Raw genomic sequence first — 121,896 nt, forward strand, 5'->3', positions numbered from 1 at the left:
CGCCGCACTAACACACCCCCACGCCGCCCTAACACACCCCCACGCCGCCCTAACACACCCCCACGCCACACTAACACACCCCCACGCCGCCCTAACACACCCCCACGCCGCCCTAACACACCCCCACGCCACACTAACACACCCCCACGCCGCCCTAACACACCCCCACGCCGCACTAACACACCCCCATGCCGCACTAACACACCCCCACGCCGCCCTAACACACCCCCATGCCGCACTTACACACCCCCACGCCGCCCTAACACACCCCCATGCCACACTAACACACCCCCACGCCGCCCTAACACACCCCCATTCCGCCCTAACACACCCCCACGCCGCACTAACACACCCCCACGCCGCCTTAACACACCCCCACGCCGCACTAACACACCCCCACGCCGCCCTAACACACCCCTACGCCGCCTTAACACACCCCTACGCCGCCTTAACACACCACTACGCCGCCCTAACACACCCCTACGCCGCCCTAACACACCCCCCGCCCTAACACACCCCCATGCCGCACTAACACGCCCCCACGCCGCCTTAACACACCCCCACGCCGCCTTAACACGCCCCCACGCCGCCCTAACACGCCCCCATGTAGAAGCATGTAGGAACAGAGAGGAATCAAACCCTCTGAGCTGAAGAGACGTTTTTTTTTTGCCTGGTATTTTCATCGGAGGACTCACATTTCTCAGAATTCCTTCCGTTTTCTTCGACTTTTTCAGATCCCTGGATGGACGTTTGGTGTGGAGGAACTTTGAGTTTGTGGGAACCATCACACGTGGACACACAAACACACACACTCCCCTTGAACAACCGAAAACAGTCCTCCAAGCCTGCAGGACACTGCACCACCGTCCACATGGACGAGACCCAACCCCCCCAACCTGCTTTCCAAAGTGTCTGTTTTTCCCGCCTCACTGAGTGGCTGCAGGAAGGAGGAAATGAGAGGACTTGGAGCGGTTGCATCAGCCTTCAAAGACTTTGGCTTCGCTGCAAATATGGCGACCGACTGAAAGGTTCATTTATAGGAGGAGGGAAAAGCAAACAAGATGATGAAGGACAATAACTTTCCAGAACTTCATTGAGCTGAAACCAGCTGGAAGGAGACAGACGGAGGATCCAGAAGAGAGAAAACATTCATGCTGCGGCCGACGGGTCGTAGAGAACACCTGAACAACATGTTGGAACAACAGGCTAGAGCGTGGCGTGAGGACGCTGTATGACATCATCAGCCGTACTTCATAAGTGTTGGTAACGTCCATTATCCTAACAAATACTACACACACACAACAATCGTTCCATTTCCATGCGGTGACCATAGCAACCTCTAGGAAACTGCAGACACACCTGCACCACACGCTCCTCTCTATGACCCTCCACGGACCCGGACGACCCAAGAACCCGCAGAACCTGTACGGGTCAACCCTCAGACGGGTTCTGTGTTTAACCACTAAAAAGAGTTGTATTTTCTGTGTGGGTTAAATGCAGCAGCGCTCTGATTGGCTGAGACCAGTGGAAGTGCAGGTATGGGGGAAGAGGTGAGGCTGAACCTCATCCGGGGGGGGTCTGGGTTAGTGGAAGACAGAAAAATGAAAGGATTTGATGCTTTTCTACAGAAATTTCACTCTGATATTGCAGGAATGCTACACAACTGACATACGTTGTGTTCGTGTGGATGTTAGAGACATTTGTGTGTCTCCTGGTCGTATGTGTTTTTGCACTGAAGCTCAGATTCTCATCCTTGTCTCCTGATAGTTGTGACTCTTTTTCGTCTCTTCTTGGGTTTGATGTCTGGCAGGGTGAAGACCCGAGTCCAGAGGTGTTGCAGAACTCCTGAACCCGGCTGTGTTTTCTCTCTGCTCTTCAGTTGAGCCCAAGTCCAGCTTTAAAGGCGCAGACATTTCCAGCTGGAACGAGAGAAGGAGGCCGAGGGTCCGTCAGGCGGGCGTGAGCGCCAAAACGCCGTCCGCAGAGCTTTGTGGTGCAGACGGCTGCTCTCCTTAAATGTCAGGTGCTGCCGTGCAGCTTCAGGCCGTCATCCCTCACCTCAGCAGCGCCGTGTCAGCGCTTGTCTAAACAGAACAATCTGGAAAGCCTCAGAAGGCCGACGCAGGAACGCCAACACCTGCGGGGTAACAGAGCCCCCTCAGGGGTGTGTGGGAGGGTGGAGGCTGCATGCAGGAGGAGGCAGAGACGGCGAGCAGGAGAATGACTCTGCGTTACGTCTGAGGCAGCAAATATAGTCCCGGCTGGAAGGAGGAAACTTGATCTGCAGCAGGTGAGAAGCTTTTCCTCGCACCTCGCTGAGGACGAAGGTGCAGATTCCTGTGTGAGTCTGTGGATTAGCAGGCACTCATGTTTAAAAGGCTGCTAGAAGTTGAAGCTGGGGTAACTATGGTGCACTGGGGTTCTGTCCTCTTTCCTTTTTTTACTTCTACCCTTCCTCTCCTCTATTCTTGATCATAATTTATCATTTAGTTCTCCATGCCTCTGTCTGGTGCAGTGATTCATGTATTGTCCCTCTTTTCCCTCCTGGGGAGTGCGAGTGCTTCCAGACTCCAGTTGGCTCATCCGTGCTCCAGTTCCTGGCCGTTTACCTCGTCTCTGCTCCTGCTCCTACACCTGGCTGTGGTTCCTGTCTCCGGCTCGACTTGCGCCCCTGACTGTCCCCACAACCACGGCTGGATGAAGCTCGTCCACTGGACTTTTATATATGTAGTTGTAGATTTAGATAAGTAAATTCTTCTCTAAGAGTTCTGGTAAATCGCCTGTCCGTCCTGGGGGAGGATCCCTCCTTCATGTGGACACCCCTGAGGTTTCTTCGTTTTTTCCGGAATCCGGTTTTTTAGGAGTTTTTCCTCACAGAGAAGGGGGGTCTAAGGGCAGGGATGCCAGTATAGCTTAGTCAGTTTGTTAGTTCATTTTAGTATTTTTCTATTGAACTCTTTGTATTCATGATCCTTTTGAGTTTATGTTTCACTTCAAAGCCCATCGAGACGACTGTTGTTGTAATTTTGGGCTACAAATAAAATTGAATTGAATTGAATTCAATTCAATTCAATTGAATGTTGTTTTTGTGTGTCTTTTTGGGGATCAAACTATCAGGGATCTGGTTGGCGTTCTCACACACAGTTAAAGGAAATCAAATCCCTCAGACCGAGAAAGTCCCAGCTGAGGTCAGAAGAACTTTTGGGTTTTTATCTTCAACAACTGTTGGACCAAAAACAACAACTTGATTCCTTTGTGTCAATGATCACAAAGCAGCACTGATCCCACTGTTTCCTCTGGACCGACTGTTTTCTCTGAAAGAGGGACAATACATGAATCACTGCACCAAACAGAGGCATGGAGAACTAAATAATGAATATCAAGAGTAGAGGAGAGGAAGGGTAGAAGTAAAAAAAGGAAAGAGGACAGAACCCCAGTGCACCATAGTTACCCCAGCTTCAACTTCTAGCAGCCTTTTAAAACAAATAGTTATTAAGTTTAATTTAAACAAACTAACATTAAGTTAAATAATCTCTGAATACTAACTAGTCTGACAATAAGCCTGTCCACAGAGGAATGTTTTCAGTCTAACTTTGAATGTAGAAACTGAGTCGGCCTCTCTTCCATGAGCTGGGAGTTTATTCCATAAGACAGGGGCTTGGTGGCTGGACGCTCTACCTCCAACCGTACTTTTACTAATTCTAGGAACCACAAGCAGTCCTGCATTTAGTGAGTGAAGTGTTCTGATTGGATGGTAAGGGACTATGAGGTCCTTAATATAGGATGGGGCCATTCCATGTAAGGCCTTATAGGTTAACAGGAGGATCTTGAACTTGATTCTGGAATCAACTTGGATCCAGTGAAGTGAAACCAACACAGGAGTGATGTGATCTCTTCTGCTAGTTCCTGCTAACAATCTAGCTGCTGCGTTCTGAACAAGCTGGAGACTTCTTAAGGAACTCTTAGGACACGCTGCTAACAAGGAGTTACAGTAATCCAGCCTCGACGTAACAAATGCATGGATGAGTTTTTCAGCATCACTCTTAGAAAGTAGATTTCTGATCTTAGCAATATTCCGCAGGTGAAAAAAGGCAGTTCTACACGCCTGAGATATGTGAGCCTTAAATGATAAATCCTGGTCAAGTAAAACCCCAAGGTTTCTAACTGTGGAATTGGGGGCTATACTTATGCCATCCAGGGAGACTATCTGAGCAGACAGAGCATCTCTGAGGTTTTTAGGACCAAGTATAATGACCTCAGTTTTTTCTGGGTTCAAGAGGAGGTCATTAATTGTCATCCAGGTCTTGATGTCTCTGATGCAGGCGTTCAGTTTCTCTATCTGGTCATTCTGGTCAGGTTTCATGGATAAATATAACTGCCACTTGGGCCCCTTTTGTACTAACCGATTCAATTTGATCACAATCTAAGACAACAGTCGAAAGGAAGTCGGAAAATTCAGCTAAAAATTCTGAATACGGGCCGGGGGGGGGGCGATAAATAATTATGAATAAAACAGGTTTTCGAGTTTTCCTGTTTGGGTGACTTAAAGACAATATGATGCGTTCAAATGAATTATAAGCATTTTTAACTTTAGGGCTGAGAAGTAAGCTAGACTGTGATATTACTGCCAAACCCCCTCCTTTCCCTGAAATCCTGGATTTCTGATAGTTAGCATAAGTGGGGGGGGGGGGGGGGGTGCTTCATTCAGTCTAACATAGTCATCCTGTTGGAGCCAAGTTTCTGTTAAAGCTAGTAGACTAAGTTTGTTATCATTGATTAACTCATTGACTAAGAAGGACTTAGAGGAAATGGATCTAGCAGTGAGCCAATAGGAATACAGGCAGCAGAAATTCTGACACGAACAAACATTTCCAGAAATAAAATGTGATTCTTGGATCGTTGAGTTTTGGAAAATCATTTGGATAAAAGGAAAGTTCTAGATCCGATATGGAAAGGTTAACTCCTGTCTGTCTGTCTGTCTGTCTGTCTGCAGCTGAAGGAAAAGCTGAGTCCTCCTGTAGTTGAGTAGTTTGTGTTCCTCCTAACAGGTCAGAGAGCAAACACAAACAGTTTCTAAGGAAGAAGCATCAGGATCGAGTCGCTCATTCTTCATTCCTCTATCAAACACTTGACCCTTCTCTCTTTCTGCTTCACTCTGCTCATCTTCTTCAGTTACACTGAGACGCTGAAGCCTCTGCTGCAGGCCTCCTCTGGCTTCCTGCCTTTCTGCTTCATTCCATCTAACACAAACACACACACACAGACACACAAACACACAAAGACACACAAAGTGACCCTGTTTGATAAACAAGCAACACTCTGCTTAAAGTAAGAAAGCGCTTGCTGCCGCCTCTTATCTCACTTTCTTGCTTCCTTTTAACACAAGTGCAGACGTCTGAACCCACCCGGAGTCTGAATGTGGTCTTTGAAGAGAGCCCGGCCCCCCGGCGCCTGCTGGCTACCACGCACTGCCCAGATTCACACCCCGTGCACCAGCACGGACCGGCTGTGGTGTGAATCCGAGCCCACTCACGGAGGATCTGGTGCAGATCTGCATATGTGAACACAAACTGCTGCAGTCACGAGGCTGAGAAGGTAGACGAGGACGCGCGGCGACCGCCCGGACGCGCGCCGACCGCCAGATCAACAGCTTCAGATAAGTGAAACACAAAAGTTCTGGTTCTGAAAGAAGTTTTGTCTCAACTTCATCAGAGTTCTGGAGCTTCTCTTGGAGCATGAACAGTCCTGGGCAGAAGCCGTTGTTCTTTCTCACTGAGGACAGCGGCGTCTGTCTCCCCTCAGAGGAGGACCCCGCCCTTGGCATGCGGCCTGCCGCCATGTTGACCAGCTGAAGACAGAAACTAGGACCCAGAACCGTCCACTGCATCCATTCCTGAGACATCTGTGGGTTTCAGGCCCCACCGATCTAATGGGGGGGCAGTTGCTGTGGACGTTTTCACATTTTTGTCTCGTCTGCGTTTCAGTAAACTCTCGTTGGCCTGATTGGCTGAAGCAGGATTGTGGATCTAAATCTACGGAGCAAAGTTGGACCTGTGCCCACGTCTGCTGAGTGTCCATATTTGACCATTAACAAGTGTTACCCCCCCACGCTAAATTATCAGGTGTGAAGCCTCACAGTAAGGTCGCTGAAACTTTAAACCTGTTTGGATTGTAGAACTTGAGTTTTTTCAGATCTGGTTTCCAGAAATTCTCACATCTTTCAGTAAAATCAAGTTTAAAAAGGAATATTTGAAGGAGTTTGAGCTCTTAGAAAAAAATGTTTCATTTTCTCTTTCATCGGTGGCATTCAATTCAATTCAATTCAATTCAATTCAATTCAATTCAATTCAATTCAATTCAATTGTATTTGTAGCCCAAAATCACAACAACAGTCGTCTCGATGGGCTTCGAAGTAAAACATAAACTCAAAAGGATCACGAATACAAAGAGTTCAATAGGAAAATACTAAAATGAACTAACAAACTGACTAAGCTATACTGGCATCCCTGCCCTTAGACCCCCTTTCGCGGTAAGGAAAAACTCCCAAAAAAAACGGATTCCGGAAAAACGATGACCCCAAACATCAGACTCCCCCCCCCTCGCATTAGATTTAGCTGTGTTATGATATTACAGATAAAGATTTTACTTTTTTACAAAAACATTGTGGCGGAGAACCAGATGTTGTAGATAGTCTGGTTGTCTTCACACACGTTCAGAAACATGACTAATGCCCCCCCACACACACACACATCGTAGTGAGGGGAGTGTTAAAACAGTAAAAGAGTCCTGTAAGACCCCCTTTACTGGATGAAAAAGCTGGAAAATGCTCCAGCAGCTGCTCTGTTAGGGGGACGACTTTCTTCAAGCTGCAGCTCCTCACGCATTTCTGAACAAACTTCATTTTCCTTTGAGTCGAGCTTATGCAGGTTGGTGCTGCTTTTACTGTGTTTATTCCCAGAAACCCAGAGGAAGGATCCGGTCCTGCAGGATCCAGCAGCTCTCCTGCTTTTCCTGAACTGCTCTGGAGAAAGAATTGATCCTTTTGCCAGATGCTTCCTCGATTCCTTCAAATCACGGGGCAGATCCAGCTGCTCCCTCTCAGGAGGAGGAGGACACGCAGTAAAGTGAAAGAGGAACTGCTGGTGCCGTCCAATCGCCTCTCATCGCTGCTTCCATCTACATTTCTGTGTGGAGGAAACGGATCGTAGCTGAAACGGTTTCTGTGATAAGCTGCTTCTAACATTTGCTCCAAGTTTCCCTTCAGTCTTTAAACGTCTGCGGTGCAAACGTCTGCGGTCCAAACGTCTGCGGTCCAAACGTCTGCGGTCCAAACGTCTGCGGTCCAAACGTCTGTGATCCAAACGTCTGCGGTCAAAACGTCTGCGGTCCAAACGTCTGTGATCCAAACGTCTGCGGTCAAAACGTCTGCGGTCCAAACGTCTGCGGTCCAAACGTCTGAGGTCGAAACACCTGTAGTCCAAACGTCCGCTGTCCAAACGTCTGCGGTCCAAACGTCTGTGATCCAAACGTCTGCGGTCCAAACGTCTGTGATCCAAACGTATGCGATCCAAACGTCTGCGGTCAAAACGTCTGCGATTCCAAACGTCTGCGGTCCAAACGTCTGCGGTCCAAACGTCTGCGATCCAAACGTCTGCGATCCAAACGTCTGCGGTCAGAACGTCTGCGGTCCTAACGTCTGCGGTCCAAACGTCTGCGATCCAAATACTGCGGTCAAAACGTCTGCGATCCAAACGTCTGCGGTCCAAACGTCTGCGGTCCAAACGTCTGCGATCCAAACGTCTGCGATCCAAACGTCTGCGGTGCAAACGTCTGCGGTGCAAACGTCTGCGGTCCAAACGTCTGCGGTCCAAACGTCTGAGGTCGAAACACCTGTAGTCCAAACGTCCGCTGTCCAAACGTCTGCGGTCCAAACGTCTGCGGTCCAAACGTCTGTGATACAAACGTCTGCGGTCAAAACGTCTGCGATCCAAACGTCTGCGGTCCAAACGTCTGCGGTCCAAACGTCTGCGATCCAAACGTCTGCGATCCAAACGTCTGCGATCCAAACGTCTGCGGTCAGAACGTCTGCGGTCCTAACGTCTGCGGTCCAAACGTCTGCGATCCAAACGTCTGCGGTCCAAACGTCTGCGATCCAAACGTCTGCGATCCAAACGTCTGCGGTCCAAACGTCTGCGGTCCAAACGTCCGCTGTCCAAACGTCTGCGTTCCAAACTTCTGCGGTCCAAACGTCTGCGATCCAAACGTCTGCGGTCAAAACGTCTGCGATCCAAACATCTGCGATCCAAACGTCTGCGGTCCAAACGTCTGCGGTCCAAATGTCTGCGGTCCAAACGTCTATGATCCAAACGTCTGCGATCCAAACGTCTGCGGTCCAAACGTCTGCGATCCAAACAACTGCGATCCAAACGTCTGCGGTCCAAACGTCCGCTGTCCAAACGTCTGCGATCCAAACGTCTGAGGTCGAAACACCTGTAGTCCAAACGTCCGCTGTCCAAACGTCTGCGGTCCAAACGTCCGCTGTCCAAACGTCTGCGGTCAAAACGTCTGTGATCCAAACGTCTGCGGTCCAAACGTCTGCGGTCCTAACGTCTGCGATCCAAACGTCTGCGATCCAAACGTCTGCGGTCCAAACGTCTGCGGTTCTTAACGTCTGCGGTCCAAACGTCTGCGATCCAAACGTCTGCGGTCCAAACGTCTGCGATCCAAACGTCTGCGATCCAAACGTCTGCGATCCAAACGTCTGCGGTCCAAACGTCTGCGATCCAAACGTCTGCGATCCAAACGTCTGCGGTCCAAACGTCTGCGGTCCAAACGTCCGCTGTCCAAACGTCTGCGTTCCAAACTTCTGCGGTCCAAACGTCTGCGATCCAAACGTCTGCGGTCAAAACGTCTGCGATCCAAACATCTGCGATCCAAACGTCTGCGGTCCAAACGTCTGCGGTCCAAATGTCTGCGGTCCAAACGTCTATGATCCAAACGTCTGCGATCCAAACGTCTGCGGTCCAAACGTCTGCGATCCAAACAACTGCGATCCAAACGTCTGCGGTCCAAACGTCCGCTGTCCAAACGTCTGCGATCCAAACGTCTGAGGTCGAAACACCTGTAGTCCAAACGTCCGCTGTCCAAACGTCTGCGGTCCAAACGTCCGCTGTCCAAACGTCTGCGGTCAAAACGTCTGTGATCCAAACGTCTGCGGTCCAAACGTCTGCGGTCCTAACGTCTGCGATCCAAACGTCTGCGATCCAAACGTCTGCGGTCCAAACGTCTGCGGTTCTTAACGTCTGCGGTCCAAACGTCTGCGATCCAAACGTCTGCGGTCCAAACGTCTGCGATCCAAACGTCTGCGATCCAAACGTCTGCGATCCAAACGTCTGCGGTCCAAACGTCTGCGGCCCAAACGTCCGCTGTCCAAACGTCTGCGGTCCAAACGTCTGCGGTCCAAACGTCTGCGATCCAAACGTCTGCGATCCAAACGTCTGCGGTCCAAACGTCTGCGGTCCAAACGTCCGCTGTCCAAACGTCTGCGATCCAAACTTCTGCGGTCCAAACGTCTGCGATCCAAACGTCTGCGGTCAAAACGTCTGCGATCCAAACGTCTGCGATCCAAACGTCTGCGATCCAAACGTCTGCGATCCAAACGTCTGCGGTGCAAACGTCTGCGGTGCAAACGTCTGCGGTCCAAACGTCTGCGGTCCAAACGTCTGAGGTCGAAACACCTGTAGTCCAAACGTCTGCGATCCAAACGTCTGCGATCCAAACGTCTGCGGTCAGAACGTCTGGGGTCCAAACGTCTGCGATCCAAACGTCTGCGGTCCAAACGTCTGCGGTCCAAACGTCCGCTGTCCAAACGTCTGCGGTCCAAACGTCTGCGATCCAAACTTCTGCGGTCCAAACGTCTGCGATCCAAACGTCTGCGGTCAAAACGTCTGCGATCCAAACGTCTGCGGTCCAAACGTCTGCGATCCAAACGTCTGCGATCCAAACATCTGCGATCCAAACGTCTGCGGTCCAAACGTCTGCGGTCCAAACGTCCGCTGTCCAAACGTCTGCGGTCCAAACGTCTGCGGTCCAAACGTCTGCGGTCCAAACGTCTGCGATCCAAACGTCTGCGATCCAAACGTCTGCGGTGCAAACGTCTGCGGTGCAAACGTCTGCGGTCCAAACGTCTGCGGTCCAAACGTCTGTGATACAAACGTCTGCGGTCAAAACGTCTGCGATCCAAACGTCTGCGGTCCAAACGTCTGCGGTCCAAACGTCTGCGGTCCAAACGTCCGCTGTCCAAACGTCTGCGGTCCAAACGTCTGCGGTCCAAACGTCTGCGGTCCAAACGTCTGCGATCCAAACGTCTGCGATCCAAACGTCTGCGGTGCAAACGTCTGCGGTGCAAACGTCTGCGGTCCAAACGTCTGCGATCCAAACGTCTGCGATCCAAACGTCTGCGATCCAAACGTCTGCGGTCCAAACGTCTGCGGTCCAAACGTCCGCTGTCCAAACGTCTGCGGTCCAAACGTCTGCGGTCCAAACGTCTGCGATCCAAACATGTGCGATCCAAACGTCTGCGGTCCAAACGTCTGCGGTCCAAACGTCCGCTGTCCAAACGTCTGCGATCCAAACTTCTGCGGTCCAAACGTCTGCGATCCAAACGTCTGCGGTCAAAACGTCTGCGATCCAAACGTCTGCGATCCAAACGTCTGCGGTCCAAACGTCTGCGGTCCAAATGTCTGCGGTCCAAACGTCTGCGATCCAAACGTCTGCGATCCAAACGTCTGCGGTCCAAACGTCTGCGATCCAAACAACTGCGATCCAAACGTCTGCGGTCCAAACGTCCGCTGTCCAAACGTCTGCGATCCAAACGTCTGAGGTCGAAACACCTGTAGTCCAAACGTCCGCTGTCCAAACGTCTGTGGTCCAAACGTCCGCTGTCCAAACGTCTGCGGTCAAAACGTCTGTGATCCAAACGTCTGCGGTCCAAACGTCTGCGGTCCTAACGTCTGCGATCCAAACGTCTGCGATCCAAACGTCTGCGGTCCAAACGTCTGCGGTTCTTAACGTCTGCGGTCCAAACGTCTGCGATCCAAACGTCTGCGGTCCAAACGTCTGCGATCCAAACGTCTGCGATCCAAACGTCTGCGATCCAAACGTCTGCTGTCCAAACGTCTGCGGTTCTTAACGTCTGCGGTCCAAACGTCTGCGATCCAAACGTCTGCGGTCCAAACGTCTGCGATCCAAACGTCTGCGATCCAAACGTCTGCGATCCAAAGGTCTGCGGTCAGAACGTCTGCGGTCCAAACGTCCGCTGTCCAAACGTCTGCGGTCCAAACGTCTGCGGTCCAAACGTCTGCGGTCCAAACGTCCGCTGTCCAAACGTCCGCGGTCCAAACGTCTGCGGTCCAAACGTCTGCGGTCCAAACGTCTGCGGTCCAAACGTCTGCTGTCCAAACGTCTGGGGTCCAAACGTCTGCGATCCAAACGTCTGCGGTCCAAACGTCTGCGGTCCAAACGTCCGCTGTCCAAACGTCTGCGGTCCAAACGTCTGCGATCCAAACTTCTGCGGTCCAAACGTCTGCGATCCAAACGTCTGCGGTCAAAACGTCTGCGATCCAAACGTCTGCGGTCCAAACGTCTGCGATCCAAACGTCTGCGATCCAAACATCTGCGATCCAAACGTCTGCGGTCCAAACGTCTGCGGTCCAAACGTCCGCTGTCCAAACGTCTGCGGTCCAAACGTCTGCGGTCCAAACGTCTGCGGTCCAAACGTCTGCGATCCAAACGTCTGCGATCCAAACGTCTGCGGTGCAAACGTCTGCGATCCAAACGTCTGCGATCCAAACGTCTGCGGTCCAAACGTCTGCGATCCAAACAACTGCGATCCAAACGTCTGCGGTCCAAACGTCCGCTGTCCAAACGTCTGCGATCCAAACGTCTGAGGTCGAAACACCTGTAGTCCAAACGTCCGCTGTCCAAACGTCTGCGGTCCAAACGTCTGCGATCCAAACGTCTGCGATCCAAACTTCTGCGGTCCAAACGTCTGCGGTTCTTAACGTCTGCGGTCCAAACGTCTGCGATCCAAACGTCTGCGGTCCAAACGTCTGCGATCCAAACGTCTGCGATCCAAACGTCTGCGATCCAAAGGTCTGCGGTCCAAACGTCTGCGGTCCAAACGTCCGCTGTCCAAACGTCTGCGGTCCAAACGTCTGCGGTCCAAACGTCTGCGGTCCAAACGTCCGCTGTCCAAACGTCTGCGGTCCAAACGTCTGCGGTCCAAACGTCTGCGGTCCAAACGTCTGCTGTCCAAACGTCTGGGGTCCAAACGTCTGCGATCCAAACGTCTGCGGTCCAAACGTCTGCGGTCCAAACGTCCGCTGTCCAAACGTCTGCGGTCCAAACGTCTGCGATCCAAACTTCTGCGGTCCAAACGTCTGCGATCCAAACGTCTGCGGTCAAAACGTCTGCGATCCAAACGTCTGCGGTCCAAACGTCTGCGATCCAAACGTCTGCGATCCAAACATCTGCGATCCTAACGTCTGCGATCCAAACGTCTGCGATCCAAACGTCTGCGGTCCAAACGTCTGCGGTTCTTAACGTCTGCGGTCCAAACGTCTGCGATCCAAACGTCTGCGGTCCAAACGTCTGCGATCCAAACGTCTGCGATCCAAACGTCTGCGATCCAAAGGTCTGCGGTCCAAACGTCTGCGGTCCAAACGTCCGCTGTCCAAACGTCTGCGGTCCAAACGTCTGCGGTCCAAACGTCTGCTGTCCAAACGTCCGCTGTCCAAACGTCTGCGGTCCAAACGTCTGCGGTCCAAACGTCTGCGGTCCAAACGTCTGCTGTCCAAACGTCTGGGGTCCAAACGTCTGCGATCCAAACGTCTGCGGTCCAAACGTCTGCGGTCCAAACGTCCGCTGTCCAAACGTCTGCGGTCCAAACGTCTGCGATCCAAACTTCTGCGGTCCAAACGTCTGCGATCCAAACGTCTGCGGTCAAAACGTCTGCGATCCAAACGTCTGCGGTCCAAACGTCTGCGATCCAAACGTCTGCGATCCAAACATCTGCGATCCAAACGTCTGCGGTCCAAACGTCTGCGGTCCAAACGTCCGCTGTCCAAACGTCTGCGGTCCAAACGTCTGCGGTCCAAACGTCCGCTGTCCAAACGTCTGCGGTCCAAACGTCTGCGGTCCAAACGTCTGCGGTCCAAACGTCCGCTGTCCAAACGTCTGCGGTCCAAACGTCTGCGGTCCAAACGTCTGCTGTCCAAACGTCTGGGGTCAAAACCTCTGTGATCCAAACGTCTGCGGTCCAAACGTCTGCGATCCAAACGTCTGCGGTCCAAACGTCTGCGGTCCAAACGTCTGCGGTCCAAACGTCTGCGGTCCAAACGTCTGAGGTCGAAACACCTGTAGTCCAAACGTCCGCTGTCCAAACGTCTGCGGTCCAAACGTCCGCTGTCCAAACGTCTGCGGTCAAAACGTCTGTGATCCAAACGTCTGCGGTCCAAACGTCTGCGGTCCTAACGTCTGCGATCCAAACGTCTGCGATCCAAACTTCTGCGGTCCAAACGTCTGCGGTTCTTAACGTCTGCGGTCCAAACGTCTGCGATCCAAACGTCTGCGGTCCAAACGTCTGCGATCCAAACGTCTGCGATCCAAACGTCTGCGATCCAAAGGTCTGCGGTCCAAACGTCTGCGGTCCAAACGTCCGCTGTCCAAACGTCTGCGGTCCAAACGTCTGCGGTCCAAACGTCTGCGGTCCAAACGTCCGCTGTCCAAACGTCTGCGGTCCAAACGTCTGCGGTCCAAACGTCTGCGGTCCAAACGTCTGCTGTCCAAACGTCTGGGGTCCAAACGTCTGCGATCCAAACGTCTGCGGTCCAAACGTCTGCGGTCCAAACGTCCGCTGTCCAAACGTCTGCGGTCCAAACGTCTGCGATCCAAACTTCTGCGGTCCAAACGTCTGCGATCCAAACGTCTGCGGTCAAAACGTCTGCGATCCAAACGTCTGCGGTCCAAACGTCTGCGATCCAAACGTCTGCGATCCAAACATCTGCGATCCAAACGTCTGCGGTCCAAACGTCTGCGGTCCAAACGTCCGCTGTCCAAACGTCTGCGGTCCAAACGTCTGCGGTCCAAACGTCTGCTGTCCAAACGTCTGGGGTCAAAACGTCTGTGATCGAAACGTCTGCGGTCCAAACGTCTGCGATCCAAACGTCCGCTGTCCAAACGTCTGCGGTCCAAACGTCTGCGGTCCAAACGTCTGCGGTCCAAACGTCTGCGATCCAAACGTCTGCGATCCAAACGTCTGCGGTCCAAACGTCTGCGGTCCAAACGTCTGCGGTCCAAACGTCTGCGGTCCAAACATGGCTTTCGGACGCTGACTTGTGAGGAAGGACCTGCATCTTCACACCATCGGTCTGATCGTCTCCTGGTTAACAGCTGAGTCCGTTTCCTGCACCCTCTGTGACAGATTGGACACCTGTCCAGGTAACCCCGCCTTCACCCAACAGCAGCTGGGATAGGCTCCAGCAACCCCTTGACCCCAAAGGGGTTCAGCATGTTGAGAAAATGGTTGGAATGAGGAAATGATGGATGAAAGGAAGGAAAATGTGTCTGAAAGTCATGAGATCTGCTGAGAGAGAGCGAGCAGAGAGGACGCAAATGGAAGTTTGATTGTGTGTTTGGCGGAAAAAAACGTGTCTGCTCTGCTTTTGTTGGGTGGTTCAGATGTCTGCAGGTTTGTTGGATCTTTGTTCTGCTGCTCCACCTGAAAGCTTTTGAGCAAACGCTCCAAGCTTTTCCTTTAGGGTCCAAAGACCGAGGACGGAAACTATTGTTCAAAGCAAGTTTATGGGGTCTTGAATTGTAAGGCAGGCCCAAACCATGACACTTTCACCGTCATGTTTGACTGTTGCTGTTTTATTATTGCGTAGAAATCTGCATTAAATTGACATAAAATATTCCTACGGTTCCTCTGTGGCTGAAAACACATTTCAGGCATCAGAAATTCAGAAACTGGTCAGCTTCATGCTTCCATGTCAAAATCAACATATTTACAGAGTTCAGGTATGTTCTAAAAGCTGTTTTCACTGAAAATGCTGAATATTCCTGGTGATTCCATGTGTAGCTTCAGAAGACTCTTGGTTTATCCGTTGGGGGGGGGGGGGGGGGTCCTGTGCTGTTTGTGACACGTTAGAGAGTCTTACCTTTCCTGAAACGTGTTTGTGGCTTGTTTGGAAGTGGGTGTTAATTGATGCGTTCTCCTCTTTTGTCTCCATAATGGAAAAGCTTTCCTTATTAAACTGTCACTCAGAAATCTGCGTTTGTGGGAGAAGACAGAGAGAAAGACAGGAGCGAGTCATTATGACGCCGCGTGGAAAGCAAAGAAAGACCTGGTAAAAGGAGAGAGTGCAGAGGAACAGACCATTACAACAATTAGTGAGCCTTTTAAAAAGCTCTCCGTCACAGCTGTTTGATACTGGAACGAAGCGAAGTGTCTGCAGGGGGCTGCTGGGAAATTAGACTAACAATACGCGATCTGCTTCAGACACACATTCATTCTGCAGCACCTGTTTAACGCTCTGCCATTAAGTTTTTTCCATTCAAACTCATTTCCATTCAAATAACTTCAATTAGGTTAAAGCCTTTCAGCTCAGCTGAAGAAAACTGAGGAGTTTTCTCCAATGTTTCCTCCAAATCGGCTTCAATCATTTGATTTGCTGCAATTAGTTTGGTGTTTAAGAATCAAACCTAAATGGGAAAGAAAACAGATCAACACAGCGGAGAGAGAGCGCTCACAGCAGGGGGGGGGGGGGGGGGGGGGGGGGGGGGGGCGTGTTTGTTTTGGTTTGTTTCCTCGGTTTAGGGTCTCCAGGGTTGAATAGGAACATGGAGCCACAGGTGAGGAAACACCTGAAGAGTGCAAAAGGTCAAAGGTTGGGTCACAGGTTCCAGACACAACCTGAAACAAACAAAAGAGACTATTAATGGCTATTAGGCCCGTTTATCCCTGGTGCAATTCCTAGGAAATAATGGAAAGAGACGTTAGCTTGTGACAAACAACCGTAGTTTCTTTTACATGCTAACATAAAGTTACTTTATTGGTCTAAATCAATTTAAAACAATAAAAAGAAACAGACATCCGACACATTTTGACAAAACCTGGAAAGAAAGTTGTTCAAGCAGCTTTCCTCCACGAACAAAATCCACTCAGCTGGGTTTCTTCAATGGAAAATAAACTGCATCCACTGCTACGGAGTATGAATGTCCTGTGAAAAGCAGGAAGCCCTCCGCTGTCCTTCACTGCCACTTGTTCAGTGTTAACATGGTAAAAGTCACATGATGGGATTTAGTCTGCAGTACAGCGGACACACTTTCAGCAGGAATCTCCTTCTTTGGAACCGGACATCAGACATCAGTACAACATTTGCAGGAACCAACCCGGTTCCCTCCACGCTCATAGTGTTCTTGTTTTCTGGCTGCTGGTTCACTTGCAGTTCTGTTCTGGTGTTTGAAGGAAGCCGAAAGTCTCGTCTGATTGTTGCTTTTGACCGTCTGGTTTTGTGGTTTTGTGGACTGTTGACCATTTGTCTGTTTTATTGTCGCCCATAAAAGGGTTAAGAGCCCTAAAGAGAAAGTGTTGGTCCACAGAGACTGTCCTGTTGTTCTCCGTTTGGGTCTTTTCTGTAATCGCTGGTTTATTTTCCGTCACACCCCCTAAAGAGGGAACACGGCCCTGGAAGAGACGGACACGGAAAACTTTACTGCAGTTGTCGGACAGAAGCTGATCCTTCGAGTTCCTGATTTTGAGCAGCTTCTCCACCAAAAAGCTGCATGCGGACGGCCTGGTGGTCCGTCTGATGTGTGGTTCTGGAGTTCTTTAGACGGATCTTCTGTTCTATTGTCTTTAAGCCGATTGGAGGCTTCAAATCTGTCCTGTTGAATTTGAACCGTTTCTGCCGCAGAAGGACTGGGGATTAGACGCCATCCTATAACCACCAATGAGAGGTTCAGTGTCTTGCTCAAGGACACTGTGACAGATGGGTGCACAGAGTGAACTGCAATCTTCTGATCAGAGGTCGACCACTCTACCTCTGCACCACGTTGTATATTTTACTACTTTACTATCAGAAAATGTTTTACTCTGCGCTGTACTACAAAGTCTTGCATATTTCACTTTAATACACTCTACTGTGTTGCATATCTTACTATTTTACCACAGTTTATTACTGTAAAGTGTTGCGTATTACTACTACTACACTATTCTGCAGGGTGGAGCAGTGGTTAGCACTCTAGCCTCACAGGAAGAAAGCCACTGGTTCAAGTCCCGGCTGGGGGGCCTGACGAACCTAAGAACCTGTCTGTGTGGAGTTGGCATGTTCTAAGTCCATCCGTGGGTTTTCTCCGGGGGCTCCGGCTTCCTCCCACCGTGTGTGTGGGGGTCTGTTTGTGACAGACTGCTTTTTGCCCACAAGTGGCCGGGATAGGCTCCAGCAGCCCCTTGACCCCGAAATGAATAAACTAAGCTTTACTACTTTTGGTAGAGATTGTGTTGGTTCATGTCGCCGGCGACAGCTTTGGTGTTAAAGGGTTCATCTCTGACTCCTCCTGTGGTTCCAAAATAATCCCAGACAGGAAATAATGTCTTCAAATCATTTCAGGAACTTTTTTCAGCATTTCATCAGAAAGTTTCAACTTAAACGGTGAAGCAGAATTCCTTCTTTCATTTGACGTTTAAAGCATTTGTTAGAAGGTTTCATGTTTGGTGGTTCCACAGGAATAAATATTTACTCCTGCCTCTCTCTACCTTGGACCTCAGTGAAAGACTCAAGGCTGAGATCATATTTCAGGTCTCTGAGTAAAGCTCAGGGTCATTAGAGTTCTGGGTTTCTCTGATTGCAGCGTTGGAGCGCTTGTACCGTTATGACAGACTCCAGAGGTTATCGGGAGGAATTTCTGTCCAAAACACGATGGCATGCTCTCAGAAAATGTCCAACCGGAGAAGAACGGCCATCTGCTCATGAAGAGCTGCGCGTCCTGCTGGACAAAGGAGGTACTACATGCAGATTTGATCTTCAAGTAAAACAAAATCTGAAACACTAGCATGTCCCATCCGGTAGAAGCATGCAGGACCAGAACGGACCTTTGTGACGTAGAAAGAAGTTTTACTCCAAAGAAAACGAGTTTATAGAAATGCTTGACGGCTTTCAGCAGAATCTGATCATGTGACCCGCGTCTGATCATCTGATCACTCTCTGTGTTAAACATTTCATCATGTTTCAGTTGTGGCAAGCGGGGGCAGGTTGGGGGTGGGGGGTGGGGGTTGTGTACATGTCCCTGTTGTGTCATCAAGCTTGTTAATGACACATGACAGCGTCACACATCCTTTTGTCTTTTGTGTGTCGCTCTTTGTCTTAACACACATTAAAGTCTGGGAAATAAAACATCTGCTGACCCCCCCCCCCCCCCTTCACCCCCCCTCCAACCAATGTCCATCAACCTGGACATTTGGGGGCATATGAGACCCGATGGATCCATTGAAGCATCACATGGAGGCGTCAGCGAAACACAACCGAGTCAGAGTTGCGGCCTAACACAGATGACCACAACATCACACACACACACACACACACACAAAACGGACACAAACACAGAAACAGACACTGCACACACAAACGCATACGAGAACACACACAAAATCCCACAAAAAGCACACAGACACACATGCATAAAAACACACACTCCCTTGCACGTGCATACACTACATGCACAAACACAAAAAATACACTCAAAAATTGATACATACTCACACACACTCACACATAATATGTACACACACACACTGACACACACACACACACAAGAGGGAAGTGCATGAGGTAAAAATCTGTGGCGGTCAAATGATGATCAGGACCTTTTGTCCAGAATCGCAGCATCTCTGCTTTAGCTGCTTCTGTTCTGAGAGCTTTTCTAGTAGTTCTGGTTCTGTGAGAAGTTCTACCGCATGATTCCAGAAGTTCTCTTCGCGCCGTTTTCCCACAGAAACAGGAAGCATCCAGAAGAACAGAAACTGGGAGCCTGTGATCAGACCGACGTCCTGCTCTCACGTCTGACATCCATTGAGTTTTTCTGAACACCCCCCCCCACACACACACACACACACACACCCCATGTTATGGGAAAATCCCATCGCACCTCCCTGCTCCTCCCTGCACTCTGAGTGATGCAGGGAGGCATCGGTGCACCACGTCTGCACTGATGTTCTGATCGGACACAAGAGGAACTTTCTGGAATATTTATTAAATATGGTGGTATTGTAGAAAAAAGCACAGCAGGTGGAGGTAGTGTGGTGGTGTGGGATTGTTTGTTATTTCAGGGCCTGGATGACTGACAGAAACAGGAATTTATTTTTTTCTGACAAACAAATCTAAGACGTTTTTTAGAACAACAAAACCCAGAATTCTCAGCAAGTCCACAACTGGATGACTTTAAGAAAAAACCAAAACCATCGCTCCACAAAGTTCACCAAAAACTGATCTGTGGATTCATCAGATGTGAAAACACTAATAATCTGGATTAAATGGGATTATGACGCTCTCCAGAACCTGGCTGGAATATTTCTACTGTTCTGAGCAGAACTCTGTGGGATGACCTCAGATTTGACCTGTGGCTTCAGAAACAAACTGAACTGAGTGTCAATCATCTCACTGTGACGCCGTTTGATGATCCGAAATAAACTCAATGTGCTGACCCCCCCCACCACCACTCTGACTGAGTTACAACAGGAAGAAGGAAATCAAATTCCTCCTGACGGGTCAGCAGGTTCGGGGGGGGGGGGGGTTAGTTGCAGCAGGACGATCAGGATGTCTGTCGTCACATCTGAGGTCGTGTGGTTTGAACAAAAGAAGGGGGTAAATCCTTATTCTGCCTCGGGTGTTTGCCTGAGATGATGGGATGATCGCTGACAACCCAATCCTGAACACACACAGACTGTAAAAACGGGGGGGTCTGATGGTGATAACGCGAGGGGCCAGGAGCCCCCTCCCTGATTAGACGTCCTCAGAGCAGATAACGGCATCCGTCTGGAGGAGTTACATCACTGCCAGCTACTCTTTGTCTCCAATCAAGTCTTTACTTTTCATTTACATCCATGTAATAGACGACGGAAATGAGAAACATTTCTGACCTTTAAGCAACCACAAAAATATGATTTGGGAGAGGAGTTATTGGAGGGGAGCTCTGGCAGATTCCAGGGATGGAGGAATAACGGCACGGACATCTGAAAGGGAAAAGCCCGGCAGAAGAGATTGAGAGGGTTGTTGTATGGGGGGGGGGGGGGGGGGTGCAGAGTTTTTTTTTCAGAAAAGGAGCTGCAGGTGAGCCTGGAGCTGCAGGTGAACCCGGAGCTGCAGGTGAGCCTGGAGCTGCAGGTGAACCCGGAGCTGCAGGTGAACCCGGAGCTGCAGGTGAGCCCGGAGCTGCAGGTGAGCCTGGAGCTGCAGGTGAACCTGGAGCTGCAGGTGAACCGGCTCAGCTGTGGATAAACGGCGTCCGTCGTGGAGGAGGAGCAGGACTGAAGATGCAGAGGAGTCCAGACTTTACTGTGAAGACGCTGCCTTTCTGTTCTTTGGAGTTTCGTCGTCTTCATTCATAAAACAGGAGCTGACAGATGAACTGAGCCTCCCTCCATAGATCCACAGTCATGTCTCCTCCTGCAGAAGGAGGTGTTTAGGAGACGCAGAGCAGCAAATACAGTCTGAAGGTTACTCCTGACAACACAGAGCCAAATATAAACACGGCAAACTGCTGGATTACTGCTTTATGTTGTGTACTGAGCAGCGAGACGCTGGTGAACAAATATACAGTAAGGTGTTTATTTATAGGAAATAGAGCGGGGCTGGTGGTGGTGGTGAGGGGGGGCAATAATTGGAATTTCTTCCAGGGAAAATCCTATTTCTGCAGTCTGGCTGAGATAAAGAAAGACATAAATGGATGGAGGACAGGAGGAAATGGAAGAATACACAGATGCAAGCTGGAGAAAATCCCATTTTTCTCTGTTTGGAAGGAAGGACGGATGGATGGAAAGAAGGAAGGAAGGATGGAAATCCATACGGTAAAATCCAGTGGATGCAGCAGGTAAACCCAGTATCTGGAGTCTTCAGATTACCAAAATAATCTCCCATGAGAGACTAACAGGATTTAGGATGTGTCAGTCTGGAAAAGTGTGAATCTTTGCATGAAGTCAAACTTTAACAAATATGTAAAAAAACGCTGACATCGTCACTTTGGGACGTTCTCTTCGTTTTGGGAAAAAGAACGAGTGCAGATCTCTGCAAAGAACGGCTTCAGGAGGAACTGCAGCTTTGGATCAGAGAAGAAGAAGACGTGAAAGTTTCACAGGGAATGCTGGGAATCTTCTTCTGTCCATGTTTGTGTATGTGCACACACTCTGTGAATATGTGTTTGTGTGTCTGTTTTTGCGTTTGGTTGTGTCTTTTTGAGTGATTTTGTGTGTGTGTCCTTCTTTCCCCTTTTTGCTGAAATCGTCCCGCTCTTCTTGTGTCTCTGCAGGTTGAATCGTCCGTCCTGCTGTGACCGTCTATCCTGAGCCGGTCGCTCTCATGCACAGGTGAGGCAGCTGCAGGTGGAGCGTGCACACACACACACACACACACACACACACAGGTGCGTGTGAAGTGCTGCTTTCATATTTCTGTTCAGAGTGGATGTGGATGCTTCCTCTGCCTTTCTGTTGGATTGAAGAGCAGCTCGGACAGATGTGATCGTCCGCAGACTCTTCAGGACTGAAATCCCGGTCTGATCACATTTAGACTTTCAGACCTGCTCCGTTTCCACAGATCTGGGATGTCACCTCCCCCGGAGGAACATCTGTTCCAGCTTTGTCCTGCAGAAGCAGCTTGGATTCTGTGGTCCGGGCTGATGTTTTCTGATACAGAAGGAGGTTTAGTCTGAAGCCCAGAATTCACGCAGCGTCCCACAGAAACGGAGCGGGAAGCAGCGGATGCTCCAGGAAAAGACGGAAGTGAGACGGAGCAAAGGCTGGGATGAGAGAGCTGACGGAGCGCCTGAAAGAAGGGCTGCACGTTTCATTCATCGAATAAGCAGAACAGGAGGAGGAGTTGGAGGAGGTGGAGGTGCAGACAGTCAGCAGGCTGAGAACGGGGGGGGGGGGGGGGGGGGGGGGGTTACTTGTTGACAAGCCAGCTGAGGAGTTGTGCTCATGGCGCAGAGCAAAGATCAACTTCCTGTGGGTTTCACAGCTCTGCTGCCTGTTTTCATAAAGACGCTGAAAAGTTTCACATCTGTCCCTTAATCCAGCCTTCATCCAACCTTCATCCAACCTTCATCCAACCTTCATCTAACCTTCATCCAGCCTTCATCCAGCCTTCATCCAGCCTTTGTCTCGTCGTTTCTCATCTTAAATGTAACAGAAAAACACAAACTGGTGGGATTTTTCTCCTGTTAGTCCAAGAATCTTGAATTAAAAGCTGAGTTTGAGCACAGAGAGGTTCTGTTCAAAGCTGATCTTTGTGTTTGATGATCGTCAGAGATCAGGACTGTTTCATCCAATCTTTACTCCTCCTGCCGTCAGCAGTGACACGGCATGTTCTTCTTCCAAAGTAAAATGTGGTTTTTATTTCACTTTAAACAAGTTTCATCTGCAAATTGGAAAGAAATGAAAGTTTTCCTGCAGTGAAAACGCTCATTTTGAAAAATCTCTGAAATTCTTCAACGATCTGCAACAAAAAAACAAAAACCTTTCTTCTCTTTGAGAATGACAACATCCCATTTAAAACGAAGAAATCCCAAAGCTCAAAAGAACATGATGCAGATGCAGAGTTCTCCACGGGAACGTCTCCTTCTGGGCTTCTGCTGTCAGTCTGTTTATGAAACCATCAGTTTTGGGTGAGGAAGCCTGAAACCTCTGAAAATGGTTTTTGGTCCTGCTGTGTTTCTAAGACCACTTCGGTCCACTTTGAGCGAAACAGTTCGAACCTAAAGTTGAGGCGGGTTCACTCTGTGCCTCAGAGGTTCTTAGCTGTACAAATTTCAGACATTTACACGCCATGTGCCCCTCGTGGTCTCATCAGCTGGCAGATTGCAGTGGACAAGGGTGGGTTTGGTTTCAGTGGAAAGATGCAGGAGGACGGGCAGCCAGAGGGACCTGAGGGCCCGGTTACAGGGGTCACAGGAGCACCGGCACCGAGCAACACCCCCACCAGACACTGATCTGCCACAGAAAATACCTTCTGACCTGCAGAGTGCTCCTCCTGTGAGCACCTCTACGAGGAGCAGTTACTCCCAGAGTGATGCAGACATTTGAGAACCCCCCCCCCCCCCCTCCTGCCTCCAGATCGTGGCGCAGACTCAGAACTTCTTCTCCCACAGAAGCTCGTTTCCATAAATAATGTGCCTGTGGTGTAAAAATCACCAGAGAGCCTGTGATTAGCTCCTCCATCACAGAGGACTTCACCACGACATCTCAACACCAAACCCAATTTAGTTTCACGGAGCTGCCGGTGACTTCAGCTGTGCCATTAGGGCCTGCGCGTGCGCGTTTCTGTGCGCCAATATGAGCAGGGTGCGCGCTGGGGAGGCAACCCGCGAGCCCAGATTGGTTTACTTTAACAGACCACGAGCTGGGGTTTTACTGAAACACACCTCCCCCTGACACGGATCTGGGAGCGAGGGGACACGCACACGCACAAACCTTGCAACGGAAACCCCGCACACCTCTGCTGAGAAACCTAAATCTCAGCGTGAAAAGTGCACGGCCGCAGCTCTGACCCTCTCCAGCTGGAGACCAGCGTTTGGTTCATACTTGGAGACAAGTGTGTGTGCGTGTCTACGTGCGTGTGCATGCGTGAGTCTGCGTCCAAGGGCCCGCCTTCTCTAAAGAAGTCACAACATTTTCTTTGGGGGCAGAAGTGAATGTGTTTCCAAAAAAGGAGGACATTTGTGTGAAACTTGGCTCCGTTTGTTCCCATGATGCAGCGCTGCCGCGTTTCCCGCTCCAGACTAATAAATCTGTTTGTGCGGAAACCTTTCTTTTTTCTGTCGTAAAAAATGTCCATGTTTTCCTCAGCAGTGAGAGAAAGGAGAGGAAAAAAACTTCAGTTTAAGAGAAATTAGCTTAAAACCAAACCGTTTTTGGAGATCAGGCACTGAGAACAAACTGCTCTTTAATCAGTGAGGGGCTAAACAGAGGCGGGCCGAGCTGCCAACTGTAATCCGATACGCGCTCACGTGTACGACGCGCACGCGCCCCGAAACTGGGGACTGAGTGAGCGGCGCTGCTCGCTGCCACACAGTCAGAGGAGTCAGGAGAGGAAGGAGCGCACCGGCAGAGCCCGCGGAGAGGAGAACGCGGAGAGACACGCAGCCTGCGACGCAGCGCGGAGGGCACCGCGCGCGCCCTCTCCGTTACGCACCATAAGCGGAGTGGCGCGTTTAGATGAGCGCAGCTCCGCTTCAAGGACTTGAAGAAGTTAAACCGGAGATTCTGGATCGTTTCCGAGACGGAATGGACTTTTCAAATTCTAGAAACCCAGAGAGGGTTTGCTGACAGTCCAGGTGGTTTTTATTTCTTTTATTTTTGAGTTCCATATTTAAAGCTTCACGTGTCACCTGCGTTTTCAGGGTCAGTTCCCACGCGCGTTTTCCCTCAGAGACCCGGCGCGCGCACTGCGCGCAGAGCGAAGGATGCCGCGGCAATGAAACTCTGTTTGGGGCGACAATTCCGCTGATTTTGGATATTTTTTGGGGGGTAAAGAGTCAGAAAAAGGGGAAAGGCGATTCAGAAACAGCTACGCGTTCTTGGACAGCGCCGCGTGCGCAGGAAGCGCAGGACCGACCGCTCAGTCAGAGTCTGCGCCAGCGGGACCGACGCGCTGTCCGTCCGTTTCCCCGGGAGGAGAGGAAGTGTTTTCACTTCTCACAGTTTACTCCTCATAAAGGATGAAGATGGATGTACCCGCATGGCTCACGGGATGTATGCTGGCGTTTCTGCTGCCTTCAGGGGCAAAAACATCCAAAGGAGGTAAGTTCACACTTTTGCTGCTTAAAACAAACGCAGCTCTGTTTATCTGTTTATTTGTTTTCCTGGAAACGAACCTGAGCTTTGGGAAAAACTTAGGAGTTTCCAGCTGAGCTTTTCAAACTTTCAAATGTGTTTTTCTTTACGGTGAAATGATGGTTAAAAATCAAACTCCATATTTGTTCACATCTTAAATTTATCCTCCATCATTAAAAAGAATAAAAAACCCAAATGCTGAATTTAGATTTAAAAACATTTGTTTGTAAATTAATCCTCTGCAGAGTCTGTAGCTGGACGATCTTAGCCGGTTCTACGAAGACCTGTGTGCTCGACCGGTACCGATACCGGTTTTTGTACCGGTTTCCGTTCGTTTGATGGAGCTCGATCACGGATATCAGGAACTTTTTACCCGCAATCATAAAAACGCATCACAGAAGACGCGCAGGGAAATGTCCGCGTGACACAGTCAAGCTCCATCCACACCTTCAGAGCTCATCTCCGGGTTTTTTTCCCCTCCCGACAGAAACGACAGTTTTCCGTTCCTCAAGTGTTGCCACCGCGCTCACGCGCACGCGCTGGTTTCGCCCGGGCCACCGTTTCCCGCTGCCGCCGCTGCGGTTTGGCTGTGTTTAGTGAACGCGCTCGCGGCGTGCGGTTGTCGATCAGCAGCTATTCATGAACGAACGCCGCCGCGCGCCGCTACCAGCTGGATTTTTCTCTTAACGGCAGTCACGCGCCACAGCGACGGTGTAACTTTACGCGCAAATTACGCAGCGGTGGAGGAAACTCCAGCAGGCGCACGCGGGGGAGGGGGGGTATTTTCTTCTGTAACTGTAGGAAGATGGACGTGATTACAGATTACACTCTTCACGCACGTGCAGGAAAAAGAAGGGAGACTGATTTGTTTAAAGCGGGGCTCTGTTTTCTTCTGGGCCTCCTCTGTCTGCTCCTCTTTTGAAGATCCCATGACTTGGGTCAGGAGGTCCAGCCTCCAGGTGCTGTTTTAGAAAAGCATCAAGAGGAGGCGCAAGAGCACCCCCCACCCCCACCCCCAACGCGCGCTTCTGCCCATAAGAACTTTTTCACGCACATATCACTTCAGCCTAAGTACTTCTGGGTGTTTGGGTCATTCTCATGTCTGCTGACGTCATCCACGCAGCAGTTTGCACCAGTTGTTGGTGGAGAAGCTTTGAGGCCTCCTCTAGCTCCTCTCCAGACCTCCTCTGTGACTGAGAACCACAGGAACGATCTCAGCTGTGGGCCTGTCACACCGAAGCTCCCTCGGCGTCACGGCCTCCTCTCCACTGCTGCCTCCGGAGGGAGGAGAGCTACCGAGTGTATGCGGAGCTGCGGGCGGGTGGAGGTGGGTATAGGAGCTGAAGGGATCGGAAGAATGATTTTTCTCTTCTCCTCTCTGTTTGAAACTGCTTCTTCATTCCGTTTGATCCCAGCTGCGCCTGGAAGGAGATAAACGGACATAATTGGGCACTCAGAGAAGCTTTCTGCCTCAGTAGAGTCTCTGCTGAAGATGCGGGATGATAACGCGCGGGGGGGGGGGGGGGGGCATCTCTGTCAACTCTGCTCCATGAAGTTTGGGTTGAGCTTTCAGCAGAAACCGGAGTTGGTTGGAGGATTCTGGGAGAGACAGCTGTCAGTCAAAAGCTTCAAATACGTTTTTAAGATGATTCCAATCTAGCTTTTTTCTTCTGATAAAACATTTGCCTCCAAACAGTCTTAATTCCATCCATTCATCCATTTTCATCACCTGCTGAATCCGGTCATAGGGTTGCTGGAGCCTATCCCAGCGACTGTCAGGTGAGCACTAAACACTGTTTGCTGAACTGTGGAAGAAAAGCCGCAGAAACCGAAAAGTCCCAGCCAGAATTTGAAAAGGACCTTCTAGCTGTTAGGCGAAGCGGTAACCACTACCCCACCATGCAGCCCCTCTTAATGCAAAAAGATAATATTTCTAATGTTTTGCAGAAAGTATTTTCTGTAGAAATCTGTATTTTCCTCAAATTGCATGTTTGTTCTGTTCGTTCCTCTGCAGTTCCATCTGCGCAGCAACAAAAACCTGATCAGTGAGGAGAGTTTAGGGAGCGATGGTGAGGTGGTGGTAGCATGGGGGGACTGGGGGGCAGAGTGGAACCACCATCCCAGATCCACCTGTCCCTCTGCTGGGGGGGGGGTCCAGGCCAGACTGCGATTAGAGGCTGAAAGATCTGCTTCTCGTTGGAGGAGGACTGGACCGAACGCAGCAGAAACATTTTAATGTGACGTAACTTCACTTCAGTCTGGAAGGAGAACGTTAGAAAAATGGTTTAATTATACAAACTTTGATGTTTTAAGTCAAACTTGTCAAAGAGGACCTGATTGGGGTGTGGGGGGGACTTTGACTTATGGGGTGTAACCCTTGTTCTATCCTAGGCACTTTAACATTGGGTCATCTAGACCCACTAGACAGTGCTCTGAACCTTTTTTCTTCAATGATTTGTGATCTTCACTGGTGTCCATGGATTACATGAAATCTTTCCACCTTTATCCACCTTTGTCATGGTAGGGAGAACACCTCAATGGAAGGGGGGGGGAGGTGTTTGGGAGTTTCTGACATGAACATCCAGTTTGCTGTGAGTTTGGTGGACCTCTCCTGTTGCCGTAGCTTTTCTGACCTTCGTCTTTAAAGCAGAAGACAGTTTTTCCTTCAGAGGAACAAATCTGGACGCCCTCCTATGGACAAAGAAAAATGTGTCTTTGTGAGTGTGCCCCCCCAGGACGAGGCCTCACTGAGTCATCCTGCTGCCAGTTCACGGCCGTCCCTGACCATATCTTTCTCCACACCTCCCTCCCTGAACGCTCAGCCCCCCCTCCCTCCCCTCCATCAGCTTCAGTCCTCCACCTCGGTGGGATTTCCCTTCAGCCTCTCAATGTTTCTCTCAGTCCGTGTTTTCTTGCGTTCACACTCCGTGACCAACTCTCATTTAATTGTCTGCTTTTGTTGTCATAATTTGCTTTAAGAAACATTTCTGATCCAGATTAGATGGATCGGGACGATGCCGTCCACCTTCAGAACATCATGTGGATCTAAACGCTCAGCAATGACACCAAACTGGTCTGTATTTCTGACAAAGGGAGGGTGACACGAACAGAAAAGGAACAGGAAAAGGAAACCACAGACCTCATGAAGGCAAACGGTGAAAGAAAGAAACCGGCTCAGAGACAAGCATGAAGCTGCTGGAGGATCGTCGCTGTTCAGCTGCTGGTTTAGCACAAAAGAATTCTGCTTCAAAGATTTCTGAAATCCAATTCAATTCAGTTTTGTTTATATAGTCCAATGTTACAACCCAGGTGTCTCAACAGGCTTCACTAATTGTGCAAAACAAAAATCCGTTAGAAAATACAAGAGCTGAACCGAACCGAACCAAACTGGCATCCCTGCCTTTACCTCCTTCTCTGTAAGGAAAAACTCCTAAATAAACAGATTTTGGGAAAAAAGAAGAAACCTCAGGGGTGTCCACATGAAGGAGGGATCCTCCCCCAGGACGGACAGGCGATGTACCAGAACTCATAGAGAAGAATTAACTTATCTAAATCTACAACTACATATTTGAATAGTCCAGACTGGTTTAAACTCAGACACAGAACGGTCAGATAATCAGATCAGATCTGCTGATTAGCAGATCCATCAACGTCACTCACTTCATCAGAGATGAAGGATGAAGGTGTCTGAACCAGGAGGTCTCAGGATAAACTGTTTGATCTCCAGAACATCTCCTGTTTGTCCAGATCCTGAAGACCCTAAAGGCAGAGAACGTCCAGGATCTTTGTTCACCTGGACTTCCGATCAGAAAATCAGTTATTCATCTTTCAAAGAGTGAACATTAAACGCATCAAAGTGAAGGAGAGGTTTGTCAGAACGTCGTTGGACTCCAGTTTACTGAAAGTTCTTCTCATGAACTGCAGTAACCTTCAGACCAGGTGGACGGATGTTCACATAGATGTTTGTCCTGAAGACAAAGAAACTTTGAAAAACATGAAATGATTCACTGAGTTAAAGCAGACAGCACTGTTTCTCAGGCCTTTATCGTTCCAAAATCTTCATCGAACTCGTTTCTCTGAAGCTGTTTGGACTTTTACAGTTTGGGGGGAGGGGGTGGGGGCAGCTGAAGATGTTTCAGCTCCATCAACCTCTGAAAAGGTTCCTGACGTCCAAACGTTTGCTGGTTCTGCTGATCATTTCTATGAGGAGGGAGGTGGGCTGCTGTAGGGGTGCCCGTGCCCCCCCCTCCCCCGTTTCCATGATGCTTTTGCAGGTTTATCAGAGGAGGAGCTCAGAATCCTTCAGCTGAACTGAATCCTGTCTGTCTAAAGAGACTCACAGCTTTGAGTTTCTTTGGAGCGTCTCTCCGTCAGAAGTTCCTCTTAAATCTTCTGGATCTTCTGCTCTCCTAAACTCATTCTTCATTCCTGTGAGCTGAGGAGCACGTTCCCGTGTCAGGACTTTTCATCCATCACTCGGCTTTTTTATGACTCCCGGTTTTCCCCTGACTTTTTCCTCTGTTGGAGAAGTTCTCCGTCTCGGTTCTCCTCACACATACACGGCGGGTAGTTTTCCACTGAGCGTTGCTGCGGGGGCACCTGGACTCAGCCCCACCTGTTTGTGTGTCGGCTCCATTTTCTGTCTGCTGAGCTTTTCTGAGCTGCTGACTTTCTCCTTTCAGATGATGAGAGACAGATGTTCTTGTACTGTTCTCCCTCTCATCCTTTCTTCCTGTCTCTGCTCTCCGGGTTCAGGAACAGCTCTGTGGTTCTCTGGTTCAGGTCCAAACAATACCTCCCAGCTTGTTGTTTCCATCATGCTACACAAAGAGTTGGAAAGCGGGATTTCTGCATCTGCATTTCTGGTTTGAGGCTGTGAGAGAACAGATCAATGAGAACCGCAGAAGAACAGAGAAGGAAAGCAGTCCGTCTGACGTCTCCCTCAGGCTTTGGTTCAGAAGGTCACGACAAGCTGAGTGTACAACATTCAACCAGTTTTCTGGGGCGTCCAAATAACAAGACTCAGTGTGGAGTTTGGGGTGTTTGGGCCAGCGTGGGCGGACAGCAGACTTCCGTTAACAAGCGCTCTGTTCATCTGGATAAAACTCAAATTTTTTCTTTTTTTTTTAAACGTCGATGCTTTGATGGAGCTGATGGAAGGAAAAGCAGAATCGAACCTGAGACAGACCTCAGCCTCACGGGAAGATGAAGATCAGAACATTTGCATTTGAAAATACAGATCCTGCTCAGTTGTGCAGAGCAGTTCTGAGAGGAAAAGTGTGTGTGTTTGTGTGCCAGAGATGTGCACATGTAGGAAAAGTCGCTGAATAAGTGTTATCAGGATGCAATACTAAACACAGCAGAGGGCCATAAATAATGCAGTGACCTGTCTTATATCTGTGCTCCACTGCTTAGCACCATTTACCACCATTTACTGTGTGTGTGTGTGTGTGTGTGTGTGTGTTTTAATGTGTTCATGCATGTCTGTATGTGTGTGTAAATATTTTTGTGATTGTAGGTGTGTGTATGTGTGAATGTGCTGCTGTGTGTTAATATGGTCATTTGTGTGTGGAATTGTGTGTTGGTATTCATGCCATCGTGGGGACAATGATCTGGTTACACAGTCACGGAGTGGGGACCAATTTGGGAGTGGGGACCAAAATCCTGGTCCCCATCATTGTGTGTGTGTTTGTTTAAATGTTTTCTGTGTGTGTGCTTGGCCCGGATTTTGAATCAACATAGTTGTGTGATGTTTTGTGTTTCCACAGTTGTTGGTTTAGAAACTCAGATTTTGGTCGACATGTTTTCAATGGAGACGGAACCGTGACCGTGTTTTTGTCTATCCCTCCTCAGACGTCCCTGCTCTCTGGAGCATTTTTTGGGGTGGCGGAGCCTGACGTGACACCACATCTGATTGGAGCAGGCTTGGTGGCTGTGAGCCACATTTAAAGGATGATTCTATCTTTTAGCTTTTTGATTATTCTGGACAGGAACTCTGGTTTCTTCCTGGCTCAGCAGATCCTCCGCTCTGACACACAAACACTCTGAAGATTGATTTAGTGTAGAATATAAATTAGCATCACGATTGATTTTGTTTTGGAAGAGGTATTTAAATGCTTTCTTCTTGTTCTCCACACATAACAAAGTCTGCCTGCTGATGTCTATGCTCAGAGCTGCAGGAACGTCTCCCTGTGTGGAACCATGTGAGCAGCAGTGCAGTCCTTAATGCGTGTCCTTTCTGAATGACTTTCAGTCCGTGGATTTATAGAGTCATAGAACTGAGCTGACGCCTAACGCCAGCGATACACAGCGCCTGCCTCCATAAGACTTCCTCCCTATACATCAGACTGTTTTCATCTGCTCTGAGGCAAAGGTGAGGAGGAGCTGGACGAGCCAACGTCTCACAGCAATGCATAAAGAGGCAGAAACCCTTTGCTGTCATGCATTGAACTGCAGGTGTTGCTGCTCACTGTTTTTCTATGAGCAGGTCATTTAAGGCTGAAAAACAACTGAAAGACAAGAACGACCCTTCGCTGAAAAACCTGCACTCACTGCCTACTAGTGCTATAGGGATGTGGGATGTTGTTCAGGCAGGTGGTGGTGCTATAGGGGTGTAGGGTGTTGTTCAGGCAGGTGGCGGTGCTATAGGGGTGTAGGGTGTTGTTCAGTCAGGTGGTGGTGCTATAGTGGTGTGGGATGTTTTTCAGGCAGGTGGTGGTGCTATAGTGGTGTGGGATGTTGTTCAGGCATCTGGTGGTGCTATAGGGGTGTAGGGTGTTGTTCAGTCAGGTGGTGGTGCTATAGTGGTGTGGGATGTTTTTCAGGCAGGTGGTGGTGCTGTAGTGGTGTGGGATTTTGTTCAGGCAGGTGGTGGTGCTGTAGCGGTATTCATGTAGAATATTTCACATCTCAACAGATGCCAGACCTGCATCTTCAGTATCTTCATGACCTCGACAGGCAGAGAATCTGAGTAGACCCATGGATATGATGGACAATTTGTGGAGGTGTTCCTCAGCGATGGTCTAGCTGCGTGATGCAAATGTACCGAAATGGACCAGAACTTTTTCCAGCATTGATGCCTCTAAAAAGGATGGGAGTTTTTAAGGGCAAAAGGGTCCAACCAGAAAATTACTGTCCTGAAACAGTTGGACTGAAACTTGCTCCTCTTTTTATTTAATTCATGATTCTGTCTAACTTATTTATCCTTTGATATTAATACATTTTTAAATGTTAATTTTAAAAGCATTTTTTTATTTCTAGAAAAGTTGAGGACTGGATAACAAACTAAACAAAAAATATGTTTTTACCCTTAAAATGAAGAAAAGAAAATTCAAATGATGGAGTTTGTTCATTTGATATTTTATCTTTAAGTAAAGATTGTTTTGGATTTTTTAATCTCAGCCCACATGGACTTGACTTTTCCAATTTGACAGAAGCACCACGATGAGAGCAGCTGCTGCTGCACAGACTCCCCAGAACTCTCCTCTGCAGAGGCTTTTTAAGGTGCTGCATCAGGGGTTGACATAGCCCAGAAATTTGCACTGGCCCACAGGGCCAGTAGTTTTTGAAACTTACTGGCCCTGCCTGAAAGTTACTGGCCCGACACCGCGCATAGCGGGACCCGCCGCTCCGCAGGTGCTTGCAACTTTAGGGGGGTCCGGGGGCATGCCCCCCCGGAAACTTTTAATATGGTGCAATTTGGTGCATTCTGGTGACATCACTTATTTCTACACTTTTCAATGTCTGAAAATAGACCATATCAAACTTAAATCTGCTCTAGTCTGTTTCAGATGTTTTGAAGAGAGCACTGCAGTGTAGTAGGTAACACTAGTTCAGAAGTTTTCATGGTGCTTCTAACGGCAAATATCGCAATAAATCATAAACCTTAAATGTGTTAAAACAATCTAATGGCAGCTTGAACCATTTAACGAATCAAATAAATCCCTTAATGCATTTGACCAATCGGATGGACGCCTTCACATTGTTGACCAATCAGATGGAGCCCTGTTATGTTAGATGTTTGTAACCTATGTCAACGTGGGTCATTTGGAGTATAATTTTTAAACTGGGAATGGTTATTTGGTTATTTTGCTGTTTGTTTATATACCGCAAATTATATCGTTATCGCAATTTTAATCTCTGATATCGTATATCGCGAGTTTTCCTCATATTGTGCAGGTCTAACTGAGATCATTCAGCGAACTAGAAATACTTACTGCTTACAGTGTTGTAAAGAAAAACAAAATTAAGTAGTTTAACATTCTACTGCATTTGAGTCTGAGATTCAGGTATTTGGAGTTGCCTTTGATTCTTTGACATTCATCTTAAAGCTTAGTGGATACAGTTTCATCTTCAATCTTCTTCCACTTTCGGCTTCTCCCATCAGGGGTTGCCACAGCGAACAAGTCGCATGGTAAATTTGGCAATGTTTTACGCCGGATGCCCTTCCTGACGCAACCTTCTCAAACCGGGCTTGGAACCGGCAGAGGTAGAGAAGGGAACAGGGAGCAGCCCGGAGTCGAACCCGGGTTTCACGGACGGAGGGCGCCGCAAACCAGCATGAGCTAAACTGGCAGTTTCATCTTCAATGCATTCATTAAATATCTTGCTGTCCATACTACTAATTATACCCACTACTCCATCCAACATATTCCTATCTATTCCTGCCATGTCTTCCACATCTCTGACATGCTTCAGTCTCTCTTCAGTGACGGTGTCGGATTTATAATCAAATGTAATAATAACCCACTGGCTTGTGCCTTCGTTGTTGCTGTTTAACATTGTTTTGTATTGAATTGTTACATTCAATAAAGTTTGGGAAAAAAAAGTAGTGAGCGCGTGCCGCGTGGTGCTCTGCAGTGAAAGCCGCGCGCGCGCAGGCGGGAGAGGAGAAGTGATCAAAGGTTTCCCATAGAAACCCTTGAAGTCTGAACACAGGACTAGCAGAAAAACTAAATTATGAAGACGAGGTAAATCTACACGTTTTCGCAAAATTTACTTTATTGAAAAAGGTGAAGAATATATAAACCGTTAAATATTTTAGTGGCCCGAGCGGACAAGTGAAAAGTAAAGTCTTGTGGTCCGCACTGCTCGAAAAACAGGACCGGGCCAGCGGACAAATGGCTATGTCGAGCCCTGTGCATGTTCGCACCGATCCGTGGTTTGTGGCTGGTCGCTTCACCACTCCATCCGGGATAACGCTGGCTAAGCAGCGAGCTAAAAAGGTGTTTGGCTGATGTGGCTGTGAGATGCCAGCATGCTTAAACACTAACACAGGTGGCGCTGCCCTGAAATGCATCTGCCTCCGTTACATTCTTCTGGTAACTCTGCTCCTGTGTTACCGTAGTCACCGGGGAGACTGGACACAGACAGGAGAGGCTGATTGGACTAACAGCACGAGGGAGGCGGACACAGACACCAGCGTGTCCGTCATGGGGTGTTCTGGGTGCAGGTCTTCTCCTGGAGGCTCAAACGTGTCATTTTTAGCAGTGAGATCTCACGTCTGTTTGTTTGGAGTTGATCTTGAAGATAAGTGGTGGAGTGCTCCCTGATGTTTTTGTGATTTCCTGTTTGCACATGTGACTCCTCTCTGAGTAACTTTATAGTTTCCACTCTATTATTAGCCGTCATGCTCTGCTCTGCAGACTGGCTTGGCTGGCTGTGTCACCCGTGCAGGGAGGGGGGACAGGAATCGGGCCGTCACTGTACAGAAAGTTGGATCGGACCATCCTGTTACACAAACTTCTCAGAGGAACTTCCTCCCTTTTTTCTAGTCAGGTGGTCTTCATATTTTAGCCTTGACTGAGGCGTAACACGAACCCAGAGGAGCTGGATCGTGAACTGTTCTTCTTTTTCTCCCAAAAACAGGAAACCAGTTTAGGGCTGCATAACAGAAAAGCACTTCCCTCTGAGAAGCCGGCATTCATGGAGGATTTCTCCATTTGAAGAACCCACTCCACCCTGGTTTCCCTCACAGAAGCAAAGTCACAGTTTGAACTTTTATTTTGTGCTGCTCGTACAGAGACACTTCCTGTTTCAGAGAAAACTGGTTAAAGTTTAGCAAATGATCTCTGAAATGATTTTAAGTGTGAAGTTTTCCATAATGTTGTTAGTTTTAGGATGACAATCTGCTGACTCAGCAGGAATTCATCCCAATTAAATTCTGTGGATTCACAGTTGAAGCTATCCATCCACACAAAGAGTAAAAAAATGTGATAAGAAAGCTAAGAAAACCTCCCCAATCGGGTTTGTTCTGGCCAAAATAGACCAAAACCACCGTTCCATCAGATTTGCTGGTGGGAATCTGTCCCGAAAAACGTTGTCTTCTTGTCCATTTGTTCCAGAGAGTGTGAAAGCTCATCAGAACTCTGGATTGGACTCAACCATTTTTGTCTTAGAGGGGGGAGTTACACCCACCTTTTTGATTTGGTTAGAACACTCATACTAGCCCCAAAAAAGTTTGCTCGTGTGAATATTTTTATGCACACTCTCTGTCCAGACCAAACAATACTCTACCTCTGATGGGAGGATTGCAGATTCGATTCCCGCCCATGTGTCGAGGTGTCCTTAAGCAAGACACTGAACCCCACCTTGCCTCTGGTGGGTCAGTCTGCAGCTATGAACGACGTGACACGGACGTATGACTGCTGACAAGTGGACTCGCTTTAAGACAGGAGGCAGGGCTTCTGGGAGGACTGGTGTGTGGGACACCCAACGCCGTTCACGCATGAAAAACACACAGCTTTTAGTGCGTCCAGATGCTGGGATGACCTTTGACACACACAAGGAAATCTTCCCTCCACGTCGTATCACCTCCAGAAATCTGCTCCAAACCCGTTTACAGGATACGTTGGAAGGAACCCAGGAGGCTGTGCATCAGTCAGCACGCTTATCTCATATTTTCAAGGGGAGATCCAACATAAACATCTCACTGCATCTACTTTCACACCCACTCCACCCAGTGACACTGCAGCCTGTCTGCCTAATGGTCGGACAGAGGTTCAAATCCCTGCTCAGTCGCTGGATGACCCTCATATCTCTAACTGTAAAACCTGTAGGTGTCTTTAGGTGAAGGTGTCTGCTGAAAGCTGAATCCTCTGCAATGGTTTCACTCCTCAACTCCTTTCTCCTTCTAGCATCGGAGCCATGCGGCGACAACTTGGACGCGAGCGACGCCGGTTACATCACCACCCCCGGCTACCCGCATGAGTATCCGGCCAATCAGAACTGCCGCTGGATCATCACGGCGCCCGAGTCTTCTCAACGCATCGTCCTCAATTTCAACCCTCACTTTGAGATCGAGAAGCTGGACTGCAGGTGAGGAAACGGCCGTTTGTCTCCCTTAAGCTCCTCCCTTTTTGCGCGAGAGCGGCTGAACTTCAGCGTCTGCTTCTGCAGTATTTACTGCAGTAATCGCTCGGGGACCTCTCGTGGTTGTCAGCCTCTAATAATCCAAGTTTAATTACAACACATGTAATGTTCCACATCGGATGAATTAGGAGAGATTAGAGGATTTGGTGTCCGTCATTGTTTTTGGTGGTTTGGCTTTGGCTGCACCGTCTTAAAAAAACATCTTGTAAAAAAAAAAGACATGGACTGCAGAGATAAGAACAGACAAAGAGATTGTAAGAAAACGATGGGAAAAAATTGTTTTTGGATAAAACGGACAAGAAAATGGCAAAACACAACGAGGCAACTTCTAGTTTGGAAAGTTCTGGTCCTGTTCTACAGCTCCTAAAGAAAAATCCAATTCCTGACATCACGTATGCTATAACAGCGTAGCGTATATGCTTATTATTTATATTATACGTGTGTATGCACTCACAGGCTGATTCAAAAACGCACAGTTTCATCCCAGATCCAGTCGTTTCTGGTATGGAAGCGGGTTTCTGTGGACTTACATGAACAGAAATGATGCAGATGTTTGTTTGTTGGAGCTGAAGCATCAATACTTCGCAGCTTCTGTTGATTTATCCCTTTTTTTCTCTAAAATAAATTTCTTCTGCTGAAATTGACTGAAGATGATCAGATGACCGTCTCTGCATGAAGCATTCTGGTTATCAAACCATCTGTGGATGAGATTTGGTCCCCGGAGGTTTTCCAGTATTTTGTGGATCCGGTTTTTCTGGAGATCTGAACCTGAATCATGAGTGAAGTCTGGATTGAAACATTTCTACCGGCTTTGTCACATTTGACTCCACCGTTCTCTGAAACCCAGAGGATTCAAGCTCTTCAGGTGTTTCTGTTCAAGTGTTTGGTACCTAATCATTAACACTTTGTAGTTCCAGAACCAGTAGGTCCAAACCACTTGAACATTATCAAGGGAACAAAAAAGTCTGAGTGCTGCAAACCCTCCTGCCCAGGTGACCTGAGGAGTGTTAGTTGTGTTTTCAGATTCAGTGATGCTCAGGAGGGCCGGCACTAAAGAGCTTTTCACTCTGAAGACGCCTGAAAGTGTTTCTAAAATGTAGCTGTGAGGTTCAGAAGATGACAGCGTGGAGGAGAAGAGGACTTGTGAAAGAGCTCTGTGGGAGGCAGAGATACTCCATCCACAGGGAGGTTAATCCACAACCACCTTATACTCATGCAGGGAATAAACCAACTTCTCCTTTTAGTAAAAAAAAAAACAAGATTTTCATCTGCGAAAATGGACCAAATCAGGATTAGTTCTTTAGTTTTCTTCCAATCTTATGAAAGTCCCTCTCTGATCGTCTTCTGACCTATTGTCAAAGTGTTCCTGGGGTCTTTTATTTATGATTTTAGTGTTTTTAGCCAAAATCCCAAAACGTGTTGTTTTCTAGTTTCTGCAGAGCGGCAGGAGTTCATTAGAAATTCACCTCTGAGTTGTGGGCAGAACTGTTGGCGCCTCCATTTCCCATCATGTCTTTGTTTACATCTAGTTTACAGCCCCTCACAACCCTAAGCTAACATAAGTGGCAGTATCAGATCTATCCGTCCATTCAGCTTAGATCCAGATTCCAGCTCAGACCAGGACAACAAAGACGTTCATGGATCTATTTGGTCTGCAGGTGGATGATCAGAATGGGGCGGAGCAGGAAGCTTGTGGCCCCGCCCATAATATTATCTACGTCACAAAAGTGATCTTTAACAAACAACATTTTTTGTCTGCTCCTGATTTACCATTTGAACAAAGAAATTCTCAGAACGGCAATTTCAACCCGAATTCTCTTAATATGTCCTCCATCATCAGAAAAATGTTAGAATAATGTGTTCAGAACACCAAAAAGCCCATTTTTATCAGAGTGTGCTTATGGAACAGAGGATCTGATCACATCTGCCTCAAACTCAAACATCTGCGTCTTCACTGCCTTGGTAGCAGAGATTGACAAAAGGTGCCGACTCAGATAAATGGAAACAATGAAAAATTCCCGCTAGAACTCTCCATGACTTCCTTTTTCCGTCACATGACTGAAGGTAGCAGCCCAGCTTTAGTCGCAGACCTGCTGCATCTGCGCGGTGCTGAGTCACTTCAGACCTCGTGACGGAGCAGTGCACCAACAGAAATTGCTTTGTGTCTCCTCTGACAAAAAAATTCACACTTAGCTCATGATTTCACTTCTGCTCAACCCTTTGGATGCATCCTGAGAGGCTGTTTCATGAGAAACGAAGCCTCCTCTGGAAAACAAGAGAGGCTCAGGTGTTTCAGCTCTGACAGACGGAAGCAGAACCACCATCAGGGTGCTGCTCTTGGACTCACCTGGATCCAGATTGAAGCTGCATCAAAGTGTGAACACAAAACTCTCAGCACCTCCTGGATGAATCCCTCTAGCATATTTGCTCATGGGCTTAGAGCAGGAGAGGGAGTGGAGATGTCTGAGTCCTGAACAGGAGAAAGTAGAAAGCATGGATAAAGGCTTTGTAGAAACACAAACTCCAGACAGAGACTCATCCCAGCTCTGCGTGAATCCCTGAAGTTTGGACTGCAGAGATGTTCTGCAAGAATCAGAATCGTGGCTGGAACGTCCTGCGGTGTCTGTGATTTACTGCGGTTCAGTTCTTTGGTGAGACTGAAGGAGGTCCAACTTTTGGTCTGCAGATCAGTTTTTACCTCTGCTGTCATGTTTGATCAGCAGCAGTTCTGCCTGTTTTTTCCCCACATTTCTTTACTTTTTGGTTTAAAACAGTCCAGTTAAAAGTAACAAACAGCTCATCCAGTCATCTGCCATTTTTTCATTAAATCTTTAGACTAAACCGATTTAAAGAAGGATCGCCTTCTTCTCGTTTTTAAGGAAGTCGTCTGATCCTGATCCATACGAGCACAGAAGACAAAGCAAAAGAGCAACAAAGCTGGAGACAATTTGATTTACAGAATCACTTAACAGACAAACATATTGACTTTGGATACCCCCCCCCCCCCCCTCCTGTAAATGACAGAAAAACAAATCAGAAAACCGATTAGAAACAATGGAAAGATTCTCTCAGTTGAGTCGTTGAAGCGTTCCTGAGTGTTGATGATGTGGTCAGAGAACCTGGACACAAAGGAAGGTTGTCCCAATCGTTTGATGCTTTAACACAGAAGTCATTTTTTAAATCTAGAGACACGAAAGAAAACCGGATTTATTTCCTGAACAGAAAGATTTTATGTAACAAGGATTTTTGCAATAATTCTTCTCATAACAATGTGGTTTTGAGGACTTTAGACTCTTCTTTTGACACTGTCTTATAGTTCCATCACATGTTTCTGCAGACGTCTTCCTGTTTCTGGTCAATGAGTGGAGTTGGCCTAAAACTTTTACACTTTTATGTGGAGACAGAAAAGTGTTTTTCTGCTCCGAAACTGAAAGAAACCGTTTTACATATAGGTCTTGAGGGCTTATTGATTCTATATGTTCAATGGTCCGATTAAGAACGCTGGAAGCTGAGCAAAAAAATGGCCTCCGTTAGTTTCTCTTCATTTGACAGACTTGCCCCCCCTCAGACGAGGAGGCAGGAGCAGAGGAGCTCGGCTTGACCTCGTCCGGCGCTTTACATCTCCGTCTCTGAGGGGAAGATGGGTATCTGGGCCGTTTGCAGAGCAGCCTCGCAGGGAAAAGTGCAGCGTCAGGCTGTGCGGAGGGCAGGCTCAAATCATCCTGACAGCAACCTCCTCCACCGTTCTCCCCCTCCAATTCATCTGCCCCTTCCTCACCCCTCCTGCCCGAACCGCTGCCCAATGACTCCATCTATCATCTTTCACCTGCTCCTGCACCTCCCTCTCCGTCCTCCTTCATCAGCCTCTCCTGTGTCCAGCTGGATCAATCTGCTGCATGTTTCTTCCTGTTTTCTCATTTTCTTTTCCCGTCTTTCCTCCACCATCATTATTCAACCTTTAATATCAGAAATCGTGACCAACATACCGACTGACACATTTTGCTCTCAGCAAGTCGCCTTTGCTCCTCGCCCTCCATCCGTCTCGGCTTTTATTTTTCTGAACCTTTTCTCTTTTTTTACTGAAACTCTCCTCTTTCATTAAAACCTGCTCCAAAAACGACAGATTGAAGCACAGAAACTAGACATCCAACAGTGATTCTGGTGAACTCTTCGCGGTCGTACAGCTGCAGGTGTCGAGTAAATCAGCGAGGTAGAAGTGATTTATATGACAGAGAAGCTGCAGTCAATGATAATGGTTCCGCTAATGATGAAGACCTTGTCTTTGTGCTCTGCCTCCATCCGTCATTCAAGTTCTCGGCTCCCTGCCTTATCAAAAATGGAGGCCGGAAAGGTGGGAGGATGGTCAGCAGGCGTGCAGACGCACCTGGCTGCAGGCAGGAGTGGCGCAGACAGTGATGTGATGTGACGGCGGCCGTGGGGTCGGAGAGAGGTGCAGGCTGAGGCGGGGGGAGCGCTGCCGCATGTGGAGTGGCAGGGCGACTACCAGCTGTGTGCATTTAGCCGCCTGCGCGGTCGCATTAAGATCACAGCCCCCCCAGCAGCAGGAGAGCGCAGCATCCGGACCGGCGGCCCGACATGAAGGTGAAGCCGCTCGCTCTCAGCTGCAGGAGGGAGAGTTACCGCATCAATAAAAGCCAAATGAGCCTCTAATTATTTACATTTTCCAAATGGAAACCGACACCAGGAGGAAAAGCTCCTGACCACAGAAACACCTGCTGGAGGTGGACGCTGTCCAGCTGTGGTCAGACTCACACCAGTGTTCTGCTCTGAAGAACTCTGTGTCTGCAAACAGACATAATTAGGAACAGATTGGTTTGTCAGAAAAACGCTTATGAAGGTGCCGCATACTTCCCTTGCTGAAGAAAAATGAGAAAATTGTTCTGTTTGTTTTTTCTTCCTTTAAATGTGATTCCAAACTTCATGCAGTGTGACGCTGGAAACCCTCTGATGGGGTTTTGATCTTCATCTGAATTACACATCCAGGAGATCAATGCCTTCTTCTGGGAGCAGTGACAGCTCTTCTCTCTGGGTTGATGGCTTTTTTATTTATTTTTTATCATCAAGCTAACTGACCAGAACCTTCTGCAGCAGAACATCAGGATGTGGTTCTGTGGATCCTCAGATTATTACTGATTTATTTCATTTAGGCTTTAATATCAAAGACAGCGACCTCCAGAAACTCACAGGAATAAGAACCACCTTCAGTCACTGCAGGCAATAAAGACCAGAGTCCTGATCAATCTCTGTTACTGTAACAGCTCTGTGTGTGTGTGTTGGTGTGTGTGTGTAGGTGTGTGTGCGTGACAGTAGGTGTGTGTCAGTAAAGTACCAATCCTGATCAATGTGTGTTAAAACCATAATGAGGAATCGATTGGTTGTCCTGGAGACTCTGCCTGAACACACATGTCCACGTTTACACACTCTCATGCACACACCCACACACACACACACTGCAGTAATGGGTCTATTACGTGATATCAGTTCTGGTTCTTTGAGCTTCTTCAGGGACGGACTGGCTGCTGATTCTACCTTCAGTCCTTTCAGGATCATGGATTTATTCTTCAAGCATGGACTAAATATTCTGTATATCATTTTAACGTTGGTTAAAGTTCACTTTTAGCTCTGGCTTCTCATGAGATGCAGAAACTTTTGTTGATGATGGTGAGAAACTGTCCTGCTTGAAGCTCCGTCCGTCAGTTTCAGCCTCACTTAACCTCCGTAGATGTTGATTTGTGTGGCTTCTGGAGAAGATCAGCTGTGCCTGGAGCATGTGGGAAGCTGGAAGTCCTGCATGAAACCACGGTGACGGAGAGCTGTCGCCGCACTTTGGCTTCTTCATGAAAATCCCTGCAGTGTGTCTTGTTGTTGTTGAGGCTCCATCACGTCATCCTCGCCACTCGGTGTGAAGCAGGTCGTGTTTGTGTGAGTCAGCTCCATCTGCTGCTCGGGAAACTCTCCGCCGGTCCTTTCACTTCCTCTTCTGCCCGATGATCAGAGACAAACGACGGAAAGCAAACATGTGGAGAAGCCTGATTTAACTGGGATTTATCTTCATATCAGTTTTACAGCATATTCTGTCAGATTATTGTTGACAGTATGTACATTAGTCTGCTCGGTAAGTTTGGCTCTAACCAGGTACAGCTGGTGGACCTGTTGGGTCAATGTTTAAAAAAACCTTCAGATTTTGTTTTATTGGTCATTAATAGCAAAACGTTGATTCTCTTCAACCAAACATTCCTTTTTTAAAGTAAACAATGCTCATTTCTACTAATTATTAATTATCTTTGTTTGAACATTGGTCATGGTTGACTAAACAACAATCATTTTAACTAAACATAGATTGATTTTAGCTAAATATTGATGATTTTTATGTAAACATTAGTCATCCATCCATCATTTGATCTTCTCTGGTTCTTTGTTTTTCATGCTGTGAGTTTTAAATTCTCCACTATTTCACTGAGCTGAAAGTCTTTGTGATGAAGAGTCTGAACGGTCTGTAAGAAGCTAAGAACTCAAACCCCCAACCTCTCCCCACAGCCATAATCTGCAGATCTTTACTTCCTGCCTCCTCCTGAAAGCACAAAGCTGGATGGAGGGAGGCGTGAGGCGGCTCCACCTGTTTCCGTCTGTCAAAGGTGAGGCGGCGAGAAGCAGACGGTTCATGTTTTCTCTCCAACTACAAGAAACGCCGGAAAAACCAAAGTAAACGGGTTTTCTGTGGCCAGAACCTTATTGGAGCAGACACATGTGGAAAAAGACTCTTTAAATCTATAACCTGAAACACGTATGTAAAAGTCCAGAGAAGGTTCTGATTTGAATCTATCTGTAATCTGCAGATAAAAAGGTAAATCATCCCAAATAGGATTTCTCAAACCAGAAGTCTTAAAATGCTGTTACTCAGTTTAAATATCAAACTTTACTTGATTTTAGTTAAGTTTTATATAGTTAAATATATATTAATGCTGAACAAATATTAATGTATATTATTCTCTGACACCAGAGAGGACAAAGTTCTGCGTTCACAATCGGACCGTGTGTGACACCATTGAACCAAATGGTGGTGAAAGTGAGCGGTTGCATTCCCGCCTCATACCAGTGTGTTTATGTTGAAACCGTCACACGCGTGTGCTAAAATGAGCAAGGATTTATCATTTATAGTTTTATTAATCACACCAGGCTGAGGATCAACCAACTGAAAGGTTTTTCTTTATTGTCTCTTGCTTATTAGCAAAAAAAACCCAAACATTTTTCTAAATTTTGTTGTTTTTGTTTTTTGGACAAATTAAATCAAACCAAAACAAAGTCGTGTCCCAAAGATCGAGGTTTGAACCATTGACTGTATATGAAAACTGGACTGAGTAACGTCCCCCATAGAAATGGTTTATTCTGGCTCCAACCAAACTAAGTCAAATCAGTGGGCATTTTTTCACGATATAGACGTCTCCATGTTGGAGCCTGACGTCTTCAGTGAGCTGTGATTGGTCTGAGTTTCCATAGCAACCACTCTAACCAACCAGGACTGAGCTTATTGGAAGGCCACACCCCTACCACTTGGAAATCCGTCAAAGGTTTTGAACGTTGGATGTGGGGGCCAGCAGGCCTGAGAATTCACTAAGAGACTTTTTTGTAATTCACTTCAGGAATTTCTCCTCAGAGATGCATTTCAGAGCCGGACTGGTGTGTTTGTCTTCAGTGCAGCTGCTGGTCCTCCATGTTGGTTAGAAGAAAGTAAAACCGCCCATTCTTCTTTGTACAGAAAAGAGCGGTTCACCTTGAAGGCTTTTCGGTTGACAAAACGTGCAACAATACATCTTAACATTTGTCTGAAGAGACTCTTGACGTCAGTCATTTCTGACTTGATCAGTTCAAACTTTCAATTTGTGTTTGAGGCCTGAAGCAAAACATCACTACAGGCAGATTTTCTTTTTAGGAAAGACTGTGTCTGTCATTACTACACATGTTAAAGTCCTGCTTCCTGCTGAGCTCCAGACTTTTCAGAATAAAAGTCTGTAGTATGAGAGTGAGTGAACAGTGATCCTGTCCGTCACTCTGCCATTGTTTACGGCAGCATGTTTGGAAATTTTGTTGCTCTGTGCGCTGAAGCAGGAACCATGTGCCATCCATCCATCCATCCATCCATCCGTCCATCCGTCTGTCCATCCATCCATCCATCCATCTGTCCGTCCATCCATCCATCCATCCATCCGTCCATCCTTCTGTCCTTCCATCCATCCATCCATCCATCCATCCATCCATCCATCCATCCGTCCATCCTTCTGTCCTTCCATCCATCCATCCGTCCATCCTTCTGTCCATCCATCCATCCATCCATCCATCCGTCTGTCCATCCATCCATCCGTCCATCCGTCTGTCCATCCATCCATCCATCTGTCCGTCCATCCATCCAGCCATCCATCCATCCGTCCATCCATCTGTCCATCCATCCATCCATCCATCCATCCATCCATCCATCCATCCATCCATCTGTCTGTCCATCCATCGATAGAACCTGCTGAATCCCTTTTGGGGTCACAGGGTTGCTGGAGCCTATCCAAGCTACAGTTGGGCGAAGGCAGGGGGGGGATCATAGGATAGAACAAGGGTTAATCTGGTGGAAGGCAGGAACCATGTTCCTTCTGGGACGTTAAAGGTTTTCTATGTGCTTGAAGGTTCAACATTTTGTCTCCAAAATAAGAGATCTCATAAAGAAAAATGTGTATTACAGACTTTCTTTCTCGCGAGCAGACGTTCTGTTCTCTGCATCATCAGTAACTGTGTTTTGGTTCTGACCCGTGACTCACAGCAAAGACACGCCGTTCCTCAGCGTCTGTTGTCTTTTGCAGGTATGACTACGTGGAGATCCATGACGGGAACTCTGAGTCAGCTGATGTGCTGGGGAAGCACTGCAGCAACATCGCCCCCGCACCCATCATATCCTCGGGGCCGTCGCTCCTCATAAAGTTTGTGTCCGACTACGCCCACCAGGGGGCGGGCTTCTCACTGCGATACGAAATCTACAAAACAGGTGAGCCGAACGCAGCTTTATTGTGAAAATGGAAAAAGCATTTCCGGTATGGACCTTTATTTTGAAAAATGAGACACATGTGCTTCCATACTTTAGTGCATCAGGAAACTTTTCTTTGCTTGAAAGACAGAAGTAATGTTAAAAATGTAGAAAGGATGTCTTTGGTTTGAGCTCCAACAGAAATCATTAAAGTTCTTTTGGATCCACAGTAAACCTCTACATTGGTCCTTTGGTTCCGTGTTTCTTTGTCATTCTGGGAACTCCTTTGAGAACATTTTGAGAACTTCCCTGTAAAACAGTGTCGCCTGGGAGGAAAATAAGAAGAAACCAGAGATAGACGTAGGAGTAAAAAGATGTAAAAGTGGTGATTTATCCAGTTTTACCAGTCGGCCTTGTTTGTGTTTGTTTTCTTACTAAAAAAGCTCACGCTAAAAAGACCGTCCCACCCTAATGCTCATTAACCGGTCTGGTCTGGTTGGGTTTGCTTTACACTCAGCGTTTTTGTGGACCGATCCGCGGGAACAATCTCAGTTTGAAATCAGACGGGAAAACGAGAAGAGAATCCGACAAACACTGTGGTTACGTTGTGGTTATCGCTGTTCGTCCTCCCTCAGTGTCAGACGTGATGGTAAACGTTTATTACGTCATCCTCAGTGCCGGCTGTCAACTACGACCGTGTTTTAGCGCCACCATAAAGGAAAATAAAATATATGTACATTATAGATGATAAAGTCAACATTTTACAAAAGAAATGTAGATTTATGGTTTAAAAAGTCACAATTGTACGAAGTTAAAAGTCCAGCTTTTTCAAAAATACAGTTGTAATTTCATTAATATAAATTTTACAACAAAAAATAAATTAGATTCAGTGACATTTTTGAGCACTTTGTCGTCCGTCACACTTCTCTGAATTATATGCAACAAAAAAAACAGGAGATGTCTCATTGCCTTTGCTGAAACATTTTAAAATGAAACATTTATTTTCAAACAGTTGCCTCATGAAATTATAAATTTTTGAAGCGTACATTTACAACTTTACAAACCTTACAAAGTTTTTTTCTCATAAGTGTACGACTTTTAAACTTGTGATCTTTTTGCTCAAGTTTTGATAACTTTCTTGCTAATATTTCCTATAACTTTACCCCTTTGTTCTCAGAAAATTTGGACATTTTCTCAGGATTTTACGACTTTATTCTGGCAAAATTTTGATATTTTTTCACAATTTTTACTTTTTGAAGTTTCAATTTGACTTTTTTTTTACAAATTTGTTCTTGTAATATTTGGATTTTTTTCCTTATATTTTTTCAACGTTGTGGCCTTTTTTCCTAATTGTGACATTTTCTTATCATTTTTTCACTTTCTCATAATTTCATGGCTGTTTTCTGGTATATTTGGGGTTTTTTCTGCTTTTATGGCGGCTCTAGCGCTCTGCTGTAGTCTACGGTTTATTTGCTCCTCGTAACACGTGGCGATGACATCATCAGCTCCCTGCACTGCAGCGCTCGGGTTCATCCTGAAGTGAACCTGGACGCTCATGGGAACCAGAGTTCATGTGGTTGACCCGCTTCATTGAGCTGAACCGAGCCAGCCGGTGAGGATGGAGGAGAACCGCTGTGGTTCTTCACAGGTGAAGCTAAAGCAGGATTTGAGATGCTGCATCAGGATCCAGGCATGTGTGTGTGTGTGTGGGTGTGTGTGTGTGTGTGTGTGTGCGCTCCCCTTCACGCTGCAGTGGGTCAGACAAAGCGAGACCAATTGAGATCAAGGGCAGTGAGACAGAGAGGCGCGCGGCGGCGGCCCCACCGCCATCTTGTCCGTTCCCCCTGAAAGCATTCCTCGCATGCCGCCTTAATTGAGTCCTGAGCCCTGTTCCCCTGAGACGCACCGTCCTGCACGCCCACGTGCACACACACGGGGGCTGAGGTTACTAACACAACACGTGTGGTGGTTGCTGTTTCTCACTTGCTGGCACCAACTGGGGCGGGGGGTCATTCCTGTGTGAGTGCATGTGTGTGTGAGAGCGCGCACGTGCGTGTGTTTGTGTGTACATTACCACCTGACGGACATTAAAGCAACAAAGATGTCAAAGGTCACACCCCCCAGGACAAGAGATGGAAAAAGTCTGATTTCTGACAGAGATGATTTATTTTGGGCTGTAAGTCATAAACCTGCAGAACAAGAAGAAACTTTGAAAACAAGAAACTTTAAAAAGTGTCAGCAAAATTATTTGATTAACACTTTGAAGTATGTGAGACACTTGTGTTCATATACAGGTTAAATAACTTTATAAGTGACCTTTTTTGGGGGGGGGCAGTGTTTTATCCCTCGTTTGTAATTTTAAAACGGCGTAAATGAAACAGGATAATCTCTAGTGGAAGAAACCTTTGTGGTTCCTCACTGAAGCACAGCATCACTAACAACAAATGAAGGTGGAGTCTGAGCATCACAGGGTCTGACAAACAACATGCATGGGGGGTAAAGTGGGAGGGGTGATGAGTGAGAAGAGGCAGGTGAGCAGATGAAGAACAGACTACAGGTGGTAAAATCTGGAGACTGAACAGAACAAACATGCAGAGACAAAAGATCTGCAGAGCAGGGTGTGTGTGTGTGTGTGTGTGTGTGTAGGTGTGTGTGTGTGTGTGTGTGTGTGTGTAGGTGTGTGTGTACGTGTGTGTGTGTGTGTGTGTGGGGGGGGGGGGTTAAGACACATCTATTTAATTTAATTTAGCTTTTATTTGATTTTGCGTGTAGGATCTAGAATTTTTACTCTAATATTTTATACGATATTTTACGTCTTAACTTTAACGTATATTCTAGGTTGTTTTAGACTTTTTTAAATTTAGTTATTTATGCATTAACTAATTTTTAACTTGGTCATGTTTCAGTTGTTTTTACATTGTAACTATTCATTACGTCTACATTTTAGACCGTTCATGAGGGTTTTCTCACCCTTGGCTGGGGGGTTTGTGTTGGGGCTCCCAGACTTTCGGCCCTGCTTGTCCTCTGGCGTCTCTTGTTTCGAGTCCCCCGAGCCGCCCGGCCCGGTGTGCCCCCGTTAGTTGCATTGAACCCGGGGGTTGGGGGGCTGAGGGGCGGGTTTGTTCTAAAGCCAGACTGGTTTATCTAAAAAAATGTTATTTTGCAAGAGAAACTCATTCAACTGAATAAAAACAAGTTTCTCTAAAACCTTACTTAAAACTGGCAAGTTGGACACAAGTCTGTAGTTATTAAAAACTGAAGGGTCTAAATCAGTTTTCTTGAGTAACGGTTTCACCACTGCAGTCTTAAAGGCAACAGGAAAAATACTCGTCTGTAGAGAGGAGTTCATAATATTTAAAATCTCACTCTCAAAAGTCCCGTGAAATGATTTAAAAAGTGAAATAGGGATGGGGTCTAAAAAACAGATTGTTGGATTAACTTGGGAGAAAACTCGACCAAGTGTTGCAGCTTCAACCAGGTCAAAACTGTCCAGTGCTTCCTCAGGTAAAATCAACCCATCATTTCCAATAAAAAGGCTTTTCTGTCCATTTATGATGTTTGATCTGACAGAATCAATCTTGCTCCTGAAGTGGTCTGCAAAGGCCTCACACAATGAGGCGGAGGCTGGCATTGTGTTTTTGTTCACATTTGAGTTGATTAAAGACTCAATTGTGGTGAAGAGGACTCTGGGGTTATTTGTATTTACAGAAATGATGTTCGCAAAGTAGGAATTTCTGGTCTGTTTTACTGTTTGATTATATAGTTTTACATGGTTTTGGTATAAGTGATAGTTTATTTCAAGTTTGTGTTTTCTCCAGAGTCTTTCTGCAGATCTACAACGTCTCTTCAATAGTTTAATTTCCTCAGTTCTCCAGGGGGGTGTAAGTTTGATTCTTATCTTTTTAGATTTTAGTGGAGCAACAGAGTCGAGACTGGATTTTAATTCACTGTTTCAACAAGTAGATCACAGTGACCTAAGTGACCCGTTTTTTTTCTGGCAGAGCTAAAGCAGGGATTTTTTCTCAGAACTTTCTTTGGACCCGATCACGTCAGAACCCTGCTGCACAGAACCCTGTTTCAGACAGTTTTTATGGTTCCTGTTTTTCCCGCTCTGACCTGAAAACATCTTGTTGGAGGAGGATCAGGATCCTGGAGCAAACGCCCCTGTGAAGCCAAACGTTTGCCGTGAGCCCCTTTAGATGATAGTTTCTGACACGTCTGATGGGGGGGGGGGGGGGGGGTCTGCTGGAGACCCCCTGAATGGGCTGAAGCAGCTTTGAACAGATGCATTTATTGTCACGAATAGACGCAGGCTGATCTAAAGCTGACCAACTAGACTAAAGTGCTCTAAACTGCAACGGCTTCAAGGAAAAAACAAACTCTTCACATTTGGAGTTGCATTTATTCTGAATCCAAAAAGCGAAAAAAAAAAAAAAAAGATTTGTTAAGTTTGAGACACAGACATGAAACCAAGGATCAGGTTGGTCCATCCTGTGGAGGCTCTCCACGTGAATCAGAGGTCTCTGAGTGGAAAACATGCTCGGAAACCCAGAGACCTACCCGTGGGCCTGAGCTCTCTGTCGGTCCTTTTGCAGAGTTTTCTATCATAACTTATAAAATCAAGGAAAGAAACCGAATTACAGGAATTTCAGGGTTTTCTCTCTAATTTCATGGATTTAAAGTGGAGGAGAGGTCCCTTTCTTCCACATCAAAAGACAGAACTGCACACAAAAGTCCTACAGTCAAGTGAGGGGAGCACGGCCTTTAAACCGACCTTTCAGGAGGACTCAAACCTTTCAGGAGGAGTCTAAAACCTTTCAGGACTCTAAAACCTTTTAGGAGGACTCTAAACCCTTTCAGGAGGAGTCTAAAGCCTTTCAGGAGGAGACTTAAACCCTTTCAGGAGGAGTCTAAAACCTTTCAGGACTCTAAAACCTTTTAGGAGGACTCTAAACCCTTTCAGGAGGAGTCTAAAACCTTTCAGGAGGAGACTTAAAACCTTTCAGGAGGAGTCTAAACCCTTTCAGGAGGAGTCTAAAGCCTTTCAGGAGGAGACTTAAACCCTTTCAGGAGGAGTCTAAAACCTTTCAGGACTCTAAAACCTTTTAGGAGGACTCTAAACCCTTTCAGGAGGAGTCTAAAACCTTTCCGGAGGAGACTTAAACCCTTTCAGGAGGAGTCTAAAACCTTTCAGGAGGAGACTTAAAACCTTTCAGGACTCCAAAACTTAGTTGTGCTTCGATGCACACAAGTTTAGAGAGAAAACGTCCAGATTTCCGTTTTCTGATTCTAATGTCCTCTAAATGTTGGACAGTCTTGGATTTTCCGACACATTAATCTGAGATTTAGTTCTTCCACATTCACACACTCTCTGCATGCTAGCCATGTTTATTAATCATGCCAGATAATGGGAGGGGCTTAAGTATGAATGCATAATTTGTTGTTGTTTACAACTCTGTTGCCATGGAAACTGTCGCACAAATTCCAACCAATGTTTCCACAGACCTGGAAGTGTGGCAGCCAATCAGATGTGACCGTCTGGGCCGTGTGCCCCCAGCTGTCACTGTGACCCAGAACTCACACGCACACATGAATGCACTGATGCAGGCATGACGGTTACTCACTAATGCAGCACGCATGTCTGCACGCAACCCTGAACCCCCGCAGCAAACATTTAGTTCAAATTTTTGATTGTTTTTTTTTTAAGTACAACTTTTGCATTTAACCTCAAACCCAGAAACAAAAATTCAAAAAACAAAACACAGATGCCGATGGTTGAATTTCTGCAAACCGTGTGTGTGTGTGCGTGTGCATGCGTGTGTGTGTGTGCAGCCCACACACACACACAAAGGCTAATGTGGGCGTTCATCTTTCAATCCCTCTGATAACCTTCGTTGCTTCCATTAGTCTTTGTGCGTTTGGATTCTTCCTCCATTTTGATCATAGAACGTTCACATCAGTCCATCACGGATCTGCAGTAACGAGCGAACGTCTCTTCTGGAAAACCAAATGATGGTGACTTCAGGAAAAGTTAGGAATACATTCTAAAAGGAGAGAATTTCTATGACTTTTTCAGCTAAAACATGAACTTCACGTGTTGCAGTGCCAAAACTTGAGCGATTTCGGGGGCTTTTGTTCGACTGGCGTTCATCTCTTTGACTATTTTTACTTTTCTTTTGGTGTACGGTGGTGCAGTGGTTAGCACTCTAGCCTAACAGCAAGAAGGCCCCTGGTTCAAGTCCCTGCTGGGGGACCTGAACCAGAACATCAATGACAGACCTTTCTGTGTGGAGTTTGCATGTTCTCCCGGTCCATGCGTGGGTTTTCTCCAGGGTCTCCGGCTTCCTCCCACCATCCAAAAACATGCTTCATCGGTTCATTGGCGACTCTAAATTGTCCCTAGGTGTGAATGTGAGTGTGCATGGGTGGGTGATTGTGGCCCTGCGACAGACTGGCGACCTGTCCAGGGTGTCCCCTGCCCTCACCCAGCAGTGCTTGAAAGAGATTAAGCGGGTCTAGAAGACCCTTTTTGGGTATTTCAAACCGTAACAGGAATGTTGTGGGTGTCAAAAGTAGGAATATATTTTATTGCCATTTTTAAACCAGTTTTTTGGATGCATCACATCCAACTAAAGTGACCAGTTTGAAAGCATGCTTTCCTGCAGAAACATAACCTGACCAAATCTCGTCTGTGGTTTTGGAAATGGCTTTGTATTTTGGGGGGGTCTGTTACAGTTTTCCATTCCATGAATCTTTTTTTCCAGCTCCAAAGGGCATCTTTGCTCTGGGATTTTACTTGAAAGCTTCATACATTTGGACTCAGTGATCTCAGGATGGGAAACTAAACATCATCAAGAGATTCCCAAAATATTTCCCTGAATTATGGCATTAAAATATTGCCTGGTTGGAGCCTTTAGTAAACTGCAGTGGGATCACGGTGGGGGGATTGTTGTGCGGCAGCTTGATCTCAGTGTGATGGCAGAGATTTGGTTAAACAGTCGGTTCATGAAGACAAACAGACACAAAGGAGCTGAAGTTCACCGTCAGCTGGGATTCAGCTCCAGATGAATCCAACCGAAATGACACCCAGGTGGAATGCAAACACGCGCGGGGAAAAGTGAGGTGGTGGTTTTACTGGAGCTGTTAAACTGCGTGTGGTCGCCGTCAGTGTGTGAGCTGAAGAAAATCCCCTCTGCATCATGTCTGCCGTGAGGAAGCTTCATGTGACCTCAGCTCTCTGACCTGAGCGCCGACTCGTCCTAAGAGGAACGTCTGCGTTTCAGCCTTCAGCAAACATTTTATTTTCTACATTCCAGTCGGTGGTTTGATGCCAGTGTGTCCCTCAAAGGTTTGCTGGAAAACCTCGACTCTGTGGAATCTTTCAGGCTTCAACAAATCCCAGAATCTACCCAGCAACACTCTGCCTGCACATCCACACGCCCTCCTGTCTGAGACAGAAAAACAAACTTCTGCTGTTTTAAGTGAGGACGACGGAACGGAAATGAGGCGAGGTGGAGGACGGTTTCACACCCACAGACGATGAGCGCGGACAGATCGGAAGGAAGGAGGGCAGGAATGTTTTTGGAGTGTCCATGAACATCAAGTAATGAGAGGGGGAACAAAACGGCTGCAGGCTACAGAGCCGGTCAGGCGTTCAGTCCACGCTCACACATGCGCTTGTTGCCATGCAGACCCGCCTTCCTCCCCGACAGTCTCTGCAGGGGGGCCAGACGCTTGGGACGCCCCGGGAGAGTCTTTGTGAGAGGGGGTGTTTTCCTGACACAGAGGATCACAATAACAAAAAATCAGAGCAAAAAGTGGAGCAGAATGGAGGATGTTTGTAAAAAACGGGGTTACTTCTCTGCAGGTCAGGCTTATCCAATGAGAAAGCAGAGTAGAGGAAACTGTTTTATTTGATTCCGTAGCTGGAAAATATTCTTGATTTTGCACAAAAGTAGAATTTATTTTAACTGTTTCTCATGTCTTTGTTTATGGAAGAAATGTTGGCTCTTTTATTTGTAAAGTCCTTTAAATTTGCTAAAGTCGTGTGATTGATGCTGTTTGTTGGTGAAAACGTCAGCTAAAGAACAGTAAAATACAATACACATCAGAAAATAAAAACTCCCATGTGTTGCTTCAAAATGATTGACAGGTGAGGAACAGATTTAGGGCTGGTGCGGGGTTTTCCGGTTGGGTAAGGAGGGAATCAAACCAGCAGCTGGTAAAAGTCAGACCTCTGGTGTAGTGGTTTGGTAGGAGTTGGGTTTTATCAGTAACTACAAATGGTTCTTGGTGGGTTTGGGGTTTGAGATGAACATATTGACTGTGTATGAAATTGAATTGAGTGGCTCCGCCCCCTGACAATCCAGACATGAAGTGGCTCCAAGAAGCCAAAATCACACAGATTTCTATAGAGAAATAATCAACTGTTATTGGTCAGAAGAACCATTCTGGATCTGATACCTATTTTTAACATATTCTTGATCATTCTAATTTTTTTCATGATTTTTTTTTCTGTAGTTCAAGTTATTCAAGTTATAAACTGACCAATCAGATCCCATAATAAAAGTAGGTGGAGCCTGCTGCCCCCCACGTCCAACCTTCAAAACACTTAACAGATTTCTTGTTGCTCGCTTTCTGGTAGGGGTGTGGCCTTCCAACATGCTCACTCCTCATTGGTCAGAGGGTTTGCCACAGAAACCCAGACTGACTCAGGCCAATCGCCGCTTACTAACATCTGGTTCCAACATCGCAGCGTCTATATCGTGACAATTTGGCCAATGAGTTGACTGTATCCCTTGTGCTATCCTAGGCACTTTAACATTGGGAGTGGGGTCATCTAGACCCACTAGACAGTGCTCTGAACCTTTTTTCTTCAATGATTGGTGATCTTCACTGGTGTCCATGGATTACATGAAATCTTTCCACCTTTATCCACCTTTGTCATGGTAGGGAGAACACCTCAATGGAAGGGGGGGGGGGGTCATAGGGTAGCACAAGGGTTATTTGGCTGGAGCTGGAAAATAATACATTTTTGATGGATGACGTCACACTCACTCAGTCCAGGTCTAATATACAGTTGATGGTTGGGAATAGTCAGGCTCCAAACATGAGTCGGGCACTGAGACGCCACACTGAAGCCAGTACGTTCAGTAAGAAGATGGCTGCTTCTGTTAACCTGTCATTCATATTTTTATGAAATACTTTGCTGATAATATTAGCCACAAAAGATCTTGTTTTTGAACATGGTTATTATTCAATGCAGTTCATCACAGGAAACTGCTTCATTTCTCTTCAAAGGTTTAGGCTGGAAGCTGCTTTGAGTGTGAACTACGTCAGAAATGGTTCAAATCCGGAAGCAGAAACGTCTTTTATTCCGACCTCTCTTCTTCTTACAGGCTCGGATTGTTCTCGGAATTTTACCAGCCATTCGGGGCTCATCGAGTCTCCGGGCTTCCCCGACAAATACCCCCACAACCTGGAGTGCTTCTTCATCATCGTGGTCCCCCCCAGCATGGATGTCACCCTCAGCTTCCTCACGTTCGACTTGGAAAATGACCCCCTCCCAGGAGGGGAGGGAGAATGCAAGTACGACTGGCTGGAAGTGTGGGACGGTCTCCCAGGAGGTACGGCTCCCGCCACGCATGTGACAGTTGGTTTTGCTGCGGCTCACATCGCATTTCTGAGCGGGCTAGATGGGATGGGGGGGTTGGTGAACACGTTCAGCCTTAACACCTCGCTGTTGTGAGTCAGTGCAGGCAAAAATGTGTGTGTCTTGCCATGCCCACATCATTATCGACTGAGGTGGAGCAGCAACTATTTTAGAAGCTACGTGTTGGTAGATGAAAGTTAGGCTTACAGGCAGGATGTTGGCGCCTACTGTAGAGAAAAGGCAGGAGTTTTCAAGGGGAAAATAAAGTAGGAGTCGCTCAGCAGAGGGAAAAAAGACCGGAGGTGAGAGGGAGAGGCACACAGGGCTGCGATATTTCTGGTTTACCTGCCAGGGGAAGTTTGGAGGATGCATCTGAGGCACCAAGACCTCTGCAAACCTCAGAAAGATGAAAAGGTTTCTGCTGCGAATTTAAGAGAACTCTGCCTAAAGAAAGCATCTTAGACTGCAAAGATGATGTTATCGGAGCAAATTCAGCTCTTAGAAGAAGCTTGGAAAAAAAGATGTCATGTTTGCTAATACCTTTATTTGGAAAATGTAAACTTTGCTTTGTAGTTTTGTATGGTTTTGTGTGAGCGAAGGTCGACAGCCAGCAAGGCCAAGTGGGCCCCATGTGGACAGAAAATGGGACCCCAAATGGGTTTGTCCGCAGTTTCCATGGTGGGCCCTCAGTGGGCTGGCTCGCTACGTTAGCCAGCCACCCGGTGGACGGCGTGGCGAGCAGCGCTGCCCCCCAAATAACAGGGGGGTGGAGGGCAGCAGTCAGATGGGAAGGACTTTTACTTCTTCCAGAGTGGGATCTTCCCGTCAGGAAGAGCTGAACAGGAAAAGTCTGCGGCCTTTAATGTTACATTTTTTACGTCTCTGAGTGCAAAGAGACGCTGAGAGACAATATGCAAACTAGTTTGTTTAGATTAAGAAGAAAAATGATCCCTAAACAACCAGACTCCTCCGCTTCACTTCATTAGACAGCAAAATCTAACAAATGGAAAGACCAAATCAGATAAAGCAGTTTTCCTATCCGTGCACCGTGCACGTGCAACATTTGCAGAAACGCCTGTGTTCAGATTTTATCGCGTCTGATAAACTGCCTTAACTGTTCGCTTTCAAACCTTTCCATCCTCATTTCCTGCATAAAGAACAGAGAGACAAAAGCAGGCTCTGAGCTCTGATGTAGAAGAGTGTCAATTAAATTCTGCTATAATTTACAGCATAATAAAGCCGTTCCGCTCTGCTCAACGTTTTCCCTCCTTTTCCTTCACTGTAAATCATCCAGAAAGGAGTTATTGCCATTATTTACCCAAGAAGCCCTCTTAAAACCCCCTCCACACATTTTTTTTCCAAAGGGAAGAGAGAAAAAATCAATACTAGTGATCGATCACTGCCTATTTTCTCTCCTCCTCCTCAAAGACCTCCTCATGTGTATATCTTTGTGTGAGATGGGGGGGGTTAGAGGATCAATGCACTATTTGTGGTTCCAGTCTTTACATGCACGCATCCATACATCCCTGGGCTGTAAATCACAGTCATCTGTTTGCGTTGGCATATTGACAAGTCTCAGTACAGTCAGCTCTGAGAGGAAGACAGGCGAGGAATCGATGAGATCCTTTGATTTCAATGCATTTATACAAATGCAAGCTTTGCACTTTGGTGCAACAAATGAGGGGACAGACGTGGAGAAGCGATGAGGAGGAGGTGGAGTTAGCAGCAGATGTCATGAAAGAAGAGACTGAAACAAAGAGTCGCTGCAAACAGGAAGAAAAGATGACTTCAGTCTTTACATGGTTGGCAGTTCCTCCTTAGTAAGATTGATGGGTAATCCAATAAATCTCGGCTCTCCACAGTGGGTCCTCTGATTGGTCGATACTGTGGTACAAGAGTTCCTCCTGAGATCCACTCATCCACTGGGATTCTCTCCCTGGCCTTTCACACCGACACAGCAGTGGCCAAAGACGGTTTCTCAGCCCGGTACAACATGACGCATAAAGAAGTCAGCGAGAGTAAGTCTATATTCATTTACATTTCACAATGAATGAAACGGACGTATTTATCTAAATCCCTTTGCTTTGTCTCTTCTTGCAGCTTTTCATTGCAGTAACCCTTTTGGTATGGAGTCTGGAAAGATCACCGATGAACAGATCACCGCCTCCTCAACATTTGAAGAAGGACATTGGCTTCCACGTCAGGCCAGACTCAACTGCAATGACAACGCGTGGACGCCCAACGAAGACAGCATCAGGGAATACATTCAGGTAGTCCTTTTCATTGGTTTGTTTATTTAGGACAAACCCAGAAAGAAGTTCTTTAAAAAGCACAACAAGCCCCCCCGTGCATCAAAGAACATGTATAACTCTAACCCTTCCATTGACGTGTTCTCCATACCATGACAAAGGTGGAAAGATTTCATGTCATCCATGGACACCAGTGAAGATCACAAATCATTGAAGAAAAAAGGTTCAGAGCACTGTCTAGTGGGTCTAGATGACCCAACTCCCAACGTTAAAGTGCCTAGGATAGCACAAGGGTTAAGCATGCAATTTATCACGGACAAGCCCCCAATTTGTTTGGTGATCATTTTGGCTTAACAGAAACATAAAGCCGCAACTGATAATAAAGAAATAAAAGATTTTGTGTAGATTTAACTTAATGACCCAAAACATTAAGTTTAATAAATCACAACAGGACAGGAAAGCTTTGAGGTCATTTCTACTATAAACCAAACTCACCAAGAACTTTCTTAAACAGATTTTAGTTTTTCTTTAAATTCACATCAGTTCCTGCCATCAGATCAAGATTAGCTTCAAAGCTAAAATTCATTTTTATGTATTCTTTTCATAAGTGTCAAAACCGAGCCCAGTCTGGCCCCTGTGCTTCAGCAGCCGTGCTCTCTGGGTGTTTGCATGGTGACTGCAGAGCAGAATGTATTTGTCAGTCTGCCTGCGTCCGCACTGAGGGGAGTGGGAGGTTCAGCGCTATCGAGGTCCAGCAGACTGGGTGAGGCATTGTTTCCTGTATCCCATCGCAGCGCCAGCTTTGTGCCATCCCCCGGCTTAGCGTGAGTTATGAGGCTATCAGGCGGACGGAGAGGAGGCAGCAGGGAGCTTCAGTCGGGTCACCCAGACCAGCACTTCTCAGTCAGACACTCTGTGTAAACAGCAGATTATCTTGTAGGTTGTCACCTTCTGGTTGTCTCACCAAAGAAGCTGCGTCGTTTTAAGAGCCTCTAAGTTTAAAAGTCGGGGTTTTAGCTTCCAGCTGTTTATATTTGAGCTATTTCTGTTTTCTAGCAAAGAAACATTTATTTCAACATGCAACCCAAACATCATCTTTGCACCACTTGTATTGCCATTTTTCTTCAACAGTACCTTCTAGTAGTTTTTTTTTATTCTGATGGGATTTTATGTTTATTTCTTTACAAACTTTTGGATTCTACATTAAGCTATACAAACTCCTGGTGAGACGCTGCACCTCAGGATCAAATGAACCAAATCCAACTGCAATGCCAAGTTTGCTCACTAGTCTGGCTGCCAGCTTTCAGATCAAACCTAAGCCTACCAAGGTCCTGGAAACATTCATCCAGTCTAAAGTTTTTTAACAACCTCCTAACAATCCTTTTCTGTACTTGGAAGAACAGTTAGGAGAGTTTAAGAGGCAGGAATGTGAGTGTTTGGCTGCTTGGATCAGCTATGTACCCAAATGTATATTAGAAGCAATGACTCAATCACAGATAATGGGAGACAGATGCTGACTAGAAGCAGTAGTTCTGACCTGCACCGACGCCAGACCCCGTCCCAGAAAAGCACAGGAACTGGTTGCAGCCAAGACGCTGAACAAAGCCAAGGTCCCATCAGTCTCTGCTGCCGCTATCTGTCTCACATCGTCTGCTTGCCTTAGAAAAGCAAACCTTAGGAAAACGACACAATAGCTCATCGCTGGGCATCCAAGTTAAGACAACACTGAAATGAAAAACCCATTAATACATTTTTAAAAAGCACAATGGTAATGCGGAAGAAACTTGCTGCCAAAGGCTGCTAATCGCCAGGCCTTGATGATAGCTGACCATCGTCTGCAGACCCGTGAAAGCTCAGCATCGAGGCAGACCTGAGCTGCAGTCTCAGGGAGGTGCCTGCTGCTCCACGTCAATCTGGAAGCTGTTATAAAGCCATTTCCCAAGAATTTCCCCTCACTGTTTCACTCTAATGAATTTGATTCACACGAGCAAAACGATCCGGACAGTTGCCAAACTTCTCAGGAGTGAATGTCACAGCAAATCTGTCAAAGTAAGATGGAGCTCCTGGGAGAAGCGAAACCCCGCCGGACCACATGTCAGGCCTCACAGCTGTTTCCTTAAAACAGTCCCTGTACAGCAGCACACTCTGACAACACCACTCTGAGCCGAAAGGGTTAGTTGTCTGGCAGCGGCTCCACATTGATGATTATGATTATTTCAGTGTTTCATCTCTGTTACTGACTGGAAGACGGTCCAGAGGCGAGGTCGAAGGAAAAAAACAACGCTTTGAGATGGAGAATGAACACATGACCCAGTGTCCCATCCACGACACCCAACGCAGAGGAAAAGCTGACGTGAAATTCTTTTGCCTTGATGTTAACGTTTGAAAAAGGACAAAGTCAGCGTTTTATCTGAATCACTTGTATCCTTATGGGGGGGTTGACCCCTATGGGTTTGTGGGTTGTCTTTGGAGGGTCATAGAGAGGGGCGGCGGCATGTTAAGGGGAGCTCAGGTGCTTCTGCAGTTCTCCTGAGGCTCGTACAGCCACTGCATGTAAATGGAACGTACCATTGTTGTGCATGTGGGAGGTGTATTGTGAAGTATTCATAATGGAAGTTCCACGTACTCATGGCATAAAGGTGATGCTTAGGCCTGCATGGTGGTGACGGTATTATTATAGGGGATGAAGCCTCGAACCCCAGACAACATTCAGTGGTTGAGCCAACAATAAACTGCAATGTTTAGCAGATCGTTTTGTCGGTTCAAGCGTAGTTCAAACTGCCTCATGTTGATCTGAAGCATCGCCGCAGATCTTTGTCAGAACGAGAAGGTTTGGATCCGATAACAGACCCAAACCTCACTGACGTTCTGCCAGAACCTAACAAATACACACAAACAGGAAAACCTCCTGGATGATGACAACAGTTTCTGCTCTGTGTTCTTATCATCCGACCAAAGAGCTGAATCAGAATTCTTTAGGGTTCAACTGTTTTTTTTCTCAGAGTCACTGCATTTAAAAGAGCAATTTAATCTAAGGACTGAACAGCTGTGTGTGTTTCCTCGTTCTGGTCCATTGTGTTGTGCTCTGGTCCGGTTTGGGAGGTGGAGTACAGATTGATGATGACAACTCCAGCTGCCTTTCTTAGTGTAACAGCTCTGTGATTGATGAGGAACCTTCCTCCCTTAGCATCCTCCTCTTCCTCTCCCTTTCCTTTCATCTTCTCGTCATCTCTTTTTGTTTTTGTGTCTCCTTTCACCTCCTTTTGCCTCTCTTTTTTGTCTGCCCGTGTTTTCTCTGGATTCTGGGTTATTGATTAGTTGTCTTGGCGGATCTGGTTCTCGCCCAGCTGGAGCGGGCGGCTGCATGTGTGTGTTGGAAGTAATCTAAAACACCTGTCTCTCTGACAGATAACAAGCGCAGCGTTTTACCTCCCCGATTGTTTTGTGCCTCCCCCCCAGCGGGACGTGCAGCACAGTCAGATTAGTCTCTGGGGTTTAACAGCTCCACTGGAGGAGGATAAATGTTATGAGGCTGGGCTGAACTTTCCTCATCTTCTTCTGTCCACTCCTAAATAGAAGAATCTGAAAAAATGTCACGTTCTTTCACCGTCCATAAAAGCGGGAGAATGTCTCCATAACAGAGTACAGCTAGAGCCAAAGAACCACCATTTGAAGCCTTGTCAGGGGGACACGGGTCAGCAGCTTTCATCTGACCCCAACACTTGAGCAAGACTGGCTTTTGATAAATTCTTGCAGGAATGTTACTTTACTTTACTTTACTTACTCTGTTTGGAAAATCTTTCCTGCTAGAAATCACAAACATGGACAGAAAAATGATCCCAACAATCCAGCTTTGTTATGAACGACCATAAACGTGGCGTTCGGTTGGACTTCAGACAGGCGTCATTATCGGTTCATTAACGAACCTCAGAAAAGAACACAAACCAACCAAAACAAAGATCTGAGTTTCTCTCCTCTGGAACCAAAAACTAGCTAATGATGTTTTATAGTTAAAGGTTTGGTTTGATGTGAGACAGAAAGATAATTGTTTTTACTTTGTTTGATGCTAAAAGTTTGTAGAATTTTTTTTAATCTTTCAGACTAAAGACTTTTCTTCAGAAAAGAATCACAGAAAGTCCTAAAACAGAAACATTTCAATCATCCGAAAACGCTGGATGTGTTGTTTTATGTGTATTACCATCATTAGGACGCACAATGACAGGCCTTAGGGGCAAAGACCCCAGATCTCCCAGAGGAACCCTGGGAATCGTTTGCAGATTGAAAAAGCTGCTTTCTGTCAACGGTTCTGCAGCAGCTCGGGTCCGCCTCTGCACAGAACTGGAAGGAAACATCAGAGGTTTGGGGGGGGGGGGGGGGGGGGACTTAGACAAAGAGGCAAAATCATCAACACATTACAGAAACAGAAAAGACAGTCAACCAAATGAAAAAAAAAAAAGTGAATGTTTTGATGTGACGCACATGTATCTCAGCAAATGGAGCTGAAAAAATGCAGTTTTTGGTTGGAGTGAAAACAGTTGCAGCAGCAACAGCAACAGCAGTAGCAGCAGCAGCAGCGGTAGCAGCAACAGCTGCAACAGCAGCAACAGCAACAGCAGTACCAGCAGCAGCAGCAGCAGCGGTACCAACAGCAGTAGCAGCAGTAGAAGCAGCAGCAACAGCAGCAGTACCAACAGCAGCAGCAGCAGCAACAGCAGTAGCAGCAGCAGCAGCGGTAGCAGCAACAGCTGCAACAGCAGCAACAGCAACAGCAGTAGCAGCAGCAGCAGCGGTAGCAGCGGTAGCAGTAGCAGCAGCAGCAGTACCAACAGCAGCAGCAGTAGCAGCAGTACCAACAGCAGTAGCAGCAGTAGAAGCAGCAGCAGCAGCAGCAGCGGTAGCAGCGGTAGCAGTAGCAGCAGCAGCAGTACCAACAGCAGCAGCAGTAGCAGCAGTACCAACAGCAGTAGCAGCAGTAGAAGCAGCAGCAGCAGCAGCAGTACCAACAGCTGCAACAGCAGCAGCAGCTGCAGTACCAACAGCAGCAGCAGTAGCAGCAGTACCAACAGCAGCAGCAGGAGCAGCAGCAGCAGTACCAACAGCAGCAGCAGTAGCAGCAGTACCAACAGCTGCAGCAGCAGGAGCAGCAGCAGCAGTACCAACAGCAGCAGCAGTAGCAGCAGTACCAACAGCTGCAACAGCAGCAGCAGCTGCAGTACCAACAGCAGCAGCAGTAGCAGCAGTACCAACAGCAGCAGCAGCAGTAGCAGCAGCAGCAACAGCAGTACCAACAGCAGCAGAGCAGTAGCAACAGCAGCAGTACCAACAGCAGCAGCAGGAGCAGCAGCAACAGCTGCAACAACAGCTGCAACAACAGCAGCAGCAACAGCTGCAAAGGCAGCAGCAGCAACAGCTGCAACAGCAGCAGCAGTAGCAGCGGTAGCAGCAGCAGCAGTGGCAGCAGTAGCAACAGTAGCAACAACAGCAGCAGCAACAGCTGCAAAGGCAGCAGCAGCAACAGCTGCAACAGCAGCAGTAACAACAGCAGCAACAGCTGCAGCAGCAGCAACAGCTGCAACAGCAGCAGCAGCAGCAGTACCAACAGCTGCAGCAGCAGTAGCAGCTGCAGTACCAACAGCAGCAGCAGTAGCAGCAGTACCAACAGCAGCAGCAGGAGCAGCAGCAGCAGTACCAACAGCTGCAACAGCAGCAGCAGCAGCAGTACCAACAGCAGCAGCAGCAGTAGCAGCAGCAGCAGCAGTAGCAGCAGCAGCAGTACCAACAGCAGCAGCAGTAGCAGCAACAGCTGCAGTACCAACAGCAACAGCAGTACCAACAGCAGCAGCAGCAGTAGCAGCAGCAGCAGTACCAATAGCAGCAGCAGCAGCAGTAGCAGCAACAGCTGCAGTACCAACAGCAGCAGCAGCAGCAGTAGCAGCAGCAGCAGTACCAACAGCAGCAGCAGCAGTAACAGCAGCAGCAGTACCAACAGCAGCAGTACCAACAGCAGCAGCAGCAGCAGTAGCAGCAACAGCTGCAGTACCAACAGCAGCAGCAGTACCAACAGCAGCAGCAGCAGTAGCAGCAACAGCTGCAGTACCAACAGCAGCAGCAGCAGCAGCAGTACCAACAGCTGCAACAGCAGCAGCAGCTGCAGTACCAACAGCAGCAGCAGTAGCAGCAGTACCAACAGCAGCAGCAGCAGTAGCAGCAGCAGCAACAGCAGTACCAACAGCAGCAGCAGCAGCAGCAGTACCAACAGCAGCAGCAGGAGCAGCAGCAGCAGTACCAACAGCAGCAGCAGTAGCAGCAACAGCTGCAGTACCAACAGCAACAGCAGTACCAACAGCAGCAGCAGCAGTAGCAGCAACAGCTGCAGTACCAACAGCAGCAGCAGCAGCAGCAGTACCAACAGCTGCAACAGCAGCAGCAGCTGCAGTACCAACAGCAGCAGCAGTAGCAGCAGTACCAACAGCAGCAGCAGCAGTAGCAGCAGCAGCAACAGCAGTACCAACAGCAGCAGCAGCAGCAGCAGTACCAACAGCAGCAGCAGGAGCAGCAGCAGCAGTACCAACAGCAGCAGCAGTAGCAGCAACAGCTGCAGTACCAACAGCAACAGCAGTACCAACAGCAGCAGCAGCAGTAGCAGCAGCAGCAGTACCAACAGCAGCAGCAGTAGCAGCAACAGCTGCAGTACCAACAGCAGCAGCAGTTGCAGTAGCAGCAGCAGCAGTACCAACAGCAGCAGCAGTAGCAGCAACAGCTGCAGTACCAACAGCAGCAGCAGTACCAACAGCAGCAGCAGCAGCAGCAGCAGCAGTAGCAGCAACAGCTGCAGTACCAACAGCAGCAGCAGCAGCAGTAGCAGCAGCAGCAGTTCCAACAGCAGCAGCAGCAGCAGTAGCAGCAACAGCTGCAGTACCAACAGCAGCAGCAGCAGTAGCAGCAGCAGCAACAGCAGTACCAACAGCAGCAGCAGCAGCAGCAGTACCAACAGCAGCAGCAGTAGCAGCAGTACCAACAGCAGCAGCAGGAGCAGCAGCAGCAGTACCAACAGCAGCAGCAGTAGCAGCAGTACCAACAGCTGCAACAGCAGCAGCAGCTGCAGTACCAACAGCAGCAGCAGTAGCAGCAGTACCAACAGCAGCAGCAGCAGTAGCAGCAGCAGCAACAGCAGTACCAACAGCAGCAGCAGCAGTACCAACAGCAGCAGCAGGAGCAGCAGCAGCAGTACCAACAGCAGCAGCAGTAGCAGCAACAGCTGCAGTACCAACAGCAACAGCAGTACCAACAGCAGCAGCAGCAGTAGCAGCAGCAGCAGTACCAACAGCAGCAGCAGTAGCAGCAACAGCTGCAGTACCAACAGCAGCAGCAGTACCAACAGCAGCAGCAGCAGTAGCAGCAGCAGCAGTACCAACAGCAGCAGCAGTAGCAGCAACAGCTGCAGTACCAACAGCAGCAGCAGTACCAACAGCAGCAGCAGCAGTAGCAGCAGCAGCAGTACCAACAGCAGCAGCAGCAGCAGTAGCAGCAACAGCTGCAGTACCAACAGCAGCAGCAGCAGCAGTAGCAGCAGCAGCAGTACCAACAGCAGCAGCAGCAGTAGCAGCAGCAGCAGTACCAACAGCAGCAGCAGCAGCAGCAGCAGCAGCAGTACCAACAGCAGCAGCAGCAGTAGCAGCAGCAGCAACAGCAGTACCAACAGCAGCAGCAGCAGCAGCAGTACCAACAGCAGCAGCAGGAGCAGCAGCAGCAGTACCAACAGCAGCAGCAGTAGCAGCAACAGCTGCAGTACCAACAGCAACAGCAGTACCAACAGCAGCAGCAGCAGTAGCAGCAGCAGCAGTACCAACAGCAGCAGCAGTAGCAGCAACAGCTGCAGTACCAACAGCAGCAGCAGTACCAACAGCAGCAGCAGCAGTAGCAGCAGCAGCAGTACCAACAGCAGCAGCAGCAGCAGTAGCAGCAACAGCTGCAGTACCAACAGCAGCAGCAGCAGCAGTAGCAGCAGCAGCAGTACCAACAGCAGCAGCAGCAGTAGCAGCAGCAGCAGTACCAACAGCAGCAGCAGCAGCAGTAGCAGCAACAGCAGCAGTACCAACAGCAGCAGCAGCAGTAGCAGCAGCAGCAACAGCAGTACCAACAGCAGCAGCAGGAGCAGCAGCAGCAGTACCAACAGCAGCAGCAGTAGCAGCAACAGCTGCAGTACCAACAGCAACAGCAGTACCAACAGCAGCAGCAGCAGTAGCAGCAGCAGCAGTACCAACAGCAGCAGCAGTAGCAGCAACAGCTGCAGTACCAACAGCAGCAGCAGTACCAACAGCAGCAGCAGCAGTAGCAGCAGCTGCAGTACCAACAGCAGCAGCAGCAGCAGTAGCAGCAACAGCTGCAGTACCAACAGCAGCAGCAGCAGCAGTAGCAGCAGCAGCAGTACCAACAGCAGCAGCAGCAGTAGCAGCAGCAGCAGTACCAACAGCAGCAGCAGCAGCAGTAGCAGCAACAGCTGCAGTACCAACAGCAGCAGCAGTACCAACAGCAGCAGCAGCAGTAGCAGCAACAGCTGCAGTACCAACAGCAGCAGCAGTAGCAGCAGCAGCAGTACCAACAGCTGCAACAGCAGCAGCAGTACCAACAGCAGCAGCAGCAGTAGCAGCAGCAGTAGCAGCAGCAGCAGTACCAACAGCAGCAGCAGTAGCAGTAGCAGCAGCAGCAACAGCAGTACCAACAGCAGCAGCAGTAGCAGCAACAGCAGTACCAACAGCAGCAGCAGCAGCAGTAGCAGCAGCAGCAACAGCAGTACCAACAGCAGCAGCAGTAGCAGCAGCAGCAGTACCAACAGCTGCAACAGCAGCAGCAGTACCAACAGCAGCAGCAGCAGTAGCAGCAGCAGCAGCAGTAGCAGCAGCAGCAGTACCAACAGCAGCAACAGCAGTACCAACAGCAGCAGCAGTAGCAGCAGCAGCAACAGCAGTACCAACAGCAGCAGCAGCAGTAGCAGCAGCAGCAGTACCAACAGCAGCAGCAGGAGCAGCAGCAGCAGTACCAACAGCAGCAGCAGCAGTAGCAGCAGCAGCAGTACCAACAGCAGCAGCAGTAGCAGCAACAGCTGCAGTACCAACAGCAGCAGCAGTACCAACAGCAGCAGCAGGAGCAGCAGCAGCAGTACCAACAGCAGCAGCAGCAGTAGCAGCAGCAGCTGCAGTACCAACAGCAGCAGCAGTAGCAGCAACAGCTGCAGTACCAACAGCAGCAGCAGTACCAACAGCTGCAGTAGCAACAGCTGCAACAGCAGTACCAACAGCAGCAACATCAACAGCAGCAGCAGCAGCCTTTTGTCCAGACTGGGAGGGGAGTTTGGCTTTTGTACAGGCGGAAATTAAGATGATCTGCAGCTTATTACCATCAACCAGGACATTGTCATGTAAAATCGGTGATAAAGAGCAGAAGAAAAAAACATGCCATCATTTTGGTTTTTTGTTCTTGTTTCTGACTTTGTCCAAACGCCTCTCCAGCCTCATTCCTCAAACAGATCTCCTCTGTTCCACAGGTGGACCTCCATACCCTGAAGGTGCTCACTGGCATCGCCACACAGGGCGCCATCTCCAAGGAAACTCAGAAGACCTACTATGTTACCACCTTCAAGTTGGAACTCAGCACCAACGGAGAGGACTGGATGATCTACAGGCACAGCAAAAACCACAAGGTGGGAACCAGAAGCTGGAACCGGTCCAGCCAGAGAAACAGAGACCTGTGGTGACTGGCATGCATGGGTGGAGAAGGTGGAGAGAAGCCCGAGATGGAAATATGCAGACAGAGGCGACCACAAGCCCAATACTGGACCGCTGACTGTAATTATTGTTGTTCAGCTGCCAATCATTTGGGTTTACAGCCAGACTTCAGTGACTGCAGGTCAAACCTCCACGTGCTGCTTTTCCAATCACATCTGCTTTCTGTTGTTCTGCGGTTCTGATCTGACTGAGCAGGTCTTTGGGCTTTCTGCTGTTGGAGCAACCTGAGCTGCTGTGGTGGAGTGGAACGGTAGTTTCCCAGACGTGGCTCTGAGTGTGTTTTCTGTGGAACAGAACAGCGTTTAGACGTAGAGTTTTCTGATGCTCCGTCAGGCGGCTGAGGGCCGAGGCGTCTCCGTGATGAAGCAGGCAGAACGGAGAGTCCTAATGCTTGAACCGGCAATTACCAGTCGAGCTGCCCGCCTCCAGGCTTTGGGGGTGTTTTCCATGCTAGCGTCCTCCCCGCACTGTGTGGTCACACACGTTTGTCCTGTGGTCTCGCGCCACGTCTCCTTAATGAGCACTTATACTCTCACAGATGCAAACGTTTTGCCCTGGGAGGGAGAGAACGACCCAGCTCCACCATCTGCTGCTTGTGGACTGCAGATCCCGCAGGAGTAAAAGTAGGAAAGACGCTCCAGATGTGATGTTAGCTCAGAAACCAGGCAGCAGTTTGAGGACGAGGCGAAGTCAACCAAAATGGAACCATATGATCATTTTAGTAAAAGCTGAGTGGCTATGCATCCATCAGGCTGCACCAGCGGGTCAGTTCAGGTCAGATTCACCAGCAGACCTGCGTCAGGCGCTTTAGGATCAGGTGATGGTGTCACCCCCCCCGACCGGGACATAACCCTGGAAAGGAGCTTCAGGTAAACCCACAGATCATGATACATGATCACCTGGAGCTCTGATGGAAGTTCACCTTCCTGCAGCGAGCATCAGATCATGAAGCTTCAGAGTTATTGTTCAGATCATTTTTTATGTCCTATGTCCCTTAATAGTTCAAAATCATTTGACTCCTATTCTGTTTTTGTCTAAGAATTTAAATAATAAAGAATTTCTTAAAATCTGTTTATTAGAATTCCCCAGACACTTTCTGTTAAAGCTAACAGAAAAGAATAAATTACTGTTGAACTTTTTAATTACTTTTGCCTAATGCTGAAGGTAAATGAGACGGTGATGAAGGTGGAAAACAGGTCAACTTAGCTTTATAAGTTAGCTAGTTAGGTGTTAACTGAGTGTAGTTTAAGCGGGTCTAACTGTCAGTGTTCAGATCAAATAATCCAAAGATGCAAAAAAAAAAAAAAGATCCTTCAAGCTACCAAATAAAGCACGCACAAATTTAAAATAAAAAAGGAGCCTCTGCATTCAGTGTTTTTCTGCATTTTTGGAAAAACTCTTCACTTCTAAAAAATAAATCATATATTCAAACAGAAAAATGTCTGTATCCGCCTGAACTTATGTCATTTCTGCTTCCGGCCGATCATGTCTGCCGCCATCTTGGTGTCTCTAAAATCAATTGGTCAGATGGTCGTTTTCCTCACTTTGCTCCAAGTTTCCACATTTTTCTCCTTCTCCTTGTTTTGGCAGTAGAGCAACACTCATGTCAGGTTGATAAACTTCCTGTATGAAGCAACACCATGAAGCGAAGTGAAGGTTTTAGACGGCTGAACCGCCTCTGGTCTCGTTCTGCTTTCAAGAAAACAGTCGAGATCTTCAGATGTAGAAAAGCTTCTGCTTTTCTCTCAGGCGGTTCCATCAGTACCTAAAACCTCCTGGGACAGGTTTTTATTCAGGATTGATGTGGTACAGATGTCATTACGCAGCCGCTTGAGTGACCCGAGGCAGACGTGTCCGTAGCCGTTCTAGAGAACGACCTTGGCCAAAAACAACATCTCCTTCTCTCACTTGAATCTGTTGAAAGGAGAAAGAAGGAGAGATGGGCGGCCGAGGAGATGAGCATCTACGGAGGATGAGGGACATTTCCAGAAAGGAAAAAAGACCTGGAAAAAAAGACAGGCAAAATCTGTCAAACTGTGAACTTTGATAGTGTGGGAAGCAGAGGGAGGAAAAGCGTTGGAAACCAAAGGGAGGGCGCAAGGTTCAGGGGAACGAGTGAGTGAAGGAAAGAAGCTGGAGGGGTGGGGGTATTCAGAGGGGAATCACACAGTAAAAGAAGGAGGGATGGACGGATGAAGTGAGGCAAGAAGTAGAGGAGGAATAATGAGAACAGCAGACGAGGGTGCTGACCACAAATCCCTCCGGAAAGATCAGAGGTTTCAGCGAGGCGGCCTGCAAGGATGTCAGGAGTAGTAAAGAAAATAAAAATGTAGCAGAGGAGAGCGGGCGAGGAGGGGAGGGTCAAAAGATGGAGAGGCTGAACAAGAGAAGAAGAAATAAGTTTGACTAATCAAAACAGAAAACAGCCTTGAAAAAACAGATTATTTAAATGGTGCCACATGTCTGTGGATTCGGCTGTGAAGATGAGGGATGAAGAAGGAAAAGGTTGTTTTTGTCCCGTCAAATGAAAGAGCTGAAGACGACCATCAGATTAGAGCGTTGATGTAGACGTCACTCACACGTGACGACCAACGGTCACCTCTCACCTTTGACCCTGATCAGAGAGTTTTCTCATCATGGGATGGACTTAGAGTGGAGCCGTTACTCCTCCACACCCAGAAAAGTTAGCTGATCAGGCCTGCTGTGGTGCAGTGGTTAACAGTGAGCCAGAGGTTGGTTCAAAATCCAGTCGTTCATGTGTGGGCATGATTGTGAATAGTGCCTTAGGTGTGAATGTGAGTAAACAGTCCAGGGTGAACCCACCTCTTCCCTGCAGTAGGTGGGATAGGCTCCAGCAACCCAATGACCCTAAACAGGAATACGTGGAAAAAACACGTAAACAGTTTTTTCCGCTCCTATTTTGGTAACATAAAGCTGAACTAGGGAAGCAACAAGTGTCTTCCCATTGGCTGGATTCAGACCAGTTACCCATGTGACCATTGTGTTTACCTGTCAGTCAGGCCTCTAACGGATCTTTATAGCTCTAAACAGCGTTTCTAAAAACCGTCCAAACGCCGTCCACCTCATGTCCAAGAACATCCATGAAGAAACTCACCTTGGTGTTGGTCCGGAGTTCAGCTGTGACTCCGTTTCCTGTGCGCTGAACCGTCCGTTGTCAGTTCTAATGGCCGTGGGGTTCCTCTCTGAAATTGTGTGTTCAGATTTGTGCTGCTGTGATGAAATGAGAGGAGATGGGGGTGTTTTATTATTCTATGGCCCCGTGCACACACACACACACACACACACACACACACACACCTGAAGCACGCTCAGCATGGACATTTGCATAATTCAGCACGTCGTCTCCGGCTGACTGACTGCGACCCTGCAGGTTTACTGCACGCGCTCACCTGCTCTCCACTTCCCCGTGTGATGACTGTTTTCATCTGTCATCTCATCTTCTTGCAGTCGCTTCCTCACCTTTTTTTCCTGCAAACTTAAATTAGATCCTCGGCGCTCACGGACATCTGCTGCTCCTTTTCTGCTGTTGGTGTTTGATCCAGGTGGGGCTGTGGAGGTAAATATTTGAAAAGCCCTCACCTTTCATGGTGTCGTCTTCTTCTGCCTCCAAACACTTTTGGGAACAGTGAGCAGCAAACAATGCAGACACGCTTACAAAAACACAACACTTGACAAAAGGTGTTCAGCTGTAGACCGTCAGCTGATTGACAGGTTGAGACGGAGGCTGGAGCACTTTAAGCCTCCATGAGTCCACGGATCCTCACCAGTGCAGACCTACAACACGACACAACAGTTGGAGGGAAACAGATAATTAGTTACATACTCTTAAAAAGCGAGTTTTCCTCCAGATTAATGAGCCGATGCTGAAATAGAAAATGTTCTTAGAAGTTTTAGGTTTAAATTAAACCCTTTTGGTTCATTCCTTCTTAATTTGTGTTTAACTGTGTGTGTATTTGTGTGTATCTGCTGTCTTTTTGGGGGTTTCATTAGTTTCAGGGCTGGATCTCAGAAATGACTGTTAGAAATGGGGTGACTGTTGTTGCATTAGCTAAACTGCATGTTTGTAACCCAAAGATTGAGCGTAGTTCCGGTCTTCTTGCTGCACTTGTACCGGTTTCCCCAGTTTTTATGGATATTGCTTGGATGTTTGGGTGCACTTGGGGAGGGAGGCGCATCAGTCAGCGGGGAGCTACATGGCTGCAACTTTGAGAAACAGTGGGTGAGTGCAAACCGCTGAGTCCCCCCTTGAGGAAGCTAACGCTTGATTTATGCTTCTGCACCGACTTTAATCAAAGCCGGTGTTTTTGTTTATACGTGTGCAGTGTTGTTTAAATTGCAGAATGTTGTAGCTGGAGCTAATGGAAGGAAGAAGACTGATGTCTCACTCCGGCTGCAGGCAGGAGCAACAAACCACTGATTTCCATTTTCCGTCTTTGGACGGAATACGACGCGTTCCCAGCTGAGAGGTTTTGGACGCTTTTAGTCTGGCGGGATTGATTGGTGTCACCATTTGTTCCCATCATATCCAGTTTTGTTTGGCCAGTGTGAAATTCCGGATCAGACAACTATTCTGAAGCGGAGATGAGCAGCCTGGCGTAGCGTGTTATATTTTATGTTTACTGGGACAACTCTCGTATTAAAGGGTTAAAAATGTGTAATTTATAGAAATAGATGATGGTCAGTTTTCTTCTTCCTGCTTCTATTTCTTGTCCTTGTTAGAACTTCTTTTGGACAACAGCGCCCCCAAATGAGCCGTTATTGGAACAGCCTGACTCTTCCAGATCCTTTGATCGGCTTTTGGTTAGCACGCGCTCAATGAACACCAGGATTGTACATAGAGCCTGAAAACAGACGTGAAACTTCCATAGCGATTGCAGAAGCATTGTAGAAGCTGGTAACACAGGTTTGTGGGCGGGCCGGTGTGAACGTAACCCGAAAGGCCTTGGCGAGTTGACTGTCTCTATCCAAGAGTAAGTCTTCAGTATCCTTAAGGGTTTTGTGAGCGGGGCAAACTGAACTGATGGTAAATCAAAGAATGACATGATGGACGCGTACCTGGTTCGTTGGTTGGTCGTGTCCCGGCCTGGTCACACTGTAATGGTAGCACTGGAAGGCCAACGGCTCCATTAGCAGCAGCTGGGATGACAGCAGCGTTTGTCGACCCTGAGCACCGGACTCCAGATGGATGTTGGCGTGTTCACAGCATTACACACCGCTGGTCTCTCATGCTTTACACACATGAACTCTATTTAGAGCTGGTAAAGGACAGACCCAAGGATAGACCTTCATGCGGCGTGCAGAAGGCCACACCACAGTGTGTGGGTCTGTCAGCTTCTACTTGTGCTACAGAAATGTTTGGCTATGCACAAGGGAAATCAGAAAGCCCCCGCCAGCCCCCAGCTCCTCAGAGTGAGACCTCATAATTACACTTTTACACGTCGACACACACTCGCTCATTGTAATTACAGTCTGCTACCACAATCCCATTAATTCTTTCAGGCCCTTTAGGCCTTTTTCCATCATTCAGATGTCGGTAGTTTCCACTATGAAGGCTTTTGTACGGACAACAGGTCACAGCGTCTGACTTTGTGCTCTTTACCCGCCGGGTCATGGGTTCAATTCCCAGCTGGCTCTGGGAGTTTCTCCATCCATATCTTGCCGTCCGTGACAGGCCTGCAGCTTGATGGATGGAGAACTCAGGGAAAATAATGTATTTACACACACAAACAAGCAAAACAAAACGCCTATAAATGCGTATGCAAGCGAGTAATTGCGAGGCCTTTGGCTTTGTTAAATAAAGCTCACTGGTTGCTAACACCACACGCTGCAACATAAGACAAAGTGTTGAGGATTCAAAGCCTTGGTGTTAAGGACATCTGCTCCTCCTCCGTGCACGCATGGCTGTACATCAGGATGGCAGAGCAGCAGCAGATAGAGATGTCAAGGAGTGGAGGGGAATGAAGGGGAGAGGCCCTGCTGTGTTTTCATGTGGAGAGCTCACAGATGACTGATGGAGAAAGAGACGGAGAGGTGGAGACATGACACTCCGTCAGATAGACACAGATATGAAGTCCCAATGTCAGGAGACAACCAGAGTGCTTCTGGCCATGTGCATTCAATTTCCTTTTATCTGTTTCTGTGTGTGTGCTTTCAGAGGAAATCATTTCACGTCCTCAAAGGCTGTGAGACCAAACTAACATAGTTGGAGTGTGTTTTTATCCAGAGATGACTGGTTTGTGTTTGCACTGTGTGTGAGAAACTGTTTGCTGTTGTGTGTTTGTGGTTCAGAGGACAAGAGGAGTTGATTTTTTCACTCTTCTTTGTACAGTTGATGCTGCATCAGCTCTGGCTGAGTCTGTGCATACTCCTCCATTTGCGTGCAGTCGCAGATGATGGCGTGCAGTCACAGATGATTGTTTGTATTCCAACACTTGGATTCTACTGCTAGTACTAGTCTAGATACCAAATACAAAAACAAATGTTGTGATGTGAACAAACATCAAGCGTTTCTGTCATATTTAGAAAATAAAGCATTAAAATGTTTACCTCAGCAGTTAAACTAAAAATGATAATGTTGGTTTTTGGAGATGGAACAGATTTATTTGCCGTAAAAGAGAAATAGAACCACAGTGTTGAGGTTTACATATGACATTAAGGTCAGTGAAAACATTTAGCAATGCTTACATAAAAGGTGAACAAAAAGTATAAATGCTGACATAAGGTAACGTTGCACTATGCTAATCTACAGGCTTTATTAGGGGAAGAAATGAATCATACCAGTGTTTTGTTTTTCTTCCTTTTTTAATTCTTAAATGTATTTTAATTTTGACATCAGTACATACCTATTCTATTCTAAATAAAATCCACCTCCTGCAGATTTACTCACATTAAAGATACAAGAAAGTCAAATCAGATTTGGTGTTTTCTATTATGAACATGGTGAGTCGTCATTTTTGTCTTCTTTTACTATAAAACCCTTTTTTTAAACCTACAAATATAAATTTAATTCTATACATTATAATTTTAGCCCACACACAGCAAATGAACTCTGTTGTGCAGTAGAATATGAGATTTATATTTATTGTAATGATGAACAATAAATCAAACGTTTGTCTATCATTTTGACCAGTTATCTGACGTCTGCATTTTGGAGGAGTGGTAAAGAACACCAGGCCTCCTGATTTAGAGTAATGTCAGCAGTGGTACAGAAAAGGTGATTTTATTCTAAGATCTCCTCGCATTAAAACAAACGTAATTAACAAAGCTCAACTAAAAAAACCTACTGTTTTTTTCAAATCATTGGCATTCTGCTTTTAAGCTGAAGAGCCACAATGGAGGGATAAAAGGGCAATATATGGCTGAAACGTTTGAAATAACCACAAAAACATATTTATAAGTCAAAACACCAGAAAGTTTCATTTATATCACAAAACCACAACAGAACCCAGGAGTTTAAACCAAATTAATCTATTATGCATTCATTGTTTATGAGTTTGGGCCACTTATGTCAAAACTATACATAGTTTTCTGTTGAATACAAAATAAAGTTGCTACTTTTCCTCATTTACAGCCACAGTTTCCATCATGAAGGCTGAGGTCGTGTAAAGTTCAACCACTTCTGAGTCTTATAACCAGCATTTGTATGTTTATAGAGAAATGTACCTGCAAACTAAAACCCAAAATAATTCTTTTATTTTTTGATGCAAGTGAATAAATGTTCATTTAAACCCAGATGGGAGTGAACGGACTGATCCCCACATGGATGAATGTGAAAGCCACCTCTCGCTTAACAAACATTCCTGCCATCGTCTGTCTGCAGATTTTTCACGGCAACACCGACGCAACAGAGGTGGTTCTGAACCGGATTCCACAGCCGGTGCTGGCCCGATTTGTGCGGATCCGGCCGCAGACGTGGAAGAACGGCATCGCGCTCAGATTTGAGCTCTACGGTTGTCAGATCACAGGTCAGACGGATTTACTGTCTTCACTTGGAAACCGAGTTTTTCTGCTCTTTCTCTGAAGTTCTTGGAAAACAAAGTTGTGTTTTAAAGAAGAGAAATTTACAAAAGGTCGACTGAGGGGCGAGAAGCTAGAGTGAAGTAAAGTCTTTAGACGGATGCGTGGTAATTTGTGTTTCCATCAGTGCTATTTATAATTCAGCTGATACTTTTATCTACTTCTCTGTTTCTCATGCAGAAAACACACCCACTCTGCTGCTCTCACACTCTTGCCCTCTCTTTCATATACATATCCCACTTTCTCTGACTCCCACTCACAGATCACCAACACACACAGAGGAAGACACACACTGGGCCTAATAGAATAATACTAGAGGGTGATGTGTGGGTGATAACATCAGAGAGTAACAGGCTCTCAGCTTTCATCTGCAGCTCTGGCAAACAAACATGATTTCAACCAGCATAATCAGCTCAATACTATAAATAGATAAAACTTAATTATGCTGTTGGTGTGTGTCAGTGTGTGTGTTTGGAAAGGCCGCACAAGAGAGAGGGTTTCAATCCGTTTGACCGGGCTGTGTCTCAGCTCCGCTGTGTCTTTATTGGGTTAGGGCCTCTTCCTGCTGCCGCCGTCGCCGTCATCCAGAGGACAAATACGCTCCCGTCCAGCAGGGCTATTTCAGCCCCCGCACAAATCACCGTCTCTCCAAAACATCATGACGCCGAGTGTGACGCGCATTCATCTGTCCTTGCTCTTTGCTGGCCATCCCCAGTATCTGAAGCCTTAGTCAGAGCTGCCCTACAGGCGAAAAATGATCAAACCTATACGGGACATTTTTATCCACGAGTGTGCAGATAACAACAGGTTTTAGTGAACATCTGAAACATGTAAGAGTGAGTAAAGGTGAGCCTTAAGGGAACCGAAAGACACACCTGACCTCCACTTAAAATGCAGCTGGATGGACGGATAGATGGATGGATGGATCGACGATGGATGAATAGAAGAACGGACGGACAGACAAAAAGACAGATGGGTGAATGACTTGATGGACAAATGAATGGATGGATGGATGGATGGATGGATGGATGGATGGATGGATGGATGGATGGATGGATGGATGGATGGATGGATGGATGGATGAATGTTGTCTCACGGTGTCTGGCTCATTGTTGAAAATGATCCACATGGCGGTCTTCCACGTTTCCTTCCACATCTAAAAGCATCCAGCCGGTCGTCTGGACTGATCCGACGTTTCTCTGGTTCCTCATAGACTCTGCAGACATGGACGCCGTCCAACCCCCCCCCGTGATAATGCCTCACAGCGGCCCATAAAGGCAGAAATAAAGCAGTCAGTCAGTGACATGTCATTAACTTAAATCACACTTTTATGTCTCCGCCTCTACTTTTCTCTCACTTTCTACCTATATGTCTTCAGTGTTGCTGTGTTTTCCCTTCCTCCTCCTCCTGCTCTCCCCGTCCTCCCATCGCCTTTACTGATGGCCTCCTTCAACACCTCCCTCCATCCCCCCACCTCCTTTGCCAGTCTTAAATCTTGCTGGTTCCTGCCTCATTCAGCAGCTCTTTCCCCGTCCGCCGTCCTAATCTCATTTTATGTTAGCGCTGCAGCACTTTATCAATCACTTATTTTCAGGACGGCCATTATTCTTCTCCAAGGCTGTGTGCGTGCGTGCGTAGTGTGTGTGTGTGTGTGTGTGTGTGTGTGTGTGTGTGTGTGTGTGCGTGCGGTGTGTCCAGTCAGGCACATTTGCATGGCAGCTTCAGCTCTGCTCCTCCAGAAGAGCTCAGTGGGAGTTTGCGCTACAGTGTGAGTGGGTGAAACATCAGAGCGGGTTTTAGTGCACGTATCAGTTTGTGCACGTGTGAGATAAGAGCTCTCATCCTGGTGTGTAACATCAGAGCGGGTTCTGCCGGATGTGGGGCCGTGATATTCCACTGCAGTCCAGAATTCAAAGACCTGCTGGAGGCAGCAGCCGAGGAGTGGAGATGAGGAGAAAACAAAACAACCACTTTTCTGTTGTAAGACTCCTCACCTGTTATTGGGTTTGAGGACGCCGGCGGAGCTGGACGTGGGTGGAGCCGGGCGCCGTCTTCTGTTTATTGTTGATGCATTATTTACTGCACTGAGGACTGGAAACAGCACAGCATTAAACTTTAACCAGAGTGAGGACCTGAGGAGCATCACCATCAGTCACCATCAACCTCTCCACTGTTCTGCAGCCCAGTCTGTTGATCTCTCCATTTACTCCTCTTCCTCAGCGTTTCTCATGATCACTGAACCCTCAACACATTCCTGCTTCTGTTTTCTCTCATTGATCTTGGCAGGGTGGGGGGAAGCTTGCTTGGCACATTTGTCAGTGTAATAAACTACATCCCTTTCATCTGCAGTTTCTTCTTTAGGGAGATCTTTCCAAAGTTGAAGCAAAATAAAATTTTGTGAAAGGAAAAATTAATAAAGCAGCAAGCTGCATATTACGGCCACAACCCGCCCAAACCCTTGGCACTCTGACCCACTCTGACCCGCTCTGACTCACTCTGACTCGCTTTGACTCGCTCTGTCGCTCTGACCCACTCTGACTCGCTCTGACTCGCTCTGACTCGCTCTGACTCACTCTGACTTGCTCTGACTCGCTCTGTCGCTCTGACTCACTCTGACTCGCTCTGACTCGCTCTGACTCCCTCCGTCGCTCAGACCCACTCTGACTCACTCTGTCGCTCCGACCCACTCAGACTCGCTCTGACTAACTCTGACTCACTCTGACCCACTCTGACTCACTCTGACTCACTCTGACTCGCTCTGACTCCCTCCGTCGCTCAGACCCACTCTGACTCACTCTGTCGCTCTGACCAACTCAGACTCGCTCTGACTAACTCTGACTCACTCTGACTCGCTCTGACTCACTCTGACTCACTCTGTCGCTCTGACCCACTCAGACTCGGTCTGACTAACTCTGACTCACTCTGACTCGCTCTGACTCACTCTGACTCGCTCTGACTCCCTCCGTCGCTCAGACCCGCTCTGACTCACTCTGACTCGCTCTGACTGGCTCAGATCCGCTCTGACTCGCTCGGACTCACTCTGACTCGCTCTGACTCCCTCCGTCGCTCGGACTCACTCTGACTCGCTCTGTCGCTCTGTCTGGCTCAGATCTGCTCTGACTCCCTTTGTCGCTCTGACTCGCTCTGACTCGCTCTGACTGGCTGGCTCAGATCCGCTCTGACTCCCTCTGTCGCTCCGACTCACTCTGACTCGCTCTGTCGCTCTGACCAACTCAGACTCGCTCTGACTAACTCTGACTCACTCTGACTCGCTCTGACTCACTCTGACTCACTCTGTCGCTCTGACCCACTCAGACTCGGTCTGACTAACTCTGACTCACTCTGACTCGCTCTGACTCACTCTGACTCGCTCTGACTCCCTCCGTCGCTCAGACCCGCTCTGACTCACTCTGACTCGCTCTGACTGGCTCAGATCCGCTCTGACTCGCTCGGACTCACTCTGACTCGCTCTGACTCCCTCCGTCGCTCGGACTCACTCTGACTCGCTCTGTCGCTCTGTCTGGCTCAGATCTGCTCTGACTCCCTTTGTCGCTCTGACTCGCTCTGACTCGCTCTGACTGGCTCAGATCCGCTCTGACTCGCTCTGACTCACTCTGACTCGCTCTGACTCGCTCTGACTTGCTCTGTCGCTCTGGCCCACTCAGACTCGCTCTGACTAACTCTGACTCACTCTGTCGCTCTGACACCCTCTGACTCGCTCTGATTCCCTCCGTCGCTCAGACCCGCTCTGACTCACTCTGACTCGCTCTGACTGGCTCAGATCCGCTCTGACTTGTCTGACTCACTCTGACTCGCTCTGACTCCCTCCGTCGCTCAGACTCACTCTGACTCGCTCTGTCGCTCTGTCTGGCTCAGATCCGCTCTGACTCCCTCTGTCGCTCTGACCCACTCAGACTCGCTCTGACTAACTCTGACTCCCTCCGTCGCTCAGACCCGCTCTGACTCACTCTGACTCGCTCTGACTGGCTCAGATCCGCTCTGACTCGCTCTGACTCACTCTGACTCGCTCTGACTCCCTCCGTCGCGCAGACTCACTCTGACTCGCTCTGTCGCTCTGTCTGGCTCAGATCCGCTCTGACTCCCTCTGTCGCTCCGACTCCCTCTGTCGCTCCGACTCACTCTGACTCACTCTGACTGGCTCAGATCCGCTCTGACTCACTCTGACTCCCTCCGTCGCTCCGACTCACTCTGACTCGCTCTGACTGGCTCAGATCCGCTCTGACTCACTCTGACTCCCTCCGTCGCTCAGACTCACTCTTACTCGCTCTGTCGCTCTGTCTGGCTCAGATCCGCTCTGACTCCCTCTGTCGCTCCGACCCACTCAGACTCGCTCTGACTAACTCTGACTCACTCTGACCCACTCTGACTCGCTCTGACTCACTCTGACTCGCTTTGACTCGCTCTGTCGCTCTGACCCACTCTGACTCGCTCTGACTCGCTCTGACTCGCTCTGACTCGCTCTGACTCACTCTGACTCGCTCTGACTCCCTCCGTCGCTCAGACCCACTCTGACTCACTCTGTCGCTCTGACCAACTCAGACTCGCTCTGACTAACTCTGACTCACTCTGACTCGCTCTGACTCACTCTGACTCACTCTGTCGCTCTGACCCACTCAGACTCGGTCTGACTAACTCTGACTCACTCTGACTCGCTCTGACTCACTCTGACTCGCTCTGACTCCCTCCGTCGTTCAGACCCGCTCTGACTCACTCTGACTCGCTCTGACTGGCTCAGATCCGCTCTGACTCACTCTGACTGGCTCAGATCCGCTCTGACTCGCTCGGACTCACTCTGACTCGCTCTGACTCCCTCCGTCGCTCGGACTCACTCTGACTCGCTCTGTCGCTCTGTCTGGCTCAGATCTGCTCTGACTCCCTTTGTCGCTCTGACTCGCTCTGACTCGCTCTGACTGGCTCAGATCCGCTCTGACTCGCTCTGACTCACTCTGACTCGCTCTGACTCGCTCTGACTTGCTCTGTCGCTCTGGCCCACTCAGACTCGCTCTGACTAACTCTGACTCACTCTGTCGCTCTGACACCCTCTGACTCGCTCTGATTCCCTCCGTCGCTCAGACCCGCTCTGACTCACTCTGACTCGCTCTGACTGGCTCAGATCCGCTCTGACTTGTCTGACTCACTCTGACTCGCTCTGACTCCCTCCGTCGCTCAGACTCACTCTGACTCGCTCTGTCGCTCTGTCTGGCTCAGATCCGCTCTGACTCCCTCTGTCGCTCCGACTCACTCTGACTCGCTCTGACTGGCTCAGATCCGCTCTGACTCACTCTGACTCCCTCCGTCGCTCAGACTCACTCTTACTCGCTCTGTCGCTCTGTCTGGCTCAGATCCGCTCTGACTCCCTCTGTCGCTCTGACTCGCTCTGACTCACTCTGACTCGCTCTGACTGGCTCAGATCCGCTCTGACTCGCTCTGACTCACTCTGACTCGCTCTGACTCGCTCTGTCGCTCTGACCCACTCAGACTCGCTCTGACTAACTCTGACTCACTCTGTCGCTCTGACCCGCTCTGACCCGCTCTGACACCCTCTGACTCGCTCTGACTCCCTCCGTCGCTCTGACTCGCTCTGACTCGCTCTGTCGCTCTGACCCACTCAGACTCGCTCTGACTATCTCTGACTCACTCTGTCGCTCTGACCCGCTCTGATCCGCTCTGACACCCTCTGACTCGCTCTGTCTCACTCTGACTCACTCCGTCGCTCAGACCCGCTCTGAGTCACTGACCCACTGACCTGCTCTGACCCGCTCTGACCCGCTCTGACACCCTCTGACTCGCTCTGACTCCCTCCGTCGCTCTGACTCGCTCTGTCGCTCCGACTCACTCTGACTCGCTCTGACTGGCTCAGATCCGCTCTGACTCACTCTGACTCCCTCCGTCGCTCAGATTCACTCTTACTCGCTCTGTCGCTCTGTCTGGCTCAGATCCGCTCTGACTCCCTCTGTCGCTCTGACTCGCTCTGACTCACTCTGACTCGCTCTGACTGGCTCAGATCCGCTCTGACTCGCTCTGACTCACTCTGACTCGCTCTGTCGCTCTGACCCACTCAGACTCGCTCTGACTAACTCTGACTCACTCTGTCGCTCTGACCCGCTCTGACCCGCTCTGACACCCTCTGACTCGCTCTGACTCCCTCCGTCGCTCTGACTCGCTCTGACTCGCTTTGTCGCTCTGACCCACTCAGACTCGCTCTGACTAACTCTGACTCACTTTGTCGCTCTGACCCGCTCTGACCCGCTCTGACACCCTCTGACTCGCTCTGTCTCACTCTGACTCACTCCGTCGCTCGGACCCGCTCTGAGTCACTGACCCACTGACCTGCTCTGACCTGCTCAGACCCGCTGTGACTCGCTCTGACCCGCTCTGACTCACTGACCCACTCTGACCATTTTATGTTCGGGTGGCCTGCGAGTGAAGAACAGGCCTTTTTTTTTCTTTTGGGGGCGGGGTGTTTTATGTCCATACTTCATTTTCTCAGGGTACTAGGTGTGTGCAGGTTTTGGTGAGTCTTTGTGGATGTGGCGGGACGTTTTGCCCTCCCTGAGTCTCTGCCTGATTCTTAACTTCTTGTTCTTTTTCATCATATCATCCTAACACGTTGAACATGATACAAACCAAAGCAAAGCAGACAAAGTTTTGGATTGAAAGAACCTGGAACGATGAGCATGAATCCCCTTTATTGTCTCTTTGGAGAAACAATGGCGTTGAGTATTCTCCTCTGCTCCTCAGATGCTCCCTGCTCCGAGCTGCAGGGGATGCTGTCTGGGCTGCTGCCAGACTCGCAGATCTCTGCCTCCTCCATGAGGGACATCCACGGCTCCATGGGGGCAGCCCGGCTGGTGGCCAGTCGGTCCGGCTGGTTTCCCAACCCCACACAGCCCATCGTGGGAGAGGAGTGGCTGCAGGTGTGTATCTGGGGTTCGGAGGTGATATTACAATGAGGAACTCTTATTGCGGCGCTGTGCCTCCCCCACAAATATACCTGAAATGTCTGAGCTGTTTTCACGTGCAACGACACAAGAAAGTATTTCCTCATCATCTCACACCTGGAATGTTCCTCTGGTATTAAAATCAGAGGAATCCAGACATTGAATCACAGTCCAGACCACAGAGGCAGAGCGGGAGACCGGTCCTTCAGGAAGGCTCGGATTCACTGCGTCTAGTTAAATGTTCGGTCACATGGTTGATCATAAATCCTTACAGTGAACATTTAATCAGGAATAAAATGAACCATTTGTTTTAACCAGATTTCATGTTGATTAAAGTTTTTCTTTCTCCAAACAAACGTTTTTATTTTATTTCTGGTCTTCAAATATGAAATTCTTTGAAATTTTGGTAAAATGTATTCAGTTTTATCTAGAGAAATGAAAGGTCTCCCATTGCAATGAAATTCCAGTTCATTTCCATGTAATGTTATGAGCGTCTATAGAATGCAGGCCGATTGACCCTCTTTGAAAACGTTTGGACCCTCCTGGTCTCTGTCACAGTCCCAAAGCCGTGACCTCTTCTGGTCCTCTGGAGCTCCGTCCACCTGTCAGCCCGTGCAGAAACGGCGTGATGTGTGTGTTGCAGGTGGACCTTGGCGTGCCAAAGATGGTGCGTGGCGTCATCACTCAGGGAGCCAGAGGGCTGGAGGGCAGCACCAGCGCCGAGAACCGAGCGTTTGTCCGAAAGTACAAACTGGCTCACAGCTTAAACGGCAAAGACTGGAGCTACATCCCTGACAGCAAGACCGGCTTCGCTAAAGTAAAGAGACCCTCCTCTTCCTCACAGACACATCGTCCCTCAGACGTGTCTCCTGTTCCTCTCCTTCTGTCTTACTCTCTTTATTTGAATTTCCTCATGGTAGAAGCGGTTTTCCAGCGTCAGACCGGATCAAAATTCTGTTTAATCACCTCTCCTCCTGCTTCTGTTTCAGTCTCTCTTCATCCTGAACTCTCTCTGTCTCTCATCCACTCGTTTGCTCATCATCCATTCGTCTCTCAAGGGTGTTAATTAAAAATGTCTTTCCTGCATCAGCGCTCAGCTCTGCTGGCAGTCCACGGCGCTGAGAGAGAGAGACGCTTTCCTGAAAAGCTCTAACAGCAGAACTGAGATCTTCTGGCCGTGCTAAACGCCTCCTCGGATTTTTGTCTAAAAAATTCAAAGTTTTTACATTTTTTCCCAATTCAAACGAGAAGATGCCGTTCATTGAGTGAAAGTGATGAATCTGGATTCATTTCAGTCTTTGTTTCCAGAGACTGCAGTTGCTTCAAGGATGATTAGAAAATCAAAGCGCCACGGTTGTTACTTTGGTGGCGTGTGTCACGCTGAGCCGGGACACGACGCCGATCACTCCGGTTGTGTGACTTTACACAGGATTACTGTTTCTCCTGTTTGTCGATGTACCTTCAGGAAAATGCAACTTTAGTTCTTCAGCTTCACTTGAGATCCAGAAACATCTCCATCAATGTGATGAGCATCGCAACATGATCACACATCGCTGTGGAAAAGTATTTGCTCCCTCTGGATTTTATGTTCTTGAATATTTGAAGCACTAAATGAAACACAGATTCTAGCTGCTGAACCCAAGTTCAGATCCCAAATCATGGACTGATGGAAGACATCAGGTCCTGAAGCTACAAAGCAGCACCACATCATCACACCGCCACCACCATGTCCAACTATTTCCTCTGAAACGTGGTCTTCGCTGCCCCAGATTGCACATTGTAACGTTGTCCCATTACTTACTTCTTCACTCAGGACCAGGTAACTTTGAGGGTGGGGGGTGTTGTCCTTCTCAGATGGAGCTGAATATCATTTGATAAAAAAGTTAGAAAAAAAAAATAGTAGCCTAACATGAAAGCAGGTTGGGATGAGTTAAAGACGTTCTGCAGCACAGTGACAGCAGTTTAAGCCTTCTGAATGTTTAATACCTCAAGTCTCTCAAAACACTTTTTCAGTCTGCAAAAAGCAGACCACCCCCCCACCAAATGACAGAGGGCCAGGTAGCGTCCATTCTTTCCTCAGACATGTTTAGGCGCATCGCGCTCAGTCAGCAATACTAACCATCTACAAACAATGACAACAGAATCCTCAACACCTGACTCTACCTGACGACTCTAGGGGTGGAGCTTGAGGTGAGAGTCGGTTCTGATCAGAACCTGCAGCATCGTTGAGGTGGGAGGAGCTTTATCCAGCTTCAGTCAGCTGTGAAGGCAGAAGCTCGTGACGCTGCAGGACATGAAGGCTGACAGCAGAAGGAACAAGAATCCTGATCCACTGTGGCATGAGCACGCGTGTAACACGTGTGTGGAGCTGCAGGTCTCCGTGTTTCTGGAGGAGGAAGCTGTGAGCTGGAATGACGTTGCAGTGAAAACAGATGGAGTCCAAAGGAAGAGCAGACTATGGTGCTGCAATCATGGATGAAGTCCCCTAAAGAAGTCCCATTGTCGTGTGTGTCGTGAAGGATTTATAAGGATAATGGAAGTTAGACCACGTGCACGTGCACACAAATGCTGCATGCACGGGTTGTGCACGTGGTCAGAAAGTGCCCGTAGGACGTCCACACAAACTACTCTCTGATTGTCTAATTTCCCCATTTCAACCAGTCAGGCTGCTACAAGGGGCGCACACGTATCACGTGAACATCACTAACGGGCTCCTTGTACGTTTGAAAAACAGAAAAATGTGTTTGACACGCCTGCATGTCACCTACTTCCCCCTTCCTCACCCTTACGGGTGGCTTAAGTGTTCACCACGACCTGTCGCCCGCAGCGCGACCCCACGGATCAGGTTGAAAAAGCAGCATCCACTTTTTCTCTGCAGGTTTTTGAAGGGAACAGCCACTACGATACTCCAGAGGTGCGGCGGTTCGATGAGATCGTGGCGCAGTACATCCGGGTCTTCCCGGAGCGATGGTCTCCAGCTGGGATCGGCATGAGGATGGAGGTCCTCGGCTGCGATAGGCCAGGTGAGCGGATTTCACGCAGCTAAAAAACAAAAACGGTGGCTTGGACTGTTTCTGTGTAAAACCACAAACTGGTTTGACTTCCGTTCAAGCCAGTGAAAACGGTTTGAAAACCGTCACACATCAAAGTGTGTGAAAGGTTCCACCTGATGAGGGGAAATCCCTCTGAGTCGGTGCTGTGTTCATCTGTAGATGTGTTTATGTGTCAGTACACCCACACACACACACACACACACACACACACCCACACACACACACACACACACACACACACACACCCACACACACACACACACACGCACACATATATATTGGTTGAAGTTAATCACGCAGCTCCATAGGAGGCTGTTAACCATGTCTGGACAGGGATTACCATGTCTAGGTCAGTGGACTTTCTCTAATAGTGCCCAGCTGTGTGATGCATTGTGCTCCCAGCTTATTGAGTTAACATGGAAGCAGTGAAGGATTAGGATGATCAATCCTCAATCTCCAGAATAAAGCAGGTTTCTGGCATTTTCTGTGCGGTTGAACTGCTTGGGGAGGCTGTAAACTGCTCAGAGGGAGATGAATGCAGCCCGTTAGTGTGCATGTTACTCAGCTGTGCACCTTACAATGTGACTGTGTGTAACCGACCTTGTTAGCCGTGGCAGCAAATTATTTCTGCGCTGCTCTAAACCTCAGGAACAGAGCAGGTCATCTTATGCAATAACATTGAGCTGTACTGTAAATACAGCTGAACAGATTCTGGGCGCCACTGCCGCCGCCACGGCGGTCACAGTCTGCTCTCTGCGCCGCCGCGACCTGCTTCAGTCGTGACGTGTGACAGGTGGAGACGAGAATGAGGAGCGACGCACACCTGCTCCCGCTGGACCGGTGCGGCGCTGTGGGCGGCTGCTGATGGATGCAGTTTTAGAAAGGGGGGGTTCAGGTGGGAGCAGTCCATCCCAGACGTGTCAGGGTTGAGCAGCCGGCGCCTCGTGACGGGGGCATTAAGGATGCACTGATTACCTCTGAGCTGGCATAAAGGAAGATGTGCTGTAATCAGGAGGAGGAGAAATAAGGTTTGTGTTTCTGATGGATCAGGTTCAGGTATAGATGTCCTCTAACACAAAACACACCTGAGGTTTGTTTCCTGCTGTAACCTCAGGAAAACGCCAAGCTGATGGGAATCCTAGATGGCGTTAAACGGACGTGTCTTCATGCAGATCGGTTTTTCTGCAGCCGTGGCTGTAGAGAAGCAGTTTCTCTGCTGCAGGTTCGTAGACGGTCGGCCCGCCACATGTCGGCCCGCCACATGTCGGCCCGCCACATGTCGGCCCGCCACATGTCGGCCCTCTGGACGGGGGCTGTGCTTCAGACGCCACCGCAGTTCGCTCGCACATCACATGACCCGCCGTCCTGACGGCAGCCGCACACTGAGAGGAGGCTGCAGTGTCACGTCTGCCCTGTTGCTTTCACTCGGGTTACTCTGGCCGACTAACAGCTGGACCAGAGCCCAGCTGAGGGGCTCAGAGGAGGCTTTCTTTGTGCGTCTTCCTGCCTGTGTGTGTTTGTTCTGCTGTTGTGTTGCGCTGTGGAAGGAAGATGAAATATTTAGCAGAGCATCAGCTTCAGTCCGCTGAACAGAACTGTTTACGCCTCAGACGCAAACACAAGAATAAAGAGACGGAGAACTCCGGTGGGCTGAAGCGGCTTCTGCTGAATGCACGCACGTACGTGCACGCACACACACACACACATGCAGAGTGGAAGAAAAAACAAGCAAAGAAGGAAAAACATCAGCTCTCTTCCTCTCATGAGGAACACTCTTCATTCCTCTGGACAGTCACCAGAACGTTTTCCTCCAGTTAACTTTACTTCCTGTTTGGGGAAAAACAAACAACTTCATTTTTTTCTGCTTTTCATTATTTAGGATCCAGACACGACTTTCCATTACTGCTGCTGGATTGTTTTCACATCGGCCTGACAATCCCACCCAAAAAAAATCCACATTTACAGCTCCGACTTTAAGCGAGACGCACAATGACGCCGCTTAGCTGCTCATTATTGTTCAACAAGAGCAGGAATGTGACTGCCGTCTGCAATCAGGCGCTGCAGCCGTGACGGCGGCGTGTCATCCAGGCGTCTGACCGCAGAGATTAAAGCTGCTGTTCACGCATCCCAACGCCTGCAGGTGGACAACAAAGTACACACACACACAGGTACACACACACAAACATCAACAGACAAACCCAGGATCACAGAGACGCTGACAGACAGATGAAAGTTCTCCAGAGTTGATCACACGTCTTCTTATCGGGGGGTGAGAGTCTAAGAATAGCTGTTAGTTGATCTGCTGCTGCTTCATGAACCAGAATCATCTTCCTCCTGACAACCAGACACAACAGACAACACAACTTTACGTCATGTTTGCCCCTTCATCCAAGTGGGGGCAGTTGATTGGAGATCTCCGGAGGTAATTAGTGTGACCGCGTTAGGAAAAGCCCCGAGCCGCACGTCTCTGTGAAGATCCAGCTTCATGATGGAGCTGCGACGTCACAGAAAGACGGTAACTCTGGACAGTTTGGTGGAATACTTTCAGGGTTTCCCGTTTTTGGTCGACCTTTTCCTTCAGATGGTGAGGCTAAGAAGGGGTTTCACCCAAGGAGCGTCCTCGCCGTGGAGCTTCAAAGGTCTGACCCGGTTTGATGTTGTTTCAGTCAACTTCAGAGCCGAGCAACAGAGAATTTCACTGAATCTTGTAGAGATTTTAGGAAATAGCGTTAAGGTTTTAAAAGCAGATGCAGCAGTAAGGATCAGTAATTAAAGACACAAACCTTGTTTTAGATTCAAATTTCAAACCTTTATTTACAACACTTTTTCAGACAAACTTCACCTTCCACTCTACATAAACACAAAAGTTTGGAAAATTCTCAATGTGATTTTCCATAAGCAAAGCAGAATTAAGCTGTTTGTCAACAAAAACTTTCATTGTCCCGCATTTTATTAATTTGGGGTAAAAAACATATCCAGCATTTCACAGCAGAAATAGGACCTTTTTTTGATTTAATGTCCTACAGGTTTCAGTGCTGTCAGGTTTGTCTTCATGAGAACACCTGAGCTTAAACTCCGCCCACACAGCTGCAGAACATGTTCTAGAATCATCCGGAACTTCCTTTGGAAGTACCAGATAGTCGTATTTTCATTCCAACAGTAACCTAGTATTCATTTATATCTGTGGAAAAACTATTTTCTAACTTTTCTTTTGTCTCCACAAACCTTTTTGTTAGAATGAACCGCCTGTTTTCAGCCATAAAAACTCTGATTACATCCCCTAAAATCATCAAATGAGTATATTATAATATCTGTCGGGTACATTAGAACACTTAAGGCAACAAAATTATAAGTCACTTTTTATTTGGAAAACTTTAGAGTTGACAAACATGGAGAAAATTCATTTTTAGGATTAGATCAAGTCTTGTTTTAGTAGAAAAAAGTGAAAGGTACATTCTATTACTTTCCTACATTTGAGTATGGATCTGTAAAAGTCTGTAAAAGTATTACAGAGGCTGAAAGGGCTGTCAGATAAGAAAAATAACATTTTCTTGTTGTTTCTAGTGAAACCTGCTTTTGATTTTCCTCATTTTGTAATAAAAAGCGTCACTAGAAGCTCCTTTCGAGGGAAGCAGACGTGGGAAACACTGATGAGGAGGGGGCTGAGGGCTGATGTTTGGGGCTTCTGCAGAGCTCCTGTAAGGAGCCCCCACCGCCGCTCAGACACCACACCTCCTCCCCAGACTTCATCGCACTCGTCGGCTCTTTAACTTCACAACCTTCCTGGTTTCTGCAGCCATTTCTTTCTTATGAAAGTCATCAATGAGTTTGAACGATTTCAGTTCAACACTAATAAGGAGATGCAAATCTGCATTTTCCTGATTGAGTTCAATCAAACTCCTGCAGAGCTGCGTCGGCCTCACAGATGTTTTCAAACTCACATCCTAAATAGGAGATCATACAGAAGTCGGTTTGACCTCCGGAGCCGCGTTACAAGCGTACGACGGCGTTAAGTGATTTAAAATGGAGCACACAGCCACAGAGCATTAGCATTTTGGAATGAAAAACAGGAATGTGTGATTTATTCGGGACAGCTGAGGGGATCTGGTCTTCCTCTGGTTCTGGTTTCACACATGGAAACGCTCAGTTGGGCCTGGCTCTCTGTGGGTTCCTCTGTGTTTATGTGTCAGTGTGCAAAACAGCTGAAGCTGCTCCAGTGTAAATATTTAGTTTCTGCTCACCGTGACTTTACGGCGCTTCCCCGATCCTCCGTTTTCCCATCAGTCCAACCGTCCATTCATAGCTGCTGTGTCGTCTCCAGAACCGGATCCTAAAAACCCAGCATGTGCTTTAAGTTCTGCAGCAGCTGAGCGTCTCCTTTCGCGTCAGATCCTCAGAGTTTGACTTGGATTTGTTGCATTTTCCACACGTCTTTTCCCTGGGCTCATGTTGGGGAGCAGCGTTCAGAAACGGCGCCTTCTGTGTAACATGATCAACCATTGGAGAAAGGAATGCCCCACGCTGAAGATCTTCATCACAAACAGAACTTCCAGGTTTCTGTGTCGCTGTGCTGATGTTTGCCGCACGCCGTTCACGCCGCCAGCCTCCTCCCATCGGCTCACTTGTAGTCGTCCTGCATCTGACACTTGAGGCCACGATTACCATCACGTTCCTCGTGGTGCTCGAGCGATTGGCTGAGGAAGTGAGGAGAGGCTGTGGAGCTGGAGGCTCTGCCCTTCAGACACTTTCAAAGCTCCGCCGTTTGTACCATTGTTTATCCCCACTCCAGGAATCGAACCCTGGATCCCTGCATGGTCGCCTCTCACCTTACCAACCGAGCTACCCAGCCTTTCTTATAGAAGCTCATGTGACTTATGGTCCTTTTGCTGTTCACTCAGTCCGTCAGACATTCGTGGGACGGTCGGGGAAACACACAAATTTATGAATGCATTTCACAAAAATCACACACAATTGTGTAAGATTTGCTTATTAATTGCGTCTAGACTACACAAAATATGCATGAACTGCGGAATTCTCAACCAACAAAAAATTGTGAACAGCTCAAAACCAAATTCACGGAAAGACTCGTCAGCCGAAACTTTCTGTGCACATTGACGAACACGAGAAACACGTATGAATGAAGTGTATCACGAATGGATCACGGATGACCAACATTTCATAAAAAAATGCAGCCATGTCTGAACTCCAACGTTCAAACACTTTTGCCTGCTCTAAACTGAAGTGCCATAAATCTGCTCTGCGGAGAAATGAATGAATGTTTGATGATCCGTTATCTGCTAATAGGAAGTTTAGTGTCCAGACAATCAGTGTGTGAGTCAAAGAAAAAAAGCTTTAAATCTGAAAAAAACCCTAGGAAACTCGAGCGCCACTTCTGTTTGAATGTGTGAGTCTAAAAACTAAAAGGACAAAACACAAACCAGCAGTGAAACACAGAGGTGGGTTGGTAATGATTGGGGTTGCTCCTTCTCCTCTGACTCAGTAAACCCCCTCTGTCTGGTGAACAAATGTGACGCTAGGAGCCGACATTTGGGCGTCTTTGAGCAAAAGGGAATCTAAGAGCAGCCGTAGAGGGACCCTAACGTGAGTGATGGTTCTCGAGAAGGTCCAGCAGGAATGTCCGTCAAATTTGCAGATCAAGAAACCACTCTGAAGGTGTTTGTCTGAAACGGAGATCGGCCAAAAGTTTGACACTTTCACAAAAGGCTTCAATAGAAGCGTGAGATAATCCTGACAGCAACCTGACGGCGTGTCGGTGACTGACGTGTCTCAGCCGTTTGCTTCACGTTCGTTAGACAAACACACCAAGCGTGTCTCAGAAGTGGAGCAGCAAAGTCCTCCCATCTATTGCTGCTTGGCGGCCGTCGTTCTCCTTGGCCCGACGCGGATAGATTTAGAGCCGCAGCTCTTTCCATAATTGAACAGTTTTCTCTTTCCATTTCCCGCCGCTCCGTCAGCAATTCTCCAACACGCCCGTGGGCCTCTGGTACCTCCTGCTTCCTTCAGAGCGAGCACGTGAGTTCAGAGGAGGAGGGGTCTGGGTCGCTCTGACCTTGAGGGCTTGAGGGTGTCCCAGTCCAGGACTGAGTCTCCACCCGTAACCAAACTAACAAATGATGACAGTTAAAACGTTGTCATTCCCATCAGTCTGTCCAGCAGCAGAACAGAGGATGAGGAGGAAGGAAGTGGAAGCAGGAGCTTGACGGAAGCTGTGTGTGGTCACTAATGAGGAAAATGGTGGAGTGAGGCGGAACGAGTTAGGCTTCCCCCTCTGCATACCCCCCACCCCCAGTGTGGGGAGCTAATTACAACAGTAAAGGGCACTAAATGAAAGCAGCTTAATGTCAGCAGCTGGCGGCTGATTATCCGATGTAAATGTGGAGTTTGGTGGACGTTCATGTGCAGAAACTGCTGTTCCGGCTTATTTAGTAATCCTTCAGACGTCCACTGTAACTGAAATGTAAACAACGCGGTGAGTTTGTGCTCAGCACAACTACGAGGCAAGGATGCTGATGGATGCTGCTGGATGCTGCTGGATGCTGCTGAATGCTGCTGGATGCTGATGGATGCTGCTGATGCTGATGGATGTTGCTGGATGCTGCTGGATGCTGCTGAGTGCTGCTGAGTGCCGCTGGATGCCGCTGAGTGCTGCTGAGTGCCGCTGGATGCTGATGGATGCTGATGGATGCTGCTGGATGCTGCTGGATGCTGCTGAATGCTACTGAGTGCCGCTGGATGCTGCTGAGTGCCGCTGGATGCTGATGGATGCCGCTGGATGCCGCTGAATGCTGTTGGATGCTGCTGGATGCTGCTGGATGCTGATGGATGCTACTGGATGCTGATGGATGCTGCTGGATGCTGCTGGATGCTGATGGATGCTGCTGGATGCTGCTGGATGCTGCTGATGCTGCTGGATGCTGCTGGATGCGGCTGAATGCTGCTGAATGCTGTTGGATGCTGCTGGATGCTGCTGAATGCTGTTGGATGCTGATGGATGCTGATGGATGCTGCTGGATGCTGATGGATGCTGATGGATGCTGATGGATGCTGCTGGATGCTGATGGATGCTGATGGATGCTGCTGGATGCTGCTGGATGCTGCTGATGCTGATGGATGCTGCTGGATGCCGCTGAATGCTGTTGGATGCTGCTGGATGCTGATGGATGCTGATGGATGCTGATGGATGCTGATGGATGCTGCTGGATGCTGCTGGATGCTGCTGATGCTGATGGATGCTGCTGGATGCTGCTGGATGCTGCTGATGCTGATGGATGCTGCTGGATGCTGCTGGATGCTGCTGGATGCTGCTGAGTGCTGCTGAGTGCCGCTGGATGCCGCTGAGTGCTGCTGAGTGCCGCTGGATGCTGATGGATGCTGATGGATGCTGCTGGATGCGGCTGAATGCTGCTGAATGCTGTTGGATGCTGCTGGATGCTGCTGGATGCTGCTGAATGCTGCTGGATGCTGCTGGATGCTGATGGATGCTGCTGGATGCTGCTGGATGCTGCTGGATGCTGATGGATGCTGCTGGATGATGATGGATGCGGCTGAATGCTGCTGGATGCTGCTGGATGCTGCTGGATGCTGATGGATGCTGCTGGATGCTGCTGGATGCTGCTGGATGCTGCTGAATGCTGTTGGATGCTGCTGGATGCTGCTGGATGCTGCTGAGTGCTGCTGAGTGCCGCTGGATGCTGCTGGATGCTGATGGATGCGGCTGAATGCTGCTGAATGCTGCTGGATGCTGCTGGATGCTGCTGATGCTGATGGATGCTGCTGGATGCGGCTGAATGCTGCTGAATGCTGTTGGATGCTGCTGGATGCTGCTGAGTGCTGCTGAGTGCCGCTGGATGCTGCTGGATGCTGATGGATTCTGCTGGATGCTGCTGGATGCTGCTGGATGCTGCCGAGTGCCGCTGAGTGCTGCTGATGCTGATGGATGCTGATGGATGCTGATGGATGCTGCTGAATGCTACTGAGTGCCGCTGGATGCTGCTGAGTGCCGCTGGATGCTGATGGATGCCTGTTGGATGCCGCTGAATGGTGTTGGATGCTGCTGGATGCTGCTGGATGCTGATGGATGCTGCTGGATGCTGCTGGATGCTGCTGATGCTGATGGATGCTGCTGGATGCGGCTGAATGCTGCTGAATGCTGCTGGATGCTGCTGGATGCTGATGGATGCTGCTGGATGCTGATGGATGCTGCTGGATGCTGCTTGATGCTGCTGATGCTGATGGATGCTGCTGGATGCTGCTGGATGCTGCTGATGCTGATGGATGCTGCTGGATGCGGCTGAATGCTGCTGAATGCTGTTGGATGCTGCTGGATGCTGCTGGATGCTGCTGGATGCTGCTGAATGCTGCTGATGCTGTTGGATGCTGCTGGATGCGGCTGAATGCTGCTGAATGCTGCTGGATGCTGCTGGATGCTGCTGATGCTGATGGATGCTGCTGGATGCGGCTGGATGCTGCTGGATGCTGATGGATGCTGCTGGATGCTGCTGGATGCTGCTGAGTGCTGCTGAGTGCCGCTGAGTGCTGCTGATGCTGATGGATGCTGATGGATGCTGATGGATGGTGCTGAATGCTACTGAGTGCCGCTGGATGCTGCTGAGTGCCGCTGGATGCTGATGGATGCCTGTTGGATGCCGCTGAATGGTGTTGGATGCTGCTGGATGCTGCTGGATGCTGATGGATGCTGCTGGATGCTGCTGGATGCTGCTGGATGCGGCTGAATGCTGCTGAATGCTGCTGGATGCTGCTGGATGCTGATGGATGCTGCTGGATGCGGCTGAATGCTGCTGAATGCTGTTGGATGCTGCTGGATGCTGCTGGATGCTGCTGAATGCTGCTGATGCTGTTGGATGCTGCTGGATGCGGCTGAATGCTGCTGGATGCTGCTGGATGCTGCTGGATGCTGATGGATGCTGCTGAGCAACTTCAGCAAACACGTGAAGGTTAACGGTTCGCTCGCTGAGTCATGGAAACATCAAACCCAACAGAGCACGAGGTGAATCAGCAGTGGGCCCACACTTACAGAGGTGGGGGTTCAAATCCACATAACATAGCAGTCAATGGAGTCGTGGCACAGAGTGGAGCTGAAAGAATCAGAATCAGATTCTACTGGGAGAAAAACAAAGCTAGAGGCGTAGAGAAACAGGAGCCGCGTGGTAATGAAAATATACCTGAGGGACGGCAGAAGGAGCAATGAGGAAGGAAAAACAACGCAGCTTCTATTCCAGGATGTGTGTGATTCAACAGGAACGTCTGTGCTGACTGTTTTTACAGGTCAGAGCTGAGACATGTTGTTGGAAAATAATGAAAAAAAGAGGAACAGGGAAGATGAAGAAATGAGGCAGAATAGAGAAGCAGGAAAAGAACGACCTCCTGACATCAATTTACAGAGAAGTTTGTGGTTTGGTTGCCACACCAGCCCAAAATGATCTTCTAATTTCAACATTAATGAATGCTGTCACTTGTGTTTGTGCTGTGAATTTCCGCCTGAAGCCTTTAAAGATTTTCAGCAGCAACAGAAAAGGTTTTTATGGGAGCAGGATGTAATGGAGTCGCAGAGGAACACCCCTGTGCACGCTTGTGTGGTTTTCTTATCGATCTGTAACACACTGACACACAGGTCCAGGCGGCTGTCCCTGAACGTCTCTTTGACCACACTGTTTAACATGACAGCGCCTAATGTTTGCGTTTTTAGAGCTGAGAGCAGAGGAAGCGCGTTTGGAGGCTTTCTCTGCTTCAGCTCAGAGCGTTCGAGTCCGAGCAGGAATTCGTGGGAGGGGTTACGCCAAACCAAACCGTCACGCAGGACCTTTTCATGTATGTTTGTCTTTCTATGCTTGTGGGGACCGCGGTGCTTTCCCTCTGTTATGAGGACGTCTGTTTTCATGAGGACATTTGGAAGCATTTGAATCTTTATGGAGGTATTTCTGAGGGTTAACATAAATTAAAAAGCTGGATAAATCATCCGGTCCTGAAAACAATTGGGACAATAGAAATCCACGTTTTCCGCTCCGAGGTTTTTATCTTCACAGCTGCATTAAGATGAAACAACTTTTTTACTAAATTGGATCAAATCTTTGTTGTAACCCCCCCACGAAGGCTGTCGCAGCCCTGAAAACCCGATGGTGACCAAATAATCAAGAGATACCCCCCCTCCCTCTATTTGTATGGGTTATGGTCTAGTTTGAAATAAAAAAAATTCTATTATTAATTAAATCCCAATAGCTGGCGTGTCCAAAGTCCAGCTCCAAATTTTCACCGGTCCGTGAGTTAATGTCATAAAATCAATCATCTGCGGCCCCGGACACTCTGAGAACTGTGTGTACGATTGCTCGATTTTGATTGGCTGAAAATGAGGGCTGCCGCTTTCGGGACCAGGGGAAATATTTCTTTTTCTGAAAGATGAAACAAGTGTGTCTGCCTAATATGCCAAGAGACGTTGGCTGCTTTTCAGGAGTTTATTATCAAAAGGCATCACCAGACCAGACATGCTAACTTTGACGAACTAAATGGACGGAAAACGGTACGAAAAAATGAAGCAACTGGAAAGTGTTTTACGGCATGGCAGCGTTTTTCACCAGAACTCGTGAGTCAAGAGAAAACGTCACAAAAGCGAGCCTCGAGGTAGAAACTCTGATTGCAGAGCTCAGCAAACCTTTTACCGATGGGGAATTTATGAAAGACTGCGTGATGAATATGGTGGAGAACATTTGTCCTGAGAAGAAGCAGCACTTTGCTAATGTTTGTCTGGAACACTGTGGTCCACAGAAATCCAGAAATTTCATCCGATATTAAGGGACAGTTGGAAGCAAAAAGGAGCAGAGTTTGAGGTTTTTTTTTCATTAGCCTGCGATGAAAGCGCGGACGCGTCCGGCACGTTTTTTGATAGGAGTGGACAGGACGCTCCAGACCATCTGCAGACGAGATTTCTAGTCTATAAATGTGGATTCACAGTCATTTTGGTTCAAATGGATTTAGATGTGTTTGTGCTCTATGTGGAAAAAATGGAAAATACCACTGCAGTAAGAATGTTCATATACATTTAATTGTATTAAAATAGTTCATCATCAGAAAAATCAACATGTTCGAAGACAATTTTCATGTGAGCGGGTCTCTAAGGTCAAATTTAAAATATAAATATCTTATTATTGATTTAACACTTACAGTGCCTTATTTCTGAACCAAGAAAAAAGCTTGTAAGATTTTCCCCTGTGGGGCTTTGGTCAACTGTACATGGATTCAGTTCCATTTAGTGAAGACTTGGGCTCTGTCCAGTTTTCTGCACTCCCCAGATAGTGAACTAAACCTGGCATTCACGTTTTTCCAGGCTGTCCAAATCCACAATTCCAAAATCCAGTGCACTGGAAATTTCCCAGAAGTCTCTGTTAAAAACTGCTGTGCACCAATGCTCACTAGATCGGTGAATACAATGGATTGTACATGAAGGATTTGTCATTTGAAATATTTTTAAACTTTTCTTTTACAAATCATCCAGGTTTTCATCATCAGAACTCAGTAAATTCATACAAAGTCTTTGTAGAATGTTCATATTTATTAGGTTTTTACTTTGGAACAGAGATGGCGTCATATTAAAAAAATGAGTGTCTGAATTCGGTTCTAATCTAGGGATGTTGTGGCGGTTAGGGAGCAGTGAGGGATTCTGGACACAGCCTTGATTTGTTGTTCTTGGTATTTTTAGACAAACAGGCTGGGAATGGCGTTGTGAATACAGAGAGATCAGCCTAAGGAGTATGATGTTTCCTGAAAATCCTAATTACTCTACGGAGCAGCTTTCTCTGTTCTAGAACATCCAAAACAAAAGTGGTAAATGTTTGTAATATGAGCGTCTGGCTTCAAACCAGTTTTAATGATGGTGATATTTCCGCTGCCGTGTCATCCTACTGTCTTGTTCTGAACAAAAGCATCACTTCTTCCTCTGACAGAAACCACCACCCTACCTGACACGGCGACCCCCACCTCTCCGAGGGTGGAGCGCACCACCCCTGCATGGAGATCTGGTAAGACAGACGTAAACACTGATTTCAAGGCTCCTCGCTTGAACCATTTCCACTCTGATAAACACAAATCTACTAGCAGAACACATCCATCGATTCCTGCCATACACTCTAGCGCCGCCAAGGTCAATGTCATGATGTCACTGTGCACCTCAGGGCCTCGGGACATTGAAGGATGTTGCCTTCGAGTCCCACAGGAAGCTCAGTTTGAAGGAAAATAAGCTCTGGCTGCCAGAGTATCTTGCCTCCTTGTACACACTCAGACACACACTGGGAATTTGATTTCACAGCTACGGGTCAACGGACTGTCAGGCGAGTTGTCTCAGTGGGATTGATGGCAGCTTCATTTTAAACATTTGCTTCCCATTTTGATATTTCTATCCCATGTCTATGTCACAGAAGAAAGAGCAAAAACTAAAGGAAATAATAATCCCACACGACTGTTGTCGTCTCAGCAGAGTCTCATCTGTGGATCCATCATCCGTGACGGTCCTGACATGTGCCTCGTTTCTCTCTGCCTGTAGCCACAACCCCGTCATTGTCAGCTGTGTGCGACTTCGAGCAGAGCCTGTGCGGCTGGTCGGCGGATCCTCACTCAGGAGCGAGCTGGTCCCTGCACACGGCCGTCCACAGCTCACCTGGTCACAGCACGCATGGAACGAGGCAGGACCTGGCCCTGGGGTCGGACAGTAAGAGCAATAATCGCACAGCTTTCCCAGAGACACCAATGCTCACTGCTAACACAGACAGGTCTCCAGTCTGTTGCAGGGCCATAATCACACACCCATGCACTCTCATATTCACACCTAACCCTTGTGCTATCCTATGACCCCCCCCCCTCTTCCATTGACGTGTTCTCCCTACCATGACAAAGGTGGAAAGATTTCATGTAATCCATGGACACCAGTGAAGATCATAAATCATTGAAGAAAAAAGGTTCAGAGCTCTGTCTAGTGGGTCTAGATGACCCAACTCCCAATGTTAAAGTGCCTAGGATAGAACAAGGGTCACGGAACATTTAGAGTAACCAGTTAATCTATGAAGCAAGGTTTTGGACGGTGGGAGGAAGCCGGAGAAAACCCACACATGCACGGGGAGAACATGCAAACTCCACACAGAAAGGTCCCACAGCTGGGACTTGAACCGAGGGCCTTCTTGCTGTGACCACTGCACCACCGTGCATCCCTATGAAATCGCTTTGCTGTCAATTCAAGTCCATATGGTTTCGTCACAGATTTTCTTGTGTAACTAATAGTTTTAATGCATTTCAAGAATTGTCTTGTTGGCCCAGATTTTCCAGCAGATGCTCATCATTGGCTGCATGCCAGGTTAAATACCTTTGTCGTAATATTTGGACTCTTTTTTCTGCTTTTTCCTTTTGAAAGGTCTGATTAAACAGCTCATTTATAATTTCACAACAAAATGCTCCTCTAGTCCAAGGGAGAGTGGCGTGACGTAGCGCATACAGGATGGGTAACTCGAGCACTGGTGTGTCTGTCAGATTTCCAGATTTCCAAGCCCCACTAATCACTGATTACCTGGTTCAGGTGTGTTCAGCCAATCAGAACATGCCAGAGCAGCGCATGTTGGAAAACATGCAGGAATACGGTCCCAGAGGCCTGGAGTGGCCCATACCATCCCATTTAGATATATAGATAAGATCATTTCGTATGTCGGTGTAAGCTGTGCATATGACAATAAAGGAATTCTGATTCTGATTCTGAGATGAAGGCCCAAACTACTTCCCAATCACAAGTCCCATTCGCTCATCCAGGCACCAAACTTTGACTACATGAGCCGATGTGGTCAAAGGCAAGGCAGGAACCGAACCTCAGACCTTTCTGCTTCACCATGTTGCCCCACTGCAGGTAGGCCAGGGGTTGTGTGGCCTAGAACAGCACCAGAGCACTGGCAGCACCAAAACAATCCAAATGTTGGGGTCAAAGTGACTAGCAGGGTGTGGTTAGCGAACATAAGAAAGTATAACATGAACAGATCAGTGTAAATGTTGTGTTTGAATCCTGACAGAAGATGAACTCACAACATCGTTCGCACTTTTGACTCTGGCTTACAAATTCAGGAGGTATCATGGAAGGAAAACAGTTAACAGTTTGAAATCTGACGTGCACTTCTTTAAGGTGCAGGCCTGTTGGAAAGTGCTAAATTATTAGCAGGAACCTTTTTGCCAACCCCAGAAATCTAGATAGTGTTCTTCTCATTCGGGTTAGTCTGTCTGTTTGAATCAACGTTCTGTCGTGAGGCCTAATTGGTTGAATGTTATAAAGTATTCAATCATAGTTTTCCTGTTTCTCTTTCTTTATTCTAGTATCTTCCTCCATGTTTTGCAGCTTAACTCCTCCTACTGTGTTTCATCTATTTCATCCATTCCACTATTCAAATGTTCATCTCGTTCATCTTTTTCCAGCTGTGACTTTTGGTCCTTCAAATCCTAGAACTTTTCCAGATATTCCAGGATTTCTGCCTCCATTGAAATAAATGGGGAATCCTTGGTGCAGAAGCTCGCTGGTTCGATACCCGGCTTTGGCCTTTTTCACAAAAATATATTTTTTGTTATTGTGCTGTTTTCACTTTATTTATGGTCAATTTTGATCATTTCTTCCATCTTCCATTTTCTTCTTCCGTTTGTTCCCTTTCGTGGTCACGGGGCTGCTGGAGCCTATCCCAACCACTTATGGTCACAGGGTTGATCATTTCTTTATTTTAAATGTATTTTTTTGCTAATTATGACCCTTTAAGTGTCATTTCCATTCAGCAGTACAGCATTCAATCCTGCATTTTCCTCTGGAACTGCAGCTCCTTCTGGTTGGATCAGGGTCCCTGTGAGTTCAGGTTCTGCAGGTCGGCTCTGTTCTGCTTAGCATTCAATGAAGAGCAGTGTTGAATCACAGGCTTTAAACAAGCTAAATACATTTAGAGGATGAATGGTGATGTGAAATTGCATTTACCATGTAATGCACTGAGGTGAATGTAGCCATAATATTGTTGGCTTTTTCAGATAAAGCTGTTAAATATTTCCTCCTAAAAAGCAGCAGAAACTAGACTAAACAAAATGAATCTTCATCTTTCATCAAGTTGGTTTTAGTTTCATTGTAGAAATAAGAAGACAGAAGGAACATCAGCGTCTGCTTCTACATGTAAAAATGATATTTTCTTGATTTTAAAACCAAATTATTGACCTTAGGGTTACTATGACTTATTATTCTGGCATTTCATCGTCGCTCTCTGGTCTTTATTTCCTGATTCATCCACCAATACCACACTGACCCGCAGCTCCGATGTGTTCCTCATCAGCAGGCTTTAGGAGGATTTGTGGGCGGGGTCTATTTATCGAGTTAAAAAAAACAATAAGAAAAGAAGCAGTGCTGATCTGAAACACATCTGTCTTTCTGGACATCCTCCGTGTCTGCTTTTTCATGGAAAATAAAGCTCCTCCACGCTGGAGCTAATTAAGAACCAAGCAGTGGTCCTGAGGTGGAGCGTCCCAGCAGTGAGACGATCCACCGGAAGCAACCATGATGCAAGGATTTCACCTTCATCTGCTGGAAGTCAGGGCTCCTTTTGCAGCTGTAATCCACAACTTTCTCTTTTCTCTCTTGTTAGGATTTTGCTTTTTTCCTCTTCTTGTTTGTGTTTTTAGCATTTTGCTGTTTTTCATCACAAACTCCTCTCTTCCCGTTCGTTCCCCCTTCTTTGCCGTCGTCCTGCGTTTTCCATCCCTGACCTCCCCTTGGTGTCCATCAGCGCTGCCGGCTCCTTCACATCTGTCCATCTCTAACGTGAAAGCACAGAGACAGTTTTATCAGTCACGCTTACCGCTCCCTCCTCTGTGGCTGCCTCTCAAACACACTGAAAGGCTCCTGCATGGAGCCCCGAGCGCTCAGATAAGTCACATGATGACTTCTGCGGCGTTCGCTCTCCATCCCTCCCCCAGGCTACACACTCCACAAGTCGAGGTGCACAACACTCCACAAGTGTGGGTTATTTTGTGCCCAGAAACACACACGACCTTGCCGTCCGGCGGGTTTTTTCCTGGTATCTGTTGGAATCATCCGGTTTGTGGTTGGCCGAGCAGCTCCTTCACGAGCTGACAGAGCTGCGGCGTGAGCTTTACACCGACTGTGTGAGTGAGCGCATGTTGGTGTGCAAACGCTGCCCTGTGTGTGTGTGTGTGATGCTGTGACTTTGTGAAATTGACTCAGCAGCGTCTCTGTTTGACAGCAACATGACATTAAGTCCTGTTCTGCAGCAACATTAGCCCGGCGCCCCGTCTGCCAGCCGTCTCCGGATGCAAATCAAATCCCCAGTTTTTGTCATTAAGAGCCTTTTTAGGCTTTTTAAAAGAGAAAAGCCGGCGAAACACAGCTCATAAATTAATCTTTTGATCTCAGATATGCCGAGGCTGGAGTTCTTCACTCTGTGGGGATTTCTGCAGACAGCGATCCCTCACAGCGGTGGCTGTTATGTGCTGAAAGGTTACAGATGAGCATTTCTGAGGACCTGAAGTCGCTGCAAACAGAGGAACGTGACTTTAGTTACTTCAGTAACTCAAAAGCAGCACCTGCTAAAACTAATGAATCAGTGAATCTAAAGTCTGTCCAGAACCGTGTCCTGAACACGCATGCAGAAAAGCACACACACACACATACGTGTTCCTCCCTCAGAGACAATCTGCCTCCCCCCCCGCGGAGACTTGTTAATTAATTCCCTCCCTTTGTACGTCGGCTGAGATCAAACGCAGAACCTCGGAACCACACTGCAACTTTCCTCTGAGTGTTTAATGAGCAGCTCTTATTTGGGTTACTGTTATTTTCGGGGCCTGCGGGGGGGGGCTTCACCTCCGTTCAGATGTGTTCAGCGAGCATCCTGCCGTCCAGAATCCTCCAGACGTCCTGCCGCTGAGGCGCTCAGGCTGTTGGTCTTCAGTGAAGCTGCTGCAGAAACAACTAAGCACAAAAACAGCAGCAGGGTGATTATGGGCTGGTCATGTGGTGAAAACAACACGATCCTCCTCCTGTTTTCTTCTTTTTCTTCACATCCATTCCTCAGCTGCTCTCTAACCCGTCCATCCGTCTTCCAGTCCTCCAAGTCCAGACAAAGGCTACGAACAAGCATGGAGTTGCATTCAGAGAAGCAGAGGCGCTCTCACAGGAGGGTTCTGGACGTCCGTCCCCTCATGACGGAAAGGTTCTCCTGTTTGTGGTTTGGCCACAGAATGATGGTGGTTCTGCCTGCATCACAGCCTGGAAGATGCAGTAAAGCCATTAATGAGACAAATGCGTGCAGCTCTCAGAAACTGTTTGTGGTTTCATGTGCAGAAAGATTTTACAGCGGCTAGATATTTATCACCAGAGCGTGTTTGGAAATATGTGTAACTAGATAAATGGCATCTTCTGCAGAAACACCTCCGACTGTTGCTATTATTGTGGAGCTGCATGTATATTTGCAGAAGAAGCTGAAATTTCTTTAAGCAAAAACATTAAATTGTTGTAGAGCTGTGCTAGAACTATCCTGAAGTTATGGCAAATAAAAGTTTCAACGAGTTTCCCCGCGTGGGGGGAAGAATTTGTTGTGTTGCAGAAAAACCCTGCAGTTGGAAAAGAAAAGAAATAATGTCCATGAACGGCAGAAAAAGACTTGAACAGTGGGTCACTATGATGTGTGGACCCTTCAGATGGAATCTTGGGTAAACCTTGACAGGCAGGTCAGTGCTGTGGTCCAGTCTAGTTTTTATCACTTGGGGCTAATCAGCAAAGCTAAGCCATACCTTCCTCCTCATGCTGTGGAAGAAGATATCCATTCTGTGATCTTCTCCAGACTGGACTACTGGAACTCTCTACAGTGGTATTGACCGTCTCTGCTCGCCGTCTCCAGCTGGTTCAGAATTCAGCGGCCCGCCTGTTAAGGGGGAGCAGACGGTGTGAGCGTATCACTGCTCTGTTACGCTCTCCTCACTGGCTGCCTGTGTCTATCAGGATCACTTTGAGATTTTACTTTTGGTTTTTAAATGTGTGAATGGTCTGGCACGTCTGTATCTCTCTGAGCTGTTCCATGTGTATCGTCCACGTATACAATGTGTGGAATTTAAAACAATCTAACATTTCAAAGATACATGATTGAAAAAGCCCAATTTTAAAAAAATATGAATTAAAGTCAATAATACAGGAACCTTTTTTAAAACAACTATTTGAATTTAGAATTGATCAATACCTTAATTAATTATGAAGTTTTCATCAGAATTGTGCTTAATTCAGAATTATTAAGTAAAATTCAAACCTATTTTTCTAAAAGTCAGATTTTCTGAGTTTCTTGTCTGTAAAAACAGAAGATTTGGTCTGAACTCAGACTCAGAGAAAGCATTGCCTCTTCTTCTCTGCCTCCTCTCCAGATTTCTCAGGGAATTATCTGAACCTGGACGCCGGCGGCCACAGCCAGCAGAAGAAGGCCCGGCTGCTGAGCCCCGAGGTGGAGCCGGAGCGCGGCCCGCTCTGCCTGCAGTTCCACTACCAGCTCCAGGGGGAGGCCCAGGGCAGCCTGAGGGTCCTGCTGAGGGACAGCGACCTGGGCGAGACCCTCCTCTGGGAGCTCAGAGGGGACCAGGGGCCTCACTGGAGGGAGGGCCGAACCATCTTGCCCCAGAGCCCCAAAGAGTATCAGGTGAGGCGGCTGAAGGCCCGCCAGCAGCTTCAGAGCCGGGAGGTTCCGTTCTTCACCTCCGTGTCGTTCTCCTGCGGTTCAGGTGGTGTTTGAAGGTTTCTTTGAGAACCCGACGAGAGGCCACATCCGCATCGACAACATCCACATGAGTGACAGCATCGAGCTGGAGCAGTGTGCACGTGAGTCTGTGCATGTGCTGACACAATCTGGAGAAGAAAAGGGGAAACGGCGTCCAAGAACATGTTTTTTTTACTTCTATTGGTTCCGTCATTTCCTTCCTTCCTCCTTCATTTTTCACATCTTTCTTTTTTTTCCTGTTTTGTCATTTTTGCCGTTTCTGTCACATCAGCAGAACCTCGTGACCCTTTGATCTCCTGCAGACCTCCTCCGCCTTTCTCTTCCCAGTTTGTCCTCCTTTCATCCCGTCTTCCAGCCAAGTTTTCTTTTATCTTTATGACTGTTTATGGGAGATTAGGAGGACAGAAACGTTAGAAATGACTGCCAAGACAAAGAGAGGATGATAAATGAGACAGAAAGAGGACAAATGTCTGAATTTCACTTCAGTTTGTAGAAATAACTTCAAACCTGGAGGATCATGGATCTCTGACATCACATCTGGAAACTTTTATCATGAATGATCTTCTGTTCTGAAGGACCAACAATGGTTAACAAACCTTTACAGCACATTAGGATTATTATCCATGAACGTTCACAGTGTTTTCCAAACCAAAGCAACTTTAACCCTTGTGCTATCTTAGATGACCCCCCCTTACATTGATGTGTTCTCCCTACCATGACAAAGGTGGATAAAGGTGGAAAGATTTCATGTAATCCATGGACACCAGTGAAGATCACAAATCATTGAAGAAAAAAGGTTTAGAGCACTGTCTAGTGGGTCTAGATGACCCAACTCCCAATGTTAAAGTGCCTAGGATAGCACAAGGGCTACACCCAGACGAAGCAGAAGTTAGTTTGTGATGCTGTCGTACCTCCTGGTGACGTGTTGTGTTGTTTTGTCCGTCTCTTTCAGAGCCTCTCTTTGCCTTGACTCCTGAAATAAGCAGTAAGTGTCGCCTCAGTTTGTTTGTTTGTTGCCTGCTTGTTGCTGAGCCTGCAGCTCCGCGCTGAGTGACCCGTTCAGCCGCCTCCATCCTCGGCGCTGCAGTGCGGCAGAACGTGGAGTTTCTGGTGGTGCATTTTGTTCCTCAGATCCAGACGTGCTGGTGTGCATTTGTAGCTTTGTTGGTGCAGGACGCTCAGCATCGGGGAGGCAGCAGTGTGTCTCTGCACGGAGCCGGCTGTTGCTTCAGCAGAAATCCTGCAGATGAGCTGCTGCATGTGGCTTTCAACCCAAACCTACAGCCAGAAGAAAAACCCGCCTTGTGGTCATGTTAAACAAATCAGTTCTGGTTTTTCTCAGTGTCTGTTTTCAGACACTCTGAGACGTCCACTTCATGTGAAGAAAATCCCCATTTATGCTTAAGATTAAAAGCTGAAAGTTTCATGGATTTCTCTGGACTTGATCCAGTCGGGATCTTCCGTCTCGTGGGGAAGGATGACGGAAACCGACTGCAGATTTCCTCCTGCAGCGGCGGCGTTTGCGTGTCCGCTGCAGCGTGCTGAGCGTGTCGCCGGCGTCCACTTTCCCTCTTCCTACTTCAGATATTGAACCCTGCATGAACTCTTTCCTCCCTAAACGGTTCCTTGGAAACAAACGAGTCGGATGATGAAGAACATCAAACCCTGTTGAGGCTGAAATATCCTGTAATTTAATGAGATTCAGTCCAGAACTTCTTTCTTTACCTTTAATTCAGGAAATGTCTTTTTCTTTTCTCCTTCCTGTCCTGCTGTTCTCCTCCTCCTTCCTCTCATTTCCTTCACCTCTGGTTCCTGTTTCCACCCAGTAAGTTCCTGATGCCGTCTGCGTGAAACGCTGACCTCCAATTAGCCCCCACCTCTTCAGACAGCTCAGTCTGGAGGGGGGCAATAGAGTGGTTAGGCTATGATCTGCCCTGTTCAGATCTGGGTTTGGACCAGAACCTCTGGCTTTCCTTACCTGGAGCTTGTGAGAGCAAACGGACTGCAGGTTCTGAGGAAAAGCCAGCAGAACCAGAAAAAAATCAGGTTCAGAAATGAGGAAAAGCATCTGTTAGCGTTTCCTTTGACCTTTGACCTTCAGACTGCTTCCTCATTTCAGTAAAGTCCCGCTGCGGTCATGTTCACATCCAGACCCAACAGACCATCGTGTCGGAACCAAACCGATCTGTCACGACACCACAGCTCAGAAAGGTTCCCGTGACCAGCTTCCTGCCCCTGGGGCAGAAACCCCCCCCCCACCCCAACACTCTGTGTTGTTGGGGTCTGACACTCAAACTTTCTTTTGTCTGGAGGGGGGCTTTCAGGTCCCTCTGGGTTTGGATTCGTCGAGGCCATGAGGCGCTGAGTTCTTTCTGCACTGGAGTGATGCCTCATGGTGAGTGGAGGGAAACTGCAAATCCAGTTTGTCCCCCCTTTAGCCTGGCACGGCCCGGTTCACCTCCATCCGGTTGCAGCTTGGACCATTTGTGTTGGTTCTGAAAAGACGAGGACGAGAAACGTCGTGAGAGGAGAGGCCGCTCCGAACGGGTCAGAGTTCTGCTGAAACGTTCCTGCAGAGAATTATTCCTGGAAAGGCTTAAAAACGCTGCGCCCCCCCCCCCATCCCTGAAGTGATCTGTCTTTAATCCACGGGGGGGGGGGGGGGGGGCATTGAGCAGCTTTACAATCAAAGCCAATTTAAACTCTTTAAGAAGCTCGTCTGAACTTTCAAAAAGCCTAAATGAAGTCGGCTGCTTCCCCTCAGCTTCTGCATCTTTCTCTGCACTTTTCATTTCCTCGTCTTCAGCTTCTCTTCATCAGCCGGTTCCTCCTCCTCCTCCTCCTCCTCCTCTTCCTCCTCCTCTTCCTCCTCCTCATTCTCTCCTCGTCTTCCTCCACAGCCTCTCTCTCAGTGGGATTGGTGCACAGCGAGTTGACAGAGTATTGAAGTTTCAGACGAACCCTTTAATGCAGGATTAAAGATATCATGGCGGGATTAACCCCCCCCCCCCCCATTTCTCTCTATTTCCCTCCATTCATTCCTTCTCTTTTATCCTCCCTGCAACTCGGTTGTTTCCCTCACTCAGCGTGATCTCGTCCCAAAGAAAAGGCTGCACCGACCTTTATACCCCCCCCGGGTCCTCAGAGAGTGGGGGGTTTGTTTCCTGCGATCGGGCGCATGGCATGGACCTTTGTGGTCGTCGTGCAGCTTCACGCTTGTGCCGTTTGCATCCGTCAGGCGACGAAAACCGGGATTGTGCGTCAGTGAGGACGGCTGCAGCTAGGCGTGACGGCTTTTCAAGCTTTCATTTCCCACACAGACAAACACGCCTTCTACACGGGCCAACACGCCTTCCATCATGTGAACAGCAACATGCTAGTCTTCCTCATTCTCACAAACATCCCAGATCTGCTCAGACTCACAGAAAACATGGAGCCTGATGGAAACACCTCATTTTAGGGGGGGGGTCTGTGAAGGGGGGCTGTGGATGGTCGTTGGGGGGGGGGGTATGGTGAAGTATTCATAAGGATGATGGAGGTTACACACGCTTGTGACGTACGGGTGTTGCTGTCGTACGGCGTCCTTAGTGAGGTGTCAGTTCTGTCTCCTTCCCGACCGCACAAAAGCCGCACGCACGTGGTGTGCACGTGATCCGTAAGTGCTCATGGGACGTCCACACAAACTACACTCTGATTGGCTAATGTCCTCATTTCTAACAGTCAGGCTGCAGCAGGGAGCGTGCACGTATCACGTGCACAGCACTAACGGGCTCCTTACAGTCTGCAGGATTTGGGGGGGGCAGAAGAAAGGAAAAATCTGACACTTCCTGCGGGTCAGGCTGGACCGACCTGCTGACGTGACGGCCTGCATCCACCCGTAAGGACGGCGGGGGCTGAGGCTTTAGTCTAAGACGAGACGTCGGCTTGAGTCACCGGGGAGAAAAGAAGCCGCAACGTTTGGGAACGTTGTCCTGAAACGTCATCATGGACGTTTGCTTTGTGAGGTTCTGTAGCTGCAGACGGAAACCCGACACCAACAGAGGAACTAGAACCCGTCTGGACTTTTCTGTACATTGAAGTCCAGAAATCTGGCGTTTCTGTCAGGAGCACGCAGAGGAGGTCTTTTAGTTTGACAGGTAAAAAGTCGACAAAAACAAATCAAATGTTCCATTTATGGTGAAAGTGTTGGAGAAACGGCGTTTGGTTGTGGGGGGGTAGACGACGTGGTCCCAGGAACCGTTTTACTGCCATGTTCAGCTCGTTCAGAGATGACGGTAGTTTTCAGGTGAAGTGTCCGTGTTGGGGTGAAAACAGACAGAAAAAGCATCTAAAGTGGAATGCAAAGCTTGGATGGGGGGGGGGGGGGGTAGTGAGCAGCTTCCGGCTCGCCGCTGCACTCTGCATGCCTGCCTTGCCCCTCGCCGAGCCCACCAGTAACGTGTCCTCCCGCCCTGCAGGGGGTGCCATATCTGGGATGGAGCCCACCGTTGACACAGTAATGATGCAGCCGCTCCCCGCCTTCTGGTACTATGTGTTGGCTGGAGGCGGCGCCCTCTTGCTGTTGGCGACCGTAACCGCGGCGATGGCTCTATGCTGTCATCGCTTCCACTGGGCGACCCAGAAGAGCGGCGGTGGCCACCATCATTCGGTGATGTACCACAGCAGCCAGCAGCCGTGTGGCCACGGCCAGGAGAGCTCCCTCCAGAACCAGAACCTCCACTGGAACGTGACCCAGAACCAGCTTCACTCTGGACCGGGCCCACACACAGAACCCATGCTCACTCTGGAGAAAGGAGACAGCTTTGACTCCCGCTGCTGAGCGGTTTTTATCCGCTGTCTGCTCTTTGCTGTGAAGGGTCTGCATGGGGGGGCCTCCACAGCTGAAGCCAGGAGGGAAACCCTCTCTGGAGCGGAGGAGGACCTCTGAACGCCGGAGCGGATCTGCTGGGTGTGGTTCTGTGCAGCTGATGGAGCGGTGCCTGCTTTTTGGGCGGAAGCCCCCGCCTGCAGGAAATGCACGAACACTTTGGAACTTTTCCAGCCTCCTGTTATCCTGAGCCTGTTTCTTTGTGGATGTGACTTTTCTATGTGCTTTAAAGAATGACCCCCACCCCCTGCCCCCTGGTTGATGTAGTGCCTTTGAGCAACACGAGAATGGATGCTGTTTCTACCGTTTGCTGCCTGGATGCTCTGCCTGTCGGTTCATGTTCAAAGTACAGATCATGGTTGGACTCTGCCGTCCTCCGTGAAACCAGGACGTTTGTGTCTCAGTTTACAGTTTTATGACGGAGGAACGTTTACAGGTTTACTGTCATCCAAGAACTCAGACCAAACATGCAAAAAACACGCGATCATGTGACTGCCTTCATCAGAGCGTCTGACTAAAAAAACCTTCTGGAGGGAACTCGTTACCGCGGTAACGAAGACAATAGAGGAGAAGCCGTTCTTCTGGCGGCCCACCTTAAGCTGTGGTCACACGTCCAGGACAGAAACGCCGTTCAGAGGGTGGGGGTCTCAGACGGGAACGGAGATGAAAGCTGGGATCTGGACCACGTCTGCTGGGGGGGTAGAGGTGCTGAGTCCCACATCTGGGGGGGCTCCGTCGGTGAAGGTGACGGTGTTCTGGCTCCACATCCAGCTTCCACCTCTGTTCTCGCTCAGAACCTCCGCCGTCACGCTCAGGAGCGTCACGTCTTCACTTTGTCTGAAATGAGCTTTCGTCGTCATCGGTGGTCTGGGGGGCGTCACCGTGAACATCTGAAGCTTTTACTTTGAAATGTAAAGAAGCTGGTGTTTCCGTTCTCATGAGTTGTGGTTCTTCTGGAAGGTCACGTTCTGGTCCTCAGCAGCTGTTCTTGTGGTTCAGGTGATGCAGGAACAGATGTTCTGCCGCTGCATCTCTCCATCTTCTGCTCCTCATCATTTAGTTCACGTCTAATTCCCCGAGCCTTTCCCTCCGCTCCTGCTCCTCTGCTTCAAATCCTGGGAGTGAAAACAAAGGAGAGAAAACAGAAGATGAGAGGCAGAATGGACGGAGCTAGATCTCTCTGAGGAGAAGGGCCCATTAAGCAAACCCCCCTTTTTCTCCAAAGAATGAGCCCAGAGATGGATCCGGATGAAAGAAGCAGCTTTCTAAAGATAGATATTGTTCTGTAATTCTGAGAGGCAGAGGAGCACTGAGGGCCGGAGCGAAGGAGGGAGGAGGAGGAGTGGAGGTGGAGGGGGGGCAGGTTCTCCCAAACACAGAAGCACATGAAAGGAGGCTTTCAGCAGGATTCAAACACACATTAGATGCTCTCCCATCACACTGCTCCTCATCCCTCTGCTCCTCTCATCCCTCTGCTCCTCTCATCCCTCTGCTCCTCTCATCCCTCTGCTCCTCTCATCCCTCTGCTCCTCTCATCCCTCTGCTCCTCTCATCCCTCTGCTCCTCTCATCCCTCTGCTCCTCTCATCCCTCTGCTCCTCTCATCCCTCTGCTCCTCTCATCCCTCTGCTCCTCTCATCCCTCTGCTCCTCTCATCCCTCTCCTCCTCTCATCCCTCTGCTCCTCTCATCCCTCTCCTCCTCTCATCCCTCTGCTCCTCTCATCCCTCTCCTCCTCTCATCCCTCTGCTCCTCTCATCCCTCTCCTCCTCTCATCCCTCTGCTCCTCTCATCCGTCTCCTCTCATCCCTCTCCTCCTCTCATCCGTCTCCTCTCATCCCTCTGCTCCTCTCATCCCTCTCCTCCTCTCATCCCTCTCCTCCTCTCATCCCTCTCCTCCTCACATCTGTCTCCTCTCATCCTCCTCCTCCTCACATCCACGTCCTTCATCATTTCTGGAAACGCTGCTTTCTGCCTCAATCAACAAGTTTGGACTTCTTTTCTGCCTGCATATCATTTCTGCCCCCCCCCCCCCCCCCCCTGCGCGTCTCCCTCCCATTTCAATTGACTTGTGATGATTTACACCTTTTATGACTCATTCCTGCGCCCCCCACCCCCCTACAACCCGATCAATGCGGCCTGGCAGTAAATACAGCGGTGACACGCGGCTGGATTTGTGTTGTGCTACACGTGCACTTTTCCATCTTCCTTCTCACTCCATCAAATTTTTTGCAAGATTTGGAAAATGTCTGATGGAGAGCCTTTAAATCAGCCCCCCCCCCCCCCCCCCCCCCCCCGCCACAGACCGCTTTGAAGTCCTTTAATATTTCTAATTAGTTAATGGAACCAATCGGGTTCCCAAAGGCCCGCAGAGCCGTTCCAGCGCTCACACCACATCGTTACCTCGCCTTTCCTCGTGACACGTTTTCAGAGTGAGGACTCCGCCCCCCTTCCCCTCACCAGGTCAACCAAAGAACCCCGCCTGAACCAAAAAACGTTATTTCCCCCGTCGCTCGTGGCCGTGGGGCTTTGAGGCCGGATCATTGGGGGGGTTCAGCCCCCTTCCCTTCTGTTTGTGATAAAGGTTTAGGATGGTCGTTGGTTTGATTCACACAGATTCCACTGACTGTCACAGCTGGTGATGCTGAACTTCAGGTCCGTTTCTAGTTTTCTTGGTTCTGACTCTGGACAATCTTCAGTTTGAGCCTCGGCTTTCTGTTGTTCATGGAAGCGTTCTGCAGATTTTTCTGTCCTGCTCTGAAATGATCCACACAGACAAAAACATCCAACCTTTGGTGGATTCAGATTTTCTAAAGTCTTTTCTAAACGTTGATTAAATAGTTTTATTGGAAATATTCGGCTCATAAAGGCGTCCTTTAAAAGTTTCATCTGCGCCTGAGGAGCATCAGAAGTTGGTGGAATATGAAGATGGCGTCTCCTAAATGAAAGATGGTATCCGTCAGAGGAAATGAGCTCCGTCTCTCGTTCCACCTGCACTAAATGAGCTTTTGCTCTCTTATCTTCACATCATCTCCCTTTTTCTCCATAAAGTGCTTTTGGTTTCTTTTTGCCACAGTAACATTTTTGGGCTGCCCAAATATTCCATCTTCTCCGGGCGCCGCAGACTCAGTCTCTCTGATTCAACCAAAATGGGGGGGTGAGCCCCCACGCCGCCTTGCAGTCCGCCTCAGAACGCCAATGTGGTGATTGAGCTTGTTGAGCTTCATGGTCTTGATATGAAAATACATTGTGATGAATATGAAGATAATAAATGTCATATTTTTCTTAGAAACTGTTTTGAGCGTCTTTTCTGCCCCCCTCCCCCCACCGCTGCTTCTGTCAGGAATCCGGAAAACCTGGAAAAGCTGTGATTGAATAGAGACCATCCTGCTCTTTGGTTTCCATCGTCAAGTCACATGACGGCGATGAAGTGACCTCATTGATTTGATTTATTATAGTTATTATAGTCAAAGCAATAAAGAATTTACACAGATTTATCAAACTCATTACAAAAATAACATGCATAGATTAAAAAAACAGAAAATAAAACAAAAAAAAAGACACTTAAATCACATATATTTAATTACGTAACCCTTGCACTATCCTATGACCCCCCCCCTTCCATTGAGGTGTTCTCCCTACCATGACAAAGGTGGATAAAGGTGGAAAGATTTCATGTAATCCATGAACACCAGTGAAGATCACAAACCATTGAAGAAAAAAGGTTCAGAGCACTGCCTAGTGGGTCTAGATGACCCACCTCCCAATGTTAAAGTGCCTAGGATAGCACAAGGGTTACAGTGATCAGCTTGAAAAGTGATGAAGTGACCTCATCGGTCACATGACGGCGATGAAGTGACATCATGACAGTTGTCCGGATGATGGGATTAACAGCGTCTCTGTGTTTTTTGCAGATCCCAAACCTGTGGATTTCGGAAAAGGTCTCGTTTTCAATCCAAAGCCCCCCATCGATGGAGGTGAGCTTCTGCAATGCATGCTGGGAGTCTGTTGAAGTGGGTGCATGACAGTGGAATGTTTTGTATTTTACGTTCACGCGTTCAGCAGCTGGAGGCTGAGACTCCTCCCGTCGGACGCTTTCTGCTGCTTCCTGTCGCCGTCTCTGAAGCCGAGGTCGTTCTGCGGGACGGCCGCCATGTTTCTGCCGCCATCGTTCTGGTCCTCGCAGCTCCACAAAAAACTTCTGTCGGATGTTCCTGTAAAGCAGGGGTGGGCAATTCCAGGCCTCGAGGGCCAGTGTGTCTGCATGGCTGATTACCTGGCTCAGGTGTGTCCAGCCAATCAGAACATGCCAGAGCAGGGTATGTTGGAAAACATGCAGGAATGCGGCCCCCAGTGCCCCCCTCTGCTGTAAAGGGGGACTCTGGTGGTCTGCAGGTTCTCGGTAAAACAGTCGTCCATGTGTGGATTTGCTGCTGTACAGACAGACGGATCGTTGGCGGTTCTGCAGAAGGTCACCCCGCCTCTTTTCTCCACCTGAGGCCTTATTGGCTGCTTTACAAGTTCCAGTCCAAGACGAGAGAATTCCAATCGCCTGTGGCTTGACGCTCCACCACAGCCTCTGACAGACGGGTCTCCCCATGGAGGAGCAGAGGAGCTGGCAGGAGCATCTCAGCGTGTTCCTCTCCTCCTCTCCCGTGTTTCAATGCAAAGTGATGCAGACAGCTTCCTTCAGGCAGAGCGGTCCGTTTCAGCCCCGCCTCATGTCTGCGGTACCATCGATGGAACTCCAGGGCCGGTACCAAAAGCAGAAAGGTTCACATGCGTTCTGGTCGGCAGATTTAGGAGTTTATGAATAAAAACTCACACAGAAGCTTCTCCCAACAACCGCTGCTGCAGGGAGATGCCTCTATGTGGTGGAGGGGGACTTTTATTTTGAAAGGATACAAACTATGTCATATTTGGAAAAAAAGGCAATTTTCTCTATAAATGTGTTTCATTTATGCCAAAAAACAACAGTTAACTGATGTCAGTGTTTTATCTTTCTGGCTCCTGTTGTTTGTGAGAAACGGACCTGAATGCATCTTTAAGTGTTGATGGTTGCAGACCGCCAGTCTAAAAGGAGGCCACGCCCCCCTGCTGCACCGTGACCCTAAACCAGGGGTTCTCAAAGTGCGCCCGTGGGCCAATGGCGGCCCGCGGGAAGATTTCTTATGGCCCTCAATTAAAGGGAGCCAGAGCAGGTTCCTATGAGGAACAACGCTGTGTTGGCGAGGAGAAAAGGCGTTTTCTAGCTAAGTGGACAAATGTTTACTTTGTCGTACCTCATGGGTGAAGGCATGTGCCTTATTTGCAAGCAGGTAAATGCAATGCTCAAAGAAATCAATAGAAATCATCACTATGTTACAAATCATAAAAACTATGACAAATTTACCGTTGAGGAAAACAACAATGAGCTCCAACACTACAGCGAGGCGATGCTGCACAGCAGATGTTTACAGGAATGTCTGAATCCAGCGACGCTGGGACTGAAGCTAGTAGCTCTGTTGTGACTTTGGAAACGGCCCGGTGTAGCAAACTCTTCAGTAACGGGGAGATGGCAAAAGAATGTATTCAGAAAGTAGCTGACACTGTTTGTCCAGAGCAACAGAAAGTCTGTAAAATGATACAAATACTAGACGAGTAGAAGATCTGGGCAACAACCTCTGGAAAACATATGGAGGGCCTGGTTAACCCTTGTGCTATCTTAGATGACCCCCCCTTCCATTGACGTGTTCTCCCTACCATGACAAAGGTGGATAAAGGTGGAAAGATTTCATGTAATCCATGGACACCAGTGAAGATCACAAATCATTGGAGAAAAAAGGTTCAGAGCACTGTCTAGTGGGTCTAGATGACCCTTGCCTTGGATAGCACAAGGGTTAACTGTACAAATGACACTTGGTCATCAAAGTTATTAAAAGCAACTTTTTCTGTTTATCCATTTTTTTCACCAAAATTGGCCCCCAGTCTAATGTCGAGTTCCTAATTTGGCCCTCAGCTACAAAAGCTTTGAGAAGCCCCGCCCCAAACGTTTTAACCTGAAACCTGGTCTGGTGTCTCCAGGCTTCGTCCTCCCGGGCTGGCCCTTGTCTTTCTCCACGCCGTCCTCCGCGGTGGACCCGTCCTCTGTCACGCTGGTGTCGGAGAAGGACAACGCCTGGCTGTACACGCTGGACCCCATCCTCCTCACCATCATCGTGATGAGCTCGCTGGGCGTCCTGCTGGGCGCCGTGTGCGCCGGCCTGCTGCTGTACTGCACCTGCTCCTACGGCGGCCTGTCGTCCCGCTCCTCCACCACGCTGGAGAACTACAACTTTGAGCTGTACGACGGGATCAAGCACAAGGTGAAGATCAACCAGCAGAGGTGCTGCTCGGAGGCGTGAGGGCAGGGGACCTTCTGCAGAGACCCAGAACGTTTTGTAATTTCACCTCTGACCCCCCCCCCCCCCCTCCAACTCCTCCCCGATGTCTCGTGGGGGGAGCACAGTGTGGAGCCCCAGCCCTGATCCTCTGCCTGCAACAGAGAGCCTGCTCAACTCTGGAAGCCTGTGAATGAAGGAATGAAAAATGCATTTAAAGGACAGAACACTGGAGCCTGCAGCCGCTGAACCTCCGGACCATTTGGAGCTCGAACGCTGGAGGAACGTTCCTCTAAGGAACCCTGGAAGCGTCTGCAGGACCGGCTTCCCGCCGCTCCGCTTCTTCATGCGGGACTTGAACTGAAATCCAACATATCACTGGAACGCTGGTCTCAGACAGCTGGAGATGGAGGAGGAAGGAGAACATTTTCCTTTTGGTTTCTTTCTTTATGGATTCTGTGCGTTGTCCATTTTCCCGCCTTGGTTCTGCGCTTCGTGAAAGTGGCATAGAGCAGTGATGGTGACTGTTTCGGTGCTGTTTGGGTAAAAGCGCTTGGTGGAGCTCTGTTTTCAGTTTCTAGACTTTCTTTTCCTGTTGTGGTCTGAACCGTCTCTTCACTTCTAGTTTGCTCGATCTCATGACAGATTATCGTTCTTAGGGAAAGTAACAGAAGCAGAGGTTTATGAAAATCTAATATGCTGTTATGGAGTCGTACTTTAGATTCAGTATTCTACAGTTTGGTTTTTGGTAAACATATAAATATATATCTATTTTTTTGCTTTCCAGACTGTATGATGGACAGACACTGTGTCAAACTATATCAGTGATTGTTTTAGTGCAACCTATGGATTGCCAAAAAGCTGTGTGCTCAGCCGGTGCTGGAGGAGGCAGGGTGGGGGCAGAGCGATGGATGTGCCCCCCCCCCGCTGAAAACAAAGCCAGTTCCAAATGAAGCAGCGGAATAAAAACGGTCTTGTCACCTTTTGGACACAGAATCTAGCCTTAAGTGAACTACGGTGTCTAATGGAGGACAGCCATCCCAGAGGCCAGTGCTGCCGGAGACCGAGACGTGCAGACACGCAACACAGACACGCAACACAGACACGCCAACACAGACACGCAACACAGACACGCAACACAGACACGCCAACACAGACACGCAACACAGACACGCCAACACAGACACGCAACACAGACACGCAACACAGACACGCCAACACAGACACACCAACACAGACACGCAACACAGACACGCAACGCAGACACGCCAACACAGACACACCAACACAGACACGCAACACAGACACGCAACGCAGACACGCCAACGCAGACACGCAACACAGACACGCAACACCGACACGCAACACAGACACGCAACACAGACACGCCAACACAGACACGCAACACAGACACGAAACACAGACACGCCAACACAGACACGCAACACCGACACGCAACACAGACACGCAACACAGACACGCCAACACAGACACGCAACACAGACACGCAACACAGACACGCCAACACAGACACGCAACACAGACACGAAACACAGACACGCCAACACAGACACGCAACACCGACACGCAACACAGACACGCAACACAGACACGCAACACAGACACGCAACACCGACACGCAACACAGACACGCAACACAGACACGAAACACAGACACGCCAACGCAGACACGCAACACAGACACGCAACACCGACACGCAACACAGACACGCCAACACAGACACGCAACACAGACACGCAACACAGACACGCAACACAGACACGCAACGCAGACACGCAACACAGACACGCAACACCGACACGCAACACAGACACGCCAACACAGACACGCAACACAGACACGCCAACACAGACACGCAACACAGACACGCAACACAGACACGCAACACAGACACGCAACACAGACACGCAACGCAGACACGCCAACGCAGACACGCAACACAGACACGCAACACCGACACGCAACACAGACACGAAACACAGACACGCCAACACAGACACGCAACACAGACACGCAACACAGACACGCAACACAGACACGCCAACACAGACACACCAACACAGACACGCAACACAGACACGCAACACAGACACGCCAACACAGACACGCAACACAGACACGCCAACACAGACACGCAACACAGACACGCAACACAGACACGCAACACAGACACGCCAACACAGACACGCAACACAGACACGCAACACAGACACGCAACACAGACACGCAACACAGACACGCAACACAGACACGCAACACAGACACGCCAACACAGACACGCCAACACAGACACACCAACACAGACACGCAACACAGACACGCAACACAGACACGCAACACAGACACGCAACACAGACACGCAACACCGACACGCAACACAGACACGCAACACAGACACGCCAACACAGACACGCCAACACAGACACGCAACACAGACACGCCAACACAGACACGCAACACAGACACGCAACACAGACACGCAACACCGACACGCAACACAGACACGCAACACAGACACGCCAACACAGACACGCAACACAGACACGCCAACACAGACACGCAACACAGACACGCAACACAGACACGCAACACAGACACGCAACACAGACACGCCAACACAGACACGCCAACACAGACACGCCAACACAGACACGGCCCTCAGCCTTGCACCTTAGACCAGACCCCCCCCCATCCACCACCACCAACCCCCTGTGACGTTTGTGCAGCAGCCTGTCAGACCCCCCAACACTGAGGAAAACTGACAGGAAGCCCCATAATTGGTCCAGTTTCTATCAAAAATAATCACCAAAAGTGGTGAAAATTGCACTTCTATCATCCAACGCAGGGAGAGGACAAAGACTGAGGAGTAATCAGATTCCATGGCCTGTAATCAGAGTAGTGTTCAGGTTGGCTGACTAATTCCAAAAATACCCTGAAAGGTTTCTGGAAACATAAAAAGGTAGAAAGATTAGACAGACGGAAAGTCTGGAAGGGATGAAAGGACGAAGCAAAGTGAGACAAAACATGATAAATCCTCAAATCCAGCGTTTCAGGGCCAGTTTGATGCCCCCCCCCCCCCCCAAGTGTCCCTCTGTGGGGGGGTCAATGCCACTTAGATTAGTTAAACAGAGAGGAGAGGGTCAGGCCATAGAATGAGTGACAAGGCTTTGTTTAAAATGCCAGTGTTTCAAACAAAGAAATGTCATCAGACCGGATCAGAACCCCCAACCCAGCAGAGGATGACACCTCCTCTGCAGGTCACATGATCCTCAGACCGCAGGAGGATCACAGAGCAGGTACACCCCCCACCCCCCACAGAGCAAACACTCATCCGAACCTTTGTTGTGAGGAGGAAACATTTCCTCTGGACGGTTTTCCAAGTGCCTTGGAGCTCTTATCCTGTTGATGTCTGCGACGCACCAGCGGCGTGCCCCTGGAACGCTCGCCGTCTGCGGCGTCTCCGCTGCGCTCTGTAGCTTCAGACAGTATTAAACACAGAGAGGGACATTTATGCACAGAGACACGTCCAGGCGCTGGCCTGGTCATTCCATCTGACGTTTGTAGACTTTGTACAGAAAAAAGTTCTTTTTTTAATGTTATTACTATTTAATAAAGGATAAACCACCATCTGTCTTTGAAATGAAGACTTTCTTCTGTTTCTGTGTGAAATGTTCAGAGGTTTAAGGATCCAGTTTGAAGACAAAGTCTGTCAACAAATGCTGGAGGTCGTGATATTCAGAAACTCGTCATGAACAAAGTTTGACTCTGAGGAAAGGGGGCGGAGTCTTTCATGGGTCAGCTGGCTCCTCTTCATATGAAGGATGAAGATCTTCAACCATTTCCTCCATAGACAAACTTATACTCTCAGCAGGAAATAAAGGACAGCCATAATTGTTCCTTGTGGCAAATCTGGCTGTCAGAACAGCTCACTGGCCAAGGAAACAGGTGTCCACCCCAAGACCGTGAGTTCGATTCCACAGAGTCAAACCAAAGAGTCTCAGAGTCTCAGTTTTTTCGGAATCCGTTTTTTTCACCACGAAGGAGGGTCTATGGGCAGGGAGGCCCAATCTAGTCTGATCTAATCTAGTCTAGTCTAGCCCTTGTGCTGTCTTAGATTACCCCCCCCCCCTTCCATTGAGGTGTTCTCCCTACCATGACAAAGGTGGATAAAGGTGGAAAGATTTCATGTAATCCATGGACACCAGTGAAGATCACAAATCATTGAAGAAAAAAGGTTCAGAGCACTGTCTAGTGGGTCTAGATGACCCCACTCCCAATGCTAAAGTGCCTAGGACAGAACAGGGGTTATCCGAGCTGCACAAGAGAGGAAGAGATTAGCCTGAAGAAATCTGTGGCGTTTTAAAGCTGCGAGTAATGACGGAACAAAAGCATCAAGGCGGTTGGATGATGCGTTGAACGAGCAGCGTGACTCCCAATCCTTCATGTTCACGTTTCTTTACGTCTGCACAGCATTTCTTTGCTTCCTTTCTCCTCATCTCTCCATCATCCCTCTCCTCCTCTGCCTCAGAAGCCTGACCTGGTTCTCACGCTCAGGCTGGGCTCACCTTGCTGAGCAGAGCGGGAAAGTTTCCGCTCAGCAGAACCCACAAGCTCGACCCGCCAAGACCGGCCTCTGCTGAGAACCTACCAACACACATTTCTGCTTAGTCGCACAAAACGCAGATGAAACACAACACAAACCTGATTCTCCAGGTTTCAATCAAACTCTGACTTTAAGATCTTTCCAGCTCATTTCCGGCAGAACTTCCCCGACAAACGATGTTTTACGCTGATTACTAACCAAACCCAGGCAGGTATGTCTGTTGAGAAGGTTTGAAACGTGTTTCCACGCCAACCAACAGACTGTGGAGCGTCTGCTCTCACGACATGCAGAGAACCGAAGCCCTGAGTCCTGAAGGAATTCAACCGGCAACCAAGATCTTTTAGGTTTCTTTCATTAAAACCTTCCACACTAAATCTGCAACAAAGTTGTTAAATATTATTTTTTAGGGTCATTTTTGAAAGCATCGATTTCTGCAGTTGATTACATTTGTATTTCATATTCACATAAAGTCTGCTGATGTTGGTAATATTTGTCCTCTTTCTTCCTTTCTCTTTTGTCTCTGACACGTTTTCTTGTTTCATCCAATCAGACGTCGGTTTAAAGTGATTCGATCTTTGAATGGATGAAGGGTGAGTGGGGTTTTTATTTGAATCCCTGTTTTAGGAACAGGCACAGACCGATAGTATATACCTGGACGGATCCTCTCTGACATCACCCGTCGACTTCTACGGTCCGCTCAGGAACAGCAGACGAGAAAAAGAAACGTCTGGAAGGAAACAAAAACGCAGCTTCAGCTCCACCGTTTCCTTTGTCTAACGTCTATTTCATGCTCATGTCAGTCATTACTGCTGCAGAACATAAATCACGATTAGACTGATTGAAATCCTGACAATTCTCTCTAGTTTACTAGGATTACATCCCTGTCAGCTGTAGGTGCAGCTTTTTCCCTGAAGCTGACAACAGAAACGTGTCTTAATCCGCTTTTTAGATCTTTGTCTCCTAAATCCTGAAGGTCTTCAAACCCCTCAAGTTCTGCTTTCTCCTAAACTAACAACTGCAGATAAGATCAGATGCATGTCTGCGTTTGGTTCACGCCACAGGAGTATTTACTGAAGCCTTAATCCTAAAATATAACCTGTCAGTGACGGCAGAACCGATCCAACACCGAGAAGTTCATCAAAGGAAAGATCTGAGATCTGACAGAGCTCCACAGAAACATTCTGATGGCTTCAGAACCAGCGGAGAAAAGGAGGACCAGAACTTCTCTGTCCCAGACGAACAAATCCAACAGAACCAAACGTTCCCCTCATGCAAACTCCTCAGTTTTCCTGCAGCTTCATGAAACGCTGAAGCTTCTGCTGGAGACAGGAACACACCAGCTTCCTCCTGCAGAGCAGTCGGGTCTAATCCAGCTCAAGCGTTGGTGTCCGTGGAGAAGGAGTCCTTCAAAAAAGGAGGCTTTTCTCTTCCACATCAAAGCTCGAATCCTGGGTCGACCAGGAAACGTCCCGGTCACGACGACTTATACATCCCTTCTCATGTTAAGAAACAAATGTGGCTTCAGCCCACAAAGCTCCTCCTCTAACCTTCATGTACACAAACGAGAACATTCAGAGACAAAACCGTGTACTTTTAGGTTCTGTCTGAGAACACGGACCGACACCATGTCTGTGTCACACCAATCCGGCTATTTGCTGTTGCCTGGCAACCCCAGAGACAGCAGTGGAGACAGAAACGGAGCCCTGATCTCAGGTCAGTCCTGAAATGTTCCCAGAACCCGACCTGGATCCGTGTTTGGAGAGCTTCTCCTGTCAGGAGATCTTCATGTTCCAGAAAAGCAGTTTCCTGTGAGGAAACACGCCAATCATCCATCCAAAAACCATTTTTGGACTGAAAGATCAGGAGGAAACGGTCAAATGGAGGATGGAAGACGGATGGAAGTTTAAAATAACTGAATTCAGACTTAAACAGTGACCTCACACGTGTACAGATTCTTTACATGTGTCAAAACACGTCACCACTTCTCTAGACATGTGATAGAATAGAAC

General features: G+C 48.2%; 1 protein-coding gene and 3 long non-coding RNA genes across 8 annotated transcripts; 3 read left to right on the top strand and 1 right to left on the bottom strand.

The window, feature by feature from the left end:
• The first annotated feature begins 4,711 nt into the window (after positions 1–4,711).
• Positions 4,712–6,297, top strand: LOC144988765 (uncharacterized). Its single transcript, XR_013652752.1, has 3 exons — positions 4,712–5,595; positions 5,713–5,904; positions 5,985–6,297. It is a non-coding gene; the product is annotated as an uncharacterized LOC144988765 (long non-coding RNA).
• A 14,086-nt stretch (positions 6,298–20,383) lies between these two features.
• LOC110014892 (uncharacterized) lies at positions 20,384–22,143 on the top strand. Its single transcript, XR_002289909.3, has 3 exons — positions 20,384–21,445; positions 21,583–21,640; positions 21,870–22,143. It is a non-coding gene; the product is annotated as an uncharacterized LOC110014892 (long non-coding RNA).
• A 2,009-nt stretch (positions 22,144–24,152) lies between these two features.
• On the top strand, positions 24,153–118,924 carry LOC101172397 (neuropilin-2). 3 transcript variants are annotated; one of them, XM_011473641.4, is made up of 18 exons: positions 24,191–25,072; positions 36,241–36,421; positions 45,340–45,521; positions 54,899–55,126; positions 57,015–57,170; positions 57,253–57,422; positions 66,946–67,101; positions 75,027–75,171; positions 81,986–82,161; positions 82,829–83,002; positions 85,064–85,208; positions 97,214–97,288; positions 97,810–97,974; positions 103,692–103,960; positions 104,043–104,139; positions 104,991–105,023; positions 112,818–112,880; positions 114,967–118,924. In XM_011473641.4, the coding sequence occupies exons 1-18, from the start codon at positions 24,991–24,993 to the stop codon at positions 115,284–115,286; spliced, it is 2,817 nt and encodes a 938-aa protein (XP_011471943.1). In that variant the 5' UTR covers positions 24,191–24,990; the 3' UTR covers positions 115,287–118,924. The 3 variants fall into 3 exon arrangements, with proteins under 3 accessions (XP_023806273.1, XP_011471944.1, XP_011471943.1); XM_023950505.2 differs by lacking the exons at positions 112,818–112,880; positions 114,967–118,924 and adding an exon at positions 108,496–112,195 and having other exon boundaries at positions 24,153–25,072; XM_011473642.4 differs by lacking the exon at positions 104,991–105,023 and having other exon boundaries at positions 24,189–25,072.
• Positions 96,294–103,692, bottom strand: LOC110014889 (uncharacterized). 3 transcript variants are annotated; one of them, XR_013652610.1, is made up of 3 exons: positions 103,071–103,692; positions 102,142–102,546; positions 96,294–101,077 (listed from the first exon to the last, which is right to left on the bottom strand). It is a non-coding gene; the product is annotated as an uncharacterized LOC110014889 (long non-coding RNA). The 3 variants fall into 3 exon arrangements; XR_013652611.1 differs by having other exon boundaries at positions 102,142–102,249; positions 102,365–103,692; XR_013652609.1 differs by having other exon boundaries at positions 102,142–103,692.
• Positions 118,925–121,896: the final 2,972 nt, after the last annotated feature.

The sequence above is a fragment of the Oryzias latipes genome, chromosome 21, assembly GCF_053564925.1.
Source record: "Oryzias latipes strain Hd-rR chromosome 21, Olatipes_Hd-rR_3.1".
Lineage (NCBI taxonomy): Eukaryota > Metazoa > Chordata > Actinopteri > Beloniformes > Adrianichthyidae > Oryzias > Oryzias latipes.

Coding starts and splice junctions, on each gene's coding strand:
- LOC101172397 (XM_011473641.4), top strand. CDS start 24,991: ATGAAGATGGATGTACCCGCATGGCTCACGGGATGTATGCTGGCGTTT. Junction 45,522..54,898: donor ATACGAAATCTACAAAACAG/GTGAGCCGAACG, acceptor TTCTTCTTACAG/GCTCGGATTGTTCTCGGAAT. Junction 57,423..66,945: donor GCATCAGGGAATACATTCAG/GTAGTCCTTTTC, acceptor TCTGTTCCACAG/GTGGACCTCCATACCCTGAA.